The sequence below is a fragment of the Balaenoptera acutorostrata genome, chromosome 5, assembly GCF_949987535.1.
Source record: "Balaenoptera acutorostrata chromosome 5, mBalAcu1.1, whole genome shotgun sequence".
NCBI classification, from domain to species: domain Eukaryota; kingdom Metazoa; phylum Chordata; class Mammalia; order Artiodactyla; family Balaenopteridae; genus Balaenoptera; species Balaenoptera acutorostrata.
In genome coordinates, this window is record NC_080068.1 from 43,020,330 (window position 1) to 43,145,620 (window position 125,291).

General features: G+C 38.7%; 3 protein-coding genes and 1 pseudogene across 12 annotated transcripts; 2 read left to right on the top strand and 2 right to left on the bottom strand.

The window, feature by feature from the left end:
* Positions 1-52,536: 52,536 nt before the first annotated feature.
* Positions 52,537-94,233, bottom strand: HELQ (helicase, POLQ like). 4 transcript variants are annotated; one of them, XM_007167927.3, is made up of 18 exons: positions 94,042-94,233; positions 92,306-93,023; positions 88,393-88,571; positions 87,624-87,824; positions 86,735-86,807; positions 84,697-84,794; positions 83,467-83,565; positions 82,026-82,171; positions 78,783-79,022; positions 75,678-75,819; positions 75,190-75,294; positions 67,780-68,038; positions 66,756-66,913; positions 65,606-65,704; positions 62,313-62,486; positions 59,326-59,439; positions 58,328-58,462; positions 52,537-54,010 (listed from the first exon to the last, which is right to left on the bottom strand). In XM_007167927.3, the coding sequence occupies exons 1-18, from the start codon at positions 94,231-94,233 to the stop codon at positions 53,903-53,905; spliced, it is 3,240 nt and encodes a 1,079-aa protein (XP_007167989.2). In that variant the 3' UTR covers positions 52,537-53,902. The 4 variants fall into 4 exon arrangements, 3 of the variants coding, with proteins under 3 accessions (XP_007167989.2, XP_057402654.1, XP_057402655.1); XM_057546671.1 differs by lacking the exons at positions 88,393-88,571; positions 92,306-93,023; positions 94,042-94,233 and having other exon boundaries at positions 84,684-84,794; positions 87,624-87,689; XR_009008347.1 differs by lacking the exons at positions 52,537-54,010; positions 58,328-58,462; positions 59,326-59,439; ... (2 more) ...; positions 66,756-66,913; positions 75,678-75,819 and having other exon boundaries at positions 68,004-68,038.
* An 83-nt stretch (positions 94,234-94,316) lies between these two features.
* On the top strand, positions 94,317-99,527 carry MRPS18C (mitochondrial ribosomal protein S18C). Of its 5 annotated transcripts, XM_007167930.3 has the most exons (6): positions 94,494-94,765; positions 95,532-95,587; positions 97,520-97,603; positions 98,655-98,712; positions 99,267-99,326; positions 99,411-99,527. In XM_007167930.3, the coding sequence occupies exons 1-6, from the start codon at positions 94,666-94,668 to the stop codon at positions 99,485-99,487; spliced, it is 435 nt and encodes a 144-aa protein (XP_007167992.1). In that variant the 5' UTR covers positions 94,494-94,665; the 3' UTR covers positions 99,488-99,527. The 5 variants fall into 5 exon arrangements, 4 of the variants coding, with proteins under 4 accessions (XP_057402658.1, XP_007167992.1, XP_028018810.1 ...); XM_057546675.1 differs by adding an exon at positions 94,317-94,451 and having other exon boundaries at positions 94,553-94,765; positions 98,655-99,527; XR_009008349.1 differs by having other exon boundaries at positions 98,655-99,326.
* Positions 96,578-120,287, bottom strand: ABRAXAS1 (abraxas 1, BRCA1 A complex subunit). 3 transcript variants are annotated; one of them, XR_009008348.1, is made up of 10 exons: positions 120,099-120,287; positions 117,930-118,020; positions 113,823-113,859; positions 109,249-109,315; positions 107,328-107,521; positions 106,444-106,563; positions 105,375-105,459; positions 102,255-102,369; positions 101,343-101,876; positions 96,578-96,999 (listed from the first exon to the last, which is right to left on the bottom strand). XR_009008348.1 is itself a non-coding variant. In XM_057546673.1 (9 exons), exons 1-9 carry the CDS (start codon positions 120,183-120,185, stop codon positions 101,440-101,442), a joined length of 1,233 nt encoding a protein of 410 aa, XP_057402656.1. In that variant the 5' UTR covers positions 120,186-120,287; the 3' UTR covers positions 99,499-101,439. The 3 variants fall into 3 exon arrangements, 2 of the variants coding, with proteins under 2 accessions (XP_057402656.1, XP_007167997.1); XM_057546673.1 differs by lacking the exon at positions 96,578-96,999 and having other exon boundaries at positions 99,499-101,876; XM_007167935.2 differs by lacking the exons at positions 96,578-96,999; positions 113,823-113,859; positions 120,099-120,287 and having other exon boundaries at positions 99,499-101,876.
* LOC103003152 (E3 ubiquitin-protein ligase RNF138-like) lies at positions 114,013-114,851 on the top strand (annotated as a pseudogene).
* Positions 120,288-125,291: the final 5,004 nt, after the last annotated feature.

Below are 125,291 nucleotides of genomic sequence, written 5' to 3' on the forward strand. Positions count from 1 at the left end.
TGTTTCCCAGGCATCTTACTTTTGCCAGAAAAAAATCTGACCTGGGCATTGGCTAACCTACACCTAGAAAGAGATTAACTCCAAATATTTCTTATCAATTTCTCATGAAAACAGTATTTAGCAGAGCCTTAAAGTATTAGGTGTTCCAATATCTGAAACTTGGGACATACAGCCTCATACAAGTGTGGGGTAACGACTGTCCCTTGAATTTGGAGGCTTTGCCAAGTTTCCCCTCCATACATTTATCTTTAGCTGTTGGCCAAACTTTTCTTCAGTTTCCCTTTGATGCCTACATTGGTATGTAATTACACCAAGCGCCATGCACTTCGGGCTTACTACATGCCTGGTACCGCAGAAGGTGATTTACCTTGTATTCTCTTTCACTCCCACAGCACTGACAAGTGGGCATTATCCTCATTTGACATGTGAGGACCCAAGCTCTGAGACATTAGCACGTCCAAGGGTCAGAATCGGGATGGGAATGCACTTACACAACCCAGAGCAGCTGGCAGTCTGTCTCGGCTGAAATGTAACTTCCTCAAAGACGCTTCGCCTGAATCTCCAGGCAGCTGAATTCCCCCCATGACACACTCTTACAGCATCCTGAACTTGCTAGAACTTACCACATTTGTTAGTATTGTATTGCTACACATTGGCCTCACCTGCTGGATTATAAACTCCGTGAAAGCAGAGATGGGGTTTGTCTTGTCTACTGCATTCATCGAAGCTCACAGCACCATGCTTGGCACTTAGTCTGCATCCAATCAGTGTTGAGGAAGCAAATGACACCAAAACCCTTAGATTTTTCTGCTTAGATTGTACCACCAATAAAGTAATAAATAAAAATGGACTGTTTTGAAATTAATGTCTAATTTTCATAGATCTGTCTATTCTTAAGCAATTTAAAAGATTTTCCCCCGTGCTGAGTGGCTTGTGGGATCTTAGGTGCCCCAAAGTCCCTGACTAGAGATCGAACCCGGGTCCTGGCAGTGAAAGTGCTGAGTCCTAACCACTGGACCTCCAGAGAATTCCCATTAAAAGTTAAATGTATAGTTAATTGAGGAAGGTTACAGTTTGGAGATTTTGTGTGTATGTATCCACTACTTAGCAACTGTGCAATCTGAATCAGGTTTCTATCCTACAATTATACATAAGAAAAAAATTCATATATAATCACCAAGCTACCAGGGGATCATATGGCCACAGACATGAAGGAGGAAAAGCAGATGCCTGGGCTCCTTTTCTGCCTTTGTGCATACAACCTACCCCACTCCACCCATGCCCCTGTTGTCATGGGGCAAATCACACCAATTTCTTTGGAATATTTGGGCTATTTTGAAAACTGATCATTGCAAGTTTTCTAAATAGTAAATCCTTGTGACATGGTGAGATGTGGGTCAGTGCGGTCCACATGTGAGTTACTAATATGGAAACCGGGAAAACATAAATGAGGACGTGAAGAAAAGCGACTTGCATAAATGATGGCTGAGGTCAGATGAGTTCCCAGCTCCTGGATCTAAGCTGATTTGATCCACTGTGCCAGATAAGAATATACAGGCACATAGAAGGGAGGCTATGTGGTAATATTAAAAGAACTTGTCATTTCAGAGACACTTTATAATTAGATACCTTATATTTTTATGGCAAGTCCAGCTTACACACATCCTAGCTAGAGCCCTTTTACATGCATCTTAGGCCTGCAGCTTGGAAGGGTGTGGAAGGTTGGGCCAGTTTTTCAACTTCCCAGAGCCTCAGCTTCCTCATTTGGAAACTGGGTGTAATAATACATATTTCACAGTGCTTCTTTTAAGACTCAATTAACCTAATATATATAACACATCTAGCTCCATATGCAGTATGAAGTACGTGTTCAACAGATGATTTATTATTATTACTCATTTAATCTTCACGATAATCTTGTAAAGTAGAGTTGGACCCAGCTTTCTGATTCTAAGTCCAGAGGTTTTCCACTATTATCTCCCAGATTTAGTGACTCACAAATTATGTGACGATAATGATTTAGAAATAAAAACCTTTAAATGAACTAGGACCAGTGCATGCGAATCATTTAATAATTATGACGTAACATCATTTCCATGTGGCCTTGGATTGACTTTCAGTAGTGGCATTGGGTTAAAAGCCAAAAGGGACTCACAGAAAGTTTACCAGGTCAACGACTACAAACACTTGTAAGACAACAGCTGACTGCAGGGCGTCTTCAGAAAATAATAATCTTTTCACTTGTCTCTGTCTAGAAAATTAAGATTTTCCTAATGTAGAAATCCCTTAGTGATGGCAATCTCTCAGGCATTTGTGGCTCCCTCCAGACTGTGTAAATAGTACACAGATAATATGTTGTTTTCAGTTATTGGGTTAAGACTTACTAAAGTTTTACTTTTAATTTTTCGACGATCAAACTATACTCTAAAACAAGGGGAAGCTAAAAGCAAATATATGCTAGAGACTGGAAAGAAGGAAGTTAACATGTACTGAGTGTATGTTATTCTTCAAGGTGCTTTCACATATTTGTTTATTCATCTAATCATTCAAAAATGTATTGGGTGCCTATCATATGTCAAGCACTGGGTTGGGCAGCAGGAAGTAGCAAGCAGGAGGTGTCCCTGCACTCTGCAGCTCTCAGTCTCCCTGGGGAGGCAGATGGTATTAAAACATAAAAATCACACAGAAGTGAAACTGCAAGTGTGACAGATGTTTCAAAGATGATCATGGTGCTTTACATGCGTATGTTGGAAGATTTGAATTTGTGTGGGTGGGAGAGTTCCAATGGAGATAAAACAAGTCGAGAGCTGAAAGATTAGTAAACAACTTGGCAAAGTTGGGGGTTGGGAAGCATTCAAGGCCAAGGGGATGGCATGTGCAAGGGTGAGGGAGCCAGGAAGGAAGAGGCTAAGAGAAGTCTAGGGGAGCTGGACAGAGAGAGCGAGGGGACTGGCATTGCAGGGTCTTGCAATATCCTTGCAGCGATGGGGTTGAAGCACTGGAAGGGCTTCAAGCTTTCAGCAGGCAGAGAGGGGATGTGATATGATCAGATTTATATTTCATTTTATTTTTTTATTTAAAAAAATTTTTTGGCCACGTTGAGTCTTCGTTGCTGCGCGTGGGCTTTCTCTAGTTGTGGTGAGTGGGGGCTACTCTTCATTGCGGTGCGTGGGCTTCTCATTGCGGTGGCTTGTCTTGTTGCGGAGCACGGGCTCTAGGCACATGGGTTTCAGTAGCTGTGGCACGTGGGTTCAGTAGTTGTGGCTCGCTGGCTCCAGAGCACAGGCTCAGTAGTTGTGGCGCTCGGGCTTAGTTGCTCGGTAGCATGTGGGATCTTCCCGGGCCAGGGCTTGAACCCGTGTCCCCTGCATTGGCAGGTGCATTCCCAACCACTGCACCACCAGGGAAGTCCCAGATTTATATTTTAAAAAGCAAACTATAGATGTTCTGTTTCCTCTCTTGTGTGGATGTCTGTTCATAGAACATGGATGTGCATTTCTCTATAGCTCTAGACTGGGTTCCCAGTTTTTTTCTATTAAGTTTATGTCTATGTATACCTTATAAATATGTATTTCATTCTGTGTCTGTAGGAAAGTAGGTACTTGGGGCCTGGAAGTGAGCCTGGGGGTGTCAGAGAAAGCAGGAAGTGTCCCTAGAATAAGGACTTATAAGTCCCAGTGTTCACACACAGTAACCAGGTAGGTTACTGTGGTGTAGGCTGAAGGATTATTCAAAGATCCCCAGAGGAAAGCTGACAGCCCAATTTTGGTCACCTGTCACTGGGATGGTGAAGGCCCTGGAAGACCCTGTTAATTATACTTATGCCAAAAAAAAGCACAATAAAGTGAGTTAAGTGGACATTATTTATTATTATCTCCAGGTTCTATAAAGAGTGTAAACAATACAAACATGGGCAAAGAAGGAAATTTCCAGCAAATGCATTGGAAATAAGTAAGTGGTTGGGGAGATAGGGAGGAGGTGTCCTACCCCAATACTATATGTACAATAGACTCTCTACTATGTTCTTGACTTGGGTACAGGCATCAGGTAGTTTGGGGCCCTCTCAAGAAATAAGTGCTATGAAGCGGGTTGAAAGTATTTCCTGCTTTGTTGACTCCAGATAAACAATTAATAAGGAAGGTGGCCTGTGTAGGAAACTGTTCTTGAGATGGAACTGATTTCGTGCTGGTGACTTAGGCATTGTAATGACTACTGTTTGCATCCAGATTGTGGCCAAAGTGCATGTTGGAATGCTCAATGAGCTGGCGGGCAATGGCTTCTACAACTTTCATTGAATAGTTGGTTCGGGCATGATTGTGCAATTATTTGAATATTGCATTAGATTTTGCCATTATTTCATGAAAAGAATAGAAAATGGAAAATACTATTGCTGAGAAGCATGCATCTTAGTAACTCACTTCATTTGCAACCAGGTGGGAAATCGTTAGGTGTGCTGATAGAGACAAATCTTTTTTTTTTTTTCTGCATTTTTTAAATTGAAGTATAGTTGATTTATAATGTTGTGTTAATTACTGATGTACAGCAAAGTGATTCAGTAATGCATATATATTTATATATTTTCTTTTTTTAATATATTCTTTTCCATTATGGTTTATCAAAGGATATTGGATATAGTTCTCTGTGCTATACAGCAGGACCTTGTTGTTTTTCCATTCTGTATATAAAAGCTTACATCTGCTCACCCCACCCTCCTACTCCATCCCTCCCCCAACCCCCTCCTCTTTGGCAACTACCAGTCTGTTCCCTATGTCCGCAATTCTCTTTTTGTTTCATATATAGGTTCATTTCTGTCATATTTTAGATTCCACATGTGAGTGATATTATATGGTATTTGTCTTTCTCTTTCTGACTTACTTCACTTAGTATGGTAATCTCTAGTTGCATCCATGTTGCTACATATGGTATTATTTTGTTCTTTTTTATGGCTGAGTAGTATTCCATTGTGTATATGTACCACATCTTCTTTATCCATGCATCTGTTGATGGACATTTGAGTTGTTTCTATGTCTTGGCTATTGTGAATAGTGCTGCTATGAACATAGGGGTGCATGTATCTTTTTGAATTATAGTTTTGTCTGGGTATATGCCCAGGAGTGGGATTGCTGGATCATATGGTAACTCTATTTCTAGTTTTCTGAGGAATCCCCACACTGTGTTCCACAGGGGCTGTACCTAGAGACAGATTTTTATCCTCAATCTGAAGCTCTTCAGACATACTCAGGCCAAATGTGCATTCAGTTCTGAAGGAAAAATTTATATTAAAGACTCTATTCAAAAATGCTAGAAATAACCTGATTCCAATCCCAACTCAAACAAATAAACTTTGTTTTAAAACATGTATGAAGCCATTAGGGAAACACAGACTGGATATTTAATGATACGAGACAAGTTATTGTTAATTTTTTTTAAGGTGGGATAATGGCATTGTGGCTGTTTTTCAAGAATCTTTATGCTTTAGAGATATACACTGAAGGTGTTTATGGGTACAGCTATATGATGTTTGGGATTTGCTTCAAAATAAACTCAGCAGGAGGAGGGAAGTGGGTTTGGGTATGGATGAAACAAGATTGATGGGACTTCCCTGGTGGTTCAGTGGGTAAGACTCTGCACTCCCAATACAGGGGGCCCGGGGTCAGGGATCTAGATCCCGCATGCATGCCACAACTAAGAGTTCGCATGTTGCAACTATGAACCTGCGTGCCACAACTAAGACCCAGCACAGGCAAAATAAATAAATAAATAAATATTTTAAAAAATAAGATAAAGTCAAGAACAAAGAATAAAAAAAAAAAGATTGACTGTGAGTGAACAATTATTGCCGCCGGGTGATGGGTATGTGATTTTATTTTCTAAATATGGAAGTAACAGTATTTCCCAAACCACATATCCTTCTGTAATTTGACCTATCCAACCTCCCATAGAAAGGTGGGGATCTATGTTTCTGCCCTTTGAAAATCAGGCAGGCTTATAATGACTTTGATCAATATGGCATAAGAGGAATGACACAAGGTGACTTCTAAGGCTAGGTCATAAAAGCCACATGGCTCCCACCTGATTCCCTTGGTACACTTGCTCTCCAGACACTCCCTCTCAGGATGCTCCATCTGGGAACCCAGTTGCCATATTATGAGGAGACAAGTCAAATGGAGAGGCCATGTACAGATGCTCCAGTCGACAACCTCACCTAAGTTCAGCCTCGAAGTCACCCCAGCACCAGGACGGATCTGTGAGTGAAGAAACCTCCAGATGATTCCAGCCCTGGTGATTCAAATCACACCAACCATTCTGTTCTTTTCACTTGAGGCCCCAGACATTGTGAAGCAGAAATAAGCCATCTCTGCTGTGTGCTGTCCAAATTCCTGACCTTTAGAATCCATGAACATGGTAAAAAGGTTCTTGATTTATACCGTAAAAGTTGGGGTTATGCAGCAACAGAGAAATTTTGCTCTTTAGCTTTTGTATATATTTGAAATTGTCCATAATAAAAAGTTTTGAAAAGGTTTGTATGGACATTAAAAAAAGATTGCTAGAAATACACCATCAGGTTGTCTAAAAGGTGAGATGCGGGACTTCCCTGGTGGTGCAGTGGTTAAGAATCTGCCTGCCAATGCAGGGGACACAGGTTCGAGCCCTGGTCCGGGAAGATCCCACATGCCGTGGAGCAACTAAGCCCGTGCGCCACAACTACTGAGCCTGCGCTCTAGAGCCCGCGAGCCACAACTACTGAAGCCCATGCGCCTAGAGCCCGTGCTCCCCAACAAAAGAAGCCACCGCAATGAGAAGCCCGTGCACCACAACGAAAAGTAGCCCCCGCTCGCCACAACTAGAGAAAGCCCGCGTGCAGCAACGAAGACCCAATGCATCCAAAAATAAATAAATAAATTTATTAAAAAATAAATAAATAAAATAAAAGGTGAGATGCAATGAAGGATTTTACAATGGTTTTAGCTCTCTGGGGACAGAATCCCCCTTATAGTACGGTAAACTTTCAGACTCCTTGATCATACACGTGCAGCCTGTGAGAAAGTCAGAGACTGTCTAGATGAGATTTCTTGTATTAAATTGGAGAGGAGAGAGTGTGGGGAGATAGTGGGAAGGGTAGACTCCTGTATACAGAGTGAAAGGTCAAATTAGAGTAAATTGCAGGCTCTAAGTAGATTTCTTTTTTTTTTAAAGATTTTTTTTTTTTTGATGTGGACCATTTTTAAAGTCTTTATTGAATTTGTTACAATATTGCTTCTGTTTTTATGTTTTGGCTTTTTGGCCGTGAGGCATGTGGGATCTTAGTTCCTCCACCAGGGATCAAACCCACACCCCCTGCCCTGGAAGGTGAAGTCAACCACTAGACCGCCTGGGAAATCCCAAGCTTCTAGGTAGACTTCTAAATTTTATGTATACACAAGCTGTCTAAGCCCTTATTTCTTCTTCATGAATATTGAGATTGTGAAGTAAAATTCATATTTTATGGCAAGACAAGAAAAATTTAAACATAAAAAATTTTCTCTGCCCTTTGCCCTCTTCTCTCCCCGCACTGTGCACTGTGTATCTGCATCATGCAGTGAGCAAGCCTCTCCCGTAGGCAGAAATATCTGCTCAACCATAAAAAGGCAACATTCTCCCAGCGCCAATAAGACAACACCTTAAAAGACGACATTCCTTCTTGATCTTGTAAGGGGCCACGATGACGCTTAGATCTCGATTGTGTGAACTGTCAATAATACGTCATTTGATGTACAGCCCTCGGTCTCAAAAAACGGATATAACTCTGCCTTGACTTCTAATGGGCGGAACAGTTATCGGAGCTTTCTGAGATGCTCTTCCCGAGTTATAATCCTCAAATTTGGCTCAAATAAAATGTTCCATTTCTTTCTTAGATCAACTGCTTAATTTTTCATCGACAGGATTATGGACAATCTTTTTTTTCCCTTCATAGCTGACTAAATTCCCAGGAGCCCTGCACAATAGGCTGATCAGCTAAATTAAAGACCTTTGCACCTCCCTTTCCTTCTCTTTGTTACCTGTGCTTTTCGAGGGAGAATGTGTTGTCTTTTTCCAAAATGGATATAGCCTTATTTTATTTCTATTTATAAAGTGAATTCATGTTCTTTAAAAAATTAGTATGTTTAGGAGCAACTCAAATGTCTATTAGTGAATAAATATGTAAACAAGTGTGGTATATACATACAATAAAATGTTATTGTCTTAAAAAGGAAGGAAATCCTGTCACATGCTATAACATAGATGAACCTAAGTGATATTATGCTATGTAAAATAAGCCAATCACACACACAAAAACCAAATATTCTATAATTCCACTTATATGAGGGTCCTAAATTAGTCAGATTCATAGGAACAGGAAGTAGAATGGTGTTGCCAGTGGCTGGGGGCTGGGGGGAACGGGGAGTTTTTGTTTATTGAGTATAGAGTTTCAGATTTGCAAGCTGTAAAATATCTAGAGATGTGGTTCACAGCAATGTGAATATACTTAGCACTACTGGACCGTACACCTGAAGAGGTTGAAATGGTAAATTGTATGTTATGTGTTTTTTACTACAATAAAATGTTTCAAATTAGTACATAAAGGAAAGGAATAAAGAAAATAAATATCTTCATAATCTTATAACCTAGAAATAATTGGCATTAATAGACATGTATCCTTCCATACATTTTCCCTATGGGTATACACACGCACACACACACACATTTATTTTAATTAAATATGGGATCACACCATACCCATTTAACAATAAAGAAGATAACTTTTCATTCAATAGATATGTTTCCATGCTCCATTTCAGTGGTTGCAGAGTTTTCTGCCATACTAGATGTGTGGCAGAATAAAACTTTGGCAGTGGTACTCAAAGTTTTTGCTCGTAGGAACCCTTTACACAATTAAAAATTATTGGGGCCTCCCTGCCACGTCTGCCACCCTCTCCTTCCTACGTGGGCTTAGCTGTATCTCCCGTAGAACAATGAAGGGCTACCAAGTTTGCTAAGACTCCCAGGCACATTCTTTTGACTTCTGTGATAGTCTTCAAAATGTTTTGCCACCGACTTTTACAAGAAGCTGTTTTTTTAAAAGCCCTTCCCTTCGTGGATTGCTTTGTCTGAAGATTACTCAGGGTGACCACGGCTAAGCACTTTAGCCTCAGAAGGCAGCTATCCAAGAGTGTTTTTGTGCGTGTCTATCTGTTGAGACTTAGGAAACTAGCCACAAATGTTGGTCTCAATTAACAAATTCTCTTTGGACAAAATTGAAAATCTGACCCAGGTTATTCAGTATCTAGTGCCCAAAATGCAGCATCTGGGAGCAGAGTTTCACACTTGGAACTCTGGTCTGAAGTACCAGGTGGAGGCCTCTGCATGCAGCATCCTATGAGCAAGTGAAACTAGATGAAGCGCAAAGGAAAACAAACAAACAAACAAAAGATCTAAGGGAACCAGAGGCTGGAGATGTGGAGTAATTGTCCCAGCTCTCAAGGTGATAGAGTGAGAACCAGAACAGAAGTGTTTCTATTCCCTGCCTCATGCTCTTCTGGGTACTGTCAGAGCCTAAGAGCTGGACTTAGAAGAGACAGCAGTTCAAATCCTGGTAACACCACTTCCAAGCTGGGAGACTGGTCTTGGTGCTCTGGCCTGGTGGCAGGCCTGAGCCTCTGAGGTGGGAGAGCCGAGTTCAGCACATTGGTCCACCAGAGACCTCCCAGCCCCTCATGATATCAATCAGCAAGAGCTCTCCCAGAGACCTCCAACTCAATGCTAAGACCCAGCTCACTCAACGACCAGCAAGATCCAGTGCTGGACTCCCCACGCCAAACAACTAGCAAGACAGGAACACAAACCCACCCACTACCAGAGAGACTGCCTAAAATCATAATAAGTTCACAGACACCCCAAAACACACCACCAGATGCGGTCCTGCCCACCAGAAAGACAAGATCCAGCCTCATCCACCAGAACACAGGCACCAGTCCCCTCCACCAGGAAGCCTACACAACCCACTGAACCAACCTTACGCACTGGGGGCAGACACCAAAAAAAAATGGGAACTATGAATCTGCAGCCTGTGAAAAGGAGACCCCAAACACAGTAAGTTAAGCAAAATAAGAAGACAGAGAAATACATAGCAGATGAAGGAGCAAGGTAAAAACACACCAGACCAAACAAATGAAGAGGAAATACGCAGTCTACCTGAAAAAGCATTCAGAGTAATGATAGTAAAGATGATCCAAAATCTTGGAAATAGAATGGAGAAAATGCAAGAAACGTTTAACAAGGACGTTTAAGAACTAAAGAGCAAACAAACAGTGATGAACAACACAATAAATGAAATTAAAAATTCTCTAGAAGGAATCAATAGCAGAATAACTGATGCAGAAGAATGGATAAGTGACCTGGAAGATAATATTGTGGAATAACTACCACAGAGCAGAATAAAGAAAAAAGAATGAAAAGAATTGAGGACAGTCTCAGAGACCTCTGGGACAACATTAAACGCACCAACATTTGAATTATAGGGGTCCCACAAGAAGAGAAAAAGAAAGGAACTGAGAAAATATTTGAAGAGATTATAGTTGAAAAATTCCCTAATATGGAAAAGGAAATAGTCAATCAAGTCCAGGAAGTGCAGAGAGTCCCATACAGGATAAATCCAAGGAGAAACACACCAAGACACATATTAATCAAACTATCAAAAATTAAATTCAAAGAAAAAATATTAAAAACAGCAAGGGAAAAGCAACAAATAACATACAAGGGAATCGGCATAAGGTTAACAGCTGATCTTTCAGCAGAAATATTGCAAGCCAGAAGGGAGTGGCAGGATATATTTAAAGTGATGAAAGGGAAAAACCTAAAACCAAGATTACTCTACCCAGCAAGCATCTCATTCAGATTCAACGGAGAAATTAAAACTTTTACCGACAAGCAAATCTAAGAGAATTCAGCACCACCAAACCAGTTTTACAACAAATGCTAAAGGAAATTCTCTAGGCAGGAAACACAAGAGAAGGAAAAGGCCTACAATAACAAACCCAAAACAATTAAGAAAATGGTAATGGGAACATACATATCGATAATTACCTTAAATGTAAATGGATTAAATGCTCCAACCAAAAGACATAGACTAGCTGAATAGATACAAAAACACGACCCATATATATGCTGTCTACAAGAAACCCACTTCAGACCTAGGGACACATACAGATTGAAAGTAGGGGGATGAAAAAAGATATTCCATGTAAATGGAAATCAAAAGAAAGCTGGAGTAGCAATTCTCATATCAGACAAAATAGACTTTAAAATAAAGACTATTACAAGAAACAAAGAAGGACACTACATAATGGTCAAGGGATCAATCCAAGAAGAAGATATAACAATTATAAATATATATGCACCCAACACAGGAGCACCTCAATACATAAAGCAAATGCTAACAGCCATAAAAGGGGAAATCGACAGTAACACAATCATAGTAGGGGACTTTAACACCCCACTTTCACCAATGGACAGATCATCTAAAATGAAGATAAATAAGGAAACACAAGCTTTAAATGATACATTAAATAAGATGGAGTTAATTGATATTTATAGGACATTCCATCCAAAAACAACAGAATACACTTTCTTCTCAAGTGCTCATGGAACATTCTCCAGAATAGAACATATCTTGGGTCACAAATCAAGCCTTGGTAAATTTAAGAAAATTGAAATCACATCAACTATCTTTTCTGACCACAATGTTATGAGACTAGATATCAATTACAGGAAAAAAACTGTAAAAAATACAAACACATGGAGGCTAAACAATACGCTACTTAATAACCAAGAGATCAATGAAGAAATCAAAGAGGAAACCAAAAAATACCTAGAAACAAATGACAATGAAAACACGACCACCCAAAATCTATGGGATACAGCAAAAGCAGTTCTAAGAGGGAAGTTTATAGCCATACAATGCTACCTCAAGGAACAAGAAACATCTGAAATAAACAACCTAACTTTACACCTAAAGCAATCAGAGAAAGAAGAACAAAGAAACCCCCCAAAGTTAGCAGAAGGAAAGAAATCATAAAGATTAGATGAGAAATAAATGAAAAAAAAAATGAAGGAAACCATAGCAAAGATCAATAAAACTAAAAGCTGGTTCTTTGAGAAGATAAACAAAACTGATAAACCATTAACCAGACTCATCAAGAAAAAGAGGGAGAGGACTCAGATCAATAGAATTAGAAATGAAAAAGGAGAAGTAACAACTGACACTGCAGAAATACAAAGGATCATGAGAGATTACTACAAGCAACTGTATGCCAATAAAATGGACAACCTGGAAGAAATGGACACATTCTTAGAAAAGCACAACCTTCAGAGACTGAACCAGGAAGAAATAGAAAATATGACCAGACCAATCACAAGCACTGAAATTGAAACTGTGTTTAAAAATCTTCCAACAAACAAAAGCCCTGGACCAGATGGCTTCACAGGCGAATTCTATCAAACATTTAGAGAGGAGCGAACACCTATCCTTCTCAAACTCTTCCAAAATATAGCAGATGGAGGAACACTCCCAAACTCAATCTATGAGGCCACCATCACCCTGATACCAAAACCAGACAAAGATGTCACAAAGAAAGAAAACTACAGGCCAATATCACTGATGAACATAGATGCAAAAATCCTCAACAAAATACTAGCAAACAGAAGCCAACAGCACATTAAAAGGATCATACACCATGATCAAGTGGGGTTTATCCCAGGAATGCAAGAATTCTTCAATATATGCAAATCAAACAATGTGAAACACCATATTAACAAATTGAAGGAGAAAAACCATATCATCATCTCAATAGATGCAGAAAAAGCTTTTGACAAAATTCAACACCAATTTATGATAAAAACCCTCTAGAAAGTAGGCATAGAGGGAACCTACCTCAACATAATAAAGGCCATATATGACAAACCCACGGCCAACATCGTTCTCAGTGGTGAAAAACTGAAACCATTTCCTCTAAGATCAGGAACAAGACAAGGTTGCCCTCTGTCACCACTATTATTCAACATAGTTTTGGAAGTTTTAGCCACAGCAATCAGAGAAGAAAAATAGATAAAAGGAATCCAAATAGGAAAAGAAGTAAAACTGACACTGTTTGCAGATGACATGATACTATACATAGAGAATCCTAAAGATACTACCAGAAAACTACTAGAGCTAATCAATGAATTTGGTAAAGTAGCAGGATACAAAATTAATGCACAGAAATCTCTTGCATTCCTATACACTAATGATGAAAAATCTGAAAGACAAATTAAGGAAACACTCCCATTTACCATTGCAACAAAAAGAATAAAATACTTAGAAATAAACCTACCTAAGGAGACAAAAGACCTGTATGCAGAAAACTGTAAGACACTGATGAAAGAAATTAAAGATGATACAAACAGATGGAGAGATATACTATGTTCTTGGATTGGAAGAATAAACATTGTGAAAAGGACTATACTACCCAAAGCAATCTACAGATTCAATGCAATCCCTATTAAACTACCAATGGTATTTTTCACAGAACTAGAACAAAAAATGTCACAATTTGTATGGAAACACAAAAGACCCCAAATAGCCAAAGCAATCTTGAGAAAGAAAAACGGAGCTGAGGAATCAGGCTCCCTGACTTCAGACTACACTACAAAGCTACAGTAATCAAGGCAGTATGGTATGGGCACAAAAACAGAAATATAGATCAATAGAACAGGATAGAAAGCCCAGGGATAAACCCACGCACATATGATCACCTTATTTTTGACAAAGGAGGCAAGAATGTATAATGGAGAAAAGACAGCCTCTTCAATAAGTGGTGCTGAGAAAACTGGACAGCTACATGTAAAAGAATGAATTTAGAACACTCCCTAACACCGTATACAAAAATAAACTCAAAATGGATTAAAGACCTAAATGTAAGGCCAGACATTATAAAACTCTTAGAGAAAAACAAAGGCAGAACACTCTATGACATAAATCACAGCAAGATCCTTTTTGACCCACCTCCTAGAGAAATGGAAATAAAAACAAAAATAAACAAATGGGACCTAATTAAACTTAAAAGCTTTTGCACAGCAAAGGAAACCATAAACAAGACCAAAAGACAACCCTCAGAATGGGAGAAAATATTTGCAAATGAAGCAACTGACAAAGGATTAATCTCCAAAGTATACAAGCAGCTCATGCAGCTCAATATCAAAAAAACAAACAACGCAATCCAAAAATGGGCAGAAGACCTAAATAGACATTTCTCCAAAGAAGATATACAGATTGCCAGCAAACACATGAAAAGATGCTCAACATCACTAATCATTAGAGAAATGCAAATCAAAACTACAATGAGGTATCACCTCACACTTGTGAGGATGGCCACCATCAAAAAAATCTATAGACAATAAGTGCTGGAGAGGATGTGAAGAAAAGGGAACTCTCTTGCACAGTTGGTGGGAATGTAAATTGATACAGCCACTATGGAGAACAGTATGGAGGTTCCTTAGAAAACTAAAAATATAACTACTATACGACCCAGCAATCCCACTACTGGGCATATACCCTGAGAAAACCATAATTCAAAAAGAGTCATGTACCACAATGTTCATTGCAGCACTATTTACAATAGCCAGGACATGGAAGCAACCTAAGTGACCACTGACAGATGAATGGATAAAGAAGATGTGGCACATATATACAATGGAATATTACTCAGCCATAGAAAGAAACAAAATTGAATTATTTGTAGTGAGGTGGATGGACCTGGAGTCTGTCATACAGAGTGAAGTCAGTCAGAAAGAGAAAAACAAATACCGTATGCTAACACATATATATGGACTCTAAAAGAAAAAGAAAAAGAAAATAATGGTTCTGAAGAACCTAGGGGCAGGACAGGAATAAAGATGCAGACGTAGAGAATGGACTTGAGGACACAGGGAGGGGGAAGGGTAAGCTGGGACGAAGTGAGAGAGTGGCATTGACATATATACACTACCAAATGTAAAATAGATAGCTAGTGGGAAGCAGCCGCATAGCACAGAGAGATCAGCTCGGTGCTTTGTGACCACCTAGAGGGGTGGGATAGGGAGTGTAGGAGGGAGACACAAGAGGGAGGGGATATGGGGATATATGTATACATACAGCTGATTCACTTTGTTATACAGCAGAAACTAACACAAGAGTGTAAAGCAATTATACTTCAATAAAGATTAAAAAATATTATTAGGATCCCAAATTTTTTTTTGTAGTTATATCTGTGATATATGATGTACTAGATATTAAAACTGAGAAAGTTAAAATATCTATTCATTTAAAAATACTGTAATAAACACATTTTAAATTAATATAAATAACATTATTGTGAAAAATAACTATATTTTCTAAAATGACAATTAGTGAGAAAGGTGGCATTATTTTACATTTCTGCAAATCCCTTTCATGTCTGGCTTAATAGAAGATGCTGGATTCTCATGTCAACTTCTGCAGTCAATCTGTTAGCATATCACATATGTAGCTTCTGGAAAACTGCACTGTTCTCTCATGAGAGAATGAAAATGAAAAGAGCAAATAACATTTTAGTATTATTATGAAAAGTGCTTTGATCTCACAGACCCCCTGCATGGGTGTCTGAGACCCTTTATGGACTGTGGACTACATTTTAAGAACAGTCTTTTTATACAATAGATATTACCATATGTCCTATTCAAAATTTTTTTGAAAATTTCAGCTTTATTTAAGTACCATTGGCAAAATTTTAAGACACTTAAAGTGTACATGTGGACTGCCCTGGTGGCACAGTGTTAAAGAATCCACCTGCCAATGCAGCGGACACGGGTTTAAGCCCTGGTCCGGGAAGATCCCACATGCCGCGGAGCAACTAAGCCCGTGCGCCACAACTACTGATCCTGTGCTCTAGAGCTCGCAAGCCACAACTACTGAGTCCCTGCGTGCCACAACTATTGAAGCCTGCATGCCTAGAGCCTGTGCTCTGCAACAAAGAGAAGCCTCCGCTATGAGAAGCCCGCGCACTGCAATGAAGAGCAACCCCCGGCTCACCGCAACTAGAGAAAGCCCGCGCACAACAACAAAGACCCAACAAAGCCAAAACAATAAATAAATAAATAAATACATGTATAAATAAATCATATTAAAAAAAAAATAAAGTGTACGTCATGGGAATTCCCTGGTGGTCCAGTGGTTAGGATCCCGCGCTTTCACTGCCGAGGGTGCGGGTTCAATCCCTGGTTGGGGAACTAAAATCCCACAAGCTGCGCAGCATGGCCAAAAGTAAATAAAGTGTACATCATAGTGATTTGATATATGTATGCACTGTGAAAGGATTTCCCACTCTAGTTAATTAATACATCTATCACCTCGGGTATTTATTTTGTGTGTGTGTGAGAGAAAACATTTTATTTCCACTCTCTAACCAATTTTAAGTATACACTACAGTGTTATCAACTATAGTCACCATGTTTTACATTAGATCCTCAGACTTTACTCATCTTATAGTTTAAAGTTTGTACCCTTTTACCACCCTCTATATGTTTTGTTTTGTTTTTTCTTTCTAGTCTTCCCTTTAGAACAAGTAGCCAGCCAGGCTCATTGCCCCATGGTAGGGATGTGACAAGGTAAAAAAAAAAAAAAAGAAAGAGAAAAAGCTTTCATTTCTAAAAGCCTATGCCTAAATCCTCTAAGGAGATTATATGATGTGCATGAGAGGTAACATGTCACCGTAGTGCAGCTGCCCAACCTTGTACTTGTTTTGACATACACAGGAAACTACAGCATTTGTAGGGCACTCTAGGGAAAGCTAGTGCTTTGGAGGAAATCTATATACACTTGGCAAAAAATCATTCCATTTTGTATATTATATAATTATGATAAGAAAAATAAAATACAGAGCATATGCTTCTTAAATATTTGATTTGTACACAACTTCCAAATACTGTCTCTTCCATTTTCTTAACAAAAGACTTGAGCTTGATTCCATGAACAAAACTTTTTAACATCCAATGTTGTGCTTGAAATGGCTGGCCACCATCTTCATTAAAAGCTTTAAATGATGATCTCTTCAAATTCTTGAGAAAAACTTTACTCACACAGTATATAATAAACAAAAAAAAATTTTTTTACTAGTTGTAATTCTATTACAAGAATCTTACAGCAATTCCTTTTCTTTCATGACAAAGATAATGTTGAAATTTCCTGTGATAAAGTGAATAGATTTTTAGATATAATTTAACTTTTCATAGTAAGTATTTCAAAATACTGATGAAGCTGTAATTGGCAGAAAGGGCTTGCTGATGACCAAGAGGCAGCTGGGCCAGTAGACGTTCCAGCTGACACTAGAGTGGATGGATGCCTGGAACCTCAGTCCCACCCGTCACCTGCCTGCTCCCTCCAAATACCACACCTTGGCACTGTGCAAGCATCCCCAGACTCAGAATAATCCTACAGAAAGGGAAAATTGTTTTTTTTATTTTTCTTTTCCCTTATGGTTTATTACAAGATTTTGAATATAGTTCCCTCTGCTATACAGTAGGACCTTGTTGTTTATCCATTCTATATATAATAGTCTGCATCTGCTGACCCCAGACTCCCTCCCCATCGCCCCACCCCACCCTGCCAACCTCAAGTCTGTTTCCTGTGTCTGTGAGTCTGTTTCTGTTTTGTAGATATGTTCATTCATGTCATATTTTAGATTCCATGGATAAGTGATATCATATGGTATTTGTCTTTCTCTTTCTGACTTGCTTTGCTTAGTATGATGATCTCTAGGTCCATCCATGTAGCTGCAAATGGCATTATTTCATTCTTTTTATGGCTGAGTAATATTCCGCTGTACCACATCTTTTTTAAAAAACGCCATTTATTCTATGAGTATTATTTTTTTGTTTTGTTTTTTGGCCACGTGGCATGTGGGATCTTAGTTCCCTACCAGGGATCAAACCCGCACCCCCTGCATTGGAAGCACGAGTCTTAACCACTGGACCACTAGGGATGTCCCACCACATCTTTATCCATTCATCTGTCAATGGACATTTAGGTTGCTTCCACATCTTGGCTGTTGTGAATAGTGCTGCTATGAACATAGGGGTGCATGTATCTTTTTGAATTATAATTTTGTTTGGATATATGTGCAGGAGTGGGATTGCTGGATCATATGGTAACTCTATTTTTAGTTTTTCGAGGAACCTCCATACTGTTCTCCATAGCTGCTGCACCAATTTACATTCCCAACAACAGTGTAGGAGGATTCCCTTTTCTTCACGCCTGAAGAGGGAAAATTTTTAATTGACTGAGATTGTGTCTACCCCTCCTATGGAATGGGCTGAAAATAAAAATTAAGTTGTCATAGAAAATGTGTTTAATTTTTTTTTTTAAGGTGGAACTCTATTCTCTCGTGTTCTTTTTTTTTTTAATCTTTGTTGGGGTATAATTGCTTTACAATGTTGTGTTATTTTCTGATGTACAACAAAGTGAATCAGTTATATGTATACATATATCCCCATATCCCGTCCCTCTTGAGCCTCCTTCCCACCCTTCCTATCCCACCCCTCTAGGTCATCACAAAGCTTCGAGCTGATTTCCCTGTGCTATGCAGCTGCTTCCCACTAGCTATCTGTTTTACATTTGGTAGTGTATATATGTCAGTACTATGTTTAAAGTTTTATACTTAAGGTACACCTCAATTTGTGCTCTGAGATTCATTTCTGTCACAGTATTTATTTAGGGTATTTCCAAGTGTTTTGTTATGATAAACAACACTTTGGGAAACTTCTTTCCACATACATTTTTTTCAGCTAAGATATGATTATTTCCTTAGATTAAGTTGCTGAAACAGACTTGCTGGGTCTAAGGTTTGTGGTATCTATCTATCACCTATCATCTATTTATACTCTGTTTTTTATTTTTAAAAAATGTCCTTGATATATGTTGGTAAAATAATCTTAAAAGTTGAATAAATTGATCATTCGGGTTTTTTTCCATCATTTTGTTATAAAAGCTGCAAATATACAGAAACGTTGAAAGAATCATACAGTGAACACTCATAGCCACCACCTAAATTCTACAATTAACATTTTGCTATGTTTGTTCTATCATGTGTCTATCCATCTAACCATCCCTCTATCCCATCCATCAATCCATCTTATTTTTTTCACTGAGGTACAATTCTCATATTATAAATTCACCCTTTTAAAGTGTACAATTCAGTGGTTTTTAATATATTCACAATGTTGTGCAACCATCATCACTGTCTAATTCCAGAACATTTTCATCACCCCTAAAAGAAATCTTATACCCATGAAGCAGTCACTCTATGTTGCTGTCTACTTCCTGTCTCTATGGATTTGCCTATTCTGGACATTTCATACAAAAGGAATCATACAATCTGTGGGCCTTTTGAGACTGGCTCCTTTCACTTAGCACAGTGTTTTCAAGGTTCTTCCATGTTGTTGCATGAGTCAGTATGTTGTTCTTTTTATGGCTGAATGATATTCCATTGTATGGATATATACCACCTGTATTTATCTGTTTATTCGTTGACAGACATTTATGTTTTTTCCATTTTTTGGCTATTATGTATAATGCTCCTGTGAACATTCATGTACAAGCTTTTGTGTGGACATATGTTTTCAATTCTCTTGAGTATATACCTTAGGAGTGGAATTGCTGAGTTGCATGATAACTCTGTGTTTAATATTTTGAAGAATGTTTTTCCATGGTGACTGTACCATATTACATTCCCAACAGCAATACATGAGGGTTCTAATTTTTCCACATACTTGCAAATACTTGTTATTGTCTGCCTTTTTTTTTATTATACTTATCCTAGGAGGTGTGAAGTGATATTTTATTGTGGTTTTCATTTGCATTTCCCTATTGAAAAATGCTGCTGAACATCTTTTCATGTTCTTATCAGGCACTTGTATATTTTCTTTGAAGAAAAGTCTACATAAATTCTTTGTCCATCATCTTATTTTTTTGATATTGCAATGTAAGCTGCAGATAGTATACTTTAAAGACTTCAGGAGAGGATTAACCAAGATGGCGGAGTAGAAGGACGTGCTCTCACTCTCTCTTGCGAGAGCACCAGAATCACAACTGGCTGCTGGACAATCATTGACAGGAAGACCCTGGACTTCACCAAGGAGGATACCCCATGTCCAAGGACAGAGGAGAAGCCACAGTGATATGGTAGGAGGGGCGCAATCAGAGTAAAATCAAATCCCATAACTGCTGGGTGGGTGACTCACAGACTGGCAAACACTTATACCACAGAAGTCCACCCACTGGAGTGAAGGTTCTGAGCCCCATGTCAGGCTTCCCAACCTGGGGGGTCCAGCAACGGGAGGAGGAATTCCTAGAGAATCAGACTTTGAAGCCTAGTGGGAATTGATTGCAGGACTTTGACAGGACTGGGGGAAACAGAGACCCCACTCTTGGAGGGCACACACAAAGTAATGTGTGCATCGGGACCCAGGGGAAGGAGCAGTGACCCTGGGGGAGACTGAACCAGACCTACCTGCTGGTGTTGGGGGGTCTCCTGCAGAGGCAGGTGGTGGCTCTGTTTCACCGTGGAGATAAGGACACTGGCAGCAGAGGTTCTGGGAAGTTCTCCTTGGCATGAGCCCTCCCAGAGTCTGCCATTAACCCCACCAAAGAGCACAGGTAGGCTCCAGTGTTGGGTTGCCTCAGGCAAAACAACCAACAGGGAGGGAACCCAGCCTCACCCATCAACAGTCAAGTGGATTAAGGTTTTACTGAGCTCTGACCGCCACAGCAACAGTCAGCTCTACCCACCACCAGAGCCTCCCATCAAGCCTCTTAGATAGCCTCAACCACCAGAGGGCAGACAGCAGAAGCAAGAAAAACTACAATCCTGCAGCCTGTGGACCAAAAACCACAGGTACAGAAAGATAGACAAGATGAAAAGGCAGAGGGCTATGTACCAGATGAAGGAACAAGAAAAAACCCCAGAAAAACAACTAAATGAAGTGGAGATAGGCAACTTTCCAGAAAAAGAATTCAGAATAATGATAGTGAAGATGATCCAGGACCTCAGAATAAGAATGGAGGCAAAGATTGAGAAGATGCAAGAAATGATTAACAAAGACCTAGAAGAATTAAAGAACAAACAAACAGAGATGACCAATACAATAACTGAAATGAAAACTACACTAGAAGGAATCAATAGCAGAATAACTGAGGCAGAAGAACGGATAAGTGACCTGGAAGACAGAATGGTGGAATTCACTGCTGCGGAACAGACTAAAGAAAAAAGAATGAAAAGAAATGAAGACAGGGGCTTCCCTGGTGGCGCAGTGGTTGAGAATCTGCCTGCCAATGCAGGGGACACGGGTTCGAGCCCTGGTCTGGGAGGATCCCACATGCCACGGAGCAGCTAGGCCCGTGAGCCACAATTACTGAGCCTGCGCGTCTGGAGCCTGTGCTCTGCAACAAGAGAGGCCGCGATAATGAGAGGCCCGCGCACTGCGATGAAGAGTGGCCCCCAAACTTGCCGCAACTAGAGAAAGCCCTCACACAGAAACGAAGACCAAACACAGCCATAAATAAATAAATAAATAAATAAATAAATAAATAAGTTTAAAAAAAAATAAAGCTAATTGAAGGGGAACTTTAAAAAAAAAAAAAAAAAAGAAATGAAGACAGCCTAAGAGACCTCTAGGACAACATTAAATGCAACAACATTCGCATTATAGGGGTCCCAGAAGGAGAAGAGAGAGAGAAAGGACCAGAGAAAATATTTGAAGAGATTATAGTCGAAAACTTCCCTAACATGGGAAAGGAAATAGCCACCCAAGTCCAGGAAGTGCAGAGAGTCCCATACAGAATAAACCCAAGGAGAAACACACCGAGACACATAGTAAGCAAAGTGGCAAAAATTAAAGACAAAGAAAAATTATTGAAAGCAGCAAGGGAAAAACGACAAATAACATACAAGGGAACTCCCATAAGGTTAACAGCTGATTTCTCAGCAGAAACTCTACAAGCCAGAAGGGAGTGGCATGATATACTTAAAGTGATGAAAGGGAAGAACCTACAACCAAGATTACTCTACCGGGCAAGGATCTCATTTAGATTTGATGGAGAAATCAAAAGCTTTACAGACAAGCAAAAGCTAAGAGAATTCAGCACCACCAAACCAGCTCTACAACAAATGCTAAAGGAACTTCTCTAAGTGGGAAACACAAGAGAAGAAAAGGACCTACAAAAACAAACCCAAAACAATTAAGAAAATGGTCATAGGAACATACATATCGATAATTACCTTAAACGTGAATGGATTAAATGCCCCAACCAAAAGACATAGACTGGCTGAATGGATACAAAAACAAGACCCATATATATGCTGTCTACAAGAGACCCACTTTAGACCTAGGGACACATACAGACTGAAAGTGAGGGGATGGAAAAAGATATTCCATGCAAATGGAAATCAAAAGAAAGCTGGCATAGCTATACTCATATCAGATAAAATAGACTTTAAAATAAAGAATGTTACAAGAGACAAGGAAGGACACTACATAATGATCCAGGGATCAATCCAAGAAGAAGATATAACAATTATAAATATATATGCACCCAACATAGGAGCACCTCAATACATAAGGCAACTGCTAACAGCTATAAAAGAGGAAATCGACAGTAACACAATAATAGTGGGGGACTTTAACACCTCACTTACACCAATGGACAGATCATCCAAAATGAAAATAAATAAGGAAACAGAAGCTTTAAATGACACAATAGACCAGATAGATTTAATTGATATATATAGGACATTCCATCCAAAAACAGCAGATTACACGTTCTTCTCAAGTACGCACGGAACATTCTCTAGGATAGATCACATCTTGGGTCACAAATCAAGCCTCAGTAAATTTAAGAAAATTGAAATCATATCAAGCATCTTTTCTGACCACAACGCTATGAGATTAGAAATCAATTACAGGGAAAAAAACGTAAAAAAGACAAACACATGGAGGCTAAACAATACGTTACTAAACAACCAAGAGATCACTGAAGAAATCAAAGAGGAAATAAAAAAATATCTAGAGACAAATGACAATGAAAACACGACGACCCAAAACCTATGGGATGCAGTAAAAGCAGTTCTAAGAGGGAAGTTTATAGCTATACAAGCCTACCTAAAGAAACAAGAAAAATCTCAAGTAAACAATCTAACCTTACACCTAAAGAAACTAGAGAAAGAAGAACAAACAAAACCCAAAGTTAGCAGAAGGAAAGAAATCATAAAGATCAGAGCAGAAATAAATGAAATAGAAACAAAGAAAACAATAGCAAAGATCAATAAAACTAAAAGTTGGTTCTTTGAGAAAATAAACAAAATTGATAAGCCATTAGCCAGACTCATCAAGAAAAAGAGGGAGAGGACTCAAATCAATAAAATCAGAAATGAAGAAGGAGAAGTTACAACAGACACCGCAGAAATACAAAGCATCCTAAGAGACTCCTACAAGCAACTTTATGCCAATAAAATGGACAACCTGGAAGAAATGGACAAATTCTTAGAAAGGTATAACCTTCCAAGACTGAACCAGGAAGAATCAGAAAATATGAACAGACCAATCACAAGTAATGAAATTGAAACTGTGATTAAAAATCTTCCAACAAACAAAAGTCCAGGACCAGATGGCTTCACAGGTGAATTCTATCAAACATTTAGAGAAGAGCTAACACCCATCCTTCTCAAACTCTTCCAAAAAATTGCAGAGGAAGGAACACTCCCAAACTCACTCTATGAGGCCATCATCACCCTGATACCAAAACCAGACAAAGATACTACAAAAAAGGAAAACTACAGACCAATATCACTGATGAATATAGATGCAAATATCCTCAACAAAATACTAGCAAACAGAATCCAACAACACATTAAAAGGATCATACACCACGATCAAGTGGGATTTATCCCAGGGATGCAAGGATTCTTCATTATACGCAAATCAATCAATGTGATACACCATATTAGCAAATTGAAGAATAAAAACCATATGATCATCTCAATAGATGCCGAAAAAGCTTTTGACAAAATTCAACACCCATTTATGATAAAAACTCCCCAGAAAGTGGGCATAGAGAGAAGTTACCTCAACATAATAAAGGCCATATATGACAAACCCACAGCAAACATCATTCTCAATGGTGAAAAACTGAAAGCATTTCCTCTAAGATCAGGAACGAGACAAGGATGTCCACTCTCACCACTATTATTCAACATAGTTCTGGAAGTCCTAGCCATGGCAATCAGAGAAGAAAAAGAAGTAAAAGGAATACAAATTGGAAAAGAAGGAGTAAAACTGTCACTGTTTGCGGATGACATGATACTATACATAGAGAATCCTAAAACTGCCACCAGAAAACTGCTAGAGCTAATTAATGAATTTGGTAATGTTGCAGGATACAAAATTAATGCACAGAAATCTCTTGCATTCCTATACACTAATGATGAAAAATCTGGAAGAGAAATTAAGGAAACACTTCCATTTACCATTGCAACAAAAAGAATAAAACACCTAGGAATAAACCTACCTAGGGAGACAAAAGACCTGTATGCAGAAAACTATAAGACACTGATGAAAGAAATTAAAGATGATACCAACAGATGGAGAGATATACCATGTTCTTGGATTGGAAGAATCAACATTGTGAAAATGAGTATACTACCCAAAGCAATCTACAGATTCAATGCAATCCCTATCAAATTACCAATGGCATTTTTTATGGAGCTAGAACAAATCATCTTAAAATTTGTATGGGGACACAAAAGATCCCGAATAGCCAAAGCAGTCTTGAGGGAAAAAAATGGAGCTGGAGGAATCAGACTCCCTGACTTCAGACTATACTACAAAGCTACAGTAATCAAGACAATATGGTACTGGCACAAAAACAGAAACATAGATCAATGGAACAGGATAGAAAGCCCAGAGATAAACCCACGCACCTATGGTCAACTAATCTATGACAAAGGAGGCAAAGATATACAATGGAGAAAAGACAGTCTCTTCAATAAGTGGTGCTGGGAAAACTGGACAGCTACATGGAAAAGAATGAAATTAGAACACTCCCTAACACCATACACAAAAATAAACTCAAAATGGATTAGAGACCTAAATATAAGACTGGACACTATAAAACTCTTAGAGGAAAACATAGGAAGAACACTCTTTGACATAAATCACAGCAAGATCTTTTTTGATCCACCTCCTAGAGTAATGGAAATAAAAACAAAAATAAACAAGTGGGACCTAATGAAACTTCAAAGCTTTTGCACAGCAAAGGAAACCATAAACAAGACAAAAAGACAACCCTCAGAATGGGAGAAAATATTTGCAAACAAATCAACGGACAAAGGATTAACATCCAAAATATATAATCAGGGCACGCAGCTCAACATTAAAGAAACAAACAACCCAATCAAAAAATGGGCAGAAGACTTAAATAGACATTTCTCCAAAGAAGACATACAGACGGCCATGAAGCACATGAAAAGATGCTCAACATCACTAATTATTAGAGAAATGCAAATCAAAACTACAATGAGGTATCACCTCACTCCTGTTAGAATGGGCATCATCAGAAAATCTACAAACAACAAATGCTGGAGAGAATGTGGAGAAAAGGGAACCCTCTTGCACTGTTGGTGGGAATGTAAATTGATACAGCCACTATGGAGAACAATATGGAGGTTCCTTAAAAAACTAAAAATAGATTTACCATATGACCCAGCAATCCCACTACTGGGCATATACCCAGAGAAAACCGTAATTCAAAAAGACACATGCACCCGAATGTTCATTGCAGCACTATTTACAATAGCCAGGTCATGGAAGCAACCTAAATGCCCATGGACAGACGAATGGATAAAGAAGTTGTGGTACATATATACAATGGAATATTACTCAGCCATAAAAAGGAACGAAATTGAGTCATTTGTTGAGACGTGGATGGATCTAGAGACTGTCATACAGAGTGAAGTAAGTCAGAAAGAGAAAATCAAATATCGTATATTAATGCATGTATGTGGAACCTAGAAAAATGGTACAGATGAGCCAGTTTGCAGGGCAGAAGTTGAGACACAGATGTAGAGAATGGACATATGGACACCAAGGGGGGAAAACTGCGGTGGGGTGGGGATGGTGGTGTGCTGAATTGGGCGATTGGGGTTGACATGTATACACTGATGTGTATAAAACTGATGCCTAATAAGAACCTGCAGTATAAAAAAACAAAACAACTAATACTAAACTTTCATTGGGTTATTTGTATGGAAATATGTTAATGTAAATGTTTCAGACGTTACATGAAATTTCTAAAAATCTTATATTTGTATTTGTATGGAAATATGTATGGAAATATGTTAATATAAATGTTTCAGACATTACAGGAAATTTCTAAAAATCTTATATGTTCTGGTATAATGTTATAAGTAATAATCCTAGTTATTACTTTAAAATGTATATCTCAGAAATAACTAATTTTCTTGTCAACTGCATTATTATGAACTTTCATCAAATCTTTAACCGTGGTCATTTTTAAGTCTTTTGTCATTTACAGACAGTTCTGGGTGTACTCTGATGATTTTGCAAATATGTTCCTATAAAAGGGTTTCATCTTCAAGAAATTCATGGAAAAGACTCTGACAAGTACAGGTTTCTGGAAACTGACTGTACTGCTGAACTGAATGTATAAGCATTTTCAGAACTCTAATGAAAAACTGATGAACTCATAAAAGTGCTAACAAAAGATCAAGATAAAAAAAAATTAATTACATGGGACTGAGTGAACTGATGAGGATGAGTATAATTTTTGTGACTTTCTGTCTGAATTAAAAAAAAAAATCCCACAAGGACTCAGAGGCAAAGAATATACAAATCAATTTTCACTGCAAAGTAAAGGAGCTGTTACAGTGGAGGATTACTGGACTGAATGTCAATATTATGACATAGTATGAGTGTGTTTCATGTTTGGTAATTGCAATCATTGTTGCTTTTGTTGTGGTCATCCATGTACAATGCTTGGTGTCAGTCTATTTATCTCTTGTAAAAATAAAATACAGTGTGTGTGTGTGAAAAAAAAAAGACTTCAACATGCATATTATTACCTATAGTTCAATATTTGTTTATGGCTCTTTCATTTTTAGGAAAAATTTACATACAGTATGTTCAAAACAACAGTCCCCAAATGGAGTCATTTAGGCCAAACCCCATTTCACTAAACCGAGATAGATATAGTTTTAGCATCTCCCAGAAATGGAATCTTCAACCAGTCAATCAGGAATCACTTGATCAGCACTAGTTAGGTAATCGGCCTGCTAGACCCCTGCCATCCCCTAAAGAAAAGTGATCCTGCAGTAACCAACCTGCTTTTTTGCGTAGTATAACTTCCTTGCTCCCGCTCCCTTCTGCCTATACAAGTCTTTCATTTTGTACAGCTCCTCAGAGCTCCTTTCTGTCTGCTAGATTGGATGCTGCCTGATTCATGAATCATTGAATAAAGCCAATAAGATCTTTAAAATACTCAGTTGAATTTTGTTTTTTAACAAGTGAAATGCACTAATTCTAAGTGTAACATTTGGTGAGTTTTGACAATGCGTGAACCCAAATCTCTATCACTCCAGAAAGTTCCTTCAAACTCTTCCCCTGTAAATCCCTTCTCCCATCCCCAAAGGCAATCACTGTTCTGACTATATTCATCAAATATTGGTTTAGCCTGCTCTAGAACTAAAAAAAAAACCAACAAATCACTAGAATCATACATTATATACTCTTGTGTAATACTCCTTTCACTCAGCATAATGTTTTTTAAATTAATTCAGGTTGTTGTATGTATCAGAATTTATTCATTTTTTTTCTAAGCAGTTTCTATTGTATGAATATACCACAGCTTGTTTATCCATTTTTCTATTGATGGGCATTTTAGGTTGTTGCCAATTTTGGGCTATTATGAGTAAGGCTGCTTAGGACATTCTTATCTTAGTCTTTTTGTGGACATATATTTGCATTTCTCTAGGGTAAATAGCCAGGAGTGGAATTGTTGGGTCATAGGGTCATTATGAAACTGCCAAAACTTTTTTCCCAAGTGACTGTACCATTTCACACTCCCTTAAACAATGTTTGGGAGTCCTGGTTGTTCCATGCCCTCACCAACATTTAGTGCTGTCACTTTAAAAAACTGTACCCATTATATGCCCATACAGGGCATATAATCCTATCTCATTGTGGTTTCTATTTTCATTTCTCTGGTGACTAATGATGTTATTTATGTGCTTATTTGCCATTTGAACGGCTTCCTTTATGAAATGATTGCCCAAAAGTTTAACTGTATAGCGTTTTAATATATGTAAGGGTTGTATGCCCTTCAAGGTAGTAAAATTTTAAAAAGAACACAGAATTCTGAGAATTCAGACACATGTATCTGAAGAGCCAACGAAATGCAAAATGCATTTGGCATGAGGGACCCATCTAGGTGGGATGTCAGAGTTCTGTAGATTGATTTAAGAATAAGGTCCTGATAGAACTCACACCCAGGGAAGTGGGCTAAGTGACTAGAGTGCCATTATGACTTCATAGACTCTGGGCACTTTTGCCTTTATGGAAAAAAGATATTAAAATTTGTATTTTACTACTGCATTGGAATAAAGATGAATATAATCCACGCTTGATTTGGTATTATATATTCATTATCGTTATACTAATATTTTTCTTCTGATTTTAAAAGAAATTAAAATTAGAATATATTTGTGGGCACCAAAAATATTGTAGGTCCTAGACACTGTGCCACTCAGCTTAATGGATAAGTCAGCCCTGTTGTTCATCACCCCTTCCTTAAATTATGGCATAAAACACCATAGTGATTAGAGATGGGAACTCAGTCTAGGCTGGGATTGTAAGAAAAGCTGGTCAGGTTGCAACTTCTGGTTGTTCTGCAACCTCTCAAGCATCTGAGAAGATAATTCCCTAAGAGTGTGGAATGACATCATCTTTTCCTTGGTGGGTAAGCATCTCTCAAGCTCAGAAAGCATTAAGTATAGGAGTTTAGGAAAATCACACCTATACATGAATATCTTTGGGTTAAAGAAATTGTACATATTTGACATTTAAGTGTTTAAGGGAATTTGGCCTCTTTTCTTAGTATTTTAGCTTTGTAACTCCCAGTTAAATGTATAACTGAGCAACTGATTTAGCTCCTGATTTTAAGTTGAGGTGTTATATAAATTTAATTTATTAGATTTTAACTCACCTAAGAACATAGGAAGGTTTTGTTTGTTTAAACAGTACGTGAAAGGTAAATAAATATGTTAAAAGTATAAATATAGTTGGAAATATTTAAGGGAATCTACTCACTTTAAAAATCCATCTTTAAGGTGAGTGTTAAAATTGTCTAGAAATATAAAGAGAATTATATGCTTTAAAAAACTGTGACTTCTTGTGTGGTGAATCGGGAGATTGGGATTGACATATATATGCTAATATGTATAAAATGGATAACTAATAAGAACCTGCTGTATAAAAAAATAAATAAAATTCTAAAATTCAAAAACAAACCGTGACTTCTTAAAAGCTTAGGAAATAATCAGGTTTTAAATAAATGAGATACTAATTTTTAAAATGAAAATACCTTTCTGTGCACAGAAACTACCCATGAGGACAATAAAAAAAAAAAACGTGGGCTTCCCTGGTGGCTCAGTGGTTGAGAATCTGCCTGCTAATGCAGGGGACACGGGTTCGAGCCCTGGTCTGGGAAGATCCCACATGCCAAGGAGCAACTGGGCCCGTGAGCCACAACTACTGAGCCTGCGCATCTGGAGCTTGTGCTCCGCAACAAGAGAGGCCGCGATAGTGAGAGGCCCGCGCACCGCAATGAAGGGTGGCCCCCGCTTGCCGCAACTAGAGAAAGCCCTTGCACAGAAACGAAGACCCAACACAGCCAAAAATAAATAAATAAATAAATAAATAATAAAAATAAAGGAATTCCTTTAAAAAAAAAGTCTTTAAAAAAAAAAAAAAAACGTGTTGACAATATATATTGCCGCAGTGGAGGAAACTTGCTTTAGATGAGTGGTGAGGAGAACGGGTTGTATAAAGCGGGGATGCCAGGAACACAGTGAGAATAAGAGCCTGCTTCTCTTACCCATATCTCAGACTTGCCATTCTGGGGGCTTAGCCCTAAGCTCAAACATGTATCTATGAAGGCATATGTGCTAGATAATGACACCCCAATATCAAAGCCTCGTATCAAATCAATTTGTTATGGTCACCCTCCCACAAAACACACTTTAAATCTTTCCATCAGTACCCGAGCTCTCAAATATGACTTCCACCTTGGCCCAGACTCTCTGCTTTTGCATTATTTATCTAGCTATTTATTCCACCCAGATTCTTCTTTGTACTCCCTGGGTGCAAATTAGAGCTTTTGGAAGCAGCCTCAAATTTTTCAGTCACTAGGGTCCTATTTACCCTCACTTCTCAGCATAATAATTCCTCAAATGGTGCCCTGGTGGCCTGAATAAATGGAGGCCCCTTCCAAATGGCCTAATTTGCATCCTGAGCATGATTTAGCCACCCAGCAACATCTAGGATTCTGTTTCTCTTTATCTCATTAGTTAACTTTCTAGTTACTTTGATAACTATTCTGAGTAGCCATATCATACTGCTTGGATAAGAGAAATATTAAAGCCACAGAGCTAATGTGGGTTATTTTAAGTTGCCGTATGTGAATACACATTCATATGCAAAGAGTATCATTTTTTAAATGTGAAGCATGATATTCCTATATGCGGGCAGTTTAAGAGTTACATCAATTCCACATTAAAGCTACAAAGTCCTTGTTCCCTGGGACATTGTCATGTACGTATGACAGTGTGTTTACCTACTCTCCATCCTCCAAGAGCTGCTCCTCCCACCCATCCACAGCGTTGATTCTGTGCAGTAAATTTGTCCTGTGTGATGGCCACTGTTTCCCACCACAGTCGATTGACCAAGGATGGGAATGCAAACTAAATGTGGTCATGCTGGGAAATTAAGACTTAGAGAGCCAGGAGAGTGTCTGCTGGTCTGCAAACGAGAGCTCCTATGAACGAGGTTCTGAAGCTATGGCTGTGGGGCAACCATCTTGCACCACACATCTGTAGAGACCAAGGACTCTGTCTGCAGAGTGAGAGAGAGCGAGAGAGCGAGAGAGAGATGCAGAAGTGCTGAGCAAAGCAAAGGTAGATACGTGCTAGGCAGCATGGGAGAGACATAGAGCAGCTGTCTGATAGCTTTCTAGCTCCTGGTTCCGTCCCTTATGAACCTGAGGGCACATCCCGTCCTTGGAGTCTGTAAAGTGACCCTGCATTTTATAATAAATCACCCCCCATTCACCCTACATTACTCTGCTTGGGTTTCTCTTACTTGTAACTCAAAGAACTTTGACTAAGAAATAAAGGCCACTTACTGGGACTATCCCGGTGGCACAGTGGTTGAGTCTGCCTGCCAACGCAGGCGACACAGGTTCGATCCCACATGCCGCGGAGCAACTAAGCCCGTGCGCCACAGCTACTGAGCCTGCGCTCTAGAGCCTGTGCTCCGCAATGAGAAGCCACCGCAAAGAGAAGCCCGCGCACCACAGCGAAGAGTAGCCCCCACTCGCCGCAACCAAGACCCAACGCAGCCAAAAATAAATTAATTAATTAATTAAAAGAAAAGAAAGAAAAGTCACTTACTAAATAGTAGTCACAGAATCTGAATATCATTTTAAAATTAACTTATTAGGTTAATGCAATCTTCAATGAAAGAGGTGTCACGGTTTCAACAGTTTAATTAGGTTCTGTGTTAGGATTTCCATTCTCAGCTTAAAGCAAATAAAGTGCACAGTAAGTTCAACCTAAAATACCAACCTAAAACATGCATGGAAATAAGCACATCGTCATTTTCCCTTGATTTTCTCAGAAACTTTTACTTTTCAGAGGAGATGTGTGAATTCTGTAATACACCCTGTTCAACAGCTCAGTTCAGATCTTTAACAGACATTTGATGAGCATATAATAGATTGTGCCAATATTGGGGATACAAGATGAATAAGAATGGTCTTTTGCTTCTAGAGGAGTGTCCAACACAGAGGGAATGTCAATAAATGTAAGCTTCCTTCCTTCCCCTTCTCTGCTGTCGGCTCCATGGGGAGGTGGGGCGTGGATCAGCTCCAGTCAGCCTTGGAGTCTGACCTAGCAGAAAAGCACTGAGCAGGACACCGGGTTTCAGGCTGGGCTTTACCAAAACCAACACAGCTCTGTGACACCTTCTCCTAAGCCAGTTTTCCTGTTCATTTTCACAACTGTAAATGGGCAAAGGGAGACTGAGAAAGGGGCTCACGTGGGTAGATCACTCAAGATTCAGTTGTGGGAAACAGACGCCGCTCCATGTATACTACGCAGAAAGGGATTTCTAAAAAGGTAATTAAGCACTTACAAAATTGCTGCAGGGGCTATAAGAGAGGACTCCAGGCTGGGCCTCTGCGATGAGTCTCAAAAGCATGCTGCAGAATTGGCCCACCAGGGAATCAGAGGCTGAAGCAGGACCCATTGACTTCAAGGACACACTTCCACTGCCTTGATCCATGACCACCTGCCTCAGGACACCTAGGAAGCTAATGATGGACACCAGACCCAGGCTGTAGAAAACCCCAGGGCAGTACTTGGCAGAGAAAGTCAGCTACATAGCAGGAAGGTGGCCTGCAGTGCACTTCCACCTTCAAAATAACCACCACAGGGCTTCCCTGGTGGTGCAGTGGTTGAGAGTCTGCCTGCTAATGCAGGGGACATGGGTTCGAGCCCTGGTCTGGGAAGATCCCACATGCCGCGGAGCAACTAGGCCCGTGAGCTACAACTACTGAGCCTGCGCGTCTGGAGCTTGTGCTCCGCAACAAGAGAGGCCGCGACAGTGAGAGGACCGCGCACCGCGATGAAGAGTGGCCCCCGCTCGCCGCAACTAGAGAAAGCCCATGCACAGAAACAAAGACCCAACACAGCCAAAAATAAATAAATAAATAAAATTAAAAAAAAAAATAACCACCACAACAAAGATGATAATAGAGCTAACATTTATTGATACTATGTGCCAGACTAAGCAGTTTATAGGATTTAATTCACTAGTTCTCATAACAAACCTAGAGGTAGATGATGTTATTTCTATTTTACAGACAAGGAAGCTGAGACAGAGAGAGTAAGCATCTCCAGGTCACGCAGGTAGTAGTAGCAGTAGAGGTGGGCATGCATTTTATGGTGTAACCTCTTTCATGTCTAGGACCGCAGTTGCAAAGAAGTCTAGGAAGCAAAGTGTGGTTTTTGTTTTCCCACCTCTGGAGCTTTCACGATCACAGTATAAGGGAGTCAGGCTATGCTGCGTGGATGTCCACGACATCCATCCCGGTGAGGCAGCTGCAGACCCAGGGCTGAACATGGTAAAAATGCTGCAGCAACAGTAATTCACTGCAAATAGATTCAATGCACCTAATCTCTTTGTCATCTGTTACCCTAAGATTAGCTCACCATAAAACCCTATCAAAGCAATACACACAGCTTCTAGATTGTATCTGACATGCATTCCTGTTTGAATAAGGCTTAAATTAGTGTGTTGCTTGTGTTTATTTCATTGATACAAAATTACAGCCTAAATTTTGGTGTTTCAGATTTACTCATTTTTTTGGCAAAATATGAAGTGTTTTTCTTTAAAAACTAGCAGACCAACTCCGAATAATGATTACAAGCTCATTGGGTGTCAACAATTCCCCTTTATTTTTCAGAACCAAAGTCAAAAGTCATCTCTTGGGACTTCCCTGGTGGCGCAGTGGTTAAGAATCTGCCTGCCAATGCACAGGACACGGGATTGATCCCTGGTCCGGGAAGATCCCACATGCCACGGAGCAACTAAGCCCGTGCGCCACAACTACTGAGCCTGCGCTCTAGAGTCTGTGTGCCTAGAGCCCGTGCTCTGCAACAAGAGAAGCCACCGCAATGAGAAGCCCACGTACCGCAACAAAGAGTAGCCCCGGCTCGCCGCAGCTAGAGAAAGCCCATGCACAGCGATGAAGACCCAACGCAGCCAAAAATATAAATAAATAAATAAATTTATTAAAAAAAAAAAAGTCATCTCTTTTGTGAGGATTTCCATTCTGGTTTTGCATACTTTTATTAATTGTATTATTTTCTGTAAAATATCTGTACATGTATGCATTAGTTTGCTAGGGCTGTTGTAAAAAAGTACAACAGACTGGGTGGCTTAAACAACAGAAATTTATTTTCTCACTATTCTGGAGGCTAGAAGCCCAAGATCAAGGTGTTGACAGTGATGGTTTCTATTGAGGCCTCTCTCCTTGGCTTGTAGACGGCTGGCTGTCTTCTTCCTGTGTCTTCAGGTGGTTTTCCCTCTGTATGTCTGTGTCCTAATCTCCTCTTCTTATAAAGACACCATTCATGTTGGATTAAGGTCCATCCTAATGGCCTCATTTTACCTTAATTACCTCTTTAAAGACTCTCTCCAAATACAGTCATATTCTGAGAGGGAGTTAGGGTTTCAACATTTGAGTTTAGCGGGACACAATTCAGTCCATAACAAATCCTTTGCCAACTAAACTATTCTGCTCTCAGCATTTTTCATACCAAATACATTTTTTTCCAAATCTAATTTTATTTTTCCATGTAAGGGATAAGAAATTTTATGTAGTCAAATATGCCCATCTTTCCTCCAATTCTTCAATTACAGTTTCTTATTTTTCATTCTGTTTATTTATATAACTTTAAAGTATCTTGAGCTTTTTCAAGTGAGAACCTAGTTGTTATTCCTCTAAATTTTTAACTAATTATCCCACCATCACCTTCTGAATATGCCTTCCTTTACTCATATGAGTAATAATAACTAAATAAATAATAATAACAAATGAATGGTAAAATAAATAATAAATAAAGTTGTATTTTTATGTAACTCTGTTGTTTTGCACCCAAGACCTGTATATAGGTTCAGACCTTCACCAGAACAAATGGCAGAATATTTCTTTGTGTTTTCAGTCGGCACATCCCTCGGTCTGTCTGGAGGCAGCTGAGGATGGTCACTTGCAAATGGCCCTACTTCCCCCCTTGCTCTGGTCTCCTCTGCTGCCCCCCGGGGTCCAGACTCCACCTCGCTTTACTTCTAGCTGCTGGGGTTGGTGGAATTATTTGCTCTTGGCATCTGAGACAGGTAGGATCGATTTTTTTCTCTTTGTCCTGGAGGGTGATGGATCCTTACAACCTTCAGAGATCTGATGGGTACGGATGCCTGAAATAGCCGTTCTGTTGAGTGCAACAGGGAGTTGACCAGAGAAATGCAGTGTGATTTCTGGGCAGGGCTGAGCCCATTTGAGGTTGGTGATCATGAATTTATAGTGGAAATCAGCAACTCCGCCGTGTGCCTCTCTTCAGTGGGGACTGGAGAGCTTTGAATTCTTTTGTGTGGGGATTGAAAATGAGCGGAGTGGAGAGGTTGAAATCGGAGGAGAGATGGAGATAGTGGACAAGACAGAAAATACTTCACCCTCTTTGAGGAGGGAGGAGAGGAAAGGGAGTGTGTGTGTACATGCATGTACGTGTGTGTGTGTGTGTGTGTGTGTGTGTGTGTGTCGGGCAGGGGGCATGTGCAGAAACTGAGGGAGTCCCTGCCTGACATGTCACGGTGCCCTCCTTCTGACAGGGGCAGCGGAAATGGGAGGATACCTCTCTCCCATCCCTTTGCAACCAGGGACAGGTCATATGTTCCAGGCTCCCTCCATCTGATGCTGACCTGGGACTTCGAATCTGGAACAAGCAGCTGTTCTTTGCAACTGCAGTGATGTTCTGCTGAGATGGCAGCAGTGCCTGGTGTCACAGTGTCTCTCCCAACTGGCGCGGCTAAAAGATGCTTTTATATACTTCCTTTTTTGATCCCCAGAGCTGCGTTGGTTCCAGCTAATTTTCCAAGTTTGGTCCTCAGGCCTCAAGCCAATATCGTAACCCCCCATTATCCTTCTGTTATAATAGTCAGTGTCAGTTTCTGTCACCTGCAACCAAGAACCCTGACCGTTGCTTGGGGATGGGCTTTGGAACTAAGCACAAGTTTTCATCTCAGCCATGGTACTAGCTTTGCAGCCTCGAGCAAGACACTTAAGCATTCTAAGCCCCAATTTCTCTCATTTTGTAAAAAAAGAATACGTATCTTACAGAGTTGTTGTTAGATCCAATGAAAGAATAAGTGTAAAATAGCCTCAAAAATACCTACATTTTGGTAAGACCTTGATGAAGAACAGTTGTTTTTTCACAAAGTGCTTTTATGTATGTAATCTCACATGACCTTCATACAAGGCAGGGTAGAAATCCCCATTTCACAGATTTGGAAACTGAGTTTCAGAGGGGCAAGGTGACACCCTTGAGCTCACACAAGGAATGAGTGAATCTGAGGTTTGAGTCTAGGTTTTCTGATTCGTGGCCCAGCTGTCTAAGAGCCCTGGCTGCAGGCTTGTAGATGGATAGGAGAGTTTCATTGGGTGTTCACGGAAACCTTTGGGCAAAGGTAATTTGGGGGCAGGAATTTGGAACTTAGGACTAGCAAGAGGCATTGTAATCCTACAATTATAGTGAAGGGGGGAGAGTGAGGTCTATCCGGTGTGCACCAGCTCAGAGGGTAAAGAGGCACAAACAGAAGGTATGGAGTAGCGTGCAGAGAAAAGAATCGGCGTCTTTACAAAGCCTGAGAATAAATAAATAAAACCATGGGACTGCTTGACAGAATCAGGCATTTCAAAGAGGTCAAACAGAATGAGGACGGAGAACAGGCCATTGAACGCAGCTACAGAGACGTCACTGGTGTCCAAAGACTCCTCAATGTTCCCTAGTTTACTCATCAGACTTATCTATATCATCAGATCAAAAAACGTTTTTTAAATTGAAGTATAGGTGATTTACAATGTTTCCAGTGTACAGCAAAGTGATTCAGTTATCCATGTATATTTACATATTCTTTTTTAAATGGACATTTTAAAGCATTTGTTTCATTCACAAAAGTAGACAGAAATAAATACAATAACATCAGCGACATCTTTCATTAAATATACTGTATTATGGTTTTCACTAATTACCATTAAACTTCTAAATAGTAATGTTCCCAGAAATGTAAGAATATAATAATAATAATTTCTGGGCTTCCCTGGTGGCACAGTGGTTGAGAATCTGCCTGCTAATGCAGGGGACATGGGTTCAAGCCCTGGTCTGGGAAGATCCCACATGCCGCGGAGCAACTAGGACCCTGAGCCACAACTACTGAGCCTGCGCGTCTGGAGCCTGTGCTCCGCAACAAGAGAGGCCACGATAGTGAGAGGCCCGCGCACCGCGATGAAGAGTGGCCCCCGCTTGCCGCAACTGGAGAAAGCCCTCGCACAGAAATGAAGACCCAACATAGCCCAAAATAAAAATTAAAAAAAAAAAAAAAAGCCATCTCAGAGCTGTGACTATTTAAAAAAAAAATAAAATAAATAATAATAATAATTTCTAAAATCACTCCATTTGCTGATTTTCAGTACATTTTTCTATTGATCCCTGGGAAAAAAATGAATAGCTTTTCTGATACATGTAAGTGCACAATGAAAACATTTTAAAAAGCCAGCTACACAGGTAATGTAAATCTATCTCCTAATATCTAGAAATAGGAAGTATATAATACCAGTGAGCAGTTTGGATTTTTTTTGCAAGGTTCAGGAATACAAATGAGCGCCGAGCCTGACAGTTTCACTCAGCTCTAAAGTCATAAGTTAAAGACTGAGCACAGTATTTGCAATTGACTTTGGAGGTCAATCCACACAGACAAGCAAGAGGATGTTAAAAAAAAACCTTCTCTGGTGCTTCGCATTGTCTCCTCTATATCTTCTGGGGATAATAATGACACTGGTTTCTCTTCATCACTATGAAAAAGACATTATTTGGAGAATATAGTGTTATTCTATTTTCTTTTGCTAGTTTTTGAAAATCTATTTTCAAATATATTTTAATATAAAATATAAATATATTTTTACGAGAATGTATTACTCCCATATTTGCGTCATCAAAATTTACGATCTTTGGGCTTTGTTTAAGGCCAAAAGAGACATTGGTTACTTTGACAGCCTTAAAACAGACTCGAGGAAAGCCATCAACATCGCGGCCTTTGAGACCAAGCACAGCAACCTAACTTCATCGTTTTCCTCAATACAGTTCAAGCAGCCATCACTGTTAGGCCTGGTAGAATTTGGCTGTTTGGCTTCAATCCTACTTTTCCCAGCACCTCCAAAGGGCCTGGTTTTCAGGGCTGTGCCAGATGGTTTTCTTGTACTGTTTACTGTGCCACTTCTGCTCCTGTGGGGGGGCTCAGAGCTTCCTGGCAGTGGGAAGATTGAGACACTGGCCCATCCTGCCAGCACTACAGGCCTGAGCTAAAATGCGAGGTAACGCAGGCTCTTTTGTGAATTTGAGGGTAAATATTATAAACACTCAGAAAGAACAGAGAGGACTTCCCTGGTGGTGCAGTGGTTAAGAATCCGCCTGCCAATGCAGGGGACATGGGTTCGAGCCCTGGTCCAGGAAGATCCCACATGCCGTGGAGCAGCTAAGCCCGTGCGCCACAACTACTGAGCCTGTGCTCTAGAGCCCGTGCACCACAATGAAGAGTAGACCCCGCTCGCTGCAACTAGAGAAAGCCCGCGTGCAGCAACAAAGTTGCAATGCAGCCAAAAATAAATAAATAAATAAATTTTAAAAGAAAAGGAGTGGAGAAAAAGAAGAAAAGCCAAGGAAGGTTTAGTGTCTAAATGTGCTCTTAGTGTGTGTGTGAGTTACCAATTTACTGCCCATCAGCTCGAACGCTACAGTTATCTGCGCTGTGATAATGGGCTAGACCCTTGCATCACCTCTCGTTTGCAGAGTGCGCATTGTTAGGCTTTGTCGAGAGAAGGCACTGGGAGGACACGCACGAGTGAGGGGCTGCTCCTGGTTCTTCCATTTTATTTCCCCCAGTTACACACATTTGCTCACTCAGACAGAAGCTGCCCGGACTGCAAAAGGCTCCCTGCGGTGGAGATGGCTGCGGGACCCAGATCCGCTTTGCCATCAGGTGCGCCCGCCCACCCGGTTGCTGGCAGTGGCGGCTGATAACACCCCACACTTGCTGCCTTCGCCAGAGCGTTGCCCTCGGCCACATAGGGCTGCCTCAGCCCGCCCAGGAGGCCCTGCTATCCTCTCACCTGCCCCTGTGCTGTCCAGTGACTGGCTGATGAAGGAGGGTACAAACGGCCTCGAAACGTCTAATTCTGTGTCGCAATCTGTGCTCCCGAGCTGCTCTGTGGGATTAGACGGAGCTAGGCTCCAGTGGAGATCACATGCTTGCCTCGCTTTATTCCCCTCTCCTGCCCGGCTCCCCTCACTCTGCTTCTCCTGAGAGCGCTCCCCCCATAAAGCAATTGAACGTGAACTCGCAACTGAGGTTCTGCTTCTGGAGAACCCAACAAAAGACCCACCTCCAGAGGGAGGTCAGCCTGATACCATTCACAGCCTGTGAGAGCTGAACAGGATGGAGGCTGCCTGAGGGCAGGATCATGCCAAAGAGGAAACTGAGAGAAGACAGACGTGGGATCCCAGCCCTGCCCCTTATGCCAAACTCAGCGGGGGGAAGAGTGAGTAAGGGATGGAGAAGGCAGGAGCATTCAGGAATGTTAGGATTTCAGTGCTCCCTCCTTCCACGGGAAGAGGAGACCAGGTGTGAGGAAGAAGCATCAATACCAACGTCATCAAACTATTATTTATTATTATTATTATTTTTGGCCTTGCCAGGCGGTTTGCGGGATTTTAATTCCCTGACCAGGGATTGAATCCCAGCGTGGCATCGAAAGCGCCGAGCCCTAACTGCTGGACCGCCAGGAAATTCCCAGACTATTATTTTTTAAATGCTACACTGTTGTATTGTTTCCTAGGGCTGCTGTAACTAAGTACCCCAGATTGCATGGCTTAAACCAACAGAAATTTATTCTCTCACAATTCTGGAGGCTAGAAGTCAGAACTCAAGGTGTAGCAGGGCAGTCCTTGGATTTCAGACGCATCACTCCAATCTCTGCCTCCGTCACAGCGTTCTCCCCCTGCGTCTTCACATCGTCTTCTTATGAGGACATCAGTGATACTGGACTTAGGGGCCAGCCTTCTCCACTATGACCTCGTCTTAACTAGTTACTTCTGCAATAACCTATTTCCAGATGAGGTCACATTCTGAGGTACTGCGGTTAGGACTTTAGCATATCGTTTTGGAGGACACAATTCAACCCATAACAACTGTATAGGTCAAATAAGATGCACATGAGGGCCAGATTCAGCCAGAAGGCTGTCAGCCAGCTGACAGGTACAGGTGTTCCTCCTCTGTGTTACTACAGCACCTGCCTGTGTGTGCAGGGTACCCGTCTCTAGCACAGCACCTGGTACATTGTACAATAATCTTCACTCTGCTTTGATTTCCTCTTACGCTGCAATGCCTTGAAGGCAGGAAGAATTTATTATTTGCATCCTCAGTGCCAGTATGAAACCTGCCACATAGGATTCACTCACCAAATGTTTGTTGAATAGAAGAAGAATGGTTCTAAGACCCTCAAATATTACAGTTTGGCTCAGATCATTGGGCCCATTACTTAACTTCTCTTAGTCTCTAGTTTGCTATTTTGTAAAATGGGATTAATCAAATCCAACCCCGTAGAACTTCTGTGAGTAAAGAACCCAGCCCAGTGCCATGATTCAGAAAGTGTTGGCGTACATCCTTTTGCTGCTTTTCCATTTCTGAAGGTGTGGGGACCCACTCAGAATGCTCAGAGTTGTTCTAAAGATTATTTTAGGCTGAAGACATTTGAGATTCAACAGATGCAGAAAGAAGCCTTCTCCAAGCTTCCCCTTATCTGACTAAAAGTAGAAACTTCTGAGAAATGAGGCTGCCCTAAAATCTCTCTTTGGCTGCATAAACAAACATTAGCACAAACTTTCTTATCTCCCATTTGATTTTTCTCCTAAAGATCCATTTGTCTGTCTTAAAGAAATATATTTGTTCTTCTCATAGAAGCTGTTAGATATACAAGCCTCTAACTTTAACCACTTAACTAGCCAGCTGCTTCTTTTATTGGCTTCTGTGTGTATACCAATAAACCTTTTTTCTCCTGTTAATCATTTGTCAGTTTAATTCACAAGCCCCAGGCACTAAACATGAGAGGGTAGTGAAAAAAAACTTTTTCCTTCCCTATAAAGGCTTTGGAAAAGAGCTGTTTTTTTCATTTGTGGCTGTGTGGCTTGACTATGTATAAATGCAAACATCCCAGCATATTATCTTAACAAGGATGGATGGATGACTCTGCCAAAAAAGGTGTGCTCATTATTACTCTCATCAGCTTCTAGCAACTGGTGGATCATGTCTTTTTTTTTAACATTTTTATGGGAGTATAATTGCTCTTTACAATGGTGTGTTAGTTTCTACTTTATAACAAAGTGAATCAGCTATATGTATACGTATATCCCCATATCTCCTCCCTCTTGCGTCTCCCTCCCACCCTCCCTATCCCACCCCTCTAGGTGGTCACAAAGCACCGAGCTGATCTCCCTGTGCTATGCGGCTGCTTCCCACCAGCTATCTATTTTACATTTGGTAGTGTATATATATGTCCATGCCACTCTCTCACTTCGTCCCAGCTTACCCTTCCCCCTCCCCATGTCCTCAAGTCCATTCTCTACGTCTGCATCTTTATTCCTGTCCTGCCCCTAGGTTTTTCAGAACCATTTTCTTTTCTTTTTCTTTTAGATTCCATATATATGTGTTAGCATACGGTATTTGTTTTTCTCTTTCTGACTTACTTCACTCTGTATGACAGACTCTAGGTCCATCCACCTCACTACAAATAACTCAATTTTGTTTCTTCTTATGGCTGAGTAATATTCCATTGTATATATGTGCCACATCTTCTTTATCCATTCATCTGTCGATGGACACTTAGGTTGCTTCCATCTCCCGGCTATTGTAGAGAGCTGCAATGAACATTGTGGTACATGACTCTTTTTGAATTATGGTTTTCTCAGGGTATGAGCCCAGTAGTGGGATTGCTGGGTCGTATGGTAGTTCTATTTTTAGTTTTTTAAGGAAACTCCATACTGTTCTCCATAATGGCTGTATCAATTTACATTCCCACCAACAGAGCAAGAGGGTTCCCTTTTCTCCACACCCTCTCCAGCATTTATTGTTTGTAGATTTTTTTGATGATGGGCTGGACCATGTCTGAACCACAGATGTCCACAGTGACACCTCTCTCCCTTACACAGGACTAATCGGCAGCACATTCATTAACAGTGTTAAAATGTAGATGCTTGCAAGGGAAAAAGAAAAGAATACATACCAGCATGAGTTATTTCTGGATGAGACCATTTTTAAATTTTCTTTTTTGGGCTTTATTTTCTAAATTTTCAGCAATGAATATTAGTATTATAATTTTAAGAAGTTATTTTCTCCACTATAAATATTATTTAAAAAACAAAAGTAAGTGATTGGGACTTCCCTGGTGGGCCAGTGGTTAAGACTCCGTGATTCCACTGTAGGGGGCACGGGTTCGATCCCTGGTCAGGGAACTAAGATCCCGCATGCTTCGTAATGCGGCCAAAAAAATAATAATAATAATAGTAAAATTTTAAAAATAAATAAATAGATAACAAAAATAAATGATTAAACATGTAAGATAGGCAATGTCCTCTAGATCACTCTTGTTTGCTGGGTTTTTTTTGTTGTTGTTGTTTTGTTTTTGTTTTACCTTCTATCCAGATTTGACATTGTTTTTTAAGCATTTACTGCATATTCAGCACTCCTCACTCTTTGGATGGTTACATTAGTAGTAGAAGGTAAAGTCATTTCCTCTGGGATTTTGCAGTCTATGCAGAGGTTCAACATTTGCCTCCCAAATCTGGAACTAGAGTTCATTTTACTTTATTTTTGTTTTTTTTTTTTTGCAAAAAAATACGCCAGCTAATCACTACTTCTTTCTAGAGCTCAGCTATGGGAATTATTTTTATTAAGTATAGCTCCTATTAATAAAGGAAAGGAGAAAATTTAAAAAGAAATGAATAGAATGATTTCTTGGAAAGGAATATGAAACAGTAAAACTTCCTTTTGAAACAAAGGTGATTGTAAGACCACATATAAGTTATTTGAAAACAATACTAACACTATAATTCGGTTAAGGACAGCTTATAAGAACATTTAAACAACAGAGAACTTAATCTTGAATTGAATCAAGATGAAAAGAAAATCACAATGAATTGGTGTGAAATATCCTTATTAGAAAACCACGGAGAAATGTGTACATCCACATGTCTGAGTTTTAAAGAGTTTGCCCTTTAATCTCACTAATCAATTGGCATCTGTTGGGGAAATATAATTAAAAACAAAATCTCTTCACAGCCCAGAAAATCCCTCTACAAAGAAAGAAAGAAAACAATTGTTATTATTGAATAAGCATCAACTGGAATGCGATTCACATGTCAGGCCATCTGCTAAGAGATGGTAGAGACAGAAAGCCACCTCACACTCAGAGCAGAGAGGGTGCAGCCCATGGCGTTAGGTTGGTTTTGCAATTTGCAGTCGGGGACAGCTGACGTTAGGCCCACCTCCTCCTGGGAAAGTGGGAGATGGGGTGATGTCCTTGATGCAACTTTCTTAGGTATGGCTCCCAGGTTCTTGGGAAATACTCCCGAGTTGTGAGACCAAGAAGAGGCTTATCTAGCCATTAAAAAGATTTACATACAGAGCAAGAAATTTTTAAAGAAAAGGGAAAAGTAGGGGGGTTTTTCCAGCAAGAATTAAGCCTCTTATTTGCCCTCACACATACGATGGGGTAATTTACCAACTCAATTTGCATCCAATAACGAGCAAAAATAAATAAATAAATAATTCAGTAATTCAGGTTTATAGTTTTTCGTTTTTTGGCAAAACAGCAGAAATATACTCTTTTCTGATTGCCCAGACCAGGGTTTTTAAAGTGTGGCACTATTAACATTTGGGGGGCCAGATAATTTTTTGTGGTAGGAACTGTCCTGTGCACTCTAGAATGTTTAGCAGCATCCATGGCCTCTACCCATCAGATGCCAGTAGGACATCCCCTCCCCCCAACCTACGACAACTAAAAATGTCTCCAGACAGTGGCAAATGTCCCAGGTGGCGTGGGGATGAGAACCATCCTCCACTGAAAAGTCCTGGCCTAGACAAATTATCAAGACACACAGCCCAATTGTTGCGCCCAGACTGGGCTGGGATGCCAATAAGCCTTCTACTGTCACTCCATGGGCCACACCTGTCTGATGCATGTTGCAGTAATGGTTGCTGCGGGCTGACCACTGCAATTCTTAGAGGAACTTAGAGTCAGTCCTCTTAGTGGAAGACATCTCTGACCAGCCCAGAGTCAGCCTCTTTTTTCTTTTTTTTTAAAGTAACAACACCTTAATTATCTTTCTCAGTTAGTCCAGGGAGGGGGGTTATGACCCAAACCATTGTGCTTTAGGGGTTGTCTTGTATCCAAGGCCTAGTCAATTGCTCATCCTTCTAGCCACCATGAAAAAGTGTGAAAGAGGAATTCTTTTTCTTAGCTGTGAGGGTGAGCCTGACTGAGAATGGAAGCAATTCAGGGGGAAGCAGAATTAAGATAAAAGGAGACAGTATCCTGGGGAGAAAATTTGAGTCCTGGATCTAGCCATGCCTGAAGCCCTCTTCTGAATTGTTTGTTCATGTGAGCCATCGAAGCCATGGTTGGGGATTCAGCAAGCAAGTGGCACACAGCACTCACAGACTCTCCATGCTTTCCTCTTTTCCCAAATGAATCAGGGAGGTGGAGGTGGAAGAGCTTGGGGTCTTAACATCCTCTTCTAATCTACCTCAGAAGTGTGCTTCGACCTCTGCTCTGAAGTTCCTCTCCTAATCACTTTTGTTATAGTTATTTATACGGATGGCTTCTCTCTGCTACTAAGCTACATGTTTCCTAAGGACCAGATCCTATCAGATTCACCTTTACATCCTCTGCAGCACACAGCTGCCCCTCAATAGAAAGTACAGATGGTGGAAAGCAACTTGAGCAGGTACCAAACTCTGTGATCGACATGTATCTTAAATTGATGCCCTTCTGGTTTCCACAGTAAGATTAGAGGGAAATTTTCAGCAGTGTTCAGATTCCGGAAGATGGGCCTGTTTATTCCCCCTTAGCCCTCTGGACTCCATCTTTCCTTTCTCTGTCTGTCTTCCTTACTCATAGTTATGGACAGACACGATGGCCAAATAGCTCAGCTGTCACTTTCTTTGCCAGCCAGTGCATGTTTCTTTGCATTGGAGAGACCTCCACCGTGCCCCCAGCGGCCACATGCATGAAAACTATCAATATAATTTTATGTTGGTTTATCAGCAACACCAAATTGACGTGCTTAAATAAAATACCAAAATAACACTTGGAAGCCTCTTAACTCACAATATGGATGTGACAAGTGGCCCCAGAAAAAAGGAGTAGAGCTCATTCTTTTCCAAACTACTTGAGTTACCTACGGAACTGTTACCAACCAGGGTTTTTGGCCTTCCCCAGTCAACAGAAATTGATAAGAGGCCGGACAAGACATTCAGGCAAGGCTTTAGTAGGGCCCCTGCTGTAGCGGGGGGGGGGGGGGGGGGGGGGGCGAGAACAAACAACAGGTTCCCTTGCTTGCTCGCTCCCTGGGGGAGGGGTGAGGCAAGCTTGTTCCTTATATGGGGTGAGGGTAGGGGCGGGCCCAGGGGTCGGGCCAGAAGGGTGGCTTAGGTGTTTCGCCCACCCCTTAGGTGGTGTTGTGTGCAGGGGGCATGCGCAGTACCTTGCTTTCGCTCCCAACACCCTGTTTTTGCTCCAGGCTCTTCAAAAGCGGCAGTTGGGTTTTTTGGTCGCTTTGCATCTTTTGGGTCCAGAATTTGGCACGCACACAGTTACTTTTAGTCCCATACAGTTTCTTTGTATTTTGTTGCTCAAGGAGAGGTGTGTCCAGGTCCAAGCACTGCAGCACTGCAGCAAAGGGTCCCAGGTCCCAGCCTGTCTCAGAACAATTTCCCTACAGTTCCAGCAGAGACCAGTCAGGGCACCTGTTTCCAGGAGTAGAATTCAAGCTTCTTATTCAACAGAGATCACTGAAGTTCACTGTGGAGGAGCAGAAATCTGGGATGGGATGCCTTGATCTTAGCCTGCTTGGTGGCCTGCCTCAGACATAGGAACCCAATCGACCACTGTGTATGAATGAAACCACTAGCCATTATGAATCAGGAACATGCCAAGTATGCATTTGTAATAAATAATGGGAAAGACGCTTTCTCTCTGCTGAATTGACAAGAAAGAGGTTTCGGCAGCATCTTCTAGAATCTGCTCATTTCGCAGGAAGGAAAAGATAACAAAAAGGTCACCTCACAAGTCGGCCTCCACCGGAAGTACGCGCTGCCCTTGGTAAGAGAAGGGCAGACGCTGCCACAGCCGAGCTTCTTGCTCTGCATGTGGGACCATTTGGTGAGGCAGGACATCATGCTCACCTTTTTCTATGTGTGGATTCATGTCTTCCTTTTGTGCTTCTCTCAAGAACTTTCAGCTTCTCCTGCGAGAACACAGGTTTCTCCAGTGAACGTCTTGGCAAAGGCGAGTCTTTCTGGCAGCAGGGCCATTAACGATAGTAGGTGCCAACGTAAATCTAGGAAGCCAGGGCACAGGGGAAGGCAGTGACCCAATTACTGACAGCTGTTAGAGCCTCGTTTCTCTGCATTTTCGTTTCCCCAGCAGAGTGGCACAGACACCACCATCATTAACATTTAATTTTGATTTAGTACGTCTGCACAGGCTGGAACAACTAAAGTGCAGCCTGTTGCCTGTAAAAGTTCAAGCCCCCTTGAGGTCATTCTGGACCGCACCTGCTCAAACCCAAGTGGTGGGTAGACAAAGCTTTTAAAGGTCGCTCCAGTTTCTGAAGGCTTCCTCCTGCTGCAGGAGTCCTGAAACGTGAACTTAAGAGCTATGTGAAGAGCTGGAATAACTCGTGCAAACCCCCTTCCTACTCCCCTGTGATCACGCTGAGAAAAAGAACCAGGAACTAATATTAAAGACCAAGGTCTAGGTTTCATAACGTAGATTGAAGGAAACCAAATATCACTCTTAGTGATGGCATGTTTTAAAGTGAGCTAAGTGGTGCATGTGGAACAAACCTTGGAAAGTGACAAAGATTCTCTTCTTGACCAGACTTTAAATGGGCTCATCTGAGCCCTCTTTTTGACCAGGCCTCAACTCTGGCCTAGAAAAACTGCAGACTCCCAGCACAAATGATTCCGTCCCCCCGCCCCTGCCCAGTCCCAAGCCCCCACTAAAAGATTTGAACAAACACTAACATAGCTCGTAACAGCTCAAGGCTGCACCCCTAGGATGACCCTACTCCCCCCTTAAACTGTCTGCCTGAGAAAACTGCCAGGAGGATTACTGTTTGTTCCAGCCCAAACCTGGTAATAGACAGATAGGCCCCTGCACGGCCCCCATTCCCGTTTAGAAGGCTCTGGGGGGCTTGCTCTGACTTACACCACTACCTCCTGTCATAGAGATACTAGAAGCTTGCTTCTCCTCTGGATAAGCACCAATCAATAAACCCAGTCTCTGCTGGAGGGCCCACTCTTTCCCCTCCTGCTCCCCCGTTCTCCCTTGAAAACACCCATCACCTCTGCACTTAGTACTGAATAAATTCCATCCTTACCGCTTGAGCTAGTGTCCAGCTTACGTTTGACAAAGCTCAGATCTACATTTTCTGTCTGTCCTCGGCAGCAAGGACTAGACAGACAGAACACAGTGCTAACAAGGCCAAGGTTATGAACTTGATCTCCGTATGGCTCTGTCCATATTGTGGTCACACGTGTCCACCTCTGTCAGGTGTTTCACCAGGGCCTTTCATTGATCACAAGGTGAACCAGATGAGCACGTAGAGATGGCTCAGCACATATCATTTGCTGCTGCTTTTCTGGTTCCTCATTACTGCTTTAAGAGTGCAAATATACAGATGGTGCTTGCAGCCTTCACTCTGTATAGCTCGGCCAGAAGAGAACCTTCCTGTTGTCGCTCATGTTCTCCCCTCTCCCACCCGCCCTTCTCCCTCTGTCTCAGACATTCCCATCACCTCCCACTTCTGTCTCTAGTGCCTATAAGCATTTATCTTTTGTACACTGTGCTTCATGATGTAACCATCCGTGGCTCATGGTTCATGTATTTATGCTTTACTGCTCCTAAAAGCAACAAAAACCATATATTCCCTCTTGTTTTCCACCAGCATCTAGCATCAGGCTAAGCACATCAAAACTATTCACTAAAATGCATGTAAATATTTTCATTGAGCTTTCAGATGACTTTGACAAATTTCAGCAAAATGATGTTGAATTCCTTCATCATTTCTAGGCTGGGCAGTAGACTCTCAAAGTGCTTACACATTTATAAAGAAGTAAACTAGTGTTATTGTACTTCACATAGAGTGAGTAGTCTTGTCTGTAGATTTTTTCCTATTTTATGTGTGATCATACAGTAATACTATATTTTACTACAAAGGAGGATCATTTAGCATGCAGCATTATAATAGCTAGTTCTTCATACTTACATTGCTGTTAGCCTACATTTTCCTAGTTTTATACATATCTCTTTATCATGATAACATATTTTTATGCCCCGTTGAAGACAGAAAACAAGGTCTGGGGAAATATCATAGACTAGATGGCTCATAAAACTCCTCAGAAGTTAGGAATTCAAACCTCCAATCTCTGTGGTAATTGGATCTTTTTTGTTGTCATTTTGTTTTAGTCAACTAGGGATAGGACTTTTTTACTTAAGTTGTTGAAGGGATAAATAAAAAGAAATCTTTTTACTGGAGAAAATGCAATTAATAAAAATGGTTGGGGTACTTCCCTGGTGGTGTAGTAGTTAAGAATCCACCTGGCAATGCAGGGGACACAGGTTTGAGCCCTGGTCCGGGAGGATCCCACATGCTGTGGAGCAACTAAGCCCGTGCGCCACAACTACTGAGCCTGCGCTCTAGAGCCCATGAGCCACAACTACTGAGCCTGAGCTCTAGAGCCTTCGTGCCACAACTACTGAAGCCCGCACACCTAGAGCCCGTGCTCTGCAACAAGAGAAGCCACCACGATGAGAAGCCCGTGCACCGCAACAAAGAGTAGCCCCTGCTCGCCGCAACTAGAGAAAGCCTGCACACAGCACCGAAGACCCAACGCAGCCAAAAATAAATAAATAACAAATACATTTATTAAAAAAAAATGTAGGCATTCACCACAGTTAATTTCTATAGTTTTCAGGAACACAAAATAATCCTGTCAATGGACCTAACACATTTAACTGAGACTGCTCATACGCTAAGATCCAGAAGGGGTCCTGCAGAATGGTAGCTCCCCAATTGTGTTCCAGGCTATTTTCAGATGTGTTCGTTTCCTATTGCTGCTGTAACAAAGCACCACACATTTAGTGGTTAAAAACAACACAAATTTATGTTACAGTTCTGGAGATCAGAAGTCTCAAAGGGTCTCAACGGGCTAACAGCTGGTGTCAGCAGAGCTGTGTTCCTTTCTGGAGACTCTAGGAGACTCTGTTCCCTTGCCTTTCTCAGCTTCTAGAGGCTGCCTGCATGCCTTGGCTTGAGGCCCCTTCCATCAGTCTATTAACTTGTGCTGCCAGGTTCACATGTTTTAGTGCAGCCCTTAGACTAAAGCTTCTACTGCCCTCTCCGTGCATATGGATCATTTTGGGGAGGTTTAATCATCTAATACATTTGGTTCAGCTGGAGCAAAATCACATATTTCCTCTAGAGTGGTAGTTTTAATTCTAATAGCAAAATTTTTATACATTACAAACATCCTGAAAGAGATGTATGTAATTCTCCTGAAAGAGAATTATCACATCTTTAAGTTTTACTCCAAGTGACGACATATCACTTGGGTAACCACTTACTGAAGAAAACGATCAAAAGACTATTTCAAAAATGAAAAATGAAGCATGCTAATTCATCACATCAAATTTGTATTTTTAATCACTTCACAGGATTTTAGGCAGGAGGAGAGGCTATTATACTGATATATGCTGTCTGCCATCTTGATCAACTCCTTTCCAAACACACATAGGGTAGCTTGTAATGCAAATAAACACAATCAAAGAAAGAATTATCAGCGTGACCTAGGTGTGACCTAGGCTCTGTCTCTTATTAATGGAGTGATCCTGGGCAAGCCACACTTTCTTCATTTGTAACATAGGGTAAAAAACAACATGTACCTCAGATGGCTGTAAGGAAAACAGTATGGAATTAAAAAGCTGTAGTGATTCTTGTTGGGAAGGTTCTTACAAATGGAAGCAGAAAGTCAAGGAGAGTCTTACGTTAGTCCTTCCTGAAAGGACTGAAAAAATATCAGTTTTGATATTTGTTGAGAGGATAGCTGGGTTTGAAACGCTTAAACTTGACCAAAAATTTGATGTACCCAATAGAAAAAAAAAAATTCTTTTTTTTTTTTTTTGGTGGTGGTTATTTAAGCTTATAATGCAAATCCAAAGAAGCTAGGACATTATCAAGATCTTGGTGAAGTTAAACATTCTAGAAATGGGCAAGCTTGCTCATAGCTTGAAAAAAATACAAAAAGGAAAATTTTTTTCCTTTTTTTCCTTCTTCCTGGACTTGCTGAAATTTTAATGTCTTGAAGCTTGATTAACAAAGGAACTGTGGGTACACTCCTTGATGCTTCAGTGCAGTCAGATGATACCATCAAAAAGTCCACATTCAAATCTTTTCATTTACCTAGAATTTAACTTGGTTTAGGAACATAGGCAGAGATTCAGCTTAATATTTTCCTAAAACGTGAGGTAGCCATTGTTTGAATTCCATTCACTGAGTTATCCATCTTTTCCATTGTGACTCAAGTGTCACCTGTATTAGCTACTGATTTCTCTGCCTTCCACCTCTCCCCTCCAGCTTCTGAAAAAACTAACACAAAACAAAAACTCTACACCCTGGCCACAGAGGTGGGCAAAGGACCAATTACACCAATGAGAATCCCTCCCAGCAACTTCTCTACCTGGAATGGCAGCAGAGAGCTCATTTTGCTTTGATCTTGAAGCCATTGAGTCAGTCAGTCTAGAGTTGCCCGACAAAGCAGAGGTGGCAAGTCCTGAGGTGTTGAGTCTCCAGCTCCAGTTGCTCCAGGCCAGTTCTATTGCTGCTATGGTTTGAGCATGTGGCTGCTAAATTTTCTTTTTTGTTTAAGCTAGATACACCTGGGTTTCTTTCTATCAATCAAAACTGAAAAACCATGTTTATTATATATTAAGTTCTTAAATGTCTTTGAATCTATTTTTACTCTCCACTCTGTTCCCACTCATCTACTTTTCTCTTCTTCTCTAGAGCTGAACTGTTTCAATTTCTTAACATTTTAATATCTTTCAGGGCTAATCTCCCATCATTGCCCTTGGTTACAGACTTTCAGTTGGACTGACCTAGAGAGACACTGATTGGGGGAGGCGGAGATGGTCCCAGACTGCAGGTACAGGTTTTCTAGTTTCCGTAAAGGTACCCCTCCAACTTGCCATCTCGAATCTTAAATTAATAAATTGGGATTATTAATCAGTCTCTTATAAATTGGTTAGCAAGAATCAGGGCTCACTTAGAGACTTGCTCACTTGAGCAAACTAACAATACTGGGGTTTCTAGATTTTAAAACACTGAAGGCTTGACTATGGACCTCTGGGGCACACCTCAGTAGCTGCACCCAAGCAGCCAGTATGTGGGCCAGCTGCTCTTTTACAGTCTTTTTAGCTGCAATAAATGGAACATGTGCAGTACAGCCCAGGATTCTACCAGGACATTAGGATGCCATACTGTGCCTCATATGGAGGGGTGAGGTGTGACAATGTGATGTAATGCTAGGGACAAAATCAAGCAAGGTGAAAGGGACACTCAGGAAGGACAAAATGGGAAAAATTCTACCAAGACAATACTGTATATTGGTTAAGTGCAGAGACTTTAGATTGGGATTGGATGGGTCTGAATCCCTGCTCTGCCACATGACCTTGGGCAAGTTACTCTAATTTTATCGGCACCACTTTTCCAACAGCATTTACTCACTTTGTGTCTTTGTGTCACATTTTGGTAATTCTAACAATATTTCAAACTTTTTCATTATTATTATATTTGTTATGATGATCTGTGATCAGTGATCTTTGATGTTACTACTGCAAAAAGATTACAACTCACTAAAGGCTCAGATGACGGTTAGCATTTTTTAGCAATAAAGTATTTTTTATTAAGGTATATACATTGTTTTATTTTAGACATAATGCTATTGCAGACCTAACAGACTACAGTATAATGTAAACATAACTTTATATGCATGGGAAAACCAAAAAATTTATGTGACTTGCTTTACTGCAATAATTGCTTTTTTGTGGTGGTCTGGAACCGAACCCACAATATTTCTGAGGTGTGCCCATATTATAATGGTCTACAATGTTAAGGAACAAAGAACTTAGACTGTGGATCTATTTGCAAAGTTTCCAATGGATGTCTCTCAGACAGGTGAGGAAAACTTTAACTAAACCAGTTCAGTACTTATAAATATTACTAGTTATTACTTTTTTTCTAGTTTAACCAGTCATCTACATTTGAACTATTAACCTGAAAAGGGAGGGGGGAGAGGCAATATATAAGTTGTGTTTAAAGAGAATCTTTAAATTATTAATTTGAGTAGAATTCCTTTTTCACAGAGGTTCTTACTTTGTGCAATAAACTGGGGTAGGTGCTGTGTGGATACAAAGATGGTAACAAAGGTCTTGGCCCTCCAGGAGATTTCAAACTAGTCACATTAAAAAAGACCTGGGCGGGGCTCCCCTGGTGGCACAGTGGTTGAGAATCTGCCTGTCAATGCAGGGGACACGGGTTCGAGCCCTGGTCTGAGAAGATCCCACATGCCGCGGAGCAAGTAGGCCTGTGAGCCACAACTACTGAGCCTGCGCGTCTGGAGCCTGTGCTCCGCAACAAGAGAGGCCGCGATAGTGAGAGGCCCGCGCACTGCGATGAAGAGTGGCCCCCGCTCGCCGCAACTGGAGAAAGCCCTCGCACAGAAACGAAGACCCAACACAGCCATAAATAAATAAATAAATTAATTAATTAATTAATTAATTAAAAAAAAAGACATGGGCATAAATGAGGGACTCACAATACTTATAGGAGGGTAAGAACCCATGTATGGGGTGGGGAGGAGGTTGAACTTGGACAATTTCTTAGAGGAGATAGTATTCGAGCATTCTTAGTTGAAACTTGAAGTATTTAGTACATTTTAAAGATAATTTCCCATGCATGGGGAATAGCATAAGTCAATTAGGAAAGAGAGGGTTTGGAAATCCCAAGGAAAATTCTGGGATTTCAAATAGTCCAGTTTGATGAAAGAAATGGGTAAGAGGATCAAATGAAAGATCTGGCTACAAGGGTAGGCTGGGGATATGCTGAGAAAGTTGGATTTCATTTTGTGGTAGACACCAGATTTTTGAGCAGAGAAATAATGCACAATTATGTATGCAATTATGGGTGACAGGAATATTCAAACATCATCCACAGTTCTTAATATATAATTAAAATATATTTTTTTCACTCATAAATTACAGGGAATCTTTAATAAAACATATGTACAATAAATAATTATACTTAAAAATGTTCATCTGACAGTTTCATGCCTTTTCAACAGAAGAGGCCACAATACCAGGGAAATCAGAAGGCAGTCTCAATAACTCTTCTACTTCTTCTTGCAAAGCCTCTGCTTTCTCATGCAACAGCAACTACAATAAAAAATCAAGACATGAGGCAAAAACATCAATTTCTAGAGAACTGCTAACATTTTACCACCATCTGTTCGACACCTGAATCCTTACATACCAGCAAACTAGACATTAAAACTAATAATGAGATTGAAAAATGGCCACTTAAGAACAAGTGATTACAATTAATGAAGCCGAGATATTTAGTTAAAGCCATTTTAGCTGATCACTGCATTTGGTATACCAAAAATAAGGGAGCTTTAATACTCTCAAAGATTTGTTTTATTGAAGACTCAGCCACTTAAAAATTAACTTTTAATCTATAAAATTTAACACAATTTTGCAAAAATTTAATTAGTTCTTGAAAATGTTATCCTTTATATATGGATTTTAACTATTCCTCAAAGTTTAGTATGCTATCTTTTAAAAGCTTATCAGTGTTTCAAAGAAAAGTTTTATTCAAGCTTCTAAAATTAACATGGTTAATTTCAAAAGAAGCATAATGAGCAAAGAAAGTATTTCTAAACCCAGCACATAGTAGATGTCAATGAATATTTGCTGAATAACGATTTCTCCCCTTTCTTTAAAAAAGCCAGAAATAAAATATTCGTATTTGTTGCATCTGGGTTTTGAGTATATTGGTGTGAAATATTTGCACTATTTCTCTTATAACATTTTTATAATAAAAAGGTCAGCAAAATCACACAGAGGAAAAAAACCACTCTCTACCAATTTGATATAAAGCATAACATTATTTAGCACTATATAAAGGAGTCTAAAATGTAATTAGGATGTATATGTGTAACTGACACTGTGCTGTACAGCAGAAATGAACACAACATTGTAAATCAACTATACTCCAACAAAAATTAATTTAAAAAAAAGAAATTTCAAATATAAAAAAAAATAAAGCAATGAAGTCAAGAAAAAAAAATGTAATTAGGTAAGCTTTCCAGTAACTGAGGTAATGGTGACCATGCAAAGTGAATCTACCAACACATCCTGTAAGCACTCTACAGATCACCAAGAACAATAAGTAGGGCTTCCCTGGTGGCGCGGTGGTTGGGGGTCTGCCTGCCGGTGCGGGGGACGCGGGTTCGGGCCCTGGTCTGGGGGGATCCCGCGTGCCGCGGAGCGGCTGGGCCCGTGGGCTGCAGTTGCTGGGCCTGCGCGTCTGGGGCCTGTGCTCCGCGGCGGGAGAGGACGCGATGGTGGGGGGCCCGCGCGCCGCGATGGGGGGTGGCCCCCGCTTGCCGCGGCTGGGGGGGGCCCTCGCGCAGGGGCGAGGACCCAACACAGCCATAAATAAAATAAATAAATAAATAATTAAAAAAAAAAAAAGAAAAGAGAGCTAGTTCTTTAAAAAAAAAAAAAAAAAAAAAAAAAAAAAAAAAAGAACAATAAGTAAACCAAACAAAACTCACATGTCAACATTACTAGAATACAGAGAACACCACCTACACCAAATGACTTGAAGTGTTCTGTTTACCCCTTAGAGGCCAACTAGTAACCTCTGTTACTAATTCTTTTTTTTTTTTTTAATTTATTTTATTTTTATTTTTGGCTGTGTTGGGTCTTCATTGCTGACTAATTCTTTATATTAGGCTTTCCTGTTCAAATTACTGTGTGGTTTCTGTTCCTAATGATTAGACCCTGACAGATACAACCAGAAAGTAAGAAAGTACACCAATAATGATGGGGACAGGCCAAAAAGACAAAGGAGCCAGTTTGCAGGGGCTCCTCCTGGCCAACTCTGGGACCATTTGACTACCAAAATAAGTATGAACCCATCGTTCACTCTGATATAAATAAATGAATTAAAAGATAAATGAGGAAGGAATAGCTTTTCCTCATAGTAAAATGCCAATAAAAAATATAGAGGGAATAATGGAGTTAGAAAATCACCACTTGACAAACATCACAGAAATAACTGAGGCAAAAATCATCAATGAATGCTAAAAAAAGCGTGTGAAAGTTTAATGAAGAATAGGATATCTACATAGTCTCAAAGTATCCACTCCAAAAATACTAATAAAAAGGGAAAAATAATAACTTTACAGTGGAAAAGCTTGCCAGCTGACACTTCCTTAACCAAATGATCAAAGTCATTATCAGTAATGTGATAAAGTGACATCCTGTGGCTCCTGATGTACTAAGGCCACACAGCTTTTTTGTGGCATTCCTGCAAAAACCTGTTTAACCTTAATATAATCCTAACTGGTTTCCTTACTTCCATTCTTGCTCCCCTATTTTCAACCTCTAACTCACTCTTCTACTCAAAATCCTGCAAGGAATATCCATTTTACTCTTTCAAGCTTACTGGAAAAGCAGAAGGGATGGTGGGAAGGAGAGCGTGTACCTCAGTCCATAAGATGGAAGCCATATATTAAGAGTGGCTGAGCAATGGGACAGGGCAAGTATGGGTCCTTGGACACACAACTGATTCCTCATATCAGCTGTGAACTGTTTGTGTTTGAACTAATAAACCTTTAACATTTAAAGTCACTTATTTTGGCCATCGTTACCACAGCTCCCTTTGTATCCTTAATAACATATAGTGTAACTCTATAGTCCTGCTCTACTACTTACTGACTAGCTGTGTTTCCTTGGGTAAATCAATTTCTTTAAATCTTACTTATTTATTTATTTATTTATTTTTGGTTGTGCTGGGTCTTCGTTGCTGTGCACGGGCTTTCTCTAGTTGCTGCGAGCGGGGGCTACTCTTCGTTGTGGTGCGCAGGCTTCTCATTGCAGTGGCTTCTCTTGTTGCCAAGCACGGGCACTAGGTGCACGGGCTTCAGTAGTTGTGGCTCGCGGGCTCAGCAGCTGTGGCTCGTGGGCTCTAGAGTGCAGGCTCAGTAGTTGTGGCGCACAGGCTTAGATGCTCCGTGGCATGTGGGATCTTCCCGAACCAAGGCTCAAACCTGTGTCCCCTGCATTGGCAGGCAGATTCTCAACCACTGCGCCACCAGGGAAGCCCCAATCTCATTTATTTATTTATTCAAATATTTGTTAAATATCTACTATAGGCTGAATACCGTGCTAGGTGCTACAGAAATGGAAATAATTATAACTTCATCCTTATCAACCCAAAGAACTCCTAATCTAATGGAACAAGTTTTAGTGTCTTCATTTGTAAATTGAATGTGACACCAACTCTGTCCACCTCAGAGGACTGTTGTAAAGATCAATCAAAGCAATACAAACAATGTGAGCACCATTCAAAAAAGTAAGATGGAAATTTACTTTTCAGCCAATTCTGATCTATATATGACAATAGTATAACAGTGAAGTTAAAAAAACAAAAAACTATGTGATTTCAGACCACAAGGATAGAACTGTAGTTGAGATCAAGAAGGAAATAACCCCAAACTGTTGTGTAATGGATTTACCCACATGGAGCAGGAGGGTAATGACAAAGTGGATTGCGTCTAGCAAAGGGTAACCAGGATAGTGAATAGCCTAAAACTAGGTTATTTACTACAGGTGAAAGAAACAGAAAAGAGAAGCCCTTGGAGGCAAGAAGAGCCGTTTTCAAGTATGTGAAAAGCTAGCAAATGAACAAAGCAACAGCCTAGTTCCACAGGGCAGTACTCTACGAGGCCATGGTAGACATTTTAAGACAGCCTCATTATATTGGGATGCTCTTTGTAACACTAGGGGTCCAAAAAGAGAACTACTTAATTTTTGAGGTTGTAGGTTCCTTGTCAGTGAAGGTGTTTAAAGGTGAAAAGACCAGATGTCAGAGATGCTGACGAAAGGACTTCTGTGTCAAGAGTAGCAGGAGGCAGAGTTCAGCGAGTTCCAGAGTTCCTCGTACTTCAATGAACTCTTGAAAGCGTCTTTATTTTTTAGGAGATTCTTTTCCTCCTTTTAGCAAGCCTTGTATCATAACACGTGTACTATTTTTACCCACATACTGTGAGTATAAACTTTTGCATATATAGTTAAATGTTTTTGCTTTTATGTCTAAAGTATAAGGAGATTACACTACAAAATATCATAAAGATTGGGCTTCCCTGGTGGCGCAGTCGTTAAGAATCTGCCTGCCAATGCAGGGGACACGGGTTCGAGCCCTGGTCCAGGAAGATCCCACATGCCACGGAGCAACTAAACCCGTGCACCACAACTACCGAAGCCCACACGCCTAGAGCCCGTGCTCCGCAACAAGAGAAGCCACCGCAATGAGAAGCCCGTGCACCGCAACGAAGAGTAGCCCCCGCTCGCTGCAACTAGAGAAAGCCCGTGCACAGCAACGAAGACCCAACACAGCCAAAAATTAATTAATTAAAAAATATATATATATCATAAAGATTAAAAAATAGTTTGTTTGCTTACCTTGGCTGATGAAACAATTTGCTTGGCCTGGCATCTTGATAAATGATCAATTGTTTTTATCAGCACTTCAGGATTTGCATTAGCTAAGTGCATTAGACTTTTATAACCTGCATTGTATAACTGTCTTGCTCGACCCTGAAAAGTATTACAAAAATCATTACGATCAGAATTTGGGATTAGGAAAAAATAATTTAAGTGTCTTACTGAAGGGAAAAAATGCACTTGCAGAGACAGGAATAAACTAAGATAATAAATATGAAGAGATAACACATCAGAATCCTGAGGAATTTTAAAAGAGGCATTTGGGTGGTTCCAATCTGACTGCAAGATAGCTAGTTTTCTGTGCAGCTTAAGTGAGCTGATATGTGCTGCAATCAGAAATAAGAAACCCATTAGGGCACTTAGGCTAGGGGCATCCCCAGTCAAATGTTTTAGTCCAGTATCCCTAAAATGTTCTTACCATCTACTCAGGGGACCTCTGAGGTAGGGGTGTGGGGGGTGTGTGTCTGCATTCCCAGACAGAACTCCTCTGATTTAAGAACTGAATAACGGAGGATAAACTGAAATCAAGGGTTGGTCAAAAATAGAAAACTAAGAAACCAGCTGAGGATACTTTCTCCTCACTCCCTTAGAAAATGTAAATGACCCTCACTGCCACCAAGTCACCACCACCTTCAACAAGCACTGTCTAAACTGACAGAAGGTGATTCTTCACTGGAGTAGAGGAAGGAAGGGATGTTAAGAATGACACACATACTTGGGGAGAGTCATCCCTATCCCTACTGTTACTTTTTCTCACAAATGTGATTTTTCATCAGAACTTCTTCCAGATTAACAGGGATTTCTGGGAGACCATGGCAGCAATTAATTTAAAAAAAAGATTCCCATGATAAATGAACAATAAGGCTACTGTCACTTACCCTGTGTGACATGACAGTAAAACCTGATTTTTCTGTTAGTTGAAATCATCTCAGGTGGGAAACTGGGAAGCTACTAACCTCTAAAACTCCAGTCACTTCCATGAGAGGGATCAGCTCTGCCTTTACACAGTAAGTCAACTTCTTGGTAAGTTCTACCAAAAGGGCTCTATAAACCCAGAACTCCTCAAGTTCCTGCAGAACACAAAGAAATATGCAGAATTTAAATCTGGTGAGTTATTTCAAAATCTAGTTTGCATCGTAGGGGGCTCAGAGAGGACTCTCCCTTCTGTAAATTCTGGAAGTTGGGTTAAGCCAGAGATGACCAATGACTCCAAGCAAAATTATTCCAAGGAAACATGGCAGAGACTGAGGAATGTGATGGAATGGTTTTACAATGAGGAAAAAGATTGAAAAGTGAAAAATAAATAACTATACCCCAATTAAAAAAAAAAAAAGAAAAAGAAGTCAATAAGAAGAGTTCTATTCATTTTTATCAGAACATCAGCAAGTGATTGCATCGTTTTTCTTTCCCAAATGATTGAAAACAATTCCTACCTCTGGAGATTTATCCTGAAGACAAAATACTGAATACGGAAGGATTCAAATACAAGATGATGCTCAGTGCAGCAGTATTTAAAATAGTATTAGAAACCATGAGCTGGCAATTCTTAAAGCTGGGTGGGTAAATGGGTATTCATTACATTATCTGGTCTTTTTAAATATATGGTTGAAATTTTCTGTAATAGTAGTTTGGTGTTTTTTTTTTTTTTTTTTAAGTTTCCTTTCTAACCTTTGGGTATCACTGTGAGCATTTGTGATGCATGGAACAACATTAGCTAGCTACTTTGTGACCACTAGGAAAGTAGTCAGTGCACTAGTATGGCAGCAAAACAAGAAGAAAAGAAAACCTTGAAGAGAACTACTGAATCAATCAATCCCAAACTGCCTTAGCTCTGGCTTTCCTGCTACATAAGATAATCATTTTTCCTTATTGTTTAAATTTCTATGGAATTTTTCTGTTACTTGCAGTTAAAAGTATCTTAACTAATATGATCGGTGTACTATTTTATTCCACTTACATAACATTTTTTGTTGTTGTTTTTTGTTTTTATTTATTTATTTAATTTATTTATTTTTGGCTACGCTGGGTCTTTGCTGCTACACGTCGGTTTTCTCTAGTTGTAGCGAGCAGGGGCTACTCTTCGCTGTAGTGCGCAGGCTTCTCACTGTGGTGGCTTCTATTGTTGCGGAGCATGGGCTCTAGGCGCACAGGCTTCAGTAGTTCCAGCATGCAGGCTCAGTAGTTGTGGCTTGCGGGCTCTAGAGCACAGGCTCAGTAGTTGCGGTGCACAGGCTTAGTTGCTCCACGGCCTGTGGGATCTTCCCAGACCAGGGATCGAACCCGTGTCCCCTGCATTGGCAGGCAGATTCTCAACCACTGAGCCACCAGGGAAGTCCTACATAACTTTTTATAAAGAAAAAAATGCTTTAAAATATTGAAAATACATTCATGAGAGTTGTCAGATAGACTGACCCTAGGATCAACCATCAAATTATAGTTGCTTTTGAAGTTCAACCTGTAGATTCTTTCACTTGAACAATTGTGTAAGGCTCACGTCCTTATAGTTCTAAGTAAAACAGAGGGATAAACCTATCAGGGAACAGCTTTTTAAATATGAAGAACAAACACAGTAAACTTAAGAAAATACACTTTAAAGGCCAGCTTCTCCTTATTATCCATAATTTTTGTGTACCAATTAGCTACCATGTAATTAGGGAATATAAGCTAAAATTTAAAAATCAGCATAAATAAAAGGTATTTAGAAAGGTAAATTTGCTAAAATAATTATCATTCAATCCAAAGCCAAGTAGTTTTGGATTATTTACTCCATTAGCGTATATGATAGAACAAATTGCCATATACACACACAGAATATGGAGGCTTAAGATAGGGCAAATGAAGTAGATTTTAAGTTTAAAAGTAGAATTCATTGTGGAAAAAAGTTTAAAAAAAAATAAGTACAGAAACAAATATTACTATGCCACCCAAAAATAATAAATTTCAATGCAGCAAAAATGGCTTATCTTATAAACTCATCAAAAAACTGTCTGGGTAGAAAACTCTGGTAAGCTTTGTTGTGTTATTTAAGGAAATTCTGAAAGCTTCTTTTAGTAAAGTCTTAAACAAATCGATCTCAAATGCATATGGCCAAAATTAAGTTTTCTTCTTGATTTATTTTATAAAATATACATTTGATGTAGAAACTAAAGTAGCTGCCTGACACTGAAAGCAAAAATGGGAAATTACTGTGGTAATCAAAAGAACATGGTACTGAGTAGTCAGGTATCTGCTGGATATTGGTAACATACTAATCAAACACTTTACAGTTACCACACAGGAGAAAGACACCCACACAGAATCTACATCAATGGAGAAAAGTTATTGTAAGAGTTGATTCCAGGGACTTCCCTGGTGGTCCAGTGGTTGGGAATCCACCTTTGTCTAATCCACCTTAGACAATGCAGGCAATGCAGGTTTGATCCCTGATTGAAGAACTAAGATCCCACATGCCATGGGGCAACTAAGCCCGCATGCCGCAACTACTGAGCCCGCACACCAGAACTAGAGAGAAGCCTGTGTGCCACAACAAAGAGCCCATGTACTGCAATCAAAGATCCCTCATGGTGCAACTAAGACCCAACGCAACCAAAAATAAAGAAAGAAAGAAAAGAAAAAACAACAACAACAAAAAGAAAGAGTAAAAAAAAAAAGAGTTGATTCCAAATACTTGAAACTATTAATGATAGTTCCAAAAGTAGGGATAACTAAGGACTTTCTACTTGTTCATTATACGTTTTAGTTGATTCTGTCATTCTGTAATACCTTTATTACATGCCTGTATATAGTATTTTTGTAAGTGGATAAAAACAAAGATATATTTTAAACAAATTTTGAGTGCTTTGTAATAACAGAAGAAACGAGAACATACTAACTGGTTTTTGAGTTTAGTAACAGTTAAAACAGAAGATGCACACAGCATATATCATCTATTTAGTGGAATTACCTCACAGAAATGTAACACACAAGAGGAGAATGCGGCAGCTCCAGAGAGAAGGTTTTGTATATATCCTCGAGGCATATTGAATTTTTCAGACACACTCCAAATGTTGGTCTCTTTGAGCAAGGTATAAAGGACAAAAGACAGGTATAGTCTGTTGACAATATTCTTGTCCACCTTCTAGAAAGACACAAGTAAGTTTATGTACTGGACCTGCTAAAAAATGTACATTACATTCAAAATGGACAAAAGGTAAAGCAAATGAAGTTGTTCTACAGGACAGCAAGGATAGAATGGTTCCACAGAAATAAATCTAAGTTCTAACAAATGTACTTTAGATTAGTTCAAATTACCATTTTTCCAAGTGTAAAAAAAGAGATATGCCAAATTGTTTCCAATTTAAAGTTCCTTCTGTAGGGAGTGTAGTGAGTTGAATTGTTCCCCCAAAAAGATATGCTCAAGTCTTAACCCCTGGTACCTTTGAATGTGACCTTGTTTGGAAATAGGATCTCTGCAGATGTAATTAGTTATGGATCTGGAGATGAAATCATCCTGGATGTACAGGGGGCCCTTAAGGGCCCATTATTCAATGACTGTCATCCCTTACGAGAGAGACGACACAGAATGACACAGAGAAGGCAATGTGAAAATGGAGGCAGACTTTGGAGGGATGCATCTACAAGGATTGCCTGCAACCACCAAAAGCTAGGAGAGAGGCAAGATGGTTTCTTCCTCAGAGCCTCCAGAAGGAACAGCTCTGCCAGCATCTTGATTTCAGATCTCTGGCCTCCTGAACTGTGCCAGAATAAATTTCTGTTGCTTTAAGACACCTGGTTTGTGCTAATTTGTTATGGTAGCCTTAAGAAAGAACACAGGAAGGAAAGGAGTTGGGGAAACCTTTACATTTACTGTAGTATTTATAGGTGGTATATATATATGTGTGACTGTGATTATAAATCAGACAAACGCATTTGTTTAGATAAATATGTTAATAAGTTTACAAAGTAAATACTAGATTCTATGATTTCTACATGGTCATGATAAATAATTAATGTTTCCAAAGTTAAAACACTGAAAGAAAAATGCTTCCTGTAGTTGACTATTTCTATTCTGTATATGTGCTTTTGCCTGTGGTGCCTAGTGATTATTTTCTGGGTAAAGCATTTCATAGCTAATATTAAGCTAACTCAGAAACTGAGTAACCCATGCTTAAAATCAGAGGAAAAAAAAGATGAATTTTAAAAAGAAAAAGTAGGTTTAAAATATAAAATTATAGGGCTTCCCTGGTGGCGCAGTGGTTGAGAATCCGCCTGCCAATGCAGGGGACACGGGTTCAAGCCCTGGTCTGGGAAGATCCCACATGCCACGGAGCAACTAGGCCCGTGAGCCACAGCTACTGAGCCTGCGCATCTGGAGCCTGTGCTCCGCAACAAGAGAGGCCGTGACAGTGAGAGGCCCGCGCATGGCGATGAAGAGTGGCCCCCACTTGCCGCAGCTAGAGAAAGCCCTCGCACAGAAACGAAGACCCGACACAGCCACACACACACACACACAAAAAAAAAAAAAAATAATAAAAAAAAAAAAAAAAAAAAAAATATAAAATTATATCCTTTACTATAGTAAAAGAATGTTTACGATGAGAACTCAGGGCGGCACATCGAAGGATATAAGAATTACAGATTCTGCATGTTGTACTGGATCACCCTTTTAAAAAGCATTAAGCTGAAAAAGCATGACAGCTGAAAAACAAGTAGGAAAAGATTACCTTTTAATTTCCCAATTTTAGTGCATCTTCATTATTAACTATAAATTGAGTCAATGTAGATTTTGCTTAGAATGTATTTTCAAAGCCAAGAAAAATGATGTAATTATATTACATGGCAAGATAAGCCACATTATGCCAATTTCAAGATTTTTACAAAAAATGTTTAAAGGTCTTTTTCAATGTGAAGACATCAATTAGATTTTAAGTAAACATCATGTTCTGCAGAAGTTTTTTAAAAAGATACTTCTAAAGCACTGAACTAGTAACTAACCCATTTGTAATTAAGACAAATCAATGCCCATACTATTTAAAATATTTAATTATCAATTGAACAAACATTTATTGACTATATTTCATAAAATGTAACAAAAATAAATTTTGATTCAAGTTTTAAAAGATACATTATTCTAATAAGGTTTTATAAATGTTTATTATTTGGTAATGAGTTCCAAACTAATATGATTTTGTTTTTATTTTATATTTTAGAGTTTGATACAAAAGGCTTGTTTTAAGAAATATCTTTATTCAACATTTTGAAGGCCTAAACAACAGTCATTTCTGAGGTAAAAGACCCAATCTAAATATTGACAACATGAATACTGAAGTGCTATATATTTATAATTTTATGATACATCAATACAGGGGACAGCTGCACCATTCAATTCAAATGTAAGTAAACACCGCCTTCCATTTTTCAAAATGAAATCAGTAAAATCTATATAAATTTAAAAGATATAGGGGAAATGGTAGGTAAGATAATTAGGTTTCAAGGAAGATTAGATTACCAAAGAAAATGAAAACTGAAAAAAAGTGTATTATGAGGTGGAAGATTATATGAACTTAAGGATTTTGAATGCATGTTTGCCACCGAATTATTTCCACTTCTCTTAAGGTTAGTGTGTGCATTCAACGCTTGCTTCATGTTTGTTGACTAAACTTTAAAACACAAAAATATAAGATATCACACAAGAGTATTGCCTTTTCCACTTCAACCTTCTAAAATGCTTTATGTACTTCAAGTACATTGGGAGTTCTTTGGGACAACAGCAACAACAAAAACAAAAATCCCAAACTCGTCCTATCTTAGAATCCCTGATACCAAGTAAAATGCTTAATAAAAAGTTTCTAGAAAATTTTTTTCTCCCTTGAATTGAACTTATTTCAGGATTCCATAATACTGTGAAAACATTTTACAAATATTTTACAATTTATATAATTTAAGCCATAATAAGTAGCCTAAGAAAAATAAATAAGGTTTACCTTTTCCTATGATAAAGACTTACATGTGCATGACTATTTTAGAAATACAAAGGTACACATAAAAAGGGCCATCACACCACCCAGAAATAAATACTGTTAAAAAAAAAAATATCTAAATTTCTGGTCCTTAGATGTTTTAAATAGTAAAATGGGAATTATATTAAAGAGAAAAAAAGTGAACCAAAAGGATCAAGTCAACAAAGGAGATGATACAACAGCATTAATTTTGTTTTATGAACTTAGTTATTTAGGAAGGAAAAAAAGACTAGGTTACCTTCCTGATGGCTTGACCTGATGCTTTCTTCCCAATAAAGTTCTCAGAGACTCCAACCAGAACAGCCACATTTTGTTCTGCTGGGCTGAGCTGGCTAAACTACAGAGAAAAAGAGTATAAATATATAGAAAAATTAAATTGTAACTTTAAAAAGTCTGCCATTAACCAAATCCAGTATTTAGTCATATCACACTTTCATTATTATAAAAGATATGAAAAAACCCACATATTTTGTTTACAAATATTGCAAGCTTAAAAGATATAGTATTAAAATATTTGGGTTAGCCAAAAAGTTCGTTCGGGTTTTCCTGTAAGCTGTTACGGAAAAACCCGAACGAACTTCTGGGCCAACCCAATATAACAAACTTTAGCAGAATGACTTAAAGACACAGCCACAAATACTGTGACCATGGACTATGGGCTCATGTTTAATATGGGAGATGTCTGTGGGAAGAGAGAAGAGGGAAAGCTTTTGAAAGTAACCGCATTGTATAATACCACTTAGAAAAACTTAGAGTAACAATTTAAAAATACGACATTAAAAAGAAAGTTAATTTCCTGCAATTAAAAGCTGCATATTGCTTCTGCCTAATATGTGTTCATGCATCTAGCCTGTTCACAGTAAAATCATAATAGCCTGTACTCTACCACTTGGTTTTGTAACAAGTATGGCCAGTTCCACCTTGCTACTGTTGATAAAGATGATATTCCTTCTCAGGTATTAACATCACCGGGTTTGGTGTGACATGATGTGACATCACGTGTGACTGTAATAGAGCTTTCATGTAATTAAACTATCAATCATCAGGGACGGCTTTCATGGTTTTCTTTATATTCCAGGCATTATAAAATGTAGTGGTCACCAAATCATAAGAGTAAACTACCTTTGGGGAAATGGGACCAGGATGACCTTTTTTTCTTTTCTGCACCTTTCTTTATTTTTTTGATAATGAACATGTTTATATTTAACAGAAAATATTTAAGTGAAACAAACAAAAAATGTTATTGCCATATTACTACTTTAAAAACTTGAAGACAAAGGGCCCAATTTCAAATATATTTTAATACAGAAAAAAGTGAATAATCACTTGACAAAAATCATATCCTGATTCATTATTATAGCCTGTATTGCAGAATCTTATCGTCTCACCTGTCTGAAGTATATCATCCAATCAGGGTTACACTGAGAAGCCATATCATAGGGAGTTGTTAGGTAAATTAGATGAAGAAGGCTTTCAAGCACAAGTCCTTCAAGACCTTTCTTCAAGTCTCTGTAGAGACTGTCACAATAAGCCAAATCTATAGTTCCTAAAAGAAAGACACAAATAGTTCATATTTCATAATCACCAAAGGGGGAAAGAGGTGACTTTAAAGAAAGTCTAGTTTAGGAGTTAACTACAAAAGTCTTTAAAATCTCTTACTATGTAACTTAACACAACTATTTTGGAGGTCATTTTGATAGTATCCATCAACATTTAATAAGTACGTACCTTCTGACCCAACTACTCTATTCTTGGGAATCTAACCCAGAGAAACATTTCCACACATATCCAAAAATACATGAACAGAGATGCCCAAGCAGCCCTGTTTATAATGGAGAAAAATCAGGAACAGTGTAAATGTCCATCAATAGGGAAGTGGTGAAATAAATTATGGTATCCATACTATGGATGACTATTGTAGTAAAAGAAAAATGAGGTAGATTTAAAGGGATTAACATGTGAAGATGCTCATGATATTTTATAAGTGAGAAAAGCAAGCTCTGTGTGTGTGTCTGTGTGTGTGTGTATATATATACACACACACATATACATGTACACACAAAAATATTTGGAAGGATATATGTATCAAATTGCTATGAAATTTACAGATAATGTCTGCAAAAATATATACCAAATTGTTATGCTTGGTAAGATATTATGATTTTATGATTGCTGAGGCAGGGGAGCATGAAGGAGGGATGACCACCTTTTTCTCCATATACCTCTATAGTATTCTAAATTACTTGTTTCAAAACACTTTTCAACTTTTTAAAGTTGAAGTAGTCCAACAGTTTGTAAGATAAGATTAATATTATTAATATGAAATTACAAATCCAACTTAACATTACATAATAATTTCTATTTTTTCCAATGCATTTCCTCAGATTAGTAATGAGATTTAGGTAAACTTACCCTTAAAAGAAGCTCGTCCCAACTTTGTAATGTGAAAACTATATTGGAACTCTTCTTCAGACCCATGAATAGTGTCTTTTTGTAGAAGTCCTTTTTCTGTCAAAATAGTATCTTTTTGTAGGAGTCCTTTTTCTGTCAAGTATCTAAGTGATTCGACAGTTATTTCCCAGAGACTTCTTTCTTTCAACAAAATCTTCTGCTGAACACCAAAAAATGTACCACTCATAAAGTGATATATGTCACCAAGATTTGTTGCAATCTGAAACAATTCAGGACATCATTAGACCATCTTCCCTAATTCAAGGCAACATTCTGAATGAATAATTAATCAAGATGATGACTCATTTCCATACTGCAAATCTATTTAAATAAAAAACTATTATAAAATCTACATAGTTGCATAAAGGTAATTTTATAACAACATTTTAAAATCACAAGAAAAAAACAATTTAAGGGAGAAGACAGTTATCATATTCATACTGAAAACATCTACACATTTCTCATTCAAAAACCCCTTAGGTTTTTGAATAATTTTTCACAATACCTCCGAAGCTGTGCTCTCTGTTTACTCTTCAATTATCACTAATTCCCACTCAGTCTCCTTCAGAAATCCTTCCTCCACCCCTTTCCAGCCACATGTGAAAACATTCTTTAGCTTTAAAAATTGTATTAAAAAAAACAAACAAACATGGAAAACACAACTGAAAGCCTCCACTAAAACAGGATCAGGCAATACTTTCTCTGACATATTACCTAAAAATAGATAACAGTTTTTTACTGCTTTTTGTCTCTATCATTCCCATCTCCTTTTCCTGTTCTTTTGCTGCCTTTTTTTCTCCCCACTTACTATTTAAAACTTATAATGGCAATCATAAGTAATACTTAACTCGCCACTTGGTATTCAGATGTAGAGCTGTCTCTGAATTAGAATAATTTATATTAGCCAATTTCAATGAAATCAACAAGTTATACTAAAATATAGTCAATCAATAAGCATATTTCTCTCTCTCACAACTCTGATGATATTGCAACTGGAAAACTTAACTAGTAGTTTCATATTAAACCATTATAAGCGATAACAGAAAATAATACGGAGCACAGACATTTCCTATTGTTTCTCCTTTTAATAAAAATCATTCTTAATATAGTATTCATTCAGGCCAAATTGTACTTTTAAGATACTCACTTTGTAGATTATCAACATACTTAGTTTCTATATTGTTATTTGGTTGGCCGATTACAGTTAACCATGGGAGTAAACAAATAAACAAAACCCTTTACTTGATCTTTCTGGCTACCAACAGGTTATCTTTCTAGCCCTCTGTGAAAACTTTTAGACATAGTGGTTTAAACCCACTGGTATAGCCTCTGCTTCTGGCTTCTCAAAGCTGGGTTCTTCATTGTTGCCCCAACCTTCAAGTTCAGCCATGACCAACTCCAATGTCAACCCATTCATTAATTCAAGTGTTTACCAAGTGCCAACCACATGCCAGGCACTGTGCTAGCCACGGGGATTCAGTGATAAATGAGAATAAATGTGGATCCTGCTGTCACAGGGCTTACATTCCACTGGGGTAAAGTTACTAGCCAAATAATGGCACTAACAAGAATACAACTACAGACTGATAGGTGCTATTAAAGGAAAGAAATGTGTTTCTACAAAGCATACAACAGACTGACTGGACTCAGTGGCAAAGGAAGGCTTCCCCGAGGAAGTGGTGGTGAAGTGAAAGTCTGACCATTATGTGGGAGTGGGTGAGGGTGAAACTGGAGATGGGGAGGTAAGAAGGGTGAGTCCCAGGCTTACGGAACACTGCAGTAGGAGCAAGTATAGAATGTTTGAGAAATGTCATAGAAGGCCAGCATGTCTGGAGTACAGAGTATACGAAGGCTGTGAGAGATGAGGATGAAGAGACAGGCAGAGGCCAAATCTACCACAGTAGACCATGATAAGCAATTTGGGCTCAATCCTAACAGCAACGGGAAACAACCAGTGACAAATTTTAAGCAGAAGGGGGTGACACATTCGGATTTCCTATTTTGCGAAGATCAGTCTATTGAAGAATTACTTGGAGGGGATGTGGGAAGGTAGGGCAGACAGAGTGAATGCAAAGAGACCAACTGGGAGACCATTACAGTGATCCAGGCAAGACCGCAGTAGCATGCACCACAGTGTGCAAGCAGCCTATGTAACCTACCTTTTTGCCTTGGATTCTTTTTTTGTGAAAGCACAGTTATATTACTTTATTCAAAGGTATGCAAAGATCAGAGATAAAACATATAAAGTGTCTAGCAGAGCGTCTGAAACATAGTTGTGAGAAACAATAATTGGAGGCTCCCTGTATCCCATGGCCCAACAACTGTTATGATCTCTTATTAATTCCTGGAGTTTCCATCTCTTCCACCAAACCCTGGACCTAGTCTCTCCAGGGATGCCCACCTCTACCTCCTGCCTCCTGACCTCACACTGCCCTTCTTGCCTCTCACCCCTATCCCACCTGGTTGTTCCTGTCCAGAGGACTTGACTTCTGCTTCAGTTCTAACTCTAAAGATTTTCCCACTTCTCCACCCGGTCTGTAATTCCGGCCTCCTTCCACAGCTACAGCCCTGTTGTGAAGCCCTACCCCAAGGAGTAGGAGGAACCCTGATGGCCTGTCCTCCTCAGGATGGGGCCCAGTAGCCTCCTGTGGGCAGGCTTGAAACAACAGCTGCCTAGAGGCTAATCTCCTGAGCCGACTCTGCCTGGACTTCTTCCTGCTGTACTTCAATTGTTAAAACAGAATACAACGGTTGCATTGCCAGGCCCATAAAACCAGACCTTTGTGGCCAAGTCAGTTCCCCCAGGATTCCTGTACCTGAGTGCACTGAAGTCCCAATTCCCTCCTAATTCCATTGCCTTTTGTGGAGTCCTCACTCATGACATACACATATTTGTCAGATGTATAAATATTTTCCCCCTGCCTTTTCATTTGTTAAGCAGGGTCTTTTGAAGAGAATTTTAAAATTATGATGAAGCCTATTAAATTGATTTTTTTCTTTCATGGTTTATGGTTTTTGTTTCCCACGTAAGAAATCTTTGCCTACCCCAAGGTAACAAAAATTTTTCTCCTAGATTTTCTTCTAGAAGTTTTATTTTAGCTTTTAGGTCTAGGTCTATGATCCATTTTGAGTTAATTTTTTTGGACAGTGTGAGGTAAGAGTTGGGGTTAATTTGTTTGTGGTTGTTCCATATGGATATCTAGTTGTTCCAGCACCATTTATTGAAAAAAAAAATCCTTTCTCCATTTAAATACCTTGGCACCTTTGTTGAAAATGAATTGATCATATACGGTTCTAATTCTGGACTTACTGATCTATTGGTCTATATGTCAATCTTTGCACCAATATCACACTGTCTTTATTATTGAAGCTTTACAGTAAGTCTTGAAGTCAAGTTCTTTTACAAAACTATTTTTGGCTATTCTATTCCTTTGCATTTCCAAATAAATTCTAGTATCAGTCTGAAATTTCTACAAAAAAATCCTGTTAAGATTTTGATTAGGATTGCACTGAATTTATAGGCCAATTTGGGAAGAAGTAACATCTGGACAAAGGTGAGTGTTCCAATTCATGAACATGCTATCTCTCTCCATTTATTTAGGTCTTCTTTAATTTCTCTCAGCAGTGTTTTATGATTTTCAGTGTATAGGTCTGACACATATTAGTTAAATTTATCCCTAAGTATTTCATGTTTTTTTTTAATTTATTGTAAATGGAATTGTTTTTCCAATTATTTGCAGTGAGTATACAGAAATATAATTGAGTTTTATACATTGACCTTGTATCCTGTGACACCACTAATTACACTCTAGTTTTTTTGTACATTCCTTTGGATTTTTCTTGAACTCAATGCCATCAGCAAATAAGATAGTTTTACTTCTTCCTTTCTAATCTGTTTGCTTTATTTTTTCTTCCTGTCTTATTGTATTGGCTACAAGTTCTGATATATGTTGATTAGTAGGGTGAGAGCAGATTTCTTTTCCTGATCTTAGGGGAAAAAACATTTAGTTTTTCACCATTAAGTGTGATGTTACCTGTAGTTTTTTTTTTTTCTTTTTAAAATAAACAACCTTTATCAGATTGAAGAAGTTCTTTTCTACTCCTAGTATGTTGAGTTTTTATCATGAATGAGTGTTGAGTTCTGTCAAATGGATAATTATCTATACACTGATGAACTTTGAATGTTAAACCAACTTTGCATTATTGGAATAAATTCTGATTGATCATGGTATATTGTTCTTATAATGTATAGCTGTATTATTAGTACTTTGATATGGGTTTTTATATGTATGTTTACCAGAGACATTGGCTTGTAGTTTTCTCTTCTCGTAATATATTTGTCTGGTTTTGGTATCAGCATAATGCTGGTCTCATAAGATAAGATGAGCAGTGTTCCATCTTCCTCTACTTTCTGAAAGAATGTGTGTATGACTGATATTATTTCTCCTTTAAATGTTTGTTAGAACTCACCAGTGAAGTCAGTTGGGCCTAAAGTTTTCTTTGTGGGAAAGTTTTAAATTATAAATTCAATTTCTTTAATAGCTATAGGACTATTCAGATTTTATATTTCTTCAGTCAATTTCGGGAATTGTTTCTTTCAAGAATTTTCCCCACTGGAATTCCCTGGTGGCGCAGTGGTTAAGAATCTGCCTGCCAATGCAGGGGACATGGGTTCAAGCCCTGGTTCCGGGAAGATCCCACATGCCACAGAGCAACTAAGCCCATGTACCACAACTACTGAGCCTGTGCTCTAGAGCCCGTGAGCCACAACTACTGAACCCGCGTGCCACAACTACTGAAGTCTGCGTGCCTAGAGCCCGTGCTCCACAAGAGAAGCCACAGCAATGAGAAGCCTGTGCACCTCAATGAAGAGTAGCCCCCGCTCGCCGCAACTAGAGAAAGCCCGCACACAGCAACGAAGACCCAACACAGCCAAAAATAAATAAATAAAATAAGTAAATTAAAAAAAAAAAGAATTTCCCCCATTTCATCCAAGTTGTTGAATTCATTTTTCAGTATTCAAGGATACAGCTATTCAAGGGTAATTCCTTACTACCTTTACTATCTCTGGGATATCCAGTGATGACCCTCCTTTCATTCCTGATATCGGTAATTCATGCGTACTCTCTTTTCCTTCTGATCAATTCAATCAATAATCTTACTGATCTTTTCAAAGAACTAGCTTATAGTTTCATTAATTTTTTCTCTTGTTTGTCTATTTTTTGTCATTGATTTCTGCTTTTATCTGTTATCATTTCCTTCCTTCTACTTACTTTGGGGCTTTTTGTTTTGTTTTGTTTTAGTTTCCTAAGGTGAAACTTAGATCACTGACTTTGGATCTTCCTTGAATTTTAATAAGCATTTAAAGCTATAAATGTCCCCTTAAGCACTTCTTTAGCTGCCTGCCACTAATTTTGATATATCTGTTTTCATCTTCATTCCATTCAAGATATTTTCTAATTTCCCTTGTGATTTCTACTTTGACTATAAAAGTATGCTATTTAATTTCCAAATATTTGGGTATTTTCCTGATACCTTTCCATTATTTATTTTTAAAAAAATATTTATTTATTTATTTATTTATTTGGCTGCATCGGGTCTCAGTTGCAGCGCGAGGGCTTAGCTGCCCTGAGGCATGTGGGATCTTAGTTTCCCGACCAGGGATCGAACCCGCGTCCCTTGCACTGGAAGGTGGATTCTTAACCACTGGACCACCAGAGAAGTCCCTACCTTTCTATAATTGATGTATACTATACTTTTGTTATCATTAGATACCATTCTTTATATGATTTCAATCCTTTACATTTACTGATACTTATTTTATGGCCCAGAATATGGCCTATTTTGGTGAGTTTTCAAGCGCACTTAGTGAATGTTCCACATACACAATGGCATACTGGAAAGAGTACAGGCCAGCAAGGCAGGAACCTGAATTATAATCTCATCTAAACAGAACACACTGAATGACCTTAAACTAATCACGAATTCTCTGTTACCTTATTCAATATATAAATGTAATAAGACTCAATGATCTTCATGATCTCTTTCCCTTCTTTATTAATTCCTTGGCAACCCTCCAACTGCAGGTCTTTATTACATTATACATGGATTACTACAGTTGCTTCCAAACTAGCCTTGCAATACTTCTGCATACCATTATTCCCATTTTACAGATAAGGCAACTGAGTGAGGTTTAAGAGAGAGTTAGTAATTTAAACAGGATAACAAGAGACAGAGCTGTGACCCAGACACAGATATGTGTGATATCAGAGCCCTTGCTCGAAATGACCACAGAACACTTTTGACTATTTCTCCACTGGTAAGTGACTGTGTCACAACTCTTGAGTCTACTATTTAAGCACTCTCTCTTGTCTTCCCCAATCTACAGCACACACTCTGGCCCAACTTTTTCCACCCAGCTTTCTACTCTTTGGTATCTTCAGCCCTCCTCTACAGCTATAATATCTGTCTACTGACTGTTACCCCACATCATCTTAAAGTTTCTCATCTTTCATTCTATTTTAAGTACCTGGAAGGGCTCATTCCTTCCCTCTGCTTATCTAAAACCTCTATCTCCTTCAATACCCAGCATTAATTCCTTTTCTTTCTTGTAGCCTTTCACTCTTGTAAATGGCCAGGGGATACTGCAATATTACACCATTCATCTGCAAGGTAATCAAAACCTGTCTCATGATATCTTTTATTTGTCAATTAAATTTTGGATTTTCACTTAAACCATTCAGGTTGCTGAAGAGAGACTGCATGATAGGTTAAGAACATTGGTTTTGTAGTTAGAGAAAGCTGAATTCAAACCCTGGCTTTGCCACTTTGGGGCTGAGTGATTTGGGCACAGAGTTAAAATTTACTTAAGGATAACCCTAAAAAAGAGGTTTAGCTCAAGAGATATCCTAAAAAAGGGAGCTAATTTCTAATCTTAGGAAAAAAAGAGTGTTTTCCCATCATGCCCCACCCAACTTTTTTTTTTAAAATTTTCTGCCTGATAAAGGCTATACTGATCTGAAAAATGTTTATGGTCACAGGACTACAATGAATCTTATTCTTAACAATGGCAGAGATGCTGGATTATCCCACATCAGGACCCATGTCTTTAGAGCTCCTTCTATCCTCCATAGTATCCACCAAAGTTTCTTACTTGTAATGGATGCCCAGTTATGATTTGTTGATTTTTCACATTCTTCAGGATTAAAAATGCACATATAAATCCAGACTCAGATTTATCATGTCACAGACTGTTCTTTTCCACATTAGATTAGAAGTTAACATTTTTTTTCATACTTTGTAGTTTTCAAAACTTTTTAACTTCCATTATCTCAGGTAATAGCAATAAGATATAAAAATATTAAAAAATACCTTCAAACCAATCAAAGAGAGAAACAAAGTTTGGATTCCCTTGGTGAATTCTTGAACAAGTTGGCTGTAACAGTTTTCCAATGGTCTGCTTATTAACTCCAATACCTACAAGAGTTAAAGCGTTATTATAAAAAATAAATTTATGTTTTGCGTTATTATAAAAAATAAATGGTGTTCCATATAAATTTTATATTTTGCGTAGATTGTGTGGAGGCTGGGGGAGATAAAAAACATAAAGACAAAAAAATAAGAATTTAGCAAGTGTTCTCATGAAAATGGAAGAAGATAAATAAGGAAAATACTTTTCATTGTTTGCCTGAAATACAAAAGTATTCGAACTACTCTTTCTAATTCTTAATCATGGGGGAGAAGGAAACATTATTTAAAGGAATATTAATAATTAATTTTTAAAAGACAGTCTCATAAAAGGGCTAGACCAAAGTCCAAGAAAAGACAACAAAATGACCAACCATCCACCAGATTATTACCTGTTGCTTGTCTTTTTCTTGCAATATAAGGATACTCTCCCCAGTAGAATCTATTCCAGCACGGCCAGCCCTGCCAATCATCTGTTTATATTGATTCCTCTTTAAAAATTCTTTAGCAACATAGGGGGCTCTTAAAATAACTCTATGGAATTGATAAAATTAATTAAAAGTGGTACTCCATCTATAGCAATAGCATCTATTTTTTAAAGTTTTCATTATATTTATGTGATATTAAATTTAGTAACATATTAACTCAAAATAATAGGCAACTACTGTTTACCAAGAATCTATGATGTCCTAGGCTCTTTATGTACATTATTTGTAATCTTACAAAACTCTTGGTGATAATATTCTTACTTACTTATTTACAAAGAAGCTAACTAAAGCATATATATATATGTTAAGTTGTTTAGCGAAACTCACAAAATTAGTAATTACCAGAACCATAACTTGAACTTAAGTCTGCTTAGCTGTAAAACTTATGGTCAATCCACTAGAGCAATAATCTCAAAATAGTTTTGATTTGATACTCCATAAATGAAAAATCTGACCATGGACCACCAACACATGCATATTCATTTATAAGCTTACAATATTGTCAACATAAAATTGTAGATTTCAACTGATTTTGACCTACAAACATGGTGATTTCAATCCTGTTCACGTATACAGAAGTTTGTAGCCAGCTTTCTTATTCAAAGGTGAGAGAAAACCTGTCATTTACCTAAAACAATCAGCCTACCTCTTTATTTATAAATCTCAATGGACAGACAAGATTACCAAATACATGAAAAAAACTAATGACATAAAAGAAAAACAATGAGAACATACAGAAAAAATGTCTGACAGAAGCAGATAATACGCAGAACAGAAAAGAACTTTAAAAAATTCTAATTAGTATCCACAGAAAATTCTAAAGGGTATTGTATTCACACTATGAGAGCAGACGGTTATAAAGAAAGGACAATAAAAGAGAGTTCTTAGAAATTAAAAAAAATTAATTAATTTAAACAATTTAATAGAACAACTGGATAATGAATGAAACATAGTTAATGGAATACATTTAAAAACTGATTTTGTTATATAGAAAGTAAAGGTGAAGAAATCACATAGCTCATATAGATTGAAAAATGTGTAAGAAAAATTAAGAGGTGAAAACTCAATTTAAGAGGGTTTAACTGTCTAACTGAAGTTACAAAAGCAGAGAACAGAGATAACAGAAGAAAAGAACTAATAAAATAACTGAAAAAAAATTACTCTAAGATCAAGAAAGGCATAAAACTTTAGATTGAAAGCATGTACCAAAGGGCTAAACCCTATGAATAAGAAGTAGCTAAACTGGGAGAGTTAGGATTGCAGAATTAGATTTCTCAGTTTCTTGAGTTTCAAACCTTGGCTTTGAAACTCATTTGTTGGCCGTGAAGTTGGGTAAGTTACTTCATTATTCAGTGCCTCAGTTTTCCCTTCTATAAAATGTGGATAATAAAATACGACCTTCCTCACAGAGCTGTTGTGAGGATCTATTAAGTCAACGCATGTAAAGCTGTTATGACATGAGTGAGGGTGTGTAATAGCTGTAATTATTATTATACACTATGACGAAATGTTAAGGTTAAAGAGAAAAGTCTAAAAGCTTCTGGCAAGGGAAAAACAGCAAGCTTATGCAAAAACAAAAATGACCAACACTAGCTCCTAAAAGACATGGAAGAATACTACAAAAGCCCCAAAGAAAAAAAATTGAACTTAGAATTCTGTTCCTAGCAAGGTGTTCAAGTGTGAGGCTAAAATAAAGACATCTTCAGCTACGCAAAGATTCAAAAATTTTTACTTCCAATGCAGCATTTAAAAAATAATTACCCAAGGATGGCAAAATAAAAAATGGATCATAGAAGGAAGATGTGAGACACAAGAGGCAGTGGTAGGCAAAAAAAAAAAAAAAAAGTATAATTTACAGGTAAGTTTAAATAACTATTGATTATAAGATGAAAGAAAATTTAAAATCTAGAACTAAAATTCCAGGCAACTGCAACAATACATGAGGCAGTGTAGAAAAATACACAAATGCTAAGACTCTTGTTATGTTCAGCAGAGGATATAGTTATTAATTCTAAAATGATAGAAAAACACAGTTGCGTTTTTTAAGTTCTACAACTGTTAAAAAATTTAAGAGTAACCATTGAAATAAGAGAAATAGGATACATAACTTCCTTTTTTATTTCAACAATTGTCTGAAAAAACAGAAACCTTAACCAGTGACAGAGTTTGAAAATAAAAGAATAGAAAAAAATATACTTGGCAAAAAATGTAGTCCCAGTATTCAAAATAAAATCACTAAATGAGGAAAACAAGGATGTATTCTATTCATAAAAGGAATAATTCAGCAACAAGATATTCGCAGTAAACCTTTATATACTAGTTTTGAAATACAAAGCAAGAACTTTTAAAAATGTAAAAAGGAGAAGTTGACAACTCCATAATTACAGTGGGAGACTGAAACTGACAAATCAAAGAATCACAAAGAAAAAGGAGGAGCTGATAACTAATAACTGTTATATATTGAGCTATAGGAAACTACATACCCAACAGAAAATACATATTTTTTTAAATCTCATGGATGATTTATAAAAACTGACCATTTATTTGAAAAAATGTCACAAATGACAAAGAGTAGAAATCAATTATACTGGTAATAACCAAAAAGATAATCAAGGATCTACTCTTTAGAAAAAGATACTAGACTCAAAAGTCTTTATGGATGAGTTCTCTAAAGTTTCAAGGAAATCTCTGTTAAATAAACTCTTTCAGATCATAAAAAATGGTCAAAAGCTTGCCAACTGTTTCTACACAACCAGGATAATAAACCATAACATCAAAACCAGATAGGGAAAGTAACAAAGAAAGAAGGAATTCTAACAGCAAGAAATCTACTAGTGTTATTTTTCATTAAAATATTAAAGTAAATAAACCAATCAACTCAGCAAATGCTGAAAAAAACATCTGATAAATTCTCACCCACTCCTGAGAAAGAATAAAACAACAAAAAAACTGTTGGCAAGCTAGGAACTGGAAAGTTTTGAGACTGGGCAACAATGACTTATATCTTACCTCCGAGCTGGTAGGTTAACACCTGCTGCTAGGGTGGATGTGCAGGTAAAAAGGCAGAGAACTCCTGCGGAGTAGGCCTCCTCCAAGAGCTTCCTTTCATCACTCGTTAAACCACTATGGTGATAAGCCACTCCAAATGGGATGGTGTGCTTTAAAACAGGACACAGGTTGCCACTGCTGATATTCTTCAAGTTCTTAATCACCTCATGTTTTTCTTTCTCTTTGTGTTTCAGATGTTCCCTGGGAAAAAGATGTTAGACATGAACCCTTGATCTTATAGTGATAAAGTACCTAAAATTTTAATTTCAGTAGGTGCATGTAAACATTCTTTTTTTAAAAGAACTTTTATTGATATAAATACATAGAATGTTCTTAGAATTTTGATTTGACTTCATTAGCTATTAGGCAGTTTCTCTGAACCTTTCTGTGGATCACAGAGCCCTGTGAAAATCTGCTTAAAACTAAGGAAAAAAATATTCACATAAACACAACACTTTGCATATAATTTCAAGGATTCATGGACTTCCTGAAGTTCAATCCTGTACCTCCTATGAATCCATGAACTCCAGGTTCAGACCCCCTGCTCTAGACGTTACATTTTTTCACAAGAACATACATCTTTAGTGAAGATGATTTGTTAAGTCATAAATTTTCTTCTCTGAAGATGAAAACATATATTATTAAACCATATGAATTATATGTAAAACACTGTCTAAACTCTAGCATTTTAGAAGCCTCAGTAATATCCTCCAATGTCTCCTTACCTAGAAGCACCTATTATTTTAAATTCCCTTCTAGAAAAGAAAAAAAGGAAAGAAAGACTAAGTACAACTAACTATTGACTACAAAGCAACAACTTCTGAATACCAGTAGCAAACAAATATAGTCCAAGATACAAATATAATACACACAGCCCTATGTTGTTTTAGCATGCTTCATGGAAAGCATAGACAGCTCTGGCTGGTGCTAACTGCACAATGACAGTAATTTCACACGAAGTTGGGAAATGGGAGGCCAGGAGACAATGAAGAATTGGGAAGAAAGTGGTCAAGAGTCATCAGTGCAAGAACTAGAAGTGGCCGCTGAGTAGGGGGCAGCAGACTTTATGTTATACTTTCCGGCCAGTGTTTCAGGTCCTGAAAGGGACGAATCCTTCTCAAGGAATTAAGACTTATGGATAATCATCCTATAATTTTAGAGAAGGGAGACATTATTTGATAAGACCAGATAAGACATAATTACATGGAGAAGGGTTTTGTGGGAGAAGTTGAGATGTGAGCTGGGCCTTGAAGAACAGGTGTTAGAGAGGCAGCAATGACGGGGCAGGAAAGCGCAGTGCTGGCAGAGGGTAAAGCATAATTGTAGGCATGGAAATGGGAAGTTCAAGAATAAACAAAGAAGACAAGTAGTTCAGTCTGGATTAAGTGCAGGGTGGATAAAGAAAGGAAGAAATAAGGATGGAAAAGTAAGTTGAGTCATTATCTTAGCGTGAATTCTAGGCTAAGAAGCACGGTGGTATCATTTTCAGGGACATTTTTAGGGAAAGTGGTATGACCAGAGCTCTGGCAGTTGTCAGTAAATAGTGCTTAAAAGACATCCTTAACTTAGAAGTCAAAGGTGGTAATAGCTATAAAAAAGATAATTTTCCTTGAGATTGAGACAATCACTTGGGAAAAAATCTGCTTCAGTCTTTGCACTTAGACCTACAAGCATATTCTAGGTGATTTTACTATACCTGCTTCACATGAAATTTATGATTAGAAGGCAAATCATTAAGACATAGGCTGATATTCCAGGACTCTCATGAAATTATGTTTTAAGGACAATACTGAGATCAGAAACCATTTAGCCCCAGATTTTACTTCATCTACATGTAAACTACAGAATAATATAAAAAAGTATGCTCTAAACATGACATTTTAGTCAACAGCCACCAAAAAAGGGGGCTAAGCTATACTCAGAACATTCACCTTACGAAAGCAGCAAGTAATATGGAAAATGTATTTTAGAGGACATTTTCCTTCAGAAAGAGTTTAAGAAAGTATCAAGGGTCCATAATAATTCATTAACTAAGGGTTCTGGAGAACCAAATTTTTAAGTAATTCAATATTAAACATCAACATTTATGACCCAAATGAACTGTTATCACCAAAAAGCAAAATAAGTCAAGGATATAACTTGACTAATAATAAACCTCATATCTCCCAGTCAAAAGTTTGTCTCTAAATTTCCCCATCACTTAGTCAGTGCTACACTACCTTATTCTAAGAAAACAACTGATTTACTGAGAATATCTCAATGATAATTTAATCTCCTTAGGTTTTTATAATCTACATCATCACTGTAAAGGCAGACTCTGTTACTGAAATGGGAAACTCCTGAACTTTATCCCAAACATCCGCATCTTTGTGCTAGTCAATGAATTTAACTCTATATTAGATCAATCCATGATGACAGCAGGATTGGGAGGGGAGGCGGAGGATGGCTAGATTAGAATCCATAGTACTGGTCTGTGAACAGTGATATAGCACTGGCTCAGGGGCCAAAAAGAAGTCTGAAAAATATGATAAAACTACACATGGGACAAAAAGGTACAGAAAAAACTAAACTGTTCATACTTAAGTTCATTTTATACTTATCTCTATGACATAACAGAACCAACATTAAAATTTTATAGTATAAAATTACAAACTAATACATTTCTTAATTATTTAGGAAATTCAATTCAAATGTCCACACAACCTAAGTGTGAAGTTTACTAAGAAAACAAAGGCAACAGTACTTAATTAAAAAGAAAGTTAAGCTGAAGATATGATTCATCCACGCAGTGATCAGTGATTTGTCCTCTGATCATGTAGGCCAGCGGTCGACCTTGGCTGCATATTGGACTCTGCCTGGGAGCCTTACAAAATAATGGTGCCTGGGTCCCACTCCCGTATATTCTGATTTGTCTTGGATGTAGCTTGGGCACTGAAATTTTAAAAAGGCCCCAAGACGATTCACTGTGCAGCCAAGCCATTATGTTAGTCAGCATTCTCTTACACGTAGAATTTTTCTCTGGCCATTTCACATATGTGAATTTCACAGTGCAACTTTCTTCAAGGTCAGGGCCTTTAGAATCTATTATAACAACTTAGTATAATTGTTCTGCAAGAAGTAATTAGTGCTTGTTGAATAAACAGAACATACAGCATGTAAATCATAATAAAAATAAAACAGAATATTTTTAAAAGAGTAACATACTTGCTTAAAATTTTGCATATCATTGCTGCTACGTTTTCACAGTTCTTCTTAGTGGGACAAAAAACTAAGCAGGAATAATTGGGAATAACTTCTGTCACCAATGCTACCAAGTGATCAGGATCCATCTTTTTCAGAGTATCAGAATACTGCACAACAAGATTCAGGAACAAGGCAGTTAGCAACCGTGAAAGCCTTTCATTTTACCAGTGTAAAAGGTAAGTAAAAAGGTACGCTTTGAAAGGTAAGTAAACCAACCATAGGTTTGAACTTCTCATTTAAAATATGATCATTTAAAAGAAAAGATACAACCTATATTAAACAGCAAAATGTTAAGTCCCACTTTTCTCTTGGGTTATTAGGGTTTCATTAGGTGTATTTAGTTTTAAATAAAGGAAGTGAAAATAGTTAATGTTATTAATAACCCCACTGCACGCCCATCTCCACTGAAGCAGAAAAAGTCCACGGAGAGAAACACAGATTGATCCTAATAATAGTCAAAGAACTGCATAAATAAGCTAAACCTCCTGCTTTTACTAACAGTTTTCAAAAACACAGATTCAATCATACTACAGGACATATTTTCAGAAATAAAAAATATATTTATCAAGCAGATGCAAAGAACTCAAAGAACGTGAAGAAAAATGTAAAGTTATTTAAAATCTCCTCACTTCCTTCGACTTTACTGAAAACTAATTAAGATACAGATTTAGAATAATATACCTTTACAGAATTCTAAAACTGTTGTAAAATCCCTTTCTTCCCCTTTTAATGTTCTTCACATAAATCACAGAACATTAACATAGTATACATTAACATTTTCATACACCAGTATCTGAGCTATACAGCCCACAAATATTTCTTCTTGTTTTGCTGTTGTTGCTGAATGAATAAACATTTATGAGAGAGGTCTCCAAACTTTCTTGGTTCCTGGAGCCCCAAGGTCAAAAGAAATAACTAACAGTTCTGATTCTTAGGTAGTTATGTCCAAACAACTTAATAAGTATGTATTTCCTCACAAATTAGTAGCCATCTAAATAAATAATACACATCAATTGAATAAAAAATTTTTTTATTTCATTCTTAAATAACCATCAGAGCCCACTAACAGGATGTGCACACACTGGGCCCTGCAGTCTTTCAAACCTTAGAAATCCTCATTTCCTGTCCCACATTGATTTTCACATGGTATTTGCCAACTTCACAACTTCACAAAGGTACAACAGCGTAGAAAGGAATGTAGTGTGATCTAATGTTGACATTGGAAACTGCCTATCTTGAACCACACCACACTGTTTGTGTGGTGTCCAAGAGTTGTCAAGCATCAGTTGTTTCTCTGAAACAACTAAACTACCCCATGGTACCCATGCAACTCTTCTGTGGTGCCCCAGGGAAGCTGGGCACAAAGTCTGGGAACCTCACCTTCAGGGATTATCAAGGTTACCTTATAGTTAAGGAGACGTGAAAAAGTCATGCCATTCTCAGCTTTGCTGTCAACCTCATATATTGCGTCCTTTATTTTCAGATACTCCTTTAATTCGACCTCGAATTAAAAGGACATTTACAATTAATGTCATATGTAAATTCCTTTTTCCAGAGTATCAAATTTTGTAAAATGTTGTAAAAAGGAAAGATATACAAAAATTTTAGCTTTTCTAAGGTATGTAGAATGCTTCAACTTAAAAGTTCTTTCCCATCTAAGTTTATTTTTCCCTTTAAATCAAAACAGGGATTAATATCCTTGAAGAAATACTTATGAATTGAATAGCCACATATCTAAAAGAAAATCAGATACTTGTATGTGTCACAAGAGGAAGTATAAATGAGTCAAGTGTTCACACTCTATCTTTTATTAAGGAGTTATTTGTGGTATTCCTCAAGATTTAAAGATGCATTAGTCATCAGTTTTAATCTAAAAATGACCAAATTATTAAGGTAACTATTTGTAGACAAAAAAAGTTTGTAAATACAACTCATTGAATTTTTAAAAGAACAGCATCTACTTTGACAATTAAGGTCAGAAAATATCTCTTGAAAATTCTCATATTTGGTGTAAATGTAAAAACACTAAATTTCAAATTAAAATTTGGTGATTCTAAAAAAACTATTTTCTGAAAACCTATTTAGACACAGAAACTACAGACAGAGTATATGTACATTATAAGTTACTTTCAAATAACTATGAACTACATTTATTTACTTTCTTCAAGTCTTTTAGGAATGCTGTTATTGGAGAGTTTAAATTTAAATCCATGTGAAGTCTTAACTTATTTAGAAAAAGCATTAAAACTACCAAAGCATAAATATTTGAAAATATTTTAACTTTTAAGATAAATTTTATGTGCCAATAACTTGAAACATGAATCACTAAATTCTCACTGAATGAAAAAATTTACCTTACAGAATATAAAGTAGAAAAGCAGAATGGGTCTGAAAAATTTCATTCAATAAATATTCATCGAAGGCCCATGGGTCAGGCACTGTTCCAGGTGTTACCCATACAGTACTGACCCAAGCCAAGATCCCTGACCTCTACACACAAACTTGCTACCATTTAGCCATGGGGAGTGGCATGATGTTCCTTCACTACTCTTAGAATTTTTATACAGTACATTTGCTACTTTTCTTTCTAAATAGAAGATGATACATAACAAACCAAACCTTAGGTACATACTGGTCTAAACTGACTCGTGTAATATTCTGCTTGCAGGAACTCTTGTAGGTCTTCAACATTGTTTAATGTTGCACTCATACCAATAATTTGAGTTGTTTCTAAAAAAAAAAACAAAAAAACCCAAAGTATTGAGGAAAATGTGTTACTTAGTATATCATAACAGTAATTTTAGCAAACTTTTAGTGTTCTTATTCTTCCTGAGTGATTTGAGAAAGAGGGGGCAGGTAAGAAAAATACCAACACAGTTGACCCTTGAACAACATGAGGGTTAGGGGTACCAACCTGCTTCGCAGTCGAAAATCCATGCAAAACTTATAGTCGGTCCTCCATATCCTCAGTTCTACATCCCTGGATTCAACCAACCACAGATCATGTGGTACTGTAGTACTTACTATTGAAAAAAATCCACATATAAGTGGACCCATGCAGTTCAAACCTGCGTTGTTCAACGGTCAACTGTATAATACCAGAGTATTAATCTGGCAGATGATATTACTCAGAAGAGAGGTATAAGCTGGTAACACAGATTGGGAGCCATCAAACACAAGAAGCCCTTGAAGTCATGAGTATGGATGAGAATTAGGAAAAATTGTATGAAGCAAGAAACAAGAGAAGCGTCTAAGGTGAATCTATGGTAACACCAATGTACATGATGAATACGCTTAGAAAGCAGTGTCACAAAGGAGAACAAAAGGAGAAACTAAAGAGATTCCTTTCATTCAAATATCTATTAAGTGTAAGGCATTGGTGACAGAAGGACAAATAAGTATACAGCAGTAGCAAAGACGTGTCCATTACATGCAGGTACTATGCTAGATGCTGTACAAAGACTGACTCATGCTATCTTTACATCAATTCAGTGAGGAAGGTTCTATTACTATCATCCATTTTTGATGCATAAGGAAAAAGAGGCACAGTTACTATAACTTGCCCAAGGTCACAGACAAAGTTAAAAGTGAGCCAGGATTTGAATCCAGCTCCAGAGTCTGCCCTTAGCCATTATGCTATGCTATCTCTCAATGCTAACACATGATCAGTCTTACAGACAGACAGTAGGGAAACCAAGACAGAATGATGTTTCAGCAACCAAAGGAAAAATGAATGATAAATAATCAAATGCTGAAGAAAAATTAAGACAAGGACAGTCAGTGTACACTGGATTTGACAAGTAGATGATCATTTTTCCCCTCTTCCTCTGCTTTATATTTTTCCATAGAATTTGTCACCATCTGACACACCATATGTTTTCTTGTTTATCTGCTTATTATCTGTTCACTTTCACTAAAATATAGGTTTGATAAAGGCAGGGCCTGATGCACAGGGGGTACTCAATAAATATTTTTTTAATAAATGATTATAAAGTGCTACAACCTGACTAAATACCACTGTTATCAAAATTTTAAAAATAATTCTTAAGATTTGACCTTTATGATTAATAATTTTCCGTATATAAACTATTACAATATATAACAATAAGCTATTGCAATAGTATATCAAAAAATAATAGAGAAGATATTTAGAATATTTCATATATATTTAAAGACTATCTGATGTTGTAAAATAGCTCCTTAAAGTGACTATTCATATACAATGTTTTCTTGGTATGATGATCATACTGATGGTGGCAGCAGCAGCAAACCCTTATTGTGCTACGTGCTAGGCATGGCTGAATGCGTCCGTTACATGTGTTAACTCATATAATCCTCACAACAATCCCATCTGGTTGGTACCATTGTTATCCCCATTTTACAGATGAAGAAAGAGAGGTTGAGTCACATGCGTAAGTACACATAGCTAGTAAGTGGAGGATACTGATAGGGGACATCCTCAAATGTTAACTTCATTTATCTTCACAATTCTACTCACTCATCCATTCTTCCAACAAAAATTTATAAGCTTACTTTAGACATAAAAAACTAAGGCAGAAAGCTTAAGTACATTACTCTAGGTTACATAATCTAGCTAGTGATAGAATTAAGTCTTTTATAGGCCTCTTGATTATAAATCAATTAGTGACCACATTTGAAAGAATACTTACTGCTAGTGTAGAGGATTTTTGCTAGAGTCATTTCCAGTATAGCCCCACGGCTTCCTTCACCAATCATGTGCAACTTTGAGATTTAAAAAAAAAAGAGAGAAAAGTAAATCTGCATAGAATACCTATATAAAACAAGCATACATTTGATGAAATGAAGAAGCAATCTTTGCTTTATAACTCAAGCATTTTCGTTACGGCAACTAGAGTACACATACTTTATTTCACTGGTATTTTAAGTTAATGAGGTTGTCCCGAGGACAACATTCTGGCATCTGGAATTCATAAGTACTATTACAAAACTGAACATATATACATATATTCACTCTTCATGAAACACTTGACACAAAACTGAATCTAAGACTACCATGCATGGGGGCTTCCCTGGTGGCGCAGTGGTTAAGAATCCGCCTGCCAATGCAGGGGATGCAGGTTCGAGCCCTGGTCTGGGAAGATCCCACATGCCGCGGAGCAACTATGCCTGTGCACCACAACTACTGAACCTGTGCTCTAGAGCCCGTGAGCCACAACTACTGAGCCCACGTGCCACAACTACTGAAACCCGTGCACCTAGAGCCCGTGCTCCACAATGAGAAGCCACAGAAATGAGAAGCCTGTCCACCACAACGAAGAGTAGCCCCTGCTCACCGCAACTAGAGAAAGCCCTCGCGCAGCAACGAAGACCCAATGCAGCCAAAAATAAATAAAATAGATACATTAAAGAAATAAAAAATGTTAAAAAAAAAGATTACCATGCATGAAACGTCTTCATCTGTGTTATCTATACATTAAAATAAATTACTTATCCTCATAAAGGTATTAAGCAGATCCACATAATAATAAATGTTAGTATAATAAAAATGTTGATAAATTAATAAATGGAGTAACCAACCTCATCTACAACAACCAGACCCAGACTGTTAATCCTTTCGGTTTCAATCAAGGAGTTCACCAGACTATGTCCTTTTTCAATAGTGGCAATATATAGTGATTTCTTTTCCCTTCTTTTAATTGGAGGAAATTTTCCTTTGCTTCCAGCATATTCTTCAACAAAGAAACCCAGTTCTATACCAAAAGTTGACAAACCTGAAATCTAGAATATTAGTTAAAATAAACAAAAAAAATCAGATAAGAATCCTAATTATTAAGTGTTCACAGGGATTTAAAAAATCTAAAATAGTGTTTAATACCAAACAATGGGAACAAGGTCACAGATAATACATACCTATATATATATAAGAAATGTCATAAGTAATGTATTAATCTTTGCAAATAAATGCCACTTTTAAACTAGATAATATAAATATAAATTTTAAGTGTCTCCTCTGATGTTAAAAAAAATCAAAATAACTCATTTATTTTGATAAAATAATTGGTTAGTTTCTCCTTGAAAAAGCAGGCTAAATATCAATACAACATGTAAAATGGAGTTTAATCCACAGGTTTAGAAAAAAATAAAACCCCTTCTGAAACAGGTAATTAGAAGAGATTTTCGGCTAAGTACTCTAACTGCATTTGCACATCCTAAAAATAATAATTCTCCATCATTAATAGAGATACCTTTTCTCAGTCAATAAAAAGTTGTTACATTTATGCTAGTTTTTATATCTGAATGTGGAAATTACATTAGCAAATACCACTTGTTAAAAAAAAAATCACACCTTTTCTTGAACAATTGCCACATATGGTAGGATCATTAAAACATCTTTTCGCCGGCAAAGCAGTTCTTGCAGCATTAAAATCTCAGCCACGAGGGTTTTTCCACCACTTGTTGGCAAGGAATATATTAAATTTTTTCTTTCTTGCACAGAATTCAATGTTAAGCAAGCATGTTGCCATTCTGTGGAATTGAAAAAAAAAAAAGCCTTATTCTCCCCTTCTACAATCTCAAAGTTTTCTAAGAAGAAAAAATCAAATTTTACCCTGTGTAGCATCTTCTCATAGTGATAAAAAAAAAAAAGGCTTATTTTCCCCTTCTACAATCACAAGGTTTTCTAAGAAGAAAAAATCAAATCTTACCCTGTGTAGCATCTTCTCATAGTGATAAATGTAACTATGTATCAATGTTAATCGTCAAAATCCCCAATGCATGGTGTGCATTCTAGTTCAGGCCTGGTCAGTGAGGTGGGCAACTAGCCCACCTATTTGCCAGCTGCAGGCTGAGGTCTAAGATTCCACAGGGCAGACAGCGCCTGCTGGACAAGATATGTCTGTCACCTGGGACATCGGAGGGGCTAACGGGCACTTCAAGGATCTCTGTGAATTCTAAGGCCTTCCTCTTATGTTCTGCAAGGACACTGTGTAAGCTTCCCTTCCTCATTCACCCAAATACCATCTTAGAGAGAAACAGGGCGAGGAGGAATAAAATTTATGAGGTTTTACACAAACTAAGAAAGACTATTCAACCAGCTCTCACAGGGAGCTGAAGTTTGAATGGCCTGAATGCCACCTTAAACTGATTGATGAGACTGTTTAAACCATAAAAGACTAGGATTATTAACTAGGACATCCAGGATTTCTACAGCTTAGCAAGGTGGAATTTATGAAAAGGATCGCATCAGATCCAAAACAATGCGAAAACTAGTATAACTACTCTGTAGGAAAATTTGACAAGGTGGATCATCAAAAGTCTTCATAATATGCATCATTTTTATCCCTAGAAAAATGGGCAAAAGATATGACATTTCACACCAGGGAGAAATGCAAATGGCTAATAAATACATGAAAAGATGCTCTATTGTTACCTATTAGGTTGGCAAAATAAACAAATAAAAAATGTTAAACAGCTACCAAAAAAAAAAGCCCCCCCCCCCCACATAAAATCCAGAGTTGACTAGAGTGGACACGAACAGGCATTTTTGTGTATGGTTGATGAAAGCATAAACTGCTACAATCTTTTTGGAAAGCAATCTAGCAGCGTCAAAAATAAAACTGCACACTGCCTGTGATCTAGCAGTATTGCTTGTAGAACTCTACACCTACAGAAATAAAAGCAAGGGTATATATATATAGGTTACGTGCAAGATGTTCACCATAGCATTGTTCATATATAACGAAGAGCCATCAAGGGGTAAAGACTGAATTATTGCACAATCATATGATGTAATTCTCAGCCTGAAATATTTGCAAACGACTATGTATTTTTACTTTAAAAGTATCTCAATATTTTACAGCACAGGAAAATATAGCCATTATATTGTAATAACTTTATTTACTTATTTTTTTTATCTTTTGGCTGTGCCGTGCTGCATGTGGGATCTTAGTTCCCCGACCAGGGATCGAACCTGTGCCCCGTGCAGTGGAAGCATGGAGTCTTAACTACTGGACTGCCAGGGAAGTCCCCTGTAATAACTTTAAATGGAGTATAATCCATAAAAATACTGAATCACTATGTTGTACACCTGGAACTAATATTGTAAATCAACTATGCTTAAATAAAAAATTTTCAAAAATATTTGAATTGAATATTTAATACTTAAATATTAAAATACTTCCGACTAGTATCACCCACTAGTTATCAAACTGCAGATGTCTGTGTGAAAATACAACTTGACCACATCCACATTTTATCCAACTCAGAGTTTTAAAGTATAAAATGACCAAAATAATGAATATTTAGGAATAACATCTATCTTCACACACTAAAAAAAAAAAAAAAAATTACATTAACTCAGTTCCCAACATTTCTATAAAACAAATTAAGCATAATTCTACACTTAAGAGGCAAAAATAACAGTATAAAGTTGAAGTTCTCTAGCTCAGTGGCTCTCAAACTTTCCACACATCAGAATAACCTGGAGGACTTACTAAAGCAGATTGCCAGGTCCCACCCCAAGGTTCTGATTCAGGAAGGCTAGGGTGGAGCCTGGGAATGTGCATTTCAACAAATTTCCAGGTGTTGCTGCTGCTGCAGTAGGAACTGCACTTTGAGAAGCACTGCTTTAGCTCAATGAAAAGTAGCACACATATTTATGCTTTAACTTGGTCATCCTTAAGCCAGATTTACAAATAAAAAGGGATTTTAAAAAGTTATTTACTGAGACTTCCCTGGTGGTCCAGTGGTTAAGAATACACCTTCCAATGCAGGGGACGCGGGTTCGATCCCTGGTCCAGGAACTAAGATTCCACATGCCGCAGGGCAAACTAGGCCCGCATGCTGCAACTAGAGAGAAGCCCGCACACCACAACGAAAGATCCCGCATGCTGCAACGAAGATCCTGTGTGCCGCAGCTTAAGACCCAATGCAGCCAAAAAAAAGTTATTTACTGAAGTTCTTACTTAGAGGCAATCAATATAATTACTGACAGTCATTACCAACGTCTAATTTGGCATGTCCTTGACACAGAACTGGAAAAACAACTATTATTATTATCCCTTTTTAACAGAGCAGGAACTAATAAGGCTCAGAGTGCAAAACCTGTGTGTACCACACAGTGGTAGTCACATAAGACTACCAGAGTGTACCAGGCACAGTGCTAGTCACATAAGAAAAAGATGAGTTAGATAGAGCCCTGCCCTCAGGGTACTCATTCTGGCAGGAGATGCAGATTAGACAAAAAACAAGGTGCTAGGAGAAAAGCAGAGGGAGGAAAGTTAACATCTACTTCAAGGGCAATATACACCTGTAGCTCTTAAACTGCAAACCTTGCAATTTAGAATTTGTTAGACTCTTGTAAAGCCTTATATTAGACTTTGTTTCCTGTAGTCCTATTTCTCCAACCTGATTGTCTTCTCCTGAGATGAGAACTCATGTTTTCATGTGGTTCATAAGATACTAACTTAGGAGTTTCAGAAATAATTATGAAGTAATTGGATGATAGGCTGCTTTTCAGGGATGGAAGCAAGTGTCCCTTCTGTCTAGAATGACACGTATTTGAAATATATGCAAGGACCCAGGATTTTTGAAAAACGTTACAAGACAAATGAATTATTAATACTATTTCTTTGCACTTAAATCCTAATGTTAGCTGTCCTTAAAAATGTTTAGTTTTAATCAAACTAAACAGTTCAGTCAGTTTTACAAATACTGACTTCTTTCACTCAAGACATATGAGTAGTCAATGGAATTTCAGCAACTAAGTTTTGGTAGTAAAGTAAGAGCCAGCCAAGGAAGCATTAGCTAAGAAAACTGAGGAGCAGCTAGACAATCACAGAAAAAAAACCAAGAATGGAATGTCAGGAAGTCAAGAAATGGGTGTTTCAAGAAGAGTTTGGTCAATTTTGTCAGGTAAGCAACTGTCAAAGAAGGTTAAGAACTAAAAGTATCACTGAGTTGCGACCCCCTAGTCATTATATCTTAAGTGACAGCACAGAACCCAGAGTTGGAGTGGACTGGGAATTATCTGAAGTGAGGAAAGGGAGGCAGCAAGGATAACACGTTGGAGAAGTGTGGCCACGAAGGGAAGGAAAGAAGTTCAATAGTAGCAGGATAGGGATGGAAGGCTCAGAGAGGACTGATGTTTCGATTTGTTTTAAGGGGAGAAATATGACCATGGAAGCATCAGTTTTCTTTTGATTTGCATCAATATTATGGTAATGATGGTAAATTATTTTCATTCCAGCAAAAAACATTACCATATAATTTTTCAATTCCCTTGAACTGAACATAAAGGTCTCTCACTTTGCTGGGTAATGAATAAAAAGGACCAAGGTCATCTAATGATGACTCAATTGTTTTCTTAGCAACATTAATTTCTTCAGATAGGAGAGTCTCTTTGAGCTGTTTAGTCCTCGAAAATACTGGTGTTTGGGCCTTGGCATTTCCAGTCATGGTATTTTTTAGATGATCTTTAAGACTTTTTCTCCTATTCGCATCTGAACTAGTTCTGACTTTAGAAGAGGATTCATCAGTTTGCTGTGGTTGCTCTACGTTATTAACGGGCAATTCCTTGTTCACAGTCTTGTGAGAGGATGAGTTCCAATCCCTCTTTTCAGTAGATGGATCACCCAAATCATTTGAAGAGTTATATAAATTTTCAAAGAATAAAACCTGTGAAGAAGGTATATCATACAAAACATCAGTTGCAGGTTCAATAGAGACCTCTTCATGCCCGCTCTGGTTCTTCGTGTGCTCATCTATTTTTAATTCAGTACAGTCGCCTACAGCAGTCATGCTGAGTGTGTTGTGTTTAATGCTTTCTGAACAAAGATCTTCAGTGGCATGGTCTGTAGCATGTTTCCTATGTTCAGGAAGTTGCAAATATTTTTGTTCCAGGTCATCAACTTGAGCTAAAAAAGAGTTTTCAGCAAAGCTATCATAGTCACCAAACAGGTCCTCTTCACTGTCAATATTCTGGAAAGAAAACAAAAAGATTTATGGTCAGTTCTAGCTTCATTAAGAATAAAAGTTTCAGCTGAGGGCTCTATCAAGCATATAGTTATATGGTCACTTATGGTTCACAGACCTAAATGTAAATCAGCCTATAAAACAGATACTATCAACCCATTTTACAGATCAAGAAATGGAGGCCCAGAGAGGTTAAGTGACTGGCACAAACTGTCCTCCTAGTGATGCTGGGATCCTAATTCTTAAGCTAGTGCTAAATCCTTAAAAATGGCAGCAAGACCGATAACCATCTACTGGAAGGGGAGAAGTTTCTGATAACCGCAGTACCGTTTCACCTCCGATACTCCAATCTGCAGAGACTGGCCTGTAATAAAATCATGCTTGTACCACTGGACACTCCAAGGAGATTGTTCTTAGAAATCTGGAATTGAAAGGGAGAGTCTGATTTGGTATGGTCTATAAACAGAAGAGATGTAATTTGGAGGTAGCAATATAGGGGAGTGATTAAGAACCCAAGATTTGGAGTAGGAAGTGTAGTTTCTTAACTTCTCAGGGACAGATTTCTGTTGTAAAATCTAGATAACGTAAATAGTTTAACAAAGTATCCAGCACATAATAGGTCTGCAGTAAATGGTAGATTTTTAGTACAAGGAGCAGCAGAAACTTGGAAGTCTAGGTTTGCGTCTCGGTCATGCCACTTACTTGCTGCGTGTACAACTTTTGTCTCGGGGTTTCATATCTATATAAAAATGGGGCTAACAGTGCGACACCTCACAGGTGAGGATTAACCGCGATAACAAAGACGAGGTAATCACGCGAAGGCTAGTAGATAATTGGTCAATTGTTTGCACCTGGGAAGGGAACTGCCAAACTTTTTGGCGTTCCAACCACGCCTTCTTCAGCCGGTCTCCCACGCCTCTTTCAGTGAGCATGCGCAGTGGGAGACCTGGATTTGTATCATCACCCCAAAGGTGGGAAATGGAACGTGGAACTCCGGGGAATTTGAGAGGTGACGGGGCTGTACCTCGACCGGCTGTACGTCCATGGTTTTTCGCCGCCGGCTCCCAGCCACCATCTCCTCGTCCTCCTCCTCCTTCTCCTCATCGCCGGGCTTAAGCTCGGCCGCGGTGGGGGCGGCAGAAACGCTCTCCAAGCTAGGACGGTTCCTTTTGCGGACCGACACCCGCCGGCGGATGCGGGAACAACCTTCATCCATGGCAGGGGCTGGGGGCCCTGACCGAACGTCGTTCCGCGTGACCCAGCCGCCAAACCCCAGTGAAGGGGTGAGCGCAGCAACAGGGGGAGGGTAGCAACAGGCAGAAACTGCGCTCGCCTCTCCATCCACCTTTGAGAAGGATCACAAACCAATTGTCGGGGCTTTGGGACCGGAAGCGGAGGCACAGACGCAGGAGCCCGCCCTCTCTTCGTCCAATCGTAAGTGTCCCAGCTTGCGGCGCGGCAAGAGGGAGAGGAGAACGGGAAGGTACTGCGCAGGTGCGTAGAAATCGCCACCTGCTCTTTCCTTGGATTCCCAGCGTTCGCCTTCGGAACCTTTGAACCGAGTACTTGGGCCAACAGGGGAAGCATACCGGAAGTGACTTGTCCAGACGATTTGGAAAAAGGAAAGGAAGAGGAGGAGCAACGAACCATGGCAGCTCTGGTAGCCCTTTGCAGTGGGCTAGGAAGGAGAACGTTAACGCACTTCGTAACGGCTGCTGTCTGCCTCACAGATTCTGGGACTCATGCAGGTAAAGTCTCCATATCCTAGGTTCTTTTATAGCATTGCAGCCGTTTGGCTTAGCCCTAATTAGGTCGGTGGAGTCGTCACTGTTAGCTAAAGGACTCCGGTGTCTAGGCAGTTTTCTCCAAGGTAAATGGGAATCTGCAATGGCCCGTAACTAGTATTTTAAAGCTGAAGAGGGCGTGAAATATCGCCAAGTACTTTTTTTTTTTTTAATGTACGAGGGGAGTTATGGGGTGATTCTTAAAAAGAGGCACGGACTTGCCCAAGATCTTCGGGTAGACTTGGTAAGGAAGGAGCATTTTCAGTCACCTAGCAGCAATTTCCAGATGTCTGAGGGCCCAGATCTGGGCGAAATTGTGACATGGGCCCTGGAATCTATCATTTCTGCACTTTTATCTACTTTGTGCTTCTCTGTAAAGAATCTTTTCATTTTCCCTTTGGTATGACAATGCCTTTCAGTTTGCATTAAAATCTGTCTCTACTCATGGAGAGAAGGGAATATAAATTTCCGGAACAGATGGGAGGTTGTATGGGTGGGGATATATATGCCCTTTCCCCAAAGCCCCAGAAAGCACATTTATCCTAAGTCTAACTCTGCCTCAAATCTGAAGACTTTTAATCTTCATTTAACCTTGTTAGTATAATGAATATAAAACCTTTCTTTTCTGTTATGTCCCTTAATTCATCTTGCCTCCACAGAAGCAAAATCTTTCCTTAGCTGCTCAGCTAACAAAAATAATTAGTTCGTTGCTGTTTCTGTTTAATTTCAGTGCTGTGGAGAAGAAGTTGTTCACAATATAAACAGGTAACCAGCAATGAGGACCTGGTAAGAATTTTTTTCTTCCTTTTAATAAGGCATTTGCAAATACGACCAAGTTCTTATGTCTTTGCTATCTGAATAGAGTGCAGCTGAAGGACAAAAAACAATTAAGATGATAATCATTAGTCTGAGTTGGAAAATTATAATTGAGTAGTTACTTAAGTGAACTTTGAAGTAAGAGAATCCCTATATTCCTAGCAGGAAGCATGGCTTCTGTAACACCATATTTTGCTTCCTAGATATGTGCTTTGGGAATTTAAGAAGGTAGTTTTGGTGCATGCAGTAATTGCAGAAAACCTAACAAAGGGATTGTACAAAGTTTACATATACCTTGGCTCTCTTCCTCATTTCAAATTCAATTCTGTCTTCCTCCTATTCATCACTTTGGTTGGGTGGCGGCTGCTTTAATAAATGTGGGATCAAAATTAAAGTTTTATACCAGGACATTAAGTACAGTCTCTTCTAAACTGTAGATGTATTTTTATGGGTTTCAAGTACTATCACTGGACTTGGGCAGTATAGGTTTTCTTGCTACATGCAAAGATAATTTGACACTAATCAGACCACATAAAGCACTTTGCACAGTGTAGAGAAGGAACACAGTCATTACAGGTAATGAATGTAAACTGGATTAAGAACATTTGAGGAGTTGGAAAAAAACAGAAGAACCCCTTTAGTCCCTCTGAGCGTCCATCTCGGTCATCTAATTCACACCATAGTCAAGAGAGTAAAGGAAATTACTAGAGCTCCTCTTTAGGTCATTAAACCCACTAAGACTAATGAAAGCTATGGGCTCTCCCAGAAAAAGGCACACAGTCCCATTTATTTGAAATTTTGCATACAACTACAGCGGTTCAGGGACTTCATAGCCATTTCTACATTAAGAATCTGTATACTGGAGACACCTAAACTGATTTTAGGAGGGAGGCCTTGTGATAGAAGCATTAGAGGCAGTAGCGAAAAAAGAAAAACGAAAAAGGCTGACACAAACTTACAAAACAGTCTGGGGCCATAAAATTGTAGTCAAAGAACCTGATAGTATTACACTAAGCCTTGTCTTTTTTTATTTTATTTATTATTTTTGGCTGCTTTGGCTTTTTTTTTTGTTGTTGCACACAGGCTTTCTCTACTTGCTGCAAGCAGGGTCTACTCTTTGTTGCGGTGTGCGGGCTTCTCATTGCGGTGGCTTCTCCTGTTGTGGACCACGGGCTCTAGGCATGTGGGCTTCAGTAGTTGTGGCACACGGGTTCAGTAGTTGTGGCTCGCAGGCTCTAGAGTGCAGGCTCAGTAGTTGTGGCGCCCAGGCTTAGTTGCTCTGCGGCATGTGGGATCTTTCCTGGACCAGGGCTTGAACCCGTGTCCCCTGCATTGGCAGGCGGATTCTTAACCACTGCACCACCAGGGAAGTCCTGCATTGTCTTTTTACGAGAAAAATAGTGATTAAAACATCTAGAGAAATATGGGGATGGATTTAGGGATTATAATTTAAGAATTGCATATGGTATCTGTTGTGCTTAAGTTTTTCTTGATTTAAATCTGAGAATTTTTAGTCATCTACAGTCTGGACAAAGCATTTGAGGAGAGAATCATTTATCGAAGATTTGAATTTTTTTTCCCCCTCCCATAAGTCCTTTTTTCTCCAAAGATTGTATTTTATCCCAGAATCCTCCTCCATGACTTAATTCCTCCTTAGCCAAACTTAAACAAGACATTTGCACAAAATATGTTTGAGTACACTGAAACCTTTAAAATGGTGAATCTTTTTCTGAAATACTCGATTTTTCCTTTACAAGCCTAGCTGTTGTATTCTCTTTCACAGTAAGAAAGGTACAACTAATCCCTTGGAGAGATTTAAACGTGGTAACCTAAGATTTTAAGTTTTTTCGATTCAAAGTTAACACAAACTATATTACCATATTTTTTTTTCCTTTATCCTAGCCTGTTCCAATGGAAAATCCTTATAAGGAGCCTCTGAAAAAATGTATCTTGTGTGGAAAACGTGTAGATTATAAGAATGTACAGGTGAGCTCTGGTTTTACTTCACTATGATACTTGATTTTGGGATTTTGGCTCCTTTATTAATACAATAGAGAAGCAAGTCAGTTTTTATAACAGGCTTTGTGTAGGGTGACTGTTTTAGCAACTTCATAATTTCAGATCTTGTTATACTTCTTCGTATCGATACAAGGCATCTCTGTTTTATTCAAATAAGAGCCCCTTGGCTGTCCCTCATTTACTCTTAATTCAGCTTAGCATTCCTCTTTTTTCTTTGCCCAAAATGTCTTTACAGTAGCTCACTGTGGCAGTGATTCTCAGTTGGTGGAGTTCAGTAGTTTGGGAAAAGCTCCTCTGGTGAAGTTGATCTCTGTACCTCACCACCAATATTGCTATTTCAAATGTAATTTTATCTGTTGTCGAGCACTCAGCAAATTAAAAGTGGCAAATTTAGGGGAGAGAATGGTGCTGGAGCTAAGTATACTGACAGTAGTATAAAGTGATAGCTGCCTTGGTGGGAGAAAACCCAAGGAATTTTAAAATGCAACGTATTAGGATTATGCATAGTGCCTAGAATGATGCCTGGTACATATAAAGTGCTAAAGAATTTAAATTAATAAAACATAAATAACAGCAAACGGCCTGATGTACCTGTGCATCTTGAAGACCTCATTGTAGTCTGATATTATGTGACAGCCTATCATGATAGATGAAATGTTTTGTACCTTGTTATAAAAGCAACAGTATTTGAGAAAAGTTATCTGTGGAAAAGTCAAGAAAACAGCTTTAGCACTGAAAGAATATACTCATTAATCTGTTGTATAGGCTTTTTTGACACACTGGATAAGAGATTTCAACTTTAGTGATTACTTTAGTTATTTAAACAGATGACCTATTAATAGAATGAACATAATTGTGTTTTTATTCATATTTTTGAAGTTTGTCTGAAATGTATTAATAAACCTTTACATAACTTGAAGGTGTGGAATAAGGTTTTTTTTTTTTATTTACCATTCAAGATTGAATAACAAGTGTATTAATGTAAATTTTTTTCCTTTTCAAATATAACTCAAAACAGCTTTTATCCCAGTTTATTTCTCCATTTACTGGATGCATTTATGGAAGGCACATAACAGGTATTTTGTTTTCTATATATTATAGCAACTTAAATGTAGGTAAGACTTATATAAAGTTACTTCTGTTATTTAAGGAAACTGGCAGATTTTCAAATCTACAAATTATTATGCTACAAATTACTATGACACCAGATACTATGGGTAGTTTGAGAAAGCCTCTTCTTAGGCCAAAGACATGCAATTATTTTGCATGTCTTCTTATACTCAGTTAACTATAGGCTGACAACATGTAGAAAACTTGGGCTTAAAAAAATTGCTTTGCTGTTTGGGAGTATACTATAATCATCCCCAGGCTATTATTTAAACCAGGGGCCTATTGCCTATAGGCCAAATCGGATCTGCCACTTGTTTTTGTAAATAGCTTAGTTTCCATAGTGTCTGAGCTACAACAGCAGAATTGAGTAATGATGCCAGAGACTGTACGGCCCACAAAGCCTAAGATAGTTACTATCTGGCTCTTTACAGGTTTTCCAGTCCTTCCATGACATAGACAGTTGTTATGCATTTTGATTACTGGCATTTTTTTACGAATAAGAAAGCAATTTCTTTTATAGGTCTTTGTGGGAAGAAACAAAAAGAAATCACAAAAGCAATTAAGAGAGCTCAAATAATGGGTAAGAGCATCTGAAAAACTGAATTATGCTAACCAAAATTTTGCTCATTATCTTTTGTGAAGAACTTTCATTATCTCTTTACAGGGTTTATGCCAGTTACATACAAGGATCCTGCATATCTCAAAGACCCTAAAGTTTGTAACATCAAATACAGGGAGTAAATTCTATAAAGTTATCATCAATAAATTTATTTTACAGTTGTGTGGTGGTAATACTGGCTCAAACTGTAAGATTTAATAACCTTTGAGTAGAGAACTGATAAGCTAAATCTTATCAAACTATAAAGTATTATTTTTTTAAATTCTTAATAATTTGAAATTATATGAGGAAAAAGTGTTTCAGGAGTGAAGTTTCCTCTCCATATCAGAATGTTCATTAAGTAAATCAGATTATTTAAAAGGTTAATACTTGTTACATTTTACATACATATGAATTAGAAAAAGGTACTGTGGGATTTTCACTTATATCTGGCCCCCAAATAGCTCATACAGCATACCACTGATAATGAGATGTTAAACATGGAAGAGATGACTTATATTGGAATTTTACTTTAGGCCCAGATTCTGTGTTGTAAATCGTATTGTAGGGATATGGGTGCGGGAAAGTGGAATGCTTATATAATGTACAAATCCCACATGACAGGGTGTGGATCTGAAATTGCTAAGGAAGATTTTCTAACAAGTAAATAATTATGCCTGGCTAGGACTATGGGTCTTCCCTCTGTAGAGATGTTACGTGGGGATGAACAGTGGTGCTGTCTGTCACAGGACCTAACATTTACTCCTGGACTAGTCTATCATGAACTGGTAGTATCCGTAAATAAACCGATCCATAGGCAATCTGTTGTATCATCTTCTCTTACTCCAGTGATACAAACTGATGGCCAAAAGATGGAGAATAACTGAGAAAAAATATCCTACAAGGATTCCTTTCCTCCTTTTCATTGAGTACCCTGAAAGTTGGGACATCAAACTTAATTATTTTAAAATTAGGGTTCAGACTGAACCCCATTTCCTCTCCTGCCCTGTGCTTCTTATGTAACTAGTAAAGCAATCCCAACAGCAACTCATTATTTGCACAAATCATCCCTGGTATTATGTGGGCTTCATAAACACCCCATGGTAACTAATGCATGTTAACACATAGATAAAAGATGATAGTTTTTGACACTAGCTATGAATTTGCTCTATCATTTAGGAGATAAGTGATGGAAGAGCAGTGGTCAACATGTGGGTTCAGCATTTCACCCAGTGAGTAAAGCATGAAGGCTTCATGTGATGTGTATGCTTCATGGGAAATTCTGTTATGGAAAGGGCAAACAGAAATAACAAACAGTAAAAGCTCTCTTAACCAAGCTCCACTTAACCAACTCCCTGGATTAAACAGGGGCTTTACATCCTCCTTAAAAATCACATGGAAGCCCATGACTCTTAACCTGCTGAGTTCTACATTACCAAGAGTCAGCTATTTTGTTCCCAGACCTTATCCGTTGTATTTTTGTAGTGATGAATATGAGCATTAAAAAGAAAGTTACAGTTGCAGTGAAAACCAAGTAAATGCTCTGAGAAGACTTGATAAAGATAACTAGCTTTTTTAAAAAAATAGTTGTCAAATTAGGTGTGGTTAGGACAAATAAGATTGGGAATGGAAAATGAAAAAACCTAGTAGCATTTTATACTTAGATTGCTTTGCAAATTTCTTTAAAGAAACTAAAATTGGGAATTATATAGGGTAAGTAATGGGTTTGATTTACATAGGAACTCCAATACATTCGTAAAAAAGTTCCTGGCCCTACAACAGTTTGACAAATGAATGTACACTTCTGCTTTATGTTAAAGTGAAATCTCTGATAGACACCTTATTTATGTATCATTTGAGTCCCACTTAACTGGCCTTTTCACCTAACTAACCAACTGCTGATCCCAAACATATTGCATTACCAGGCTTTGTTCTGTACTCAGATTCTGAACTGACTCAATTTAAAGTACTTCATAAAATAAATGGACTAGAACTTACCTATGTGTTACTGCAAAGAGCTGAACACAGTAAAAACAATAGCCATGTTTGGCTTTACCCTTCATCTGATGAAAAATCTCCTTTTGGCCTAAAAGAATCAAAAGGTAGGAGACTGTGGATATTCACCAGAACCCTTCATTTTCTCAATCTCTTCATCTGTTTCTGGGCTGCTCACTGTGGATGCTTTTTCTTGGTTACTGCTATCAGTATCTGTTTTATATGGTTTGTTCTGTATCTCTAACAGCCGTGACTTCTTGAATTGCCATCCACCATCTGCACCTGAAGCCTTACGCTTAATCATTTGCAGCACACTACCAGCTGGACCAGCTTCAGGAATGTCAGTATATTCCACCATTAGGGTCAGGTTGTCTACCACATTGAGATGGTGGTTGGTATTACAACTACTTTTAGAAATATGTCCATTTTTCAAGGAGATAACACACGAATGAAGAAATTCACAATTGGGAAAAAAGGTCTGTAAAGCTTGACAAAGAAAAATGTTCTCCTGAGGGTCTTTCTGGACATTCTTCTCTCCTAAAGAAACAAACAAATATTTCAACATACAGTATTTATACTACAAAGCTTTTATAGTTATCTATTTGTTAGTAAAGTCAGAGACTTTAAAGAATCATATCAAATTATCTAAATTAAGAGAAATGATAACCCCAAATTTATATGCCACAATATCCTCAGAGAAAATTAAAGTTGTTACATTTTTTAACATCAAGGTAGTATAGCTATAGTAGTGCCATGTTCTTTGTTCAGTGGGATTTAAGAGTATTAATGGAGGTTATTTTTAATCCTAAGGTGAACAAATTGATCAGTTAGTGCAACCAGCTCATCCGTAATTCCAATCAGTGAGAATTTTTCTTCGAAGCACAGAAAGTAGTGATATGTGAACTTTTTACTTACGTGTTGCTTGAATCTGTGCTTGCTTTCTTATTTGAATTTCTCGTTTTAATCTGTTTACATCCTTTAGTAGTTTCTCTACTGCTCTCTCACTATGTTCTACTTTATTGCATATACTCTGGAAAATAAAGTAATTTAAGAGCATAGATAAAGTTCCAAATTGTATACTACAATCTAGGTTCACAAATAATAATAAAACCCTTCATGGTATATAACATCAAATATTTTCCTTTATAAAAATTTTTTTATTTTGCTCTTTTCTGGAGGAACTCACCAACAAGCATTTGTATGGTGCTTCATAGGTTACAAAATGCTTTCCAGATATATTAACTTCCTATTTATACAAAGTTTTATCATTCAAGTTATTTCCTAGATAATACACAGAAATAAAAAACAAAAATATTTAACTGCTTCAAAACAAAAAATACTGTACTATTTTGAGATGCATACTTATTGCAAACATTTAAGAAACTGCCAATAACAAAGTGACTTTCACTATTATTAAAGAAAAACTACTGAAGATTTTAATTCCTGTAAAACTACTTTTGAAAAGCAGAATGGCCTTATGTGTCATCAGTTTTTAAGTACTAATAACCTTTGACTCAGTGATTTCATTTTGGGAATGTATCTTGAATCAGTAACAAAAATTTATATAAGATGACGTTTCTTAGAATAGTGTCAAATCAAAAGTAACTAATTTCCAATTATAATGTAATGGGTTGTTAGAGCCAGTTTTAGAGGATACTTCATGGCACGTCTGCCCAGCCTGTCTCTCATGAACTTGTTCATTCTGCCGTAGGAGTTCACCAGTAACCCTTTCACCAACTTTCACCCTAGCTGACCCAAGCAGAGATAATTACAATAGCCAATTGGCAAATCCTAATCTCTTGAATAGAAGAGATTAAATGCAGAAGCTATAGGTTAGCTCTTTGGTCAGCCAGTGGGTGAATAAACAGCAAGATCTGTAGATACTATGAAGGAAACCAACAGGCAGACACAAAGGGAGAGAGTTAGTTTTTTTGTTTGTTTTTTGGCCACTCCGTGCGGCTTGTGGGATCTCAGTTCCCTGACCGGGGATTGAACCCTGGCCATGGCAGTGAAAGCGCCGAATCCTAACCACTAGACCACCAGGGAACTCCCAGGGAAGGAAGTTCTGATGGCATTCAAGCTCCTGGTTCCAATTTCTTCCTAGAGCTCAGTGGCCTTCTGCCCACAGTTCCTCTCACGTACCTCTACATTCCCTAATTTAGTCCAAGTTGGTACTTTTTTCTTTAATTTATTTATTTTTGGCTGTGCTGGGTCTTCATTACTGCGTGCAGGCTTTCTCTAGTTGCGGCAAGCAGGGGCTACTCTTCGTTGCGGTGTGCGAGCTTCTCATTGCGGTTGCTTCTCTTGTTGCGGAGCACGGGCTGTAGGCGCACAGGCTTCAGTAGTTGTGACACACAGGCTAACTAGTTGTGGCTCGTGGCCTCTAGAGCGCAGGCTCAGTAGTTGTGGTACACGGGCTTATTTGGTCTGCGGCATGTGGGATCTTCCTGGACCAGGACTCGAACCCGTGTCCCCTGCACTGGCAGTCAGATTCTTAACCACTGTGCCACCAGGAAAGTCCCCAAGTTGGTACTTTTCACATTAGAGTTCTAATATACTGCTCTAAGAAATATACTGCTATTAAAAAGAACTAAAATATGGAAAATGCTTAATGGTACATCAAATAAAAATCATGACACAGGGCTTCCCTGGTGGCGCAGTGGTTGAGAGTCTGCCTGCTAATGCAGGGGACACGGGTTCGAGCCCTGGCCTGGGAGGATCCCACATGCCGCAGAGCGGCTGGGCCCGTGAGCCACAACTGCTGAGCCTGCGCGTCTGGAGCCTGTGCTCCGCAAGGAGAGAGGCCCGCGCATCGCGATGAAGAGTGGCCCCCGCTTGCCACAACTGGAGAAAGCCCTCGCACAGAAACGAAGACCCAACACAGCCAAAATCAATCAATCAATCAATCAAACATACGCATCTGATTCAAGATCCTCATTAAAAAAAAAAAAAAAAAAAAAAAAAAAATCATGACACAAATTTCTATGTCCCCATCACTGTCAACAATGTAAAAGCACGTATACATTAGGGGGAAACTGGAGAAAATCGCAAAGTGCAAAGAGTTAAGTTACAATGGTAGGATTCTGGATGTTCTCCTATTTTCTAAAATTCCTGTATTATCATATTAAAAAACAATGCAATATTATCAGTGTGTAAAATGCATTAACCCCATTTCCCTTAGTGTGCTATACTGGTGAGTATGGTGGCCATGGAATACACTACTCAGATCTCCATTTGCAGGAAGCAGAGTTGACTGACAGTTCCAGGTGCCATCTTTTTGGGTCCACTGCTGTGCTTGTGCTTATTTAGGTCATGCTTCCCCTAGGCTGCTCTTAGCCACCGACTGAGCACAGTGGGGATATCAGTATAAGTCTATTCCTGTAGGATGCCTTTGCTCAAAGACTCTCCATCAGCCTGGCTGAAATTTTTCAGGCCTTGCAGTCTAAAGCTCTTCCTACCCAATCATTCTCCTTTCCCTGTCTCCTTCCTCAGGTGTCAAACTTACATTGCAAGTCTCCCTGCCACTCTTGCTCCCTCCCCTCAAGGGACCTGAATGGACACAATGAGGTAGAACTTAGTACTGTGGTAGACTTTTTTCTTCCCAAATATTTGCTCCCTTTTTTATCCTGTAAAAGGGTTATGTATCCCTGCCTATTGCCATGACATCCTCTGGCCAATGAAATGTGAGTGGAAGTGACAGGCCAGCTCTGAGCAGAAGTTCTCAGAGCTGTTGTGAATTTCCACCAGCTTTCTTGCTCTTTTCCCTTTGTCATGAGAAAAGCATGTCCCACAGATGGGCTGGATCCTAGAATGAACATGACATTTAGAACAGGAGCAGAGCTGCAGCCAAGATACAATGTGAGTGAGACAAAACTTTTGTTTTTGTAGCCCACCAAGATGGAGGCCTTTGTTACTGAAGCTAAACTAATACAAAAATTTATGTCTAATCAACTGTCAGGTTATCCCTAAACATATATTCAGTGAGCAATGTGATATGAACTCTATAGCTGATCTTTAAATGTTTTTTTAACTTACCTTTAATTCCTCTTGTAAAGAAGCATACAGTTCATTTATCTTATGTACCTCCTTTAAAGATCCATCTTCTTTAAAAAATTCAGAGCTGTAAAATATTACCATTTCCTCAGGCAAATGTACAGAACTCATTTTAATGATACAATGAAAAATTTATTCGTAGTTGAGGAACAATAGATGATTCTTTTTACTGGCTTTGTAGGGACCGTAATTTTGTCAACCTACTTATTTACAGAATAAGTAAAACCAACCAGAAAACCTAGTTATCTATCTTCACCTCAGCAAACTTTTTAGCCTCCTAAGTACTATTTCCAGGACTCAAAAAAGAGGTTAAGTGAAAACAGATAAAGATTGAAGGGGGGGTGGGTTCTTTCTTGGCAATAGGATCAGTCAATTATTTTACTGAGTTTAAGTCATCATTGACTGAAAGAGGCAACGTTATTTTATATACCACGAAGAAAAAAGAAAATTCTAAGGCATGTTTTGTAAAAATCCCAATTTGAGATAAATGTAAAACTGTGTCTTAGTATCAATGAAATGTGGTATTCAATTTCTATAAGACACTGTTAAGCACTGTGGGAACACAAAAATAAATAAAATCTAGTCCATTATTCTCATAAAGTTTACACTTAGTAAGTATCCTGTAGTACCAGTGTTGTTATTTCTGACATTAATTATTCCCTTATTGCCCACAAAAAAGTTATAGCTCAGCAGTCTACAGTGTTAAGTCTTGGCTAAAGCCTCATTTTTTGTCTTTATTTCATATCCAATCTAATTTCTTGCCTTTAATCTGAACTGCTGCCTTAGAAAATTATTATTTTGAGGCTAGCTCTTTATTCTTAGAATAAATATGTTAAAATATGTAGGCTATACAACAATGCCCCTCTCTTCTGTATTTTATAAATGGACAGGTGCTAGAAGGAAATACTGAGAAATTAAAAGTCTGGTTTACTTGAGTAATGTGGTCATTAGTCAGTTTTCCTTTCATTTTTATTCTTGTGTAATAAAAAAAATTAACTTCAAAAAATGAATAGGAGTTAAGTTTAGTGGGGAAGCAGTTGAGGGATCTCACCTGTGTGTTTTTACTGCTCGACTAAAACCAGTGGACAGACAGGAATCAGATACAGTTTTATAACCCAGTTGTTCAGACATGCCCAAATTGGCCACCACTAAAGGTATCCTATGAAAAAGTCTGAAGAAATAAAATTTTTAAAAATAAATTTAAAATAAAGTGAAAGATTAGCATCTACTTATTAGTATATAGACTACCTTTCCCCTACAAGATTAAAAAAACAAAACCCCATTCCTTACTACTTATCCATGAAAGAATTTACTGACTTGAGGCAAATAGCTTTTAAAATGTGTGAAATGTGCATAGTGTAAGATAACTGTGAAAAAATACTTTAATGGTTATTTTAACTTATCACCACATGTAAAAATAAAGGCAGTATTGTTGCGATTCATCCCATCTTTCATGAATGATAAAACTACTCTTCCTTGGTACTCTTTTAACTTCATTCTCATACTCCATGAAAATGTTGTCTATATAACCTGCGGGGAGTCCTATTAACTCATCTTGGTGGATCATCAAGAACCACCCTGCTTCCTGGCAGAGGTTAGAGAAATGCTGCTCGGGTATGCAGGCTTCACTTCTACATTATATTCCTTAGCAACCAACACCTAAAGCATGCATGTTTTTTCCACCTTATGGTAAATAAGAGCAAATCCTCAGTGCCAGAAACACAAGTCATCATTCCATACTGGGCTTCTAACTTCCTTATCTGACCTTCATTTTCCCATATAAAGAACCGATGGTAAGAAAGGCTAAAAAGGGTTATTGTGACAATCTAATGCAACAATATACGAAAATAGTTGGTAAGCCATAAAAAGTACAATAAAAATATTGAGTACATTTTTCTGTTAGCTGAGAACAGCCAGTGACTGGCCAACATTTACCCTTTCTGAGGTTTATATAAGGCATGCTCCAGCCGATGAGTAGAGCAGCTTTCTGTTATTATACTCGGTGTTAATAACAGAAAAACAAGTTCCTGGCTTGAAAGATGCTGCTGTAAGTTTTTGTGAAGCAGTCTCTCTCTGAATGTCATGATCTGGTCTGAATGACGTCGGAATTTATACCAACCAACCACATCCTGAAAGAAAATATAGAAAAACATCAGGTGTATACCTTAATGGTTACAGTTATTATGTATCTTACTGTCATAATCAAGCAGTAAAACTGGCAACCTTAAAAATGGCTTTCTTGGGACTTCCCTGGTGGCGCAGTGGTTGGGAGTCTGCTTGCCAATGCGGGGGACGGGTTCGAGGCTTGGTCCGGGAAGATCCCACATGCCGCGGAGCAGCTAAGCCCGTGCGCCACAACTACTGAGCCTGCGCTCTAGAGCCCGGGAGCCACAACTACTGAGCCCACGTGCCACAAATACTGAAGCCCACGCACCTGGAGCCCATGCTCAACAAGAGAAGCCACCGCAATGAGAAGCCCGCGCACCCTAACGAAGAGTAGCCCCCGCTCGCCTCAACTAGAGAAAGCCCGTGTGCAGCAACGAAGACCCAAGGCAGCCAAAAATAAATAAATTAAAAAAAAATTTTTTTTAAATGGCTTTCTTAGTATTTACCAAGATTTGGGGCCTATATTAAACAAAACGTACACTTAAGAATACACTTTACCTTTTATAAAGCATGCAAACTGACTTGCAGTTAAATTACTTTCCATTCAGTTACCAGGCTACAATTTTATTCAATATAGATTAAAGAAAATAAATTCTTAACTTCCTCTAGTTTCTCTTATGGCATTTACTGTCTTAACATTTTAACCCTTAGTCAAAATTTAAATGAAGAAAACACCAATGAAAACTAGTTAACTTCCTGTATGGATACTTGGTGTGCTAAGTAAGTAAACTGAACCCAATAGCTTTTAATTGAAATTTATATGGGAATGTTATCACCTACCCCACAGAGTTGGTTCCAAGATTAAGATCATATTAAAGGGTTTTGTAAACTATAGCATGCTAAACAAACGTGTTGTTAGTATTATTTATTTATCTTTGGCTGCATTGGGTCTTTGTTGCTACGTGTGGGCTTTCTCTAGTTGTGGCGAGCGGGGGCTACTCTTCGTTAGGGTGTGCGGGCTTCTCATTGCAGTGGCTTCTCTTGTTGCGGAGCACGGGCTCTAGGCACGCAGGCTTCAGTAGTTGCAGCACACGGGCTCAGTAGTTGTGGTGCGCAGGCTCTAGAGCGCAGGCTCAGTAGCTGTGGCTCACGGGCCTAGTTGCCCCGTGGCATGTGGGATCTTCCCGGGCCAGGGCTCGAACCCGTGTCACCTGCATTGGCAGGCAGATTCTTAACCACTGCGCCACCAGGGAAGTCCCTCAAAAAGTTTTAAGAAGAAAAAAGAACCAAGAAAAAATGTATTTGGAAAAAAAAATCTATTTTGATCATTCAGCAAGTTTTAACTGAACACCAAGTGGGCTACAGAGGATCCAAATTAGGTGCTGTATAGGAAATCATCCCTGCACTAGGAAAAATAGCAACTTGTAGCTAAGTAAAAGAACAGCAATGGATTAAGTCCTAGAGTACGTGGTACTGGGAAGGGGTATGGTTAGAATGTAGAAGAGGATGAGATCAATGTAAATCAGAATAGTCAAGAGGATGAGAACAAGATGAAGATTTTTAATGACTAGCTTTGCTTTCAGGGAAACCCCTTTGAATTTCTGGAAAGAACAAGCCTTTCCTCACCTGCTTTACATAGGACATTGTGAAGACAAATGCTGCTTAAAAGTTCTGTCAAAGTATTACATGTTTTTATGAGCTGAAAATAATACATATAATACAAAAAAAAGAAAGGTAAATCAGGGAATACCTTTTTGACACTTGATAATATTTTCTTCAGCGCTCGCTCATTTACTTCACCAGAAGAATTATAAAAGCTGTAAAAGCCAAAATTAAAGGCATTTCAAATAAGCTAAAAATATGAATGATTTTATTAGCACTTTTAATTGTAGTTACTCCTAGCCCAACTACCCAACCAAAATCCATATACTTACTTGCCTGTTAGATGAAGTTCTAAATTAAATAGGAGAGAAAGTTCTCAAATTAACAGACTTAAAGTGGTAGAAATATGCGGTCCATAAGCAATGAAAAAGGAAAAGGAGTGGAGGAACTTTAAAGGATAAGTTTGCGTACCACATTTTTTTTTAACCTAAAACAAAACAAACTCTCCATTAAATACAGGTATTTGTAAGTTCACATAGCTAGTTCACAATTTACTCATTAAAACTTTTTTTTTACAATTATGATACATACAAAAGAATGTAATGTGAGTAATGAAGCAGCACAATAACAAAAAGACAATTTATTCATTGCTAATTCCAAAAGCTATTCTTTTCTTTTATAAATTTATTTATTTTATGATTTTATTTATTTATTGTTTCTGGCTGCGTTGAGTCTTCATTGCTGCACGTGGTCTTTCTCTAGTTGCGGCGAGTGGGGGCTACTCTTCGTTGCGGTGCGTGGGCTTCTCATTGCGGTGGCTTCTCTTGTGCAGCATGGGCTCTAGGTGCGTGGGCTTCAGTAGTTGTGGCTCGTGGGCTTAGCTGCTTCACGGCATGTGGGATCTTCCCGGACCAGGGCTCGAACCCGTGTCCCCTGCACTGGCAGGCGGATTCTCAACCACTGCGCCACCAGGGAAGCCCTCCAAAAGCTATTCTTAAATTAAGAGAAGTGCTTTAGGAGTTGGTTGTTTTTTGTTTTGGGGGGTGGGGGGAGTGGAGGATAGGTATTGGTTTAGTTTAGTGACCTCTGTTCTGTAGTTGGAATGTCTAAGATTTAGGGAGAATAGAAAAATAATTCTAAAAGATTCTAAAGCATTTACTTTCAGCTTTCTTTCCCCTCCAGGGATTGCAAATAATATTCTCCTCTTTTTAATATTCATCAAGATCAACAATATTCTTTTCTATGATGAAATATCTATTATGCAAAATCTTTGACAAATACTATTCATTGTAATAGGTTTTTACTGGTAATTCTAATCTACACACTGAAAAAATTTAGTTACATAAAACTGGAAAAAACATATCCTAATAGGCAATATATTTTTTCCTGTTAACTTACAAAGTGTTCCACCTACCAAAGGGGGATAATTCAGCTCATCGAACAGATCCTTCCATCTTACCTATTTATTCCAACATGAAAAATCTAAATACAAGAGTTTATTCCTTGTAAATTGATACAGCCACTATGGAGAACAGTATGGAGGTTCCTTAAAAAACTACAAATAGAACTACCATACAACCCAGCAATCCCACTACTGGGCATATACCCTGAGAAAACCATAGTTCAAAAAGAGTCATGTACCAAAATGTTCATTGCAGCTCTATTTACAATAGCCAGGACATGGAAGCAACCTAAGTGTCCATCGACAGATGAATGGATGAAGAAGATGTGGCACATATATACAATGCAATATTACTCAGCCATAAAAAGAAATGAAATGGAGGTATTTGTAGTGAGGTGGATGGAGTTAGAGTCTGTCATACAGAGTGAAGTAAGTCAGAAAGAGAAAAACAAATACAGTATGCTAACACATATATATGGAATCTAAGGGAAAAAAAAAAAGGCCATGAAGAACCTAGTGGGAAGACGGGAATAAAGACACAGACCTACTAGAGAATGGACTTGAGGATATGGGGAGGGGGAGGGGTGAGATGTGACAGGGTGAGAGAGTGTCATGGACATATATACACTACCAAATGTAAAATAGATAGCTAGTGGGAAGCAGCCGCATAGCACAGGGAGATCAGTTCGGTGCTTTGTGACCACCTAGAGGGGTGGGATAGGGAGGGTGGGAGGGAGGGAGATGCAAGAGGGAAGAGATATGGGAACATATGTATATGTATAACTGATTCACTCTGTTATAAAGCAGAAACTAACACACCATTGTAAAGCAATTATACTTCAATAAAGATGTTTAAAAAAAAAAAAGTTTATTCCTGTGTTTCTCTAGGATGGTCCACTCCTGAGCTCCTCAAACTGGGACATAATGCAATACACCAGGGTGTATAAAACAACAAGATAAAAGTGCACATCTTCTGTGCAAGCACTGATTTTTATGTAAAGCTTCTGGGAAGGGGGGCAGTTTTTTTTTTTTTTGTAGAAATAGATATACTGTACAGTAGAATTCATGTTAAACTGTGCAATTTTTTTAAAGTGACTTTAAGTTTTAGGCTTCAATGGGCTGTTTTCCAGATTCCCCCTAGATTTCTGAGATAAGGGAAACAGTGTATTTCAGTGGAAAACTTTGCAAACAATGTATCAGAGCAGGATTGACAAACTTTTTCTATAAAGGGCCAGATAGTAAATATCTTAGGCTTTGCTGGACAGGCTCTGTTACATATTCCTCCATTGTTCTTTTTTTTTTTTTAACTCTTAAAAAATATATTAACTATTCATAGAGGTCCATATAAAAACAGGCCATGGGGCTGTACTCTGCCACCCTCTGTATCAGAAACATAAAACTGGTTATTAAAGCTTATCCAGCTCGGACTCCATGAAGTATGGTATCAGAAGACTTTGTTTTTAACATATTCCATCTACATCATTTAAAACAGTTGCCCCCAACCTTTGTGGCACCAGGGACGGGTTTTGTAGAAGACAGTTCTTCCACGAATGGGGGTGGGGGGTGATGGTTCGGGTGGTAATGCGAGCGATGGGGAGCGGCAGATGAAGCTCTGTTCACTCACCGGTACCAGTCCGGGGCCCAGGGGTTGGGGACCCCTGATTTAAAACAAGAAAGAAACAGCATAGTATTATGCTGTTGGATTAGAGCTCAAGAATCCGGATTCTTCTACTTTTGCCCTACCACTAACCAATTCTTCCCCCCATCCCCTAATTTTGTAAAGCTAAAAAGCTGAGGGACTTCCCTAGTGGTGCAGTGGTTAAGAATCCACCTGCCAGTGCAGGGGACACAGGTTCGATCCCTGGTCCGGGAAGATCCCACATGCTGCGGAGCAGCTAAGCCCGTGCACCACAACTACTGAGCCTGCGCTCTAGAGCCCGCGAGCCACAGCTACTGAAGCCCGCGTGCCACAACTACTGAGTCCGCGTGCCACAACTACTGAGCCTGTGCACCACAACTACTGAAGCCCACACATCCTAGAGGCCGCTCACCACAACTACCGAGCCCGTGTGCCACAACTACTGAAGCCCGCGTGCCTAGAGCCTGTGCTCCGCAACAAGAGAAGCTGCCGCAGTGAGAAGCCCACGCACTACAATGAAGAGTAGACCCCACTCGCCACAACTAGAGAAAGCCCATGTGCAGCAACGAAGACCCAACGCAGCCAATAAATAAATAAATAAATACATAAATACATAAATAAATAAAAGGCCTAGGTATGGGTTTCTCATCACTGGATCAGATGGCTTCCTCGGCTCTAAGACTCTATTAATTTGGTCTAATTATTTAAGGTAGTTTCCAGAAGGTATTGAATCACCTTTTTTTTTTTTTTTTACTTTCCCTCCTTAATCCATTGCTGGCCCAGAGTCCCTCAAGAAAGTACTTTTTATGAGTCTCCATCAAGAATCCCTCATTCAACAGATATTTTTTATACACACTGTCTATTAGGCAATATAGGAGCTATGCCCCTTTCTGGTATAGCAGTTTAAGACCACACTAAGCCTTCTGTCACACCTACCAATGGTGTTTCTCACCTTAACACTATGTTCCATGGCAACTCTTACACAACCTTAGAAATGGTACATACAGTGTGACTGTAAGACAGTAATGCTGATTTTTCATGTATGGTTTATATAAATCATAAAGCTATTTCACCAAAACTACACCATGTTGTTTATGGTTACAGTTGTTTGCTTTATGAAACATCATTGATTTATGTACTTTTCTATGTAAATACCTCAATAAAAAGTTTTTAACAATATCATAGCCTATCAGGGCTAAGAGTAGTACTACTATCTGTAGGACTATGAGTACAAGTTTCCACCCTGGAAAAGTAATAGGAAGCGGGTTAGATAAAGAACCTAACCAGTTAATAGACAAAAGGTAACATTAAAAAATATAAGTGAAGAAACAGATGATAAAATAAACTGGAATAAAAAGAAAAAAGGGCTGCTGTTGATGTATGAGAATGTGTTGCTGAGTTTGTAATATGCGATGAGGTGACTGGGTGGCAGAAGGAAAAGCAATCCTCAAGGTAAACTGGTACCTGGGAGAGGCAGTGAAGACCAGCTAAAGGAAGCAGATAAATACAGAGAAAGAACTATTAGGGTTGAAATGAACAGGTGAATTTTCAGGTACTTAAAAAAAGTCTTTTCATTTTAATCTGTACCACCAGGTATAACTAAGATACTTTGTTAGTTTCAAAAATTCACTTGCAGAGAATAATTTTCACAATGGATCATTCACTTACTCTTACTACTCACCTAAAAAGCTGATAGCATGGAATGTATTTCTGAATGTCTGGAAAAAAAGAATTTTTAGTTATGATTACATTAAGTATCATTTGAATGACATATATTGAGCACTTCATGCCAGGATGTACTTTACCATTATTTCGTTTATTCCTCACAACAAACCTATGAGACAGATGTTATCACTCCTTCCACTTTAAAGATGAGGTAACAGGCAGAGAGATGAAGTGGCTCACCCAAGCCAGTGGTGGAGCTAAAATTCAAACCCAGAGCCTCACTCATAACTACTGATAGAATGCTATACTCCTTCTAAATAGGTTTAGTAATGGCCACACAAAAGATTAAGTCACAGTTGCTATAGTCACTGAGTTCTGAAATGGTTATGCTGTAATTTTACCCAACTGATAAAAAACAGCTGCTAAAGGAATTATCTTTTGTTATTCCAACTGGTTCTTTCATAAAGGATATGTCAATGTTAATTGTAGACTAAAGAAAAAAAGTCCAACATCTCTGAAGAGGTGAGTTTTATTCTCCTGTCAATAAAAATAATACATCTAAAGACATCTAACTTCTGGTTGCTGCAGGTGCTGTGCAAACATTAAATTCTATCACAAGACATCATTACAAATCATGAAAGTATCAAGATGAATATGATGTTTCCTCTATCATCCCAAACTTTCAGATCCCTCAAGATTCAGTAGGGAACAGTGAAAGGAGACATTCACATATGATCACACAGAAAGTCATCAAGACAATACAAATTCTTCTAGGCATCCCATCTTTATGTGTCCCTGTGTCAACAATCAAATTATGTCAGACAGCATTTACAGGATCACTGTAGCAGTAATCACCTATTTCAGATAATTCCTGTGACTATGATGTTCTCTTCCTTGGGGAGATCCTACCCAGAGTACTAGCAATTTCATTTGTCACCTAAATCAAAGACATCAGTTTGATTATGGAGAATTTGTGAATCTTCATCTAGGTAAGGAATCCCAATATCAAACTGCTGTTGAAGAATCTTTTCAAGTAAACATCTGAAGGATGCAGACATCTTTGCATCTTTGTACATGCAAAGGCCATCTTTAAGGAGAAAACTACATGAAGTCACCATTTCAATAACTTGATATGTATATAAAGTTATTGATATTATACTATTATATATATATACTATTATAAAAGTAATTCAGGCTATTAAAAAAATTGGAAAAGTGATCATCCTCTTCAGATATTTTTCTTCTAGCAAATATATGTTACCCTCAGATAAATCCCTCTGAACAGAAACAGTCTTTAACTGATAACCGGCCAAACATAATCTGGTGTAGATAAGGCACAGTATAATAAAATGATGAAAATCTCATTAACCAGAGCAATGTAGTAATTTGTAGATCTTGCCACCTGTTTTAAAGTAATCCAACATTTTAAAATAATTTAAGCAAATACTTAAGTGCAACTACAGCACTTGCCAGATACCTTGAAGCTTAGCACTGCTCCTAGCACAGTGGAGTTGCTCGATAAATGGTTGCTTATTTAAACTCCTAAAATATGTCAGATACTTTGGGCAGCACACCAATTACAATTAGGGAAAAAAGACTTACTAAGGGCTTGCTTTTAAAGCTCATGTGTGAGCAGAAAGAAAAACATTAAGAAAATAAAATTACAAACAATATAAACGTGTAACACATGACAAAAGGCCAGTTTCCTTAAGTTATGATACAGCATTACACATCAATAAGAAAAAGCAAAATAGCCTAGCAGAAATACAGTCAAAGCATGAACAGGCCTGTTCTTTTCAAATAAAAAGGTCTCCCCAAAAGTCAAACACATAAACACTTAACCTCATTTGTAATTTAAAAATGCAAATTAGAAAGGGGGAGGGGCAAGATGGGGCAGGGGATTAAAAGGTACAAACTACTATACATAAAATAAATAAGCTACAAGGATATATTGTACAGCACAGGGAATATAGTCAATATTTTATACCTTTAAATGAAGTATAATCTATAAAAATATTGAATCACTATGTTGTATACTTGAAACTAATATAATACTGTAAATCAACTATACTTCAAAAAAAAGAAATGCAAATTAAAATGGTTTTTTTTTTTTTCACTTATCAAGTTGGCAAAGATTAAAAGATTTGATAATACCTAATGGTGATAAGGGTAGGGGGACCCTGGCACTTTCACATATTGTAGAGGAGTCTAAGATGACATGACTCTTCCAAAAGGTAATGGCCTACCTCTAGGAATTTTGCTTTCAGATATACTCAAAGGCACAAAGATATATGCACCATAAAATGTGCATTGTTACATTGTTTTGTATTAATAAAAAAATAAAAAGTCATCCATAGCTGGTTAAGTACATTATGGTACATTCATACAATGGGAATACGAAGACATCAGAAAGAATGACAAACTATACACATTCATACTACTCTGCACTAATGATATCTTGGAGATATTTATCCATGTATATAGTATGATCCCACTTATGAATACAAAAATACACATACATTTATATGTGTGTATTATGTGTAGTATTAATGAGTGAAAAAACACTCATGATACCAAGTCATTGCCACAGAGGTGACTTTAATAAGTGAGTTAAAATTTATATGTTTACTTTATACATATATGCTAAATTTACATATATACTTCCATTTTTACCTTTTTAAAGTAGCAAACAAAAAGTACAGTATGAGTGTAAACTGATATAATCTTTCTGGAAAGCAATTTGCTAATACAGATCAAGAACCTTAAAAATGTTCATACCCTTTGACATTTTAACACCATTTCCAGAAATCTACCTATAATAGGTGTAGAATATTTATGTACCAAGATGTTCCCTGTAGTATAATTTATGATAATGAAAAACTGGAAACAACTCTGATTATAATTTATTTATTTAAAGGACAGCTAAAATCACATACAGTCATAAGAGTAAGACCATAGAGAATAAAATGCAGTTATAAGAAATAATATTTAGAGGATTATTTACTATGAGAAAATGATGACACCAAATTTTTTATAAAGTATACCACCAATTTTGTTAAAAAAAATATATATGCTTAGAAAAAAAGTGCATATGTTAGAGAATCAGAAAACTCCCTATGTATTTTAAAGCTCCGTTTCCCTTTTTTTCTGAAAGAACAGCTGCCACCAGCTGCAGCTGCTTCACCACCCACTTCTCAAACCCTCTGCAGTCTGGCTTTTTCCCCATTACACTTCCGAAATTATGTAAGGTTTCCAATTATTTAATCACTGAGTTTTTTCAGTTCTCATCTTCCAACTTTTCTGCAGCATTTTACATTTCTGTTGAACCTGTTTTATCTTTTTTCTTGGTCTTGCTTATTGGTTCTTACTTTTGCTGGATCATCTTTCTGCCACTCACATATACACAGGAGCTATTTCATCCTTCTTTCCCCACAGTAATCTTAATCTGCTTCCTATGTCTCATATTGTTTCTTGCTTTAGACTAGGGCATAGCCATACTTTAACTGAGAAATGAGTGCAATATATTCCTTTAAAATTTGATTTCTGGGACTTCCCTGGTGCCGCAGTGCTTAAGAATCCGTCTGCCAATGCAGGGGACATGGGTTCGAGCCCTGGTCCGGGAAGATCCCACATGCCGCAGAGCAACTAAGCCTGCGAGCCACAACTACTGAAGCCGGCGCGCCTAGAGCCCGTGCTCCACAACAAGAGAAGCCACTGCAATGAGAGGCCCATGCACACCAACGAAGAGTAGCCCCCGCTGGCTGCAACTAGAGAAAGCCCACACGCAGCAACAAAGACCCAATGCAGCCAAAAATAAATAAATAAATAAATAAACAAACAAATAAATAAAATTTAAAATTTGATTTAAAAAATTCATACCTATTTCTGGTGTTTTTGTTTGTTTGTTTGTTTTAGTTTTTGGCCGCACCACGCGGCATGTGGGATCCTTAGTTCCCCGACCAGGGATGGAACCCGCACCCCCGTAAGTGGAAGCGCAGAGTCTTAACCGCTGGACCACCAGGGAAGTCCTGATATCTATTGCTTAATAATTTAAAAAGTAATTTATACTGACCCCTTTCAGCATAAACTATCAAAATAGAAGACACAGAAATAAGTGACTCACCAATTGTATAAATAACTTCAACATCATCCATTTGAGAATCAGTTATGCTGTTCTTCGCTTCACCTTTCACTTCCCCAAGGAGAAAACCTTCCTATGAGGATAAAAATAAGCAGTATATGGAATACACTGATAGAATTACCAATTTCAGTCACTTAACTAACCAGTATTTCCCAAGAATTTTACAACACGTACAAGCGTGTGTTACCAGCTGGAGCACACACAAAAGAAAGGCTAGGTGCATTCCAGTTTACCTGGGCAACATAACCAGGTTAAAAAACACGAGTAGAAGAGATTGTAAATACCGCTGTGACTTTAGCACTCTTGGAAGTATAAAAGGCTTAAAGGCAGAAATGAGAACACAATGTTCAAGGAACAAGGAGTAGAGCAGTTAGCCTGAGAATAGAAGCCTCCCATCTGTAAGGAAATCTTAGGTAGCTATGAACAGCACCAATAATGGACCATCCTGAATGACTGGCCACGGAGTCTGGATTAATGGCACATGCTTCTGGGAGTCAGTGGAGGCTTCTGAGCTATGAAATGACACAGGATGGGCTTTTAGATTAAGAATGTGCACAATATCAAAGACCTGTAATTCAATATTAGAGTCTGCTGTATAAAAGAGGAGCTGTGAGCCCTGGTTCTTTTTAAAATGCAGGCATTTTGCCACAATAGTGGTGAGCTCTTTGAGTTTCAGAGAATTCAATTATTTCTCTTGGCACATTTAGAAACCCAATGAGCTTGACAATGAATTTTTTTATCGTCTTTATAACTTCTTTAGTTAAAAATGGTTTTTTTTTTTCATTAAAAGAAGAACACAAAAGCAATGTTTCCACAATGTGAGTCTTTGCTGGAATCAAAGGGGAACAATCCAGAACTCTACTCTCTAGCGTTCTACACAAACCCCTGGAAAAGAGACGATGCGAGTACAGCTCTCCATCAAACTGCCTTTTAAGGACTTCAGGAAAAAGATCAAAGGAAGAGTCCGCTCTAACACTACGGTACTTTGCAAGTGCTAATCCTTTAAGCTACAGAGGACTTACAGTCCCACTCTGGTTATGTTTACACTAAGGTATTCCAAAGTAATTTCTACAGCCACACACATTTTAAACCATCATACATCTGCTCTTTGCTAGGTGTTAATCTACAAGCGTATTTAAAATTGCATACATGAAAGACAGCAATCCCAACCTTATTAGGACTGCGCCAAAAAACTATTTTGGACAAGGCAAGCCTTTATTATAAAATGAAGGGCACAAAATTTAGCAGAAATCACTAGGTTTTGTTCAGTATGATATTCTCTAAACCGTATTAGCAAGTTACTAAGCACTTACTCTAGGACACTACTTCTCAGATTCAAAAGTTTTACAGTGTTTTTAAATTTCATACAAATGAAAGTTTTTAAAAATAGGTACTGTATTTTTTTTAAAAAACTACTTCACTACTTAACTTCATCTAGAGGTTCTGAACCTAGGCAAAAGTGTGAAATAAGCATTTAAATATCTAATATTTCAGGATAAATTTAAATGTTTAAATTACAACCGAAAGCATCCGACAAGGAACTAGCTCAGACCTTACAACTTAATAAATTTGATACCAATGCAAACAAAAGTCAGCTATCCAATATACGAAATTAATCTTCTTCATCTACTACGATTCCCCCCAAAATAGCCACTGGATGCATCATTTCTCATTCCTTTACAAGCCTTCCATTTCAACAAACGTGCACAGTAGCTGCTCTGCAGGGGAAAATTGAGTTGTCTGCAAAAACCACTGTGGGTAGTTAGGAGAAAGTTAACCGGCAACCTTCCCAGCGAGCGGTAGCGGGAGAGCGCGATGTGAACCTTCTATTCCTTCACAACCAAGCTGAACCAGAAAAGGGGGACTACTGAAAGAGAGAAATGCGGGCGTGCGGGACACTGCGGGCGGGGCGCGGAAATAAACACTGGTTGCGAGAGGGAGGGCTAACCCTGGAAAAGGCTCACCGCCCGGAGGCACCTCCGGGGCCGCCCGGGAGCGGGAGAAGGCAGCCCCGACTGCACAGAGCCGGCGCGGCGGCGTCGGGAGCCCGCAGGCGGGACCCGGGCAGCGACGGCCGGGACGGCGCCCGCGCGCACGCGCGCGGGTCCTTTTCCGAGGCGACGCCAGATCCCGCCCCGGTTCTCGGCTCACCGTGTCCGAGTCGGTGTTGAGGTGCTGGAAGGCGAGGGCGCCCAGCACAAAGCCAGAGAGCACTGCCGACGTGCTCTCGCCCTCCATGTTTCCGCCGCCGCCGCCGCCCTGCTCGAGCGGACAGGGCTCGGGCGGGCCGCACCTGGCCGGGTCCTCGGCGGAGCGGCGGCGAGGCGGGGCCGAGCGAGGAGGCGGGATCTGCGCCGGCGCAGTGGCCGCGGCGCGCTCCCCCGAGGGGCGGGGGGGAAAGTCCCTGGGGCTCTCTGGTGAGGCGCTGGCGGCGAGGCGGCTCTGAGAAGAGCCCCTGGTCCGTCCCTCTCGGTGTTGGGCACCTCTGCCCAGCGCCAGGCCACGGACAGCGCTTTGGTGGCTACTGAGGGACCCTGGCATATGTGCAGAACTGTAATAAATGAACACTTCTGACAGAATAGAGGCATTGCCTAGTGGCATAATATCACAATGGAAATGCCACGTTTGGGGTTTTCAGAGTGTCAGATGCTGCCCGTTACCCATTGAAACTTCTGGAATACTAACGACCGTTTCAGAGAATGTCTTTTCTGGATCTCTCCAGCGATGTCCCGTCCCATGCAGTGGGGAAGAGGGGAACGGGTTTCTTTGAGAGTTTGCTTGCTTTTAGAAAATTAAGGACTCAGTTCAAAGAATATACAGACTTTTTAACATTGTTCTGACAATTTAATGATAGGTATAAACGTACTGTGATGGATCATTTGATATAAACGTAAGGGGAGGGCTTCCCTGGTGGCGCAGTGGTTGAGAATCTGCCTGCTAATGCAGGAGACACGGGTTCGAGCCCTGGTCTGGGAAGATCCCGCATGCCGCGGAGCGGCTGGGCCCGTGAGCCACAGCTGCTGAGCCTGCGCGTCTGGAGCCTGTGCCCCGCAGCGGGAGGGGCCGCGATAGTGAAAAGGCCCGCGCACCGCGATGAGGAGCGGTCCCCGCACCGCGATGGAGAGTGGCCCCCACTTGCCGCAACTAGAGAAAGCCCTCGCACGAACCGAAGACCCAGCACAGCCAAAAATAAATAAATAAATAAATTAAAAAACAAAAACAAAAACAAAAAAAACAAAAAAAACGTAAGGGGAGTAGGAAGACCAGGGCTTGCCAATTTTCCACACACTATATGTAAAGCTATGGTTTTTAAATGAAAGCCAGCAAAATATCAGACTGAATTGAATTGATATTGCATATTTCTGGGTTTTGTTGTGTGGCAGCCATGTTGGACTAACACATTGAAGACATGTGTAGAATTAAAATTATGTGTTTATTCCCTAAAATTGTTTCGTGCTGTCGTTTCAGCATAATCACTGTTAATATGAAGAGATTTTCACGTAATTTGTGTTTTATGGATAGTAATGATCTAAAGGATTAAAAAATAAAAAACGTTAGTCCAAGAGAGTGGAAGTAAACCCTCACATGTAAGGTCAAAAGATTTTTGACATGGTTGCCAAGAGAATTCACTGGGGAAGGACAGGCTATTCAGCAAATGCAAAAGAATGAAGTTAGATCCTTAACTTATGCCATATATAACAATCAGCTCAAAATGGATAAAAGAGCTAAATGTAAGACCTAAAACGATAACATTCTTAGAAGAAAACATTGGGGAAAACTTCATGACACTGGATTTGGCAATGATTTCTTGCACGTGACACCAAAGGCAAAGACAAAGGAAAAAATAGACAAATTTTACTTCATCAAATTAAAAACTTTTGTCCATCACAGGACACTATCAAGAGAGTGAAAAGGCAACCTACAGAATGGGAGAAATATTTGCAAACCATATATCTGATAAGGAATTAATATCCAAAATATATATAAAGAGCTACAACTCAATGACAACAGAAAAAAAAAAAAAAAAAAAAAAAACCCAGTGTACCCTGATGCTTTTGTAAATATGTTCCTATAAAAGGGTTTCATCTTCAGGAAATTCATGGAAAAGACTCTGACAAGTACAGGTTTCTGGTAACTGACTGTACTGCTGAACTGAATGAATAAGCATTTTCAGAACTCTAATGAAAAACTGATGAGCTCATAAAAGTGCTAACAAAAGATCAAGATGAAAAAAAAAATTAATTACATGGGACTGAGTGAACTGACGAGGATGAGTATAATTTTTGTGACTTTCTGTTTGAATTTAAAAAAAGAAAAAATCCCACAAGGACTCAGAGGCAAAGAATATACAAATCAATTTTCACTGCAAAGTAAAGGAGCTGTTACAGTGGAGGATTACTGGACTGAATGTCAATATTATGACATAGTATGAGTGTGTTTCGTGTTTGGTAATTGCAATCATTGTTGCTTTTGTTGTGGTCATCCAGGTACAATGCTTGGTGTCAGTCTATTTATCTCTTGTAAAAATAAAATACAGTGGGTGTGTGAAAAAAAGAAAAAAAAAAAAAGAAAGTTATGGGATCAACTTCCAGGTCATGCTCTTGAAAGAAAAGGGGATATCTCTCCTTCTCTCTCCCCCTCTGCCTGCTGGTGAGAATGCTGGGCCATGTGGATAAAAACAGAGCAATAAAGTTAAAGGAGGCCTTGAAAAAAAAAAAATGAGCAAACATCTTGAATAGACATTTCTCTAAAGAAGCTATACAGAAGGCCAATAAGTACATGAAAAGATACCAATACTTAACATCACTAATCATTAGGGAAATGCAATCAAACCATAATGGCATACCACTTCACACCCATTAGGATAGCAATGGTATAATAAAAAATATATTTGGTCTCTGTTCCTGCATCCAGGAACAGAGTTCCTAAAACCCTTAGTGTCTCCAGAGTGATAATAGTGTCTTCTGTATGCTAACTGTTGGGGAGGGAGGGTGGTAGACTAGATAGCTTAAGGATGGGAGCTAGTTTCCAGAAAGACCAAGCCTTGATCAGAGGATTGAAACTTTTAGCCCCACTCCTGACCTCTTAGGTGAGAGGGGCTGGAGATTGAGTTTAAATTGTTGCCGAAATCTCGGCTTCTCTGTGTACCGATGCCGAACAGAAATACGGAGACAGAGGTTTTGGAGGAAGAGAGAGTTGGCTTTATTTTTCTGCCAGGCAGAAGGGAAGACACAGCAGGCTAGAGCCTCAAGAACTGTGCCCCGCACCTTAGGGAATTGGAGAAGATTTTTATATGTGGGGCTGGCAGTCCAGGGTATATGATAAGGATCAAAGTAGTGAAGGTCTTGCTTTCTTCTTCCTGCGTTACTTCAGAACAGTTGCAGCGGGCTTCAGGCAGCCGGGTAATTGGCAATTGGGTCAGTTTGTCTGGGTTATAAAGGCCTGCGACCTTTTTTTCTGAAATGCAAATGCTACAAGGGGTGATTTGCTACAAGGGAGTGCAGGATGTAATTCACATAGTGTTAAAGAGTAATAGGTTAGTTTTGTGAAGTACAAATCTAGTTACAGACACTACAGGTTAGTAACAGTTAAAAAAACCAACAAACCTAGGAGTGATTAACTCTTTCAGGCCAGGGTATGTTTCTTCTCTAGCCTGTTCACTGTTCCCTTTATTTTCCTTGTTCTCAGGGGAGGGAAAACTTCATTTCTATTTTTGCTGCAACAAAATCACTAATGGCCAGTGATTTAATCAACCGTGCCTAAGTAATGAAACCTCCATTAAAACCCCTAAAGAATGGGGTTCCAGATTAAAGACTTGAATGTAAGACCTGAAACCATTAAACTCATAGAAGAAAACATAAGCAGTGCACTCTTTGACATCAGTCTTAGCTATATTTTTCTAGATGGTCTCCTTAGGCAAGGGAAACAAAAGCAAAAATAAACAAATGGGACTACATCAAACTAAAAAGTTCTGCACAGCAAAGGAAACCATCAACAAAATGAAAAGACAACCTATCAAATGGGAAAAAAATATTTGCAAATGATATATCTAATAAGGGGTTAATATCCAAAACATATAAAGAACTCACACAACTCAACAACAAAAAAACCCGAACCACCCAATTAAAAAATGGACAAAGGAGCTAAATAGAAACATTTCCAAAGAAGACATACAGACAGCTAACAGGCACATGAAAAGATGTTCAACATCACTAATTATCAGGGAAATGCAAATCAAAACCACAATGAGATATCACCTCACACCTGTTAGAATGTCTATTATCAAAAACGCAAGAAATGGGGACTTCCCTTGTGGCACAGTGGTTAAGAATACGCCTGCCAGTGCAGGGGACACGGGTTTGAGCCCTGGTCCGGGAAGATCCCACATGCCACGGAGCAACTAAGCGCGTGCACCACAACTACAGAGCCTGTACGTCTGGAGCCTGTGCTCCGCAACAAGAGAAGCCCCCGCTCGCCACAACTAGAGAAAGACCGTGCGCAGCAATGAAGACCCAACGCAGCCAAAAACAAAACAAAACAAAACAAAACGCAAGAAATGGAATTCCCTGGCGGTCCAGTGGTTAGGACTCCCTGCTTCCACTGCAGGGGACACAGGTTTGATCCCTGGTCAGGGAACTAAGATCCTGCGTACCGCCATGACACAGCCAAATAAATAAATAAGATGTTGAATCAAAATCTGTGGACAAGAGCAACCTGAACTGAATAATTACAATTGACTAAATAAAAGCGGGTTTTTATCCTTTACTTTGAAAAAACAATGGCAAGAAATAACAAGCGTTGGTGAGGATGTGTAGAAAAGGGAACCCTTATACATTGTTGGTGGAAATATAAATTGGTGCAGCCTCTGTGGGAAACAGTATGGTGATCCCTCAAAAAAACTAGGAATAGAACTACCATATGATTCAGCTATTCCACTTCTGGGTATTTATCGAAAGAATACAAAAACACAAATTCAAAAAGGTATATGAACCCCTATGTTCATAGTGGCATTATTTACAATAGCCAAGATAGGGAAACAACCTAAGTGCCCATCAATGGATGAATGAATAAAGAAGATGTTACATATATATTTATATATATATATACACACACACACACACACACACAATGGGATACTACTCATAAAAAATATGAAATCTTGCCGTTTTTGACAACATGGATGGACCTATGCTAAGTAAAGTAAGTCAGACAGAGAAATATAAATACTGTATGATTGCATTCATATGTAGAATATAAAATACAAAGTAAATGAACAAACCAAAAGAAACAAATACATATATCCAGAGAACAGAGTAGTGGTTATCAGAGGAGAAAGGGCTGGGG

Excerpts from the sequence above, each read along its gene's own strand:
- HELQ (XM_007167927.3), bottom strand. The coding sequence starts at position 94,233 with ATGGATGAAGGTTGTTCCCGCATCCGCCGGCGGGTGTCGGTCCGCAAA. Across the intron at positions 68,039-75,189 it reads TCTCTTTGATTGGTTTGAAG|ATTGCAACAAATCTTGGTGA; the intron begins GTATTTTTTAAT and ends GAATTGTTTCAG. Across the intron at positions 58,463-59,325 it reads AAGTGACTGGAGTTTTAGAG|GGTCGAGCAAGACAGTTATA; the intron begins GTTAGTAGCTTC and ends AATACTTTTCAG.
- MRPS18C (XM_057546675.1), top strand. The coding sequence starts at position 94,666 with ATGGCAGCTCTGGTAGCCCTTTGCAGTGGGCTAGGAAGGAGAACGTTA. Across the intron at positions 95,588-97,519 it reads TAACCAGCAATGAGGACCTG|CCTGTTCCAATGGAAAATCC; the intron begins GTAAGAATTTTT and ends CCTTTATCCTAG. Across the intron at positions 97,604-98,654 it reads TAGATTATAAGAATGTACAG|CTTTTATCCCAGTTTATTTC; the intron begins GTGAGCTCTGGT and ends AACTCAAAACAG.
- ABRAXAS1 (XM_057546673.1), bottom strand. The coding sequence starts at position 120,185 with ATGGAGGGCGAGAGCACGTCGGCAGTGCTCTCTGGCTTTGTGCTGGGC. Across the intron at positions 102,370-105,374 it reads CTTTACAAGAGGAATTAAAG|AGTATATGCAATAAAGTAGA; the intron begins GTAAGTTAAAAA and ends TTTATTTTCCAG. Across the intron at positions 101,877-102,254 it reads AGCACAGATTCAAGCAACAC|GAGAGAAGAATGTCCAGAAA; the intron begins GTAAGTAAAAAG and ends TTGTTTCTTTAG.